The sequence below is a fragment of the Cherax quadricarinatus genome, unplaced genomic scaffold (assembly GCF_038502225.1).
Source record: "Cherax quadricarinatus isolate ZL_2023a unplaced genomic scaffold, ASM3850222v1 Contig748, whole genome shotgun sequence".
Classification (NCBI taxonomy): domain Eukaryota; kingdom Metazoa; phylum Arthropoda; class Malacostraca; order Decapoda; family Parastacidae; genus Cherax; species Cherax quadricarinatus.
The window spans coordinates 1-135,771 of record NW_027195774.1 but is presented as its reverse complement, the minus strand read 5'-3'; the positions used below and the strand labels follow the sequence as shown (position 1 = coordinate 135,771).

General features: G+C 40.2%; 2 protein-coding genes across 3 annotated transcripts; one reads left to right on the top strand and one right to left on the bottom strand.

The window, feature by feature from the left end:
* Positions 1-905: 905 nt before the first annotated feature.
* Positions 906-10,486, bottom strand: LOC128705560 (peroxisome assembly protein 12-B; the record flags this gene model as incomplete). Its single annotated transcript, XM_070080639.1, is given in 3 exon segments — positions 906-1,108; positions 7,811-7,919; positions 9,651-10,486. Coding segments are annotated over 3 exon segments (432 nt in total), but the record flags the coding sequence as incomplete, so codon positions are not given.
* A 30,330-nt stretch (positions 10,487-40,816) lies between these two features.
* On the top strand, positions 40,817-134,082 carry RPA1 (replication protein A 70; the record flags this gene model as incomplete). 2 transcript variants are annotated; one of them, XM_070080641.1, is given in 13 exon segments in its annotated part: positions 40,817-40,973; positions 54,527-54,574; positions 54,781-54,969; positions 64,082-64,235; positions 68,942-69,038; positions 70,583-70,745; positions 73,638-73,742; positions 83,438-83,534; positions 100,969-101,081; positions 108,151-108,285; positions 109,060-109,168; positions 109,860-110,101; positions 133,888-134,082. In XM_070080641.1, coding segments are annotated over 13 exon segments (1,677 nt in total), but the record flags the coding sequence as incomplete, so codon positions are not given.
* Positions 134,083-135,771: the final 1,689 nt, after the last annotated feature.

The window sequence follows — 135,771 nt, the reverse complement described above, 5'->3', positions numbered from 1 at the left end:
CATAATTGGTCAAGTTGGGAGCTGTTCGTAACTTGAGGTACCACTGTATTACTATTATTATTTTTACATTTAATACTAGGCAAGATGAGTACCAAACTGCTAGTGAGCAATAAAGACATCCCAGGGTCCAAAGGCAAAGACGAATGCAATTACAGTATGTACTATGTGTCAAATTGGATATTTTGCGAAGATTTGAAGATGGAGAAAAAATTTCCATTTGTAAAGTTAACAGCATAGTTTCTTTAACAGTCTGTATGAATCTTCCACAAGAGACTACACTTAAAGCTCATGCTCAGTCAGTGATACGTGGAGGGTGTTCCAGGGGTCAACACCCCCGTGGCCTGGTCCACGACCTAAAACTACGAAATTATTATAAGGCGTAAAAAAACTAATGGGCAATATAGTAAGACTGAAGCATATAGATTGAACCTTAAAACCAGTACACTATCCTTTCAATTCTTAAATACAGAAGCAGGTAATCACATTATTTGAAAAGCTAAAGACATAACAACAGAAATATGCAATGGCAGCAAAGGCTCATTACATAGATTCAAAATGAGTGACCAAGTTAGTTTCATATTAACATCCTTCTTTCTTACATTCTGATTATTATTATTTTTATATTTAAAAGCAAGGACTAAACCTGTAGGCATCATGCAGCGCCTGGAAAAATGGGAGGTAATCAGGTTCAATCCAAGGAAGGGAAGAACAGGTCCAATACCTTGAATCAAAGAGCCACTCAGTGGCATCAGGTAACTTCCCTCATGAGGTTTCACATACTTATTATAATTTTCCCTCGTCTGACAGTATCATCAGCATCCTCTTGCACTTCCTGATAATGATCCTACCTCCTCTGATAGTATTATGAGCATCCTTCTTTTTTCACATCTTGATAATGATCCTACCTCCTCTGACAGTCTATTATCAGCCTCCTTCTCTTTCACATCCTGATAAACATTGTCCAGGTGACTCCACAGATATGGGAAGGCCACAAGTGTTAACAATGACTTGATATATGCTTCATGAGAAATACTTAGTGGCTTCAGATGCCTCTCTCCTTTCAACTGGATTCTCTTGAGGTCATAAAAATTTTCAGCAAATGATCCACCTGTATAAAGAATAAGGAAATTTAATGTGAATTTACATATCAAAAAAAAAATAAATGTACATTCAAAGTAATGACATGAGAGTTGAGTGAAAAAAGGCAGAGATTGAATACAATAATAAAACATATCCCAATTTCTTTTATAGTGGATACATAAATGTCAGACTTAACAAGAGATGTCCGTCTACCAGGAGAAAAAGTTCCACGATTGAAAAATGTACAAAAAGACACACACACACACACACATGCCTGGTGGGGCCAGGAGCTGAGTCACACACACACCTGGCAGGACCAGGAGCTAAGTAACACACACACACACACACACACACACACACACACACACACACACACACACACACACACACACACACACACACACACTAGGCAAAGAGCATTTTCATATGCACGACTTTTTATTTTTAACCTTAATGGATGTTCCCTACCAAGGCAGAGTATCCCAAAGAAAACACATTTGCCATCATTCATTCAGTCACTGTCTTACCAGAAATGTGCTAACATCACAATTCAGATTACTCTCCAACTGCAACATTCCCACTCCTTCAAAGTATAGGCACTACTCTTCCTCCTTCAGAACTGAAGTCTAGCTAAATGGTTACAATGAAACCCTTCATAAAATTACCTTGCTCACACTCCAATAACACGGCAATTAAAAAACACTTTTCTCCATTCACCCCTCTAATGCACTCAGGCCCCTAAAACTCAAAGCCTATTTTATTCCCCCTTCCTCCCTCCAACCATTCCTTCTATCCCAGATTCATACACCCTTTGTCATTCTATTTCTTTCCATCCTCTCTACGATATATTTAGGCTAACATTGATAAATATTTCAACATGCTCCAGAAACTGTTGAAGACCTAAAGGAGCCTGGGGAAAGAAGGTCCCCAAACTTGGCCGAGGGGTGACCCCAGACTCAGTTCCTGATAATGAACAAGGAGAGGCTCATCAAACCTTGGTGATGTCAATAAAAATCCCCAAAGAAAGCTGATAAGAGAACCAAAGTACTGAAGACAAAAGTGTTTCTGACAAACAATGGGTGGAATGGCCACAGAAGGTACTGCCAGGTCTGGACCCTGGTACTGGTCAAAGTTGTCCCCAAATGCAACAGAATGTAGTTGAGGAGAGTCTGTGAGCTCAAAATTGCCAAAGACAATAGCAGATGGGCAACATCCTACCTCAACATCATTTCAAATGCCATACACAATGCTAAGTGACAAGTACTGTATAGTACATCTATGATACCAGACCAAAGGAGGCATTAAAAGAGGCCCTGATCTGAAAGCTCCTGGCAAGTGTAGGGTCAAGCACAATCTGGTTCTGGGAGCTAGACCAGTGTTTCAAGAAATCAAAGAACAAAACTGCTTCACCAAATTTTTGTGCACAAACAGGATCGTAGAGAGAGCAGTATTGAGAAAGAGAAGATGCTCTGTGGCCATGTTGTAGTGGCTCCATAGCTCAAGGAAATAGGGCATTGACCCATAGAGACAGTGAGGGAGAGAGAGAGGATTCTGGAAGCACAAATGAAGAACTGCCAGAAGAGAGGCTAATGAAGAGTTCATCCTCCATGGAAAAATACAAGTCAGACAGCGAATAATTGATACAAGGCTTGTAGATCCTACAAGTTATGTCGGTGGAACATGCAGAATGAGCATTATTCTCAGAGAAAGACATGAAGAAAACTGTGAATGCAGATTTAGGTAATATTTGTAAAACTACCCAGGCGCTGGACAAAGGGGTGTTGGTCAAATAATAGTCCATCACAAGTGAAGAAGTTAGGCGTTGAAATGATAAAATAAAGGTGATGACGGGAACTGGGCAGGTGCTCACACCTGGGCAGTATTAGGTAGGAATAGGTGTGAAAAAACTCCAACTGGATTCACCCCCCAAAATGTCAGAGCAGAGAAGATTACATGTAGCACACAAAATTTACAACCAAAGCAATGCACTACATATATTTGTAATGAGAATACAAAAAAAAAAAAAATGTATTTTACATTTACTGACCTGCTCCAACATCAGCCAGACTTTAACACTTACAATATGCAATAAATTGTAAAGTTTTCCGATAACACCTGAAGAACTGAGGTACTGTATATAAAAAAAACTGTCCAGTGTTCAGTTGTACATTATAAAAAAAAATATACACAAGTAGCCAAATAAAAATACATAAAAGTTAAACTCGCACGAGATAACTATAACTTCAGTGAAGGTATGGATCTGTGTAAAGTACCTGATACACTGTAGAGAAAAATTTTAAAATTTTAGTGATGGAAGCCTATGATTAGAATAAAAGAATGATTTATTAAATTATAAAAGAAGGGCAATGTATATGTACTAGTATATAAAGCCGAGATAGTGAAGTATAAAAGTTACTGGAAATATTATCAAAGATACACAAATAACCCGCACATAAAAGACAGAAGCTTATGACGACGTTTCGGTCCGACTTGGACCATTGACAAAGTCACACTGTGCCTTTTTGTTATTTATTAAAATTATCAAAGGTTTTAAATTAGATAAATACAGGTCCACCATCACAAATCCGGCATCATTGGGACCTGTAATATGCCGGATTATTGAGTTTGCCAGATTACAGAGTGGTTAGGTTAGAATACACTTGATAAAGTTAACCAACTTGACTTACACAAGAAAGTTCACTGAACATTGGCAAAAATCAAACATTTCCGCTACTTTCAATTTCAAGGTACAGTACTTTTCGTTGTGAAACCAATCAAAATCATATCTATTACTAAAATATATCTTCCATTCTATCAAATGAGACCAAAAAAATGAGAATACAACCATAAAAACCATACAAAAATATACCGCTAAGGGGCGGCTAATGTCTGAGAAGTGAACTCCGTTATTTATCATCCGATTTTTTTTCATTTTTTTGTGTACATTAAGAAGTATCTTTCCATCATACATTGCCCAAGTTTCAATAAGATAGCCCAACAAACAACCGAGAAAAAAAAATTATTTACCAAAAATCATATATGGCAAGCCCAAGCCAGGTACTAGAAATAAGTCACTTTGTCTAACTTTCATGGGTTATCCAAGGTTCTCTACACATATGCTGCTATGTATGATAATCTATGTAGAGAAAATAGCTTTTTTGTTTCAGTTTTATGGTGCACTATGAGTGTATATCACAGTTAGCTCTGTGCTATACCCTATTCTCTCTAATATAAGCCCCCAAGACAGGGATAGGAGAATGGTACTTGTATCCCACATCCTCTTCATACCTCTGTCGAACTGCTTGGTATTATGTCAAATATTCATTTTGGAGTATTTAACATGTTTTTATGTTATTTATATTGTTTATTATGTCATATTAGATCAACTATAATAGGCAAATAAGCCGTAGTGTTGATATTAGTGTAATAATAAAGCATATTCTCCTGCATCTCGAGACTGAGCTCATGGCAACCGACAGTGGCATCGAAGCCACACCTTTTCTTTTATGGACAATTTACTGTGTATGTGCTTTACACAATGAGAAGCGTTTCTTTTATTTGTTGGAACCATGGCTAGGGCTAAAAGTAAGCAGGTTATAACAATAAATGAAGAAAAAGAAATTGGAATGACTTGTGCAGTAAGGAGGAGATCAAGCAGACTTGAATAACTATAGGACAATATCCAACTTACACCCTCTCTCTAAAATCTTTGAAAAATTAATTCATGAGCGAATTTATTCCTACCTCATCTCCCACAACATACTCAACCCCTGCCAGTTTGGGTTCAGGCCTAATAAAAATATGAATGATGTTATTATACACATGCTAGAACAAATATACACTGCACTCGAGAAAAAAGAAGTCCCAGTGGGGATCTTCATTGATTTACGTAAAGCTTTTGATACAGTTGACCATGATTTGTTGCACATAAAATTATCTCACTATGGTATAAGAGGGCACTCACTCAACTACCTAAAGTCATACCTTAGCAACAGAAGCCAATATGTGTACACAAATGGAGCAAACTCTTCCACACAGTCAATTACAGTTGGTGTCCCACAGGGAAGTGTCCTTGGCCCTCTTCTCCTTCTCATTTACATAAACGACCTACGAAATGCATAGCAACTACTCGAACCCACACTATTTGCAGATGACACTACATACGTCTTCTCTCACCCAAGCCCAGTTATACTAGCCAATACTGTAAATACCGAATTACAGAAAATATCTACCTGGATGATGATCAACAAACTTACTCTCAATACTGACAAAACCTACTTCATTCAGTTTGGAAACAGAACTACAGATGTTCCACTTAACATAATGATAAACAGATCACCTATCACAAAGCTCACAGAGGGAAAATTCTTAGGAATCCACCTTGATAATACACTCAAATTTCAAACACAAGTACTGTATAACAAATTCCCAAGAAAATCTCCAAGACCGTAGGCATACTATCGAAGATATGGTACTATGTTCCACAATCAGCCCTCCTGGCCCTATATCACTCACTCATTTACCCATATCTCACCTATGGAATTTGTGCATGGGGCTCAACAACAATAAATCATATCACACCATTAATTACCCAGCAAAAGGCTGCACTCAGAATGATAACAAATTCCCACTCCAGGCAGCATACTCCACCAATATCTTCTCTAAACTTACTCACCGTACAAAACATCCATACTTATTATTGTGCCTACTACATACATAGAATGCTAAACTCGGATATAAACTCTCCCCTCAAACTTCTCCTTACCAACCTCAACAGAACACATGACCATAACACAAGGCACAGATCACTCTTTGATGATCCCCGTGTCCATCTCACACTGTAAAAACTTAATGCACATAAAAGGCCCAAATATCTGGAATTCATTACCTGTGAATATAAAAGAAATACTGTCTGTTTATCAATTCAAGACTCTTCTTATAAACCACTTACTCACCCACAACTAAATAAATATTGAATAATTGTATCTCATAAATGTATAACCTATGACCCTATCAAACTATGTGCTTTTAATTACATTACCAAATAGAATATTCCATTCTCTTGAATGCACAGTAACTCATCAAATGACCATATGACCTGTTTCTGCACTACAAATCATTAATTTTATTCGATTTGATCGGATTATATTATATATTGTTATGCTACAAATTTGTACAACTTTAATGCTTCTTATTTGAAATACTCATTTGTACTTCATGTTGTAATTTGTTTACTGTAATTTTTACCACTGAATATATCACTGCTTATTTAATCTTAAGTTAATTTAAAGCCTGCCCATAATGCTCTGCATACAAGGGGCTTTTGGCATGTACAGTGGAACCTCAAATATCGAACCTAATCTGTTCCAGGACTTAGTTCTAAATTCGAAAAGTCTGAAAAGCGAAGCAATATCTCCCATAAGAAATAATGGAAATACAATTAATCCATTCCAGAAATCCAAAAATATTTAAAAAAAAAAAAAAATTATAGAGATTAATTATAGTTTTACATACAACAAATATAGTGTTCAATTATGTTGGGATTACCAACAGACCCCTGGCAGTCTTCAAGCTGGCACTGGACAAGCACCTAAAGTCAGTTCCGGATCAGCCGGGCTGTGGCTCGTACGTTGGTTTGCGTGCAGCCAGCAGCAACAGCCTGGTTGATCAGGCTCTGATCCACCAGGAGGCCTGGTCACAGACCGGGCCGCGGGGGCGTTGACCCCCGGAACTCTCTCCAGGTAAACTCCAGGTATAAAATAACATTTTACTTACCTTTATTGAAGATTGGTGATGGCATCTGGAAGATAGGGAGGAGGAGAGAGGGAGTTAGGGTTAGTGTTTGGAAGGAGAATCCCCCTCCATGAGGACTTCAGATATCAAAGCCCTCTCTGGGGTTACTTCCCTTCTCTGTCTTTTGATGCCACTAGGACCAGTTTGAGTCACTCGACCCTTGTCTCGCAAAATAACTGTCCACAGTCCTCTGTTTCTGGTGCCTCTTTAAGATTTCCCTAAAATGGGACATGGTTCTGTCACTGAACTTGTTGCAAAAATGGCTTGTTTCAGCTTGCTCAGGGTGATACTTCTCCACAAACATTTGGACATCATTCCACTTCTGTTTTATTACCTTCTTCACATCTATGGTGTTTCTCACTTTCTTTACCACAGGGGTACCACTAGCAAGTTTCTTTGGGCCCACTGTAGCTTATTTCACAGTCCCACAAGCCCTAAACACAATGAAATAAAATGTTTGAATGAGAGCGCAGGTTAGTGTTCTCTCAAGCATCAACAAAACCAGACTGGCTCACGGTGCCTGCGTGAGGATACGGACAGAACGGGCTGCCGGACAGGTCCGGTACCCGATGATTCGAAAATAGGGGCGAGTTCGATAATAGGGACAAAGTTAGTTCGAAAAAAACATTCTATTTTCGACGAGTTCGATAAGTGATACGCTCGAAATTTGAGGTTTCACTATACACCCAATCACTATATTTCTTTGTACAACTATGTATTATGTCCAAATAAAAAATAAATAAATAAATAAAAAAAAATAAATAATAAATAAATAAAAATAAATAAGTAGCACCACCAAACAGTACCAACAGGTTTCTGTGGCAACCCTGGAAATTTGAAATTATGCTAGCCAAAATTAGTGCTGAATAACTGATGGAACCGAATGTTTGATTGCTAGATTTGTGTTGGCGGACCTGTATAAAATAAATTTACTCACCATAATTTGATAAGTAGTGATGCTGTAAAATAAGATTAAATGCTGCAAATATTTCACTGGAATATTTCAAACACCACTCGTATTTCTCAGGATTGCTTTCCGCTACCACCTGAAACATACACATTTAGAGATATTTAAAATGATTATCAACATCCTCTCTTTATATTCTCATGAATGATGTAGGAATTCATGATTACCAATTCCCTTTATATTTAGATTTTATATTACACTTAGACAACACTAAATGTAATACAGTACTATAAATACCAAAATTCAAGAAAGGAGGGCCCCTGAAACTACCAACAAGTGTTCCTGATAAGCTCACTGTGCAATGTAATGGAAGATGAAAAGAAAAAGAAAAAAAAAAGAGATGGAACATTTAGAAAATGCAAAATTCCTTAAACAATATGGCTTTTAACTGGGAAGTCATGCCTGACAAACTTCAGAGAAATGGGAATTAAACAGAAGAGGTTGGGTGGACTGCATCTTCCCAGACTGTAAGAAAACCTGTGGTACAATATAACACCACACATAAGCCTTCTATAGTGCACAAACTTCCTTCAAGGAATGCCTTTATGTTGGTACAGCTATCTTGATCCAAATAACTGAAGCTACCTCTCCCTTCCAATGATCAAACCTCATTGCTACCCATTTTCCAGGCACTTTTAAGGGTTTAGTGATTCTCCATGAATCTAAGAGCAATACTGCACAAACTAGATACAAAAAACCAAGGTAACATACTGTACCAGTGTAGATTTTGGAAAATAGTAATGCGCCTAAACAACAGGAGACCAGGGTCACATTAGTGATGAGTTAGGATTAGTGAATGTAACTAGCAGTGTCTCCCAGAGATCTGTGGAAGACCTCCATAATGTTCCTGGTGTATGTAAAATAATGTACCTGCAAAGAGGGGTGAACTCTTACATCATATTGTTTGTAGATGTTAAAATATTGGATACAAACGGACGAACACAGCTGCAGGCTACAAGAGGATGTAGACATAGTGTAAATGGTTTAAAAAAACGACAAGTTGAAGAATGAGACACTTGTGCAACATTTGGGAATCTTTATTACTGAAACGTTTCACCAGCCAGTGGCTTCATCAGTCCAAAACATAGAAAGGCATAAAATGAGGAGGAGCTAGAGGTAATCAGTCCCTCAACCTGGAGTCAATGTGTTTAGTCCCTCAATCTTGAGAAAAGTACAGCATATGCACAAGGTGACTTATAGTATAACAAAGACAGGTTAGTTGAAGCAGCAGGAGGCAGAGCCTGTTACATCTTAACAATGAGATTGTTTTCTCATGATCCTAACAAAAATGCACTAATCAAGATTTAACAGACTGAGTCATATAGCATCAGATGTAGAGAGAGTTGCTCAATAGAAAAATAAGTTGAAAACCCCCAATGAAAATCAGTCAAAATTTTGAGGCTAACCTATACTACTACTACTACTACTACTACTACTACTACTACTAATAATAATAATAATAATAATAATAATAATAATAATCTTTATTTCTAAAAAGTACACGATACAAACTTAGCATATTGTATAGGAAGCCCCTGGTTATGCAGAGCATTTGGGGCAACAAATGTTAATCAGGTTCTACAGGCTGCGACCCACAACAGAAAACTAACATCCAGGTACCTACTTACTGCTTGGTAAACAAGGGCAGCAGGTGTGACGAGACATGTCCAACGTAAAATCGTACACATACAACCTAAGCAAAGCTTGTCTTTTACTCAGTCATATATAGATTAAACCCGGTTCCTGTGGGTCTAAAGCCACAGGCACTACCACTGAGCAACAGTTATTTAACATCAACTGAGAGTATCACCTTCATGACATGTGTCACAGCCGGTTGTAGGGTGGACATAAGACCATCCTGAGCCACAACGTCAAATATCGAGGGACGTGTCCTCGCTGTGACGGTAATATGAGCCCCAAACTCAGCCATTGTTTTTGTTTGTTTGTTGGGTTTATCAGGGCCCCTGACGGCTTACACAGTATCGAACCCGACTTCCCGATGTTCGGTGATGATTTGTTTCCCAAAGCTGGGCGATGAAAGATAAAGGAAAAAAGAGTTCCTTTGTAAATAGAAATATAAACCTGAAGTTTCCAACTAGATCCGGTGGACCTCCTTGTCAAGCACCAGCAGTGTGAGGCCCACACCGCCACCTGAGTTCAGTAACCGGTTTCCCACCGAAAACCGTTTGAGAATTATCCTCAAAGTGGAAACATGGCTGAAAGTAAACCGATAAGAGAAGATTTCGTTCGGATTTTTAACCCCGAAGGGTTAGCCACCCAGGATAACCCAAGAAAGTCAGTGCGTCATCGAGGACTGTCCTCAATCTTGTCCCCCAGGGTGCGACCCACACCAGTCGACTAACACCCAGGTACCTATTTGCTGCTAGGTGAACATGACAACAGGTGTAAGGAAAAGTGCCGAAATGTTTCCACCCGCCGGGAATCGATCCCGGGCCATCCGTGTGTGAAGCGGGAGATTTAGCCACCAGGCCACGGAGGTTACAGGACCGGGTGCCCCTCCTGTAATGTGCCCGAGGGACAAAATAGATGAGGACAAGCGTCCCAGAGAGAACGGGGGAAATTTATCACGGACACTCAGGCGAGAAAGACATCCGCACCCGACGAGCGCTGGCACAGAAGTCGCAGTTGTTGTCTACTGTTAGGGTGTTTAGGGCCACTTCTTATTCTTGTTGGGGTTGAAAGGGCCACTGACAGCTTACGCCGTATCTCTTCCTGCCTCCCGACATTCAGAAAAATGAGAAATTGCCCAAACATGTCGATGAATTTAATCGACTAGGCCTCATAATATCTTCCTCTTAAGCAAAGATATTAACAAGCAAACGACATCCCCCACCCATCTATTTGCAGGGTGAAATCATTAGCTACGTTAAAACTTACAGATATCTTGGTGTAGATGTACCCTTTAACAAATCCACTATACCACAACTAAACAAGAAATGTAAAGCTAGGCTAAATGCTCTCAAAGCTGTTGCTGGCTACAGTCCCAACTATGGTGCTAATGTGAGAATCGTGAGAATGATGTACATAGCCTATGTTAGGTCCTTAATTGATTATGCTGCTCCCATGTTGATATTAGCTAGAGAAAGTCCTCTCCGACCCTTGGAGTTAATGCAAAATGAAGCTCTCAGGATTATTCTTGGCTGTCCCAGATCTACAAAAGTTCTTAACATGAGGAAGGAGCTTGGTATTTCTAGTATCAGTGATAGGATTGTTGAAATTAACACTGTACTCGGTATTAGAATGTTGAGAAACTAACCAGACACTGTCACAGTGAATCTTACCAAGTGTCTAGAGGTAAATACACACAGATCTAAATGGATTGTGAAAACGTGCAATTGCATCAAGTTTTATAACCTGCATGAAGTGTATCACTGTAGGCATGTTGTTGTTTGTTTAATATGTTTATTATGCACCCCATACCCATCCTGTGGGCGGTAGTCAAAAGATTACAGAGGTACATAATTGGTCCAGGGACTGGGCCTCAAAGTTTTGATAGCTGAGCAAGTTACAGAGGTAATGAATTCACAATTTACAAAGGTAATGAACTCACAATTTACAAAGGTAATGAACTCCAGGTAGGTCTACTCACAATCATGACAAGTTACAAAGGTATTTACAGATTACAAAGGTACACAATGGGTCCAGGGACCGGGCTCCAAAGTTTTGATGGCTGAACTAGGTACAAGGTAATGAACTCACAAGTTACAAAGGTAATGAACTCACAAGTTACAAAGGTAATGAATACTGTAAGAATGGTTACTTACGTTTATACATGGCTGCAATCATGAACAAATTTTAGAGTAATGAGCAATTCACACTTCCACTCCCGGTCACAACTGTAGTGAGTTATTGGTGCAAATGTTGATTGCTGAGTCTCTCTCTCTCTCACACACACACACACACACACATACAAATTCATACACACACACACATAAACACACACACACACACACACACACACACACACACACACACACACACACACACACACACACACACACACACACACACACACACACAAACTCATACACACACACTGTAGGCAACAAGAGCATTTCACCCCTCCATGGAAGATGTGTTCATTTAATATCACATACCTACAAGTCCCTCCCAAGAAGCTCATTGCTAGTAATCCCTTCCTTAAATCTCTTGTTAGAGCAACTGCTCAAGAAGAAATTTCTCACCTAGCTGGTAGTAATAAGTTATCACAAGTTATATACACTGATGGATCTAAACAGGAGTCTTCTGGCAGGGCTGCATCTGCTCTTGTTGCCACCTCCCTAGTTAAGAACGATAATAAATTTGTTGAGTTAGGCATAAGAATTAACAACTGGGCGTCTACACTGCAAACTGAATTGTTTGCAATCCTAATGGCGCTAAAGCTAACATATGACACTGAGCTTGACTCTGTCATCATTACTGATTCTATGTCATCATTGAAGGCTCTTGACTCATATAATGACTCCAACAACATGCTCATTGGAGAAGCCAGGTATAGATACTCAAAAATTAGGGAGAAAGGAATTAATGTACAATTGCTATGGATCCCATCACACATTGGATTACTCCTTCATGATAAAGTTGATATGTTAGCCAAGAAGAGTACCCAGAAGGAGAATGTAGAATATAACTTTGGCATAACTGTGTCTAGCATTAGGAATAATATTAGGAGAGAAGTAAATAATGAAAATGATTGTTATAGGAATGCAGTTAGAAGCCTGAGTAGATCTATAACCCACTATGATAACATGAACGTAGATAAGTATGTTTATGGAGCAACTTGCAATGTGAACAGACTGACTGATGTTGTAGTGGCCAGGCTTAGGCTTGGTTACAAGTACTTCTGGCAGTTTGGGAGACACACAGATGATGATCAAACTAAATGTAAATTATGTGATCAGGCATATGGTCACTCTCTTGAACACTATGTGCTTAATTGTCCACTCATTGAGGAATACAGAGACAGACAGTATAATAACCTATGTGACATGTCAAGATATCTTATTAATGAAAATAAGATACCAGATATACTAAGCAAATTTCCTAAATTTGCTTGTAACAGATAAGTGAACTATAGATATGTAGATATAAATCCATATGTATTCCTGTTAACCCTTTGGGGCCTAGTTCCTAGGCCTTTTGTGTATCCATATGCTCTCGCGCTACCGTCCACAGGATGGATATGGGGTGCACAATAAACTAGCCACTTCGGTGGCAAAATCTAATCTAAAAAAATCTGTCGATGAAAGAAAAGGGAACAAGAGTCTCTTTGTAAATAGAAACAGAAACTGTAAATTACCAAATAGACCAGGTAGACCTCCCTCGCCAAGCCCAGCAGAGTGAGAATACCAGACTGAAGTTCCTCTACAGACAAGCACAGGGTGTCAGGGTATACCACAAATTCTAACCATACAATACAGCGGAAAAGTAATGTGAAGGACCTGGGAGTGATAATGTCAAAGAGTCTCGCCTTCAAAGATCACAACAATGTATCTATCTCATCCGCAAGGAAAATGATAGGATGGATAATGAGAACCTTCAAAACTAGGGACGCCAAGCCCGTGATGATTCTCTTCAAATCGCTTGTTCTCTCTAGGCTGGAATACTGCTGTACACTAACGGCCCCCTTCAAGGCTGGCGACATTGCAGACCTGGAGAGTGTACAAAGAAATTTCACGGCACACATAAGTGCGATAAGGCACCTAAACTACTGGGAACGGTTGAAAATCCTTGATCTGTATTCCCTCAAATGCAGGCGAGAGAGATACATAACAATATACACTTGGAAGGTTCTGGAGGAATTGGTACGAAACCTGCACACGAAAAACACTCCCTGTGAAAGCAAAAGAGTCGGCAGGAGATGCAACATACCCCCGATGAAAAGCAGGGGCGCCACGAGTACACTGAGAGACAACACAGTAAGTGTCCGGGGCTCAAGACTGTTCAATTGCCTCCCAGGATACATAAGGGGGACTACCAATAGACCCCTGGCTGTCTTCAAGAAGGCATTGGACAGGCACCTAAAGTCAGTTCCTGACCAACCGGGCTGTGGTTCGTACGTCAGCTTGTGTGCGGCCAGCAGTAACAGCCTGGTTGATCAGACCCTGATCCACCATGAGGGCTGGTCTCAGACAGGGCCGCGGGGGCGTTGACCCCCGAAACCCTCTCCAGGTAAACTCCAAGTCTACCTGCAGTATAATGTGATCCTTTATTGACAACGTTTCACCCACACAGTGGGCTTTTTCAAGTCACACAGTGACTTGAAAAAGCCCACTGTGTGGGTGAAACGTTGTCAATAAAGGATCACATTATACTGCATATGTGTTTATATTTCCACTGTGTCGGTATTTGATACCATTTATTTCCATCCAAGTCTACCTACAGTGGCTCGCAGGACACTATGTCTAGCCCATATACAATATCTTGTGGATTACGCTTGCTCTTCATGGTACTATGCCTTGACAAAAAAAAATGAAAGATAGACTGCAAATCACCCAGAATAAAATGGCAAGATTCATCCTGGACCTGCGTCCAAGAGAGAATGTAGCCAGGATGAATTACAGCAGTTCGATATGCTGAATGTTGAAGACAGAGTAAAACAACTGAAGCTAAATCAAGTTTATAAAATTGCTCACAAACAATGTCCAGAATATCTTGCTGCCAATTTTGTCAAGGCTGGGAACCGCAGCAATCATAGTACTAGGGGGAGAGAGCAATCATAGTACTAGGGGGAGAGAGCACAACTTTGTAGTACCCACAGTCAGTGGCCAGGCGTCAAACACCTTTTATTGTACAGCAATAAAGGAATGGAACAGACTGCCTGCACATGTCAAAGCCAGTCATAGCATGAACCAGTTCAAGAAGAGTGACAAAAGGTGTCTGATGAATGTAGCTACAGAAAAGGAGGGGAATGATTTTCTACTTTTTAGCTAACACACGTGTAATATTTCTTTATTCCTAGTATATCTCCTTTATAGTATAATAATAAGATATTATCTCCTTTATATAATAATGTTAATAAAAATAGTATATCTTTTATATTATAATAAGATAAAAGGACCCCAATGGAAATAAGTCACTCTGACTTTTTTGGGTTATCCCAGGTTCTTTACACATTCAAATTCAAATTCAAATTCAAAGTTTATTCTCTATAAGGATTACAATGCTGAGTTTACAGAAATTTGGTTATTGTTTGGTTTAACATGTAGTAAAATTGAGATTACAGAGTGTACCACTAGAACGCTTAGCATGGCTAGGCATTTCGGGCATACTTAGTTTTATTCTTAAATGTAAAATATTACAAATTATGAGGTAAGTTGGTATTATGGCTAAGTGACTAAATACTATTTTGTGAGTTTAGCAGTGTGAATGCTTTTGTTTTGGCACAGTATATAGTTTCAGTATTGGAGTATCACAGGATTCATTATATTAAGACTGAGATTAATATTTCTGTTTATGGTCAAATGAGTGTGCGAGTGTAAGTGTGAACCACCAGGTGGTATTCGTGAAGTTAGTTGACGGGGTGTATCAGGGAGATAAGATGTTTTCTAATGGTAGTTTTGAAGGTGATGAATGTGTCTGCATTTCTAGAGTTCTCAGGTAGGGTATTCCAGATTTTAGGGCCTTTGACATACATTGAATTTTTGTAAAGGTTTAGTCGGACACGGGGAATGTCGTAGAGATGTTTGTTTCTGGTGTTATGCCTGTGGGTTCTGTCACAACTATCAAGAAAGCGTTTAAGGTCAAGGTTGATATTAGAGTTTAAGGCCCTGTGTCTTCCTTTGCAGATGACACCCGAATCTGCATGACAGTGTCTTCCATTGCAGACACTGCAAGGCTCCAGGCGGACATCAACCAAATCTTTCAGTGGGCTGCAGAAAACAATATGAAGTTCAACGATGAGAAATTTCAATTACTCAGATATGGTAAACATGAGGAAATTAAATCTTCATCAGAGTACAAAACAAATTCTGGCCACAAAATAGAGCGAAACACCAACGTCAAAGACCTGGGAGTGATTATGTCGGAGGATCTCAACTTCAAGGACCATAACATTGTATCAATCGCATCTGCTAGAAAAAATGACAGGATGGATAATGAGAACCTTCAAAACTAGGGAGGCCAAGCCCATGATGACACTCTTCAGGTCACTTGTTCTATCTAGGCTGGAATATTGCTGCACTCTAACAGCACCTTTCAAGGCAGGTGAAATTGCCGACCTAGAAAATGTACAGAGAACTTTCACGGCGCGCATAACGGAGATAAAACACCTCAATTACTGGGAGCGCTTGAGGTTTCTAAACCTGTATTCCTTGGAACGCAGGAGGGAGAGATACATGATTATATACACCTGGAAAATCCTAGAGGGACTAGTACCGAACTTGCACACGAAAATCACTCACTACGAAAGCAAAAGACTTGGCAGACGATGCACCATCCCCCCAATGAAAAGCAGGGGTGTCACTAGCACGTTAAGAGACCATACAATAAGTGTCAGGGGCCCGAGACTGTTCAACTGCCTCCCAGCACACATAAGGGGGATTACCAACAGACCCCTGGCAGTCTTCAAGCTGGCACTGGACAAGCACCTAAAGTCAGTTCCTGATCAGCCGGGCTGTGGCTCGTACGTTGGTTTGCGTGCAGCCAGCAGCAACAGCCTGGTTGATCAGGCACTGATCCACCAGGAGGCCTGGTCACAGACCGGGCCGCGGGGGCGTTGACCCCCGAAACTCTCTCCAGGTAAACTCCAGGTAATATAGATTGCACAGTAGTAAGTGTGGATGTACTGAACTGGGAGTAAGTTTAGATCTTTGAAGAGTGGGGGGGTGTGCTGCCAGGGATGGGATTTAGTGATTATTCTTACTGCAGCTTTTTGTTGGGTTATTATTGGCTTTAGGTGTGTTGCTGCTGTTGATCCCCAAGCACAAATAGCATAGGTGAGGTATGGATAAATAAGTGAGTGGTATAGTGTGAGAAGGGCATTTTGCGGCACGTAGTATCGTATCTTGGAGAGGATCCCAACCGTTTTGGATACTTTTTTGGCTATATGCTGGATATGGGTGCTGAAATTCAGGTTATTGTCAAGGTATAAGCCTAAGAATTTTCCCCCATTATTTCTGGTAATTAGAGTGTTGTCAATCTTAATGTTAATTTGTGCATCTCATGCTCTGCTACCAAACATAATATAGTAAGTTTTGTCAGTGTTAAGCGTAAGTTTGTTGGCTGTCATCCAAGTCGATATTTTAATCAGCTCCTCATTCATAATGGTGTTAAGGGTGGCAAGATTAGGGTGAGAGATGACATAAGTCGTGTCATCAGCAAAGAGAATGGGTTTTAGGTGTTGGGATACGTTTGGTAGGTCATTGATGTATATGAGGAAGAGCAGGGGACCAAGGACACTTCCCTGCGGAACTCCAGTATCAAGTGGCCGTGTTGCTGATGCTGTGTCTTTAATGGTGACGTACTGATACCTATTAGTAATGTAAGATTTGAAATAAGCAAGCGCAGATATGGTAAACATGAGGAAATTAAATCTTCATCAGAGTACAAAACAAATTCTGGCCACAAAATAGAGCGAAACACCAACGTCAAAGACCTGGGAGTGATCATGTCGGAGGATCTCACCTTCAAGGACCATAACATTGTATCAATCGCAGCTGCTAGAAAAATGACAGGATGGATAATGAGAACCTTCAAAACTAGGGAGGCCAAGCCCATGATGACACTCTTCAGGTCGCTTGTTCTATCTAGGCTGGAATATTGCTGCACACTAACAGCACCTTTCAAGGCAGGTGAAATTGCTGACCTAGAAAATGTACAGAGAACTTTCACGGCGCATAACGGAGATAAAACACCTCAATTACTGGGAGCGCTTGGGGTTCCTAAACCTGTATTCCCTGGAGTACCTGGAGTTTACCTGGAGAGAGTTCCGGGGGTCAACGCCCCCGCGGCCCGGTCTGAGACCAGGCCTCCTGGTGGATCAGAGCCTGATCAACCAGGCTGTTGCTGCTGGCTGCACGCAAACCAACATACGAGCTACAGCCCGGCTGATCCGGAACTGACTTTAGGTGCTTGTCCAGTGCCAGCTTGAAGACTGCCAGGGGTCTGTTGGTAATCCCCCTTATGTGTGCTGGGAGGCAGTTGAACAGTCTCGGGCCCCTGACACTTATTGTATGGTCTCTTAACGTGCTAGTGACACCCCTGCTTTTCATTGGGGGGATGGTGCATCGTCTGCCAAGTCTTTTGCTTTCGTAATGAGTGATTTTCGTGTGCAAGTTCGGTACTAGTCCCTCTAGGATTTTCCAGGTGTATATAATCATGTATCTCTCCCTCCTGCGTTCCAGGGAATACAGGTTTAGGAACCTCAAGCGCTCCCAATAATTGAGGTGTTTTATCTCCGTTATGCGCGCCGTGAAAGTTCTCTGTACATTTTCTAGGTCGGCAATTTCACCTGCCTTGAAAGGTGCTGTTAGTGTGCAGCAATATTCCAGCCTAGATAGAACAAGTGACCTGAAGAGTGTCATCATGGGCTTGGCCTCCCTAGTTTTGAAGGTTCTCATTATCCATCCTGTCATTTTTCTAGCAGATGCGATTGATACAATGTTATGGTCCTTGAAGGTGAGATCCTCCGACATGATCACTCCCAGGTCTTTGACGTTGGTGTTTCGCTCTATTTTGTGGCCAGAATTTGTTTTGTACTCTGATGACGATTTAATTTCCTCATGTTTACCATATCTGAGTAATTGAAATTTCTCATCGTTGAACTTCATATTGTTTTCTGCAGCCCACTGAAAGATTTGGTTGATGTCTGCCTGGAGCTTTGCAGTGTCTGCAATGGAAGACACTGTCATGCAGATTCGGGTGTCATCTGCAAAGGAAGACACGGTGCTGTGGCTGACATCCTTGTCTATGTCGGATATAAGGATGAGGAACAAGATGGGAGCGAGTACTGTGCCTTGTGGAACAGAGCTTTTCACCGTAGCTGCCTCGGACTTTACTCTGTTGACGACTACTCTCTGTGTTCTGTTAGTGAGGAAATTATAGATCCATCGACCGACTTTTCCTGTTATTCCTTTAGCACGCATTTTGTGCGCTATTACGCCATGGTCACACTTGTCGAAGGCTTTTGCAAAGTCTGTATATATTACATCTGCATTCTTTTTGTCTTCTAGTGCATTTAGGACCTTGTCGTAGTGGTCCAATAGTTGAGACAGACAGGAGCGACCTGTTCTAAACCCATGTTGCCCTGGGTTGTGTAACTGATGGGTTTCTAGATGCGTGGTGATCTTGCTTCTTAGGACCCTTTCAAAGATTTTTATGATATGGGATGTTAGTGCTATTGGCCTGTAGTTCTTTGCTGTTGCTTTACTGCCCCCTTTGTGGAGTGGGGCTATGTCTGTTGTTTTTAGTAACTGTGGGACGACCCCCGTGTCCATGCTCCCTCTCCATAGGATGGAAAAGGCTCGTGATAGGGGCTTCTTGCAGTTCTTGATGAACACAGAGTTCCATGAGTCTGGCCCTGGGGCAGAGTGCATGGGCATGTCATTTATCGCCTGTTCGAAGTCATTTGGCGTCAGGATAACATCGGATAGGCTTGTGTTAATCAAATTTTGTGGCTCTCTCATAAAAAATTCATTTTGATCTTCGACTCTCAGTCTGGTTAGCGGCTTGCTAAAAACTGAGTCATATTGGGACTTGAGTAGCTCACTCATTTCCTTGCTGTCATCTGTGTAGGACCCATCTTGTTTAAGTAGGGGCCCAATACTGGACGTTGTTCTCGATTTTGATTTGGCATAGGAGAAGAAATACTTTGGGTTTCTTTCGATTTCATTTATGGCTTTTAGTTCTTCCCGCGATTCCTGACTCCTAAAGGATTCTTTTAGCTTAAGTTCGATGCTTGCTATTTCTCTGACCAGTGTCTCCCTGCGCATTTCAGATATATTGACCTCTTTTAGCCGCTCTGTTATTCTTTTCCGTCGCCTGTAAAGGGAGCGCCTGTCTCTTTCTATTTTACATCTACTCCTCCTTTTTCTTAGAGGAATAAGCCTTGTGCATACATCGAGTGCCACCGAGTTAATCTGTTCTAGGCATAAGTTTGGGTCTGTGTTGCTTAGTATATCTTCCCAGCTTATATCGGTTAGGACTTGGTTTACTTGGTCCCACTTTATGTTTTTGTTATTGAAGTTGAATTTGGTGAATGCTCCCTCGTGACTAGTCTCATTTTGTCGGTCTGGGGCTCCACGCATACATGTCTGAACCTCAATTATGTTGTGATCTGAGTATATTGTTTTTGATATGGTGACATTTCTTATCAGATCATCATTGTTAGTGAATATGAGGTCTAGTGTATTCTCCAGTCTAGTAGGCTCTATTATTTGCTGGTTTAAATTGAATTTTGTGCAGAGATTTAAAAGCTCGTGTGAGTGTGAGTTTTCATCAGAGCTGCCTCCTGGTGTTATTTCTGCAACAATATTATTTGCTATATTCCTCCATTTTAGGTGCCTTAAGTTGAAATCCCCCAGGAGCAAGATGTTGGGTGCAGGAGCTGGAAGATTTTCCAGACAGTGGTCAATTTTTAACAGCTGTTCCTGGAATTGCTGGGAAGTTGCATCCGGAGGCTTGTAGACTACCACAATGACTAGGTTTTGGTTCTCGACCTTTACTGCTAAAACTTCCACTACGTCATTTGAGGCATTAAGCAGTTCTGTGCAAACAAGTGACTCTGCAATGTACAGGCCAACCCCCCCCTTTTGCCTGTTCACTCTGTCACATCTGTATAGGTTGTAACCTGGGATCCATATTTCGTTGTCCAAGTGATCCTTTATGTGGGTCTCAGTGAAAGCCGCGAACATTGCCTTTGCCTCTGCAAGCAGTCCACGGATGAAAGGTATTTTGTTGTTTGTTGCTGGCTTTAGACCCTGTATATTTGCAAAGAAGAATGTTATCGGACTGGTGGTATTGTTGGTACTGGGGGGGGATTTTTTTTCCGGCATTAGTATCTGTATCTGTTGGTTTGGAGTGGAGGCCATCGACTGTGGTTCCACTCCAGGAATGACTGGATTTGGTGTACGATTTCTGCCATTTCCTGCCAGTTTTTTTTCCTTCCTGGCACTAAAAAACCTCTCCCTCTTGAGTGGCTGTGGCTACCCAGGTTTTCCCATGGCCTGGATGTTTTGTATCTTTTTGTCCCCTTTAGATGGTATGCCTGGCAATTTAAGTTATAGCACAGTCTTTCCTGTACTGAAGAGGTACACATTTCAGGGTGAAAAAGCTTACAGGAAGGGAGTTTGCATTTTCCTGTTGTCATATGGACATGACATTTTCTAGGGTGGTCATAGTTGCATGTCCCATCTGTTTTTCCAGATTTCCCATGCCAGCAGATACCAAGTGCATAGTATGTGCACAGGCTTGGTTTCCGTTTGCCTTGGGTTTCTGTGACTGTATTCCCTGTTGGTGCATGTTTCCCTGTCTTATTCCTATCCTCCCTAGCACCAACAATGGAGCTCCCACCAGTTGTTTTTGGTAATTTATCCTCACTATTGCTATTGGAGTCCTCTTGTTTGCTATTTCCTGCGGTATTTCTAGTTTGCAATATTGGTTTTATCTTATCTTTGACTACACTTGTTTCCCTACTATGGCTCCTGTCCTCTATGAGGTCATTTATATGTATTCCTTCCTGCGTATAATTCCCGACTACCTGGACAAAATCTCCAGCTTCACCATTACTGTCTCCCAGGACAGTATCTCCAGCTTCACCATTACTGTCTCCCAGGACAGCACCTCCAGCTTCACCATTACTGTCTCCCAGGACAGCACTATCAGCCCCACATTTACTGACTACCAGGACATCACCTCCAGCCTTACAGTTTGTGACTACATGGCCAGTATCAAGGGCAGTACCATTCAGCCCAGACTTTTTATGTTCCCATCTGTTGTAGAAAGCTTCCAGGTTTTCTATGAAAGCAGCTTTGATGTTGTCCTCTTTTAATACCCTTGTGATTTTAGTCCACAGATTTTCCTCATTTGGGCATACCCAAAAACACTTCTCTGTTTTAATACTGCTTGTAGCTAGTTCTGGGATATCTGCACAAGGAGCGTGACACCAATTTCCACAAAAATGACAATTTATCCATGTGGAAGCCCGTTTGTTTGACTGACCACAGACTACACACAGCTTCATAATGATGTGAATGGTTGATTTACTGCAATTCTACTAGCAACCTCTTGAATATTATATTAATAACCTTAAATGAAGCTCTAGCTATTTGTATTTCTGTTTCTAACTCTTTTTGTATATTGGACAGCTTACCGTCACGTTCCTGATTTTTAATGTTTGTGTTTATAAGGGCGCCTACAAACCCATCCGTTTACAGTCTGCTTTATTGTCCAACGAAACTGTTTGAAACCAGTCCCGGGTTCGGACCAGTCAAGGGTTCGGACCAGTCAAGGGTTCGGACCAGTCGATCTGCTCTGATCAGTGGGTCAATTATTTAAAACATACTGGTCGGTGATTTGAGCTAACACATGAAGGATCTACTGGAAATTATCTACCCGAGTAATATGTGATTTGACTGATACAAAAGTATAACTTGCGTGTTGAAGAGCCGGTGATATCTGGCAGCTCCTACAATGACGTACAGTCGACCTCTTTGTTTATCAATCGCTGTATCTGGCTTTTCTATTTTTGTTTTTTCCGTCTCCACCACAATAAATGCTATATTATCACTATAGTTGACTGGTGCAAATTTTGGAGGAAGGACGCTTTTTCTGTAGTAATAATTGCTTCTCGTTGTGTATATTGCGACCGCTGGTAACTACAGGTTATATGAAATTCACAGTAACGTCTGGTATTTCAAGAAAAAGAAACTAATGAAAGTCACTCCACTCCACTAAGTACCATTATAATACTGGTTAGTTGCTACTACAACACTGTATTCTGCTATTCACTGGTATCACTAGATTATATGCGAGTACACTAGCAAGCCAGGAAGATTATTAAAAACAGCTGACCTGTGGTAAGTTTCTGGCGACTTCTGGCACCTGCCTCTATAGGCTTATCACTTCATTTACAAATTCACCTGTTTTCAAATGACACTTTAGCCTTTATCATCAATATACTAGGGAGCCACTGTAGTATACACTATACACTATGTATACTCAATGCTTTCAGGGAGACTTTCTTTCCTCTGACACAAAGTTCAATTATTATTATTTTTTTCACACGGGAAACAGGCCTATGATTCCCCTCTGGCAGTAAACTCTGCTAGGTAGTGCACACTAATTCTCCTTTTTTGACTCAGTATATAATGTTTTCCGCCCAAGATTGGTTCCAGGCGCTAGAGGGATGTATCGTATAGGATTGATGACACAAATTAAAGTTCTAGCACGTAAGAGCGACCGTGAAAACACCAGAAAACCGGGAGCACAACGAGGCACGCTGACAGTCACACCTGGAAAATCCTAGAGGGACTAGTACCGAACTTGCACACGAAAATCACTCATTACGAAAGCAAAAGACTTGGCAGACGATGCACCATCCCCCCAATGAAAAGCAGGGGTGTCACTAGCACGTTAAGAGACCATACAATAAGTGTCAGGGGCCCGAGACTGTTCAACTGCCTCCCAGCACACATAAGGGGGATTACCAACAGACCCCTTTCAGTCTTCAAGCTGGCACTGGACAAGCACCTAAAGTCAGTTCCTGATCAGCCGGGCTGTGGCTCGTACGTTGGTTTGCGTGCAGCCAGCAGCAACAGCCTGGTTGATCAGGCGCTGATCCACCAGGAGGCCTGGTCACAGACCGGGCCGCGGGGGCATTGACCTCCGAAACTCTCTCCAGGTAAACTCCAGGCATGGCCTCTTATACCGTAGTGGTCAAGTTTGTGGAGTAGGATTTCGTGGCTTACTGTGTCAAAAGCTTTTCTTAGGTCAATAAAAATTCCTAGTGGATATTCCTTATTTTCCAGTGCTGTGTAAAGCAGATCTAGCATTTTTATGATTGCATCATTAGTGCTTTTATTTTTCCTGAATCCAAACTGGCAGGGGTTGAGTATGTTTTGAGCCGTTATAAATGAATACAGTCTCCTGTGCACAAGTTTCTCAAAGATTTTGGATAGCAATGGTAAGTTAGATATTGGCCTATAGTTGTTTAAGTCTGTAGGGTCACCACCTTTATGTATTGGTGTAACCCTTGCCATCTTGAGTAGTTTCGGGAAGGTGCTAGTCTCTATTGACTTGTTAAAAAGTAATGAAATAGCATGCGAAAGGACATGGGCCGCTCGCTTGTACAGTAATGGTGGGACATGAGACAGATTCCCCGAGTTATTTTTAAGTGACTTTATGATCTCAGTGACTTCCGTGGGCTCAGTTGGTGCAAGATAGAAGGAATTAGGGAAATTTCCATCTAGGTAGTCCTCGGCATGGGCATTGGTATGTGGGATTTTACTGCCGAGATTAGATCCTATGTTTGAGAAGAAGTCGTTTATCTTGTTAGCTGTGTCAGTGGGATGTAGTGGTGTTTCATTAGGTTTAGTTAGGACAATATTCTTGGTTTTTCTCAGTTTGTGGGTCCCTAGAATCTGAGAGAGTGTTTTCCAGGTCTTTTTTATATCTCCTCTAGTGTCTGTGAATCTACTGGAGTAGTATAGTTGTTTGGCTTTTTTTATTACTTTGGTGAGAGCTGATGAATAGTGTTTAAGAATATCTTTGTGTATTAAGCCCTGTCTATATTGCTTTTCATATTGGTGTTTCTTGTCAATGGATTTCAGAATGGTGCTGGTTAGCCATGGGCAACCAAGCCGTTTGTTTGTGATCTGTTTTGTTTTTATAGGACAATGTTTGTTGTATAGTCTAAGTAATTTGTTAAGAAAGATGTCTGTCCAGTCATCAATACCATTGGCCTTGGAGAATTCTGTAGGCCAATCAACAGTCTCTAGGTCAGCTGTGAACTTCCTTACTGAGGCCTCGTCATGGAGTCTAAATGAGACTTTGTTGTATTCAAGTGGTGGTTTACTAATGTTTGTCAGGAGGAAGGTAGGGTAGTGGTCTGTAGTGGTATCTGTGATTATCCCTGATTTAAGGGGGGCTAGTATATTGGTCCATATGTGGTCTATTATGGTTGCACTTGTCTCAGTGAGCCTGGTTGGTTTAGTTATTGTTGGTATGAGAAGTGTGTTGTTCATATTGTTGATGAAATCAGTTACAGGCTGATCATCTAGTAAGCCAAGGTTGATGTTGAAGTCTCCAGCTAAGAGAAGGTGGTGCTTATTCATTTGTCTGTTTGTTATTAGTGACTTTAATTTCTCACTGAAATTTGGGATGTTTGTGTGAGGTATCCGGTAAATGGCACCAATTGTTATAGGCGTCTTAAGGTTTTTTACAGTAAAATTAGCAAAAATGTATTCCCCATATTCATCACTAAAGCAAGTGGTGCTAAGACAAGATAATTGGTTAGAGTAATAGATTGCAATACCACCCCCAACTTGGTTTGTTCTGCAGTTGTGAATTGCTGTGTATCCTGGTAGAGGGTAGATATCTATTGTGTCCTGCTTAAGCCAGGTCTCAGTAAGAATAATGCAGGAGAAGGGTGTCTTTAGTGATTCAAGGAGTGCTAGGAGGTCATCATAGTGTTTGCTTAAGGACCTGATGTTGTAGTTTAGTACTGATAGACTTTTAGCATTGTTTAGGATAGTGGTGGCTTGTGATGCTGTGTAATAAAGGCAGTTACTTTCCAATAGGTTTTGATTGGGTGTCAGATTATGGAGGTTTAGATCAGGGTCAACGTGATCAATCATCTTCTAGGTTTAAAATTATGGTTATTTATATCCTGTGTTGTGAGTTGAGTTCTACTACTGATATCTGTAGTGGTTGGAAGTTTGGACAAGTATATAGCTAGAGTATTTTGGTCATGTAGGGTATTACCTGGAGTTTACCTGGAGAGAGTTCCGGGGGTCAACGCCCCCGCGGCCCGGTCTGAGACCAGGCCTCCTGGTGGATCAGAGCCTGATCAACCAGGCTGTTGCTGCTGGCTGCACGCAAACCAACATACGAGCCACAGCCCGGCTGATCCGGAACTGACTTTAGGTGCTTGTCCAGTGCCAGCTTGAAGACTGCCAGGGGTCTGTTGGTAATCCCCCTTATGTGTGCTGGGAGGCAGTTGAACAGTCTCGGGCCCCTGACACTTATTGTATGGTCTCTTAACGTGCTAGTGACACCCCTGCTTTTCATTGGGGGGATGGTGCATCGTCTGCCAAGTCTTTTGCTTTCGTAATGAGTGATTTTCGTGTGCAAGTTCGGTACTAGTCCCTCTAGGATTTTCCAGGTGTATATAATCATGTATCTCTCCCTCCTGCGTTCCAGGGAATACAGGTTTAGGAACCTCAAGCGCTCCCAGTAATTGAGGTGTTTTATCTCCGTTATGCGCGCCGTGAAAGTTCTCTGTACATTTTCTAGGTCGGCAATTTCACCTGCCTTGAAAGGTGCTGTTAGTGTGCAGCAATATTCCAGCCTAGATAGAACAAGTGACCTGAAGAGTGTCATCATGGGCTTGGCCTCCCTAGTTTTGAAGGTTCTCATTATCCATCCTGTCATTTTTCTAGCAGATGCGATTGATACAATGTTATGGTCCTTGAAGGTGAGATCCTCCGACATGATCACTCCCAGGTCTTTGACGTTGGTGTTTCGCTCTATTTTGTGGCCAGAATTTGTTTTGTACTCTGATGAAGATTTAATTTCCTCATGTTTACCATATCTGAGTAATTGAAATTTCTCATCGTTGAACTTCATATTGTTTTCTGCAGCCCACTGAAAGATTTGGTTGATGTCTGCCTGGAGCTTTGCAGTGTCTGCAATGGAAGACACTGTCATGCAGATTCGGGTGTCATCTGCAAAGGAAGACACGGTGCTGTGGCTGACATCCTTGTCTATGTCGGATATAAGGATGAGGAACAAGATGGGAGCGAGTACTGTGCCTTGTGGAACAGAGCTTTTCACCGTAGCTGCCTCGGACTTTACTCTGTTGACGACTACTCTCTGTGTTCTGTTAGTGAGGAAATTATAGATCCATCGACCGACTTTTCCTGTTATTCCTTTAGCACGCATTTTGTGCGCTATTACGCCATGGTCACACTTGTCGAAGGCTTTTGCAAAGTCTGTATAGTCACTACTACACATAATGAAGTTGATGTTGTCTGTGTGTTGTGCTGGAATGAACTAAAGTACAACTAGGTATAAACTAGTAATATAAAAATACAAATTAAAAATAGAACAAGACTCTCACTTGTAATTGCACTAAGGTCTAATAATGACTTTTGTGGAGTCTCTGTTTTTGAGCTAGAGTGAGCTAAAGTACAATAGGTTTAATCTAATAATATAAAAGTACAAATTAAAAATAGCACTATACTCTCACTAGTAATATGCTGCTATGTATGATAATCTGTGTAAGTGTATTTGTGTTAACCAGTGGTGGTGATGGGAAGCTCTCAGTCTGTGATGAATGGTTTTGAAAACCGACAAGTTGAAGAATTGAGACACTTATGCAACACATGGGAATCTTTATTGAAGAAACGTTTCGCCACACAGTGGTTTCATCAGTCCAATACAAAGTAGAAATGGGTAAGGAGAGGAGAAGTTTGAGGTAATCAGTCCCTCAACCTGGAATCGATGTGTTCAGTCCATCACTCTTGTAGGAAGTGCAGCACAGGGCCAGAGAGGTGGCTTATATACTGCGGTGAGATGAGTTGAAGCAGGAGGAGGCGGGATCACAGTGGGACCTGCCACTAGTGTAAGTAGGTCGTCGTCCAAAGGTTGGGCAAGCGTTGAAGTCTTTGTACCAAGATCCCATGATGCTGCAGTGTCTGACAGATGTGATGAATGGTTTTGAAAACCGACAAGTTGAAGAATTGAGACACTTATGCAACACAGGTTGAGGGACTGATTACCTCAAACTTCTACTCTCCTTACCCATTTCTACTTTGTATTGGACTGATGAAGCCACTGTGTGGCGAAACGTTTCTTCAATAAAGATTCCCATGTGTTGCATAAGTGCCTCAATTCTTCAAGCTCTCAGTCTACACCAGTGGTGGTGATGGGAAGCTCTCAGTCTACACCAGTGGTGGTGATGGGAAGCTCTCAGTCTACACCAGTGGTGGTGATGGGAAGCTCTCAGTCTACACCAGTGGTGATGAAGGGAAGCTCTTAGTCTACACCAGTGGTGGTGAAAGGAAGTTCTCAGTCTACACCAGTGGTGAAGGGACACTCTCAGTCTACACCAGTGGTGAAGGGACACTCTCAGTCTACACCAGTGGTGAAGGGACACTCTCAGTCTACACCAGCTGTGGTGAAGGGACACTCTCAGTCTACACCAGTGGTGAAGGGACACTCTCAGTCTACACCAGCTGTGGTGAAGGGACACTCTCAGTCTACACCAGTGGTGAAGGGACACTCTCAGTCTACACCAGTGGTGAAGGGACACTCTCAGTCTACACCAGTGGTGAAGGGACACTCTCAGTCTACACCAGCTGTGGTGAAGGGACACTCTCAGTCTACACCAGAGGTGAAGGGACACTCTCAGTCTACACCAGTGGTGAAGGGACACTCTCAGTCTACACCAGTGGTGAAGGGACACTCTCAGTCTACACCAGTGGTGAAGGGACACTCTCAGTCTACACCAGCTGTGGTGAAGGGACACTCTCAGTCTACACCAGTGGTGAAGGGACACTCTCAGTCTACACCAGTGGTGAAGGGACACTCTCAGTCTACACCAGCTGTGGTGAAGGGACACTCTCAGTCTACACCAGTGGTGAAGGGACACTCTCAGTCTACACCAGTGGTGAAGGGACACTCTCAGTCTACACCAGTGGTGAAGGGACACTCTCAGTCTACACCAGCTGTGGTGAAGGGACACTCTCAGTCTACACCAGTGGTGAAGGGACACTCTCAGTCTACACCAGTGGTGAAGGGACACTCTCAGTCTACACCAGTGGTGAAGGGACACTCTCAGTCTACACCAGCTGTGGTGAAGGGACACTCTCAGTCTACACCAGTGGTGAAGGGACACTCTCAGTCTACACCAGCTGTGGTGAAGGGACACTCTCAGTCTACACCAGTGGTGAAGGGACACTCTCAGTCTACACCAGTAGTGAAGGGACACTCTCAGTCTACACCAGTGGTGAAGGGACACTCTCAGTCTACACCAGTGGTGAAGGGACACTCTCAGTCTACACCAGCTGTGGTAAAGGGACACTCTCAGTCTACACCAGCTGTGGTGAAGGGACACTCTCAGTCTACACCAGCTGTGGTGAAGGGACACTCTCAGTCTACACCAGCTGTGGTGAAGGGACACTCTCAGTCTACACCAGCTGTGGTGAAGGGACACTCTCAGTCTACACCAGCTGTGGTGAAGGGACACTCTCAGTCTACACCAGCTGTGGTGAAGGGACACTCTCAGTCTACACCAGCTGTGGTGAAGGGACGCTCTCAGTCTACACCAGCTGTGGTGAAGGGACACTCTCAGTCTACACCAGCTGTGGTGAAGGGACACTCTCAGTCTACACCAGCTGTGTTGAAGGGACGCTCTCAGTCTACACCAGCTGTGGTGAAGGGACACTCTCAGTCTACACCAGCTGTGGTGAAGGGACGCTCTCAGTCTACACCAGCTGTGGTGAAGGGACACTCTCAGTCTACACCAGTGGTGAAGGGACACTCTCAGTCTACACCAGTGGTGAAGGGACACTCTCAGTCTACACCAGTGGTGAAGGGACACTCTCAGTCTACACCAGCTGTGGTGAAGGGACACTCTCAGTCTACACCAGTGGTGAAGGGACACTCTCAGTCTACACCAATGGTGAAGGGACACTCTCAGTCTACACCAGTGGTGAAGGGACACTCTCAGTCTACACCAGTGGTGAAGGGACACTCTCAGTCTACACCAGCTGTGGTGAAGGGACACTCTCAGTCTACACCAGTGGTGAAGGGACACTCTCAGTCTACACCAGTGGTGAAGGGACACTCTCAGTCTACACCAGCTGTGGTGAAGGGACACTCTCAGTCTACACCAGTGGTGAAGGGACACTCTCAGTCTACACCAGTGGTGAAGGGACACTCTCAGTCTACACCAGTGGTGAAGGGACACTCTCAGTCTACACCAGCTGTGGTGAAGGGACACTCTCAGTCTACACCAGTGGTGAAGGGACACTCTCAGTCTACACCAGTGGTGAAGGGACACTCTCAGTCTACACCAGCTGTGGTGAAGGGACACTCTCAGTCTACACCAGTGGTGAAGGGACACTCTCAGTCTACACCAGCTGTGGTGAAGGGACACTCTCAGTCTACACCAGTGGTGAAGGGACACTCTCAGTCTACACCAGTAGTGAAGGGACACTCTCAGTCTACACCAGTGGTGAAGGGACACTCTCAGTCTACACCAGCTGTGGTGAAGGGACACTCTCAGTCTACACCAGCTGTGGTGAAGGGACACTCTCAGTCTACACCAGCTGTGGTGAAGGGACACTCTCAGTCTACACCAGCTGTGGTGAAGGGACACTCTCAGTCTACACCAGCTGTGGTGAAGGGACACTCTCAGTCTACACCAGCTGTGGTGAAGGGACACTCTCAGTCTACACCAGCTGTGGTGAAGGGACACTCTCAGTCTACACCAGCTGTGGTGAAGGGACACTCTCAGTCTACACCAGCTGTGGTGAAGGGACGCTCTCAGTCTACACCAGCTGTGGTGAAGGGACACTCTCAGTCTACACCAGTGGTGAAGGGACACTCTCAGTCTACACCAGTGGTGAAGGGACACTCTCAGTCTACACCAGTGGTGAAGGGACACTCTCAGTCTACACCAGTGGTGAAGGGACACTCTCAGTCTACACCAGTGGTGAAGGGACACTCTCAGTCTACACCAGTGGTGAAGGGACACTCTCAGTCTACACCAGTGGTGAAGGGACACTCTCAGTCTACACCAGTGGTGAAGGGACACTCTCAGTCTACACCAGCTGTGGTGAAGGGACACTCTCAGTCTACACCAGCTGTGGTGAAGGGACACTCTCAGTCTACACCAGTAGTGAAGGGACACTCTCAGTCTACACCAGTGGTGAAGGGACACTCTCAGTCTACACCAGTGGTGAAGGGACACTCTCAGTCTACACCAGCTGTGGTGAAGGGACACTCTCAGTCTACACCAGTGGTGAAGGGACACTCTCAGTCTACACCAGTGGTGAAGGGACACTCTCAGTCTACACCAGCTGTGGTGAAGGGACACTCTCAGTCTACACCAGTGGTGAAGGGACACTCAGTCTACACCAGCTGTGGTGAAGGGACACTCTCAGTCTACACCAGTGGTGAAGGGACACTCTCAGTCTACACCAGCTGTGGTGAAGGGACACTCTCAGTCTACACCAGTGGTGAAGGGACACTCTCAGTCTACACCAGCTGTGGTGAAGGGACACTCTCAGTCTACACCAGCTGTGGTGAAGGGACGCTCTCAGTCTACACCAGTGGTGAAGGGACACTCTCAGTCTACACCAGCTGTGGTGAAGGGACACTCTCAGTCTACACCAGTGGTGAAGGGACACTCTCAGTCTACACCAGCTGTGGTGAAGGGACGCTCTCAGTCTACACCAGTGGTGAAGGGACACTCTCGGTCTACACCAGCTGTGGTGAAGGGACACTCTCAGTCTACACCAGTGGTGAAGGGACACTCTCAGTCTACACCAGTGGTGAAGGGACACTCTCAGTCTACACCAGCTGTGGTGAAGGGACACTCTCAGTCTACACCAGCTGTGGTGAAGGGACACTCTCAGTCTACACCAGCTGTGGTGAAGGGACGCTCTCAGTCTACACCAGCTGTGGTGAAGGGACACTCTCAGTCTACACCAGAGGTGAAGGGACACTCTCAGTCTACACCAGTGGTGAAGGGACACTCTCAGTCTACACCAGCTGTGGTGAAGGGACACTCTCAGTCTACACCAGCTGTGGTGAAGGGACACTCTCAGTCTACACCAGTGGTGAAAGGACACTCTCATTCTACACCAGCTGTGGTGAAGGGACGCTCTCAGTCTACACCAGTGGTGAAGGGACACTCTCAGTCTACACCAGCTGTGGTGAAGGGACACTCTCAGTCTACACCAGTGGTGAAGGGACACTCTCAGTCTACACCAGTGGTGAAGGGACACTCTCAGTCTACACCAGCTGTGGTGAAGGGACACTCTCAGTCTACACCAGCTGTGGTGAAGGGACACTCTCAGTCTACACCAGCTGTGGTGAAGGGACACTCTCAGTATACACCAGCTGTGGTGAAGGGACGCTCTCAGTCTACACCAGCTGTGGTGAAGGGACACTCTCAGTCTACACCAGAGGTGAAGGGACACTCTCAGTCTACACCAGTGGTGAAGGGACACTCTCAGTCTACACCAGCTGTGGTGAAGGGACACTCTCAGTCTACACCAGCTGTGGTGAAGGGACACTCTCAGTCTACACCAGTGGTGAAGGGACACTCTCAGTCTACACCAGTGGTGAAGGGACACTCTCAGTCTACACCAGTGGTGAAGGGACACTCTCAGTCTACACCAGCTGTGGTGAAGGGACACTCTCAGTCTACACCAGCTGTGGTGAAGGGACACTCTCAGTCTACACCAGTAGTGAAGGGACACTCTCAGTCTACACCAGTGGTGAAGGGACACTCTCAGTCTACACCAGTGGTGAAGGGACACTCTCAGTCTACACCAGCTGTGGTGAAGGGACACTCTCAGTCTACACCAGTGGTGAAGGGACACTCTCAGTCTACACCAGTGGTGAAGGGACACTCTCAGTCTACACCAGTGGTGAAGGGACACTCTCAGTCTACACCAGTGGTGAAGGGACACTCTCAGTCTACACCAGCTGTGGTGAAGGGACACTCTCAGTCTACACCAGTGGTGAAGGGACACTCTCAGTCTACACCAGCTGTGGTGAAGGGACACTCTCAGTCTACACCAGTGGTGAAGGGACACTCTCAGTCTACACCAGTGGTGAAGGGACACTCTCAGTCTACACCAGTGGTGAAGGGACACTCTCAGTCTACACCAGCTGTGGTGAAGGGACGCTCTCAGTCACTATATAAACAGATAAACAGTTTCAAAGGGAATAAACAAAAAGAGTATATGCGATTATGATGATAACAACTGAAGTAGTGGAAAACCTCCAGCAAAAGAACAGGTGCCATACCTGGAGTATACCTGGAGGGTCAACGCCCCCGCGGCCCGGTACATGACCAAACCTCGCGGTGGATCAGGGCTTGATTAACCAGCTTGTTACTGCTGGCCGGACGCAATTCAACGTGCAAACCACAACCCGGCTGGTTGGGAATTGACTTTTGGTGCCTATTCAGCTCCTTCTTGAAGACACCCAGGGGTTTATTGGTAATCCCCTTTATGTATGCTGGGAGGCAGTTTAACAGTCTTGGGCCTCTGACACTTACAAGGTAAACAGTCCTAGCTGACATCAATGACATACTACTGTGTAGAAAGCCACTTATGTAGAACATTTCAGGCAAATTAGGTCAATTTTGTCCCAGAATGCGACCCACACCAGTTGACTAACACCCAGGTACCCATTATTAATGATTACCTGGAGAGGGTTTTGGGGGTCAACGCCCCTGCGGCTCGCCCTGAGACCAGGCCTCATGGTGGGTCAAGGTCTGATCAACCAGGCTGTTACTGCTGGCCGCACGCAAGCTGACGTACGAACCACAGCCCGGTTGGTCAGGTACTGGCTTTAGGTGCCTGTCCAGTGCTTTCTTAGACAGCCAGGGGTCTATTGGTAATCTCCCTTATGTATGCTGGGAGGCAGTTGAACAGTCTTGGACTCCGGACACTTATTGTGTTGTCTCTCAATCTACTCGTGGCGCCCCTGCTTTTCATGGGGGGAATGTTGCATCTCATGCCGAGTCTTTTGCTTTCATAGGGAGTGATTTTCGTGTGCGGATGGGTGAACATAGACAACCGGTATAAAGAAACACGCCCAATGTTTCTACTCTCGCCGGGAATCGAACCCGGATATCATCGTATGAAGTGAGAGCTTTTGCCACCAGGCCACGGGCCACTTTCACATTCATTTTTCGCTCTATTGTTTGGCTGAAATTTCTTTTATACTCAGCTCCAAATTTTCATTTCTTCGAGTTTTCCATAGGGGAGTAATTAAAATTTGTCTTCATTGAACCTCATATTATTATCTGAGGCCCATTTAAGACTATCTACAATACGAGGGTCATTACTAGGAATAAGGTAAAATTACACGTGTGTTAGCTAAAAAATAAAAAATCATTCCCCTCCCTTTCTGTAGCTACATTCATCAGACACCTTTTGGCACTCTTCTTGAACTGGTTCATGCTATGACTGGCTTTGACATGTGCTGGCAGTCTGTTCCATTCCTTTATTGCTGTACAATAAAAGGTGTTTGAAGCCTGGCCAATGACTGTGGGTACTACAAAGTTGTGCTCTCTCCCCCTAGTACTATGATTGCTTTGTTTCCCAACCTTGACAAAATTGGCAGCAAGATATTCTGGACACCGTTTGTGAGAAATTTTATAAACTTGATTTAACTTCAGTTGTTTTACTCTGTCTTCAACATTCAGCATATCGAACTGCTGTAATTCATCCTGGCCTACATACTCACTTGGACCCAGGTCCAGGATGAATCTTATAATTTTGTTCTGGGTGATTTGCAGTCTATCTTTCAGTTTTTTTTTGTCAAGGCAGAGTATCATGAAGAGCAAGCGTAGTCCATATGACACTGTATAAGAGCTAGACATAGGGTCCTGCGAGTCTCAGTAAGTAGACACTGTGCTTGTCTGTAGAGGAACTTCAGTCTGACATTCGCTTTCTTTACTACACTGTTCCCTGTCAGTTCCCCTGACATGCATGGGTCAAAGGGGATTCCCAGATATTTTACTGAGGAAACTGAAGTGACGGGCTCCCCATTACACTGGACATTAAAATTATTTACCCTCCTCAGTTTATGTTTCGTGCCAAAGAGAATGGCTTCCGTTTTCCCGAGGTGTAATGACAGTTTGTTGTCCACTAACCATTTGCTGCAGGACTCCAGTTCCAGTGTTAATACATTAGCTATATCTTGTGGGTCTTCACCTGACACTAACAGAGCACTGTCATCTGCATACAGTAGGAGTTTGCACTTGACACTGACTGGCATGTCGTTAACATAGCAAAGGAATAATAAGGGACCCAGGATACTACCTTGGGGAACACCACATGCTGTCGGCAGGGGTTCTGATTCTGTTTTGTTGATTTTGACAATTTGTCTCCTGTTGCTAAGGTAGGACTTAAACCAATCTACGGAACCTACACCGATAGCTTGAAGTTTCTTACATAATATATTGTGGTTGACAGTGTCGAAGGCAAATTTCCTAAATTTGCTTGTAACAGACAAGTGAACTGTAGATATTAATCCAAATGTATACCTGTTAACCCTTTTAGGGCCTAGTTCCTAGGCCTTTTGTGAATCCATATGCTCTTGTGCTACCATCCACCGGATGTATCTGGTTACCTGGAGGTTATTCCGGGGATCAACGCCCCCGCGGTCCGGTCCATGACCAGGCCTCCCGATGGACCAGGGTCTGATCAACTAGGCTGTTACTGCTGGCCGCACGCAGTCCAACGTACGAGCCACAGCCCGGCTGATCCGGCACTGACTTTAGGTATCTGTCCAGCTCTCTCTTGAAGGCAGCCAGGGGTTTATTGGCAATTCCCCTAATGCTTGATGGGAGGCTGTTGAGCAGTCTTGGGCCCCGGACACTTATGGTGGAATATTGCTGCACACTAACAGCACCTTTCAAGACAGGTGAAATTGCTGACCTAGAAAATGTACAGAGAACTTTCATGGTGCGCATAACGGAGATAAAACACCTCAATTACTGGGAGCGCTTGAGGTTCCTAAAACTGTATTCCCTGGAACGCAGGCGGGAGAGATACATGATTATATACACCTGGAAAATCCTAGAGGGACTAGTACCGAACCTGCACACGAAAATCACTCACTACGAAAGCAAAAGACTTGGCAGACGATGCAACATCCCCCCAATGAAAAGCAGGGGTGTCACTAGCACGTTAAGAGACCATACAATAAGTGTCAGGGGCCCGAGACTGTTCAACTGCCTCCCAGCATACATAAGGGGGATTACCAACAGACCCCTGGCAGTCTTCAAGCTGGCACTGGACAAGCACCTAAAGTCGGTTCCTGACCAGCTGGGCTGTGGCTCGTACGTTGGTTTGCGTGCAGCCAGCAGCAGCAGTCTGGTTGATCAGGCTCTGATCCACCAGGAGGCCTGGTCACAGACCGGGCAGCGGGGGCGTTGACCCCCGGAACTCTCTCCAAGTAAACTCCAGGTACCAATGGCGCCCCTACTTTTTATTGGTGGCATTTTGCATCGCCTGCCCAGTCTTTTACTTTCGTAGGGAGTGATTTCTGTGTGCAGATTTGGGACCATTCCTTCCAGGATTTTCCAAGTGTAGATTATGATATATCGCTCCCTCCTGCGTTCCAACGAGTACAAGTCAAGTGCTTCCAAGCGTTCCCAGTAATTAAGGTGCTTGACAGAACTTATACTTGCAGTAAAGGATCTCTGTACACTCTCTAGATCTGCGATTTCACCTGCTTTGAACGGAGATGTTAATGTACAGCAGTATTCCAGCCTAGAGAGAACAAGTGATTTGAAAAGGATCATCATTGGCTTGGCATCTCTCGTTTTGAACGTTCTCATTATCCATCCTATCATTTTCTTTGCACGTGCGATCGTGGCACTGTTGTGATCCTTGAAAGTGAGATCCTCAGACATTACTACTTCCAGGTCCCTTACATTATTTTTCTGCTTTATTGTATGGCCAGAGTCTGCATTATACTCTGTTCTAGTTATTATCTCCTCCAGTTTTCCATAACGGAGTAGTTGGAATTTGTCCTCATTGAACATCATATTGTTTACCGTTGCCCACTGGAAAACTTTGTTTATATCTTCTTGGAGGTTAACCGCGTCCTCAGCAGATGACAGCCTCATGCAGATCCTAGTATCATCTGCAAAGAATGATACGGTGCTATGATGTATATCTCTGTCTATGTCTGATATGAGGATGAGGAATAAGATGGGGGCGAGTACTGTGCCTTGTGGAACAGAGCTCTTCACTATGGCAGCCTCCGATTTAACTCTGTTGACCACTACTCTTTGTGTTCGATTTGTTAGGAAGTTGAAGATCCATCTCCCCACTTTCCCAGTTATTCCTTTAGCACGTATTTTATGGGCTATTACACCATGATCGCATTTGTCAAATGCTTTTACAAAGTCTGTGTATATTACATCTGCATTCTGATTTTCTTCCAGTGCATCCAAGGCCATACCATAGTGATCCAGTTGTGAGAGGCAGGAGCGACCTGCCCTGAACCCATGTTGCCCTGGATTGTGCAGATTTTGGGAATCCAGGTAATTTGCAATCCTGCTTCTTAGCACTCTTTCATTATTATTATAATCATGGGGGAGCGCTAAACCCGTAGGATTATACAGCGCATGCAGGGGGGGGGGATGGAAGGTATTCAGGCTCAATTCAGGGAACTGGAGCACAGATCCAATTCCCTAGATCAAGAGCCCCTCACCAACGTCAAAGAACCTCCCTTGAGGGGTTAGCACTCTTTCAAAGATTTTTATGATGTGGGACGTCAGAGCTATTGATCTATAGTTCTTAGCTAATGCTTTGCTGCCACCTTAATGGAGTGGGGCTATATCCGTCGTTTTAAGTGACTGTGGAATTTCACCCATGTCCAAGCTCCTCCTCCGTAGTGTACTTAGGGCACGTGAGAGGGGTTTCTTGCAGTTCTTAATGAAAACAGAGTTCCACGAGTCTGGGCCTGGGGCTGAGTGCATGGGCATGTTGTCAATGGCTTTTTCGAAATCTATCGGAGTTAGGGTAATGTCGGAAATCTGGCATACATTTATGGAGTTTTGAGGCTCATTCATGAAGAAATCATTTGGGTCACTAAACAGAGAGTCGTACTGGGATTTCAGTATTTCACTCATTTCCTTGTTGTCATCTGTGCAAGTCCCATCCTATCTGAGTAAGGGCCCGATACTAGATGTGGTATTTGCCTTTTGGCATATGAAGAGAAATATTTTTAATTTCTTTCAATTTCACTAATAGCTTTAAGCTCCTCCTGTCTCTCCTGGTTCATGTAAGAGTCATTTAACCAAAGTTCGATAGTTTCCACTTCCCTGGTCAGCGCCTCCTTTCGTGTATCAGATATTCTAGCACTCCTGAGGAGCTCAGTGGCTCTTCGTCGTCTTCTGCAGAGGGAGCATCTTTCTCTCTCCAGTTTACTCCTGCTCCTCTTCTTTCTTAGGGGAATATGCCTAGAACATGCTTCAGCTGCCAGGAAGTTGATCCTTTCAAGGCACTGGTTTGGATCCATGTCATTTAAGATATCTTCATAACATGTTTCGTTTAGGACATGGTTTACCTGGTCCCAGTTGATGTTCTTGTTGTTGAAGTTGTATTTTGTGAAGACACCTTCACAGGTACATGCATTCTGCTGATCAGGACCCCTATGCATGTACGTCTGGACTTCGATTAGGTTGTGATCGGAATTAGTTGTTTTTGATATTCTTATGTCTCTTATCAGGTCCTCATTATTTGTGAAGATAAGGTCAAGTGTGTTTTCTAGTCTTGTTGGCTCCACTATCTCCTGGCTTAAGGTGTTTTTCACAGAGACTTAGTAGCTCATGTCCGTGTGACCTTTCATCTGCGCTACCTCCGGGGATTATTTGCTACATTCTTCCATTTTGTATGCCTTAGGTTGAAATCGCCATGCAGTAAGATGTTTGGGGATGGAGCTGGAAGGTTTTCCAGACAGTAATCAATTTTCAGTAGCTGTTCCTTGAACTGTTGTGAGGTTGCATCTGGTGGCTTATATACAACCACAATGACTAGGTTTTGGTTCTTGATCTTTATTGATAGAACTTCAACTACCTCATTTGTGGTGTTCAGCAACTCCATGCAGATGAGGGACTCTTTGACATACAGGCCAACCCCCCCTTGTTGCCTGTTCATTCTGTCACATCTAAAAAGGTTGTAACCACTTATCCATATTTCACTGTCAAAGTGATCTTTTGTGTGAGTCTCTGTGAAGGCTGCAAACATTGCATTAGACTCCTCTAGAAGTCCACTGATAAAAGGTATTTTGTTGTTGGTGGATGGCTTAAGGCCCTGTATATTAGCAAATATGAATGAGGTTGTATTCTGTGTTTGTTGGGGGGATTTTGTTAATGACATCAGTAGTTGTAATTCTAGAGGGCCATGGGTGGCCACTGGCTGCACCTCCAGTCCAACAAGGCTCGGAGGTGGTGGACTATTTTTATTTCCTTCCATTTTCTTTTTCCGTTTCCTGCCACTAAAAAATCACCTGGAGTTGGGTTGTCGTAGCTACTATTGTTTGTCTTGTGGGGTCTGTGCCTCCTGGTCCCTTTTAGATGGTATGCAGGGCAGTCGATGTTGTAACACTGCTTCTGGAGGACCGAGGAGTGACACATTTTTGGGTGAAAGAAAGTACAGGAAGAAGAACGACACACTCCTTTAGACAGGAGGTCGCTACATTTTTTGGGATGCTCAAAGTTACATGTCCCATTTTTTTTCCTGATATTCCATGCTTACAGATGCTCCCAAGCATAATATTTGCACAAATTCACCTTTGGTTGAGAATTGTTGGGAGGTGTGTTGTCAATTTCTGCAGGTTCTGGGACTGCACTATAATCCTCAGTATCCAAGCCAGGGCCACCCCGTCCTGGATTCCATCTACTTTCCTCAGTAGAGGAAGAAGGAGGAGACTCCTCTCCAACATCTGTACTGTGGGCCACGGTTTTGTGCGATGATGGTTGTATATTTACGGTTTTAGTGGTAGGGTCCCTAGTAGAGTCTGGGCTGGCGGCTAGGTCTGAGTCAGCACTGGGGCTGGGGGCTGAGCCTGGGTCAGCACCAGCACTGTGGGTATTAGTGCCATGACTGGGGGATGGGTCTGGTTTAGCACTATATGGGTGACTAGATAGTTTCGAGTCATCTGTTGTGGTATGGGCATTCTGCATTTTTTGATACACTATCTCTTGCTCCCACGTTTTATATATTTTTGGTAGACTGTCCAAGAGGTCATCTTTGTTTTCTTGATTATTTTTATCATTTATGTATATGCGGTATACAATAAACTAGCCACTTCGGTGGCAAAATCTTAAAAAAAAAAAAAAACTCATACGGGTTCGAGTTGCTGCGTATAGCCTCGGCTTCGAATAATATATAATTTTTATTGACTTTAAATAAAAAGCTGCTTTAATGGATTATTGCTATTATTGTGTTGTTGTTGCATTTAAAACACGTTTTTAACCTATAGTAAGTAAACTATAGCACAATGAAAAAATTAAGACGTTAAATATTTTGCATTTCTATTGAGGTTGTCTGTATTATTTACACAAGCGATATTCTTTCTCTAAAATGCATATAATGTATAAATGGAAATATTTTTTTATAAAAAAGGGGTGATAGTATACGATTTATTTTTAAGCATACAAACAGAGGTACAAAAAATACACAAAGAACAAAATTACATAATCTGATTTAATTATTTCAGTATATTGGTAAGTTATTGACCTTGGGATTTGTGAATCACACTAAAGTATACTTGAAATAATTTATGCATAATGACAGACATAAAATTATTAAAAAAAATATTAATATGGAAGATAATTATTTTTATTAGTCCGTAAACTCTTATCCAAATAATAAGTTTAACATAAGCCCCTCACCCAAACTTGATTGGTTCATTAAAAATCTCAAACCTTTCCTCTATAAGATACTTTTCTTAATGACGTAAATTATTAATATTGACGAATATAGATTATCGTTTTAAAATGTGAATGACTTGATGTGTTTGTGTGATGGCTAAGTAATATGACGCAGCGTGTGGTCGCCTCCTGCTGGATATCTCGCGCCAAAGCAGCAGCAGAGTCGTGGTGTCAAAACAAAACAACTTTTACTTTACAGAATTGATAAATCTAGCAGCAACAATGGCTGAGTTAAGCACAGGAATTATTGCAGTGAGTTCCTACTCTTCTGAAGTTGTTAACTAAGTGAGAACAAGCTGTCTTAATAAATAAACCTGCTGAATGTTGAAGACAGAGTTAAACAACTGAAGCTAAATCATGTTTATAAAATTGCTCACAAACAGTGTCCAGAATATCTTGCTGTCAATTTTGTCAAGGTTGGGAACCAAAGCAATCATAGTACTAGGGGGAGAGAGCACAACTTTGTAGTACCCACAGTCAGTGGCCAGGCGTCAAACACCTTTTATTGTACAGCAATAAAGGAATGGAACAGACTACCCACACATGTCAAAGCCAGTCATAGCATGAACCAGTTCAAGAAGAGTGACAAAAGGTGTCTGATGAATGTAGCTACAGAAAGGGAGGGGAATGATTTTCTATTTTTTAGCTAACATACGTGTAAATTTTACCTTATTCCTTGTAATGACCGTCGTATTGTAGATAGTCTTAATGACCCTCGTGTAGTAGATAGTCTTTTAAGTATGATAATAAGATGTTATCTTCATTATAGAATAATAAGAAAATATTATAACCTTTATATTATAATAATAAGGTAAAAGGATCCCAATGGAAATAAGTCACTCTGTCTGACTTTTTTGGGTTATCCCAGGTTCTTTACACATATGCTGCTATGTATGATAATTCTATGTAAATGTATTTGTGTATACCTGAATAAACTTACTTATGATACTCGGCAAAATTACCAAAAGATTTTATGCAGTCCAGCATTTTTATGTTTTGATGTTGTACTTGCATGTTCAGCTGCTAGAAATAAAATGCACGAGATTTGAAGTTACTTTGGTATTTATATAGAACAAGGAGAGAGAGAGATTTTGGGAGATGTTAAGTGAATGTATAGGAACCTTTGAACCAGGTGAGAGAGTAATTGTGGTAGGGGACCTGAATGCTAAAGTAGGAGAAACTTTTAGAGAGGGTGTGGTAGGTAAGTTTGGGGTGCCAGGTGTAAATGATAATGGGAGCCCTTTGATTGAACTTTGTATAGAAAGGGGTTTAGTTATAGGTAATATATATTTTAAGAAAAAGAGGATAAATAAGTATACAAGATATGATGTAGGGCGAAATGACAGTAGTTTGTTGGATTATGTATTGGTAGATAAAAGACTGCTGAGTAGACTTCAGGATGTGTACATGTTTATAGAGGGGCCACAGATATATCAGATCACTTTCTAGTTGTAGCTACACTGAGAGTAAAAGGTAGATGGGATACAAGGAGAATAGAAGCATCAGGGAAGAGAGAGGTGAAGGTTTATAAACTAAAAGAGGAGGCAGTTAGGGTAAGATATAAACGGCTATTGGAGGATAGATGGGCTAATGAGAGCATAGGCAATGGGGTCGAAGAGGTATGGGGTAGGATTAAAAATGTAGTGTTAGAGTGTTCAGCAGAAGTTTGTGGTTACAGGAAAGTGGGTGCAGGAGGGAAGAGGAGCGATTGGTGGAATGATGATGTAAAGAGAGTAGTAAGGGAGAAAAAGTTAGCATATGAGAAGTTTTTACAAAGTAGAAGTGATGCAAGGAGGGAAGAGTATATGGAGAAAAAGAGAGAGGTTAAGAGAGTGGTGAAGCAATGTAAAAAGAGAGCAAATGAGAGAGTGGGTGAGATGTTATCAACAAATTTTGTTGAAAATAAGAAAAAGTTTTGGAGTGAGATTAACAAGTTAAGAAAGCCTAGAGAACAAATGGATTTGTCAGTTAAAAATAGGAGAGGAGAGTTATTAAATGGAGAGTTAGAGGTATTGGGAAGATGGAGGGAGTATTTTGAGGAATTGTTAAATGTTGATGAAGATAGGGAAGCTGTGATTTCGTGTATAGGGCAAGGAGGAATAACATCTTGTAGGAGTGAGGAAGAGCCAGTTGTGAGTGTGGGGGAAGTTCGTGAGGCAGTAGGTAAAATGAAAGGGGGTAAGGCAGCCGGGATTGATGGGATAAAGATAGAAATGTTAAAAGCAGGTGGGGATATAGTTTTGGAGTGGTTGGTGCAATTATTTAATAAATGTATGGAAGAGGGTAAGGTACCTAGGGATTGGCAGAGAGCATGCATAGTTCCTTTCTATAAAGGCAAAGGGGATAAAAGAGAGTGCAAAAATTATAGGGGGATAATTCTGTTGAGTGTACCTGGTAAAGTGTATGGTAGAGTTATAATTGAAAGAATTAAGAGTAAGACGGAGAATAGGATAGCAGATGAACAAGGAGGCTTTAGGAAAGGTAGGGGGTGTGTGGACCAGGTGTTTACAGTGAAACATATAAGTGAACAGTATTTAGATAAGGCTAAAGAGGTCTTTGTGGCATTTATGGATTTGGAAAAGGCGTATGACAGGGTGGATAGGGGAGCAATGTGGCAGATGTTGCAAGTGTATGGTGTAGGAGGTAGGTTACTGAAAGCAGTGAAGAGTTTTTACGAGGATAGTGAGGCTTAAGTTAGAGTATGTAGGAAAGAGGGAAATTTTTTCCCAGTAAAAGTAGGCCTTAGACAAGGATGTGTGATGTCACCGTGGTTGTTTAATATATTTATAGATGGGGTTGTAAGAGAAGTAAATGCGAGGGTCTTGGCAAGAGGAGTGGAGTTAAAAGATAAAGAATCACACACAAAGTGGGAGTTGTCACAGCTGCTCTTTGCTGATGACACTGTGCTCTTGGGAGATTCTGAAGAGAAGTTGCAGAGATTGGTTGATGAATTTGGTAGGGTGTGCAAAAGAAGAAAATTAAAGGTGAATACAGGAAAGAGTAAGGTTATGAGGATAACAAAAAGATTAGGTGATGAAAGATTGAATATCAGATTGGAGGGAGAGAGTATGGAGGAGGTGAACGTATTCAGATATTTGGGAGTGGACGTGTCAGCGGATGGGTCTATGAAAGATGAGGTGAATCATAGAATTGATGAGGGAAAAAGAGTGAGTGGTGCACTTAGGAGTCTGTGGAGACAAAGAACTTTGTCCTTGGAGGCAAAGAGGGGAATGTATGAGAGTATAGTTTTACCAACGCTCTTATATGGGTGTGAAGCGTGGGTGATGAATGTTGCAGCGAGGAGAAGGCTGGAGGCAGTGGAGATGTCATGTCTGAGGGCAATGTGTGGTGTGAATATAATGCAGAGAATTCGTAGTTTGGAAGTTAGGAGGAGGTGCGGGATTACCAAAACTGTTGTCCAGAGGGCTGAGGAAGGGTTGTTGAGGCGGTTCGGACATGTAGAGAGAATGGAGCGAAACAGAATGACTTCAAGAGTGTATCAGTCTGTAGTGGAAGGAAGGCAGGGTAGGGGTCGGCCTAGGAAAGGTTGGAGGGAGGGGGTAAAGGAGGTTTTGTGTGCGAGGGGCTTGGACTTCCAGCAGGCATGCATGAACGTGTTTGATAGGAGTGAATGGAGACAAATGGTTTTTAATACTTGACGTGCTGTTGGAGTGTGAGCAAAGTAACATTTATGAAGGGATTCAGGGAAACCGGCAGGCCGGACTTGAGTCCTGGAGATGGGAAGTACAGTGCCTGCACTCTGAAGGAGGGGTGTTAATGTTGCAGTTTAAAAACTGTAGTGTAAAGCACCCTTCTGGCAAGACAGTGATGGAGTGAATGATGGTGAAAGTTTTTCTTTTTCGGGCCACCCTGCCTTGGTGGGAATCGGCCAGTGTGATAATAAAAAAAATAATAATAAAAAGTTTCAAGGTGAATCATAACGGTGGTAGAATGTGTTATCCCAGGTTCTCTACATATATGCTGCTATGTATAATAATTATGTAGCTATGTTTGTGTTAATCTGAATAAACTTACTAATGTCCCATGGACCCAAGAATTTGTCTTGGCCTAATATTGAGTTTAGAGCCAACAACGAAGTAATATTTCATTTTCATTTCTATAACAGGCACAGCGCTGTATGACTAGTGGGTTTAGCGCTTCTTTTTGTTTATGATAATATAACACTGGCAGTCTACCCTTACTTACCCATAGCCTGCCAATAATTTCTTGTGCTATTTTTTTTTCTGAGAGTGGATAAATAGTTATTTTTATGGGAGGTAAAATGTATCTGGTAAGTTTATATAGGTACAGGTCCACAAGTACAATTATCATACATAGTAACGTGTAAATTATCTGGCAGAATAACCCAAAAAAGTCAGTCATTGGCAGGCCAGTCAGAGTTTGACTTGCTGTTCCAGTGGTGTAAATGGTTTTAATACGTAGGGAGGCACTGGTCAGAGAAATAGCAAATATCAAACTGAACCTAAAGGAATCTTACAGGAGTTGAGAAACGTGGAAAAACTAAAAGCCATAAATGAAATCAAAAGAAACCCAAAGTATTTCTTTTCTTAATGCCATATCAAAGTCGAGAACAACATCCAGTATTAGGCCCCTACTTAGACAAGATGGATCCTGCACAAATGACAGCAAGGAAATGAGTGAGCTACTCAAGTCCTGGTATGACTCGGGTTTTTACCAACTCGCTAACCAGACTGAGAGTCGAAGACCTAAATTAATTTTTTTATGAGAGAGAGACATTATTTGGTAGACACAAACCTATCTGATATTATCCTGATGCCAAATGACTTCGAAAAGGCGATAAATGACATGCCTGTGCACTCTGCCCCAGGTCCAGACTCGTGGAGCTTCGTGTTTGTCAAGAACTGCAAGAAGCCCCTATCACGTGCTTTTAACATCCTATGGAGAGGGAGCATGGACATTGGTCATCCCACAGCTGCTAAAAACAACAGACATAGCCCCACTCTACAAAGGTGGCAGTACAGCAATAGCAAAGAACCACAGACCGATAGGGCTAATGTGCCATATCATAAAAATCTTTGAAACGTTCTAAGAAGCAAGACTGCCACCCATCTAGATACCTATCAATTACACAACCCAGGGCAGCATGGGTTTAGAGCAGGTCTCTCCTGTCTGTCCCAACAACTGGACCACTATGACAAGGTTGTGGATGCTCTAGAAGACAGACAGAATGCAGATGTAATATACACAGACTTGTAAAAGCCTCTGACAAGTGTGACCATGGTGTAATAGCGCAGAGAATGCGTGATAAAGGAATAACAGGAAAAATTGGTAGATGGATCTATAATTTCTTAAATTGAGCACAAAGAGTAGTAGTCAACAGTAAAGTCTGAGGTGGCTACGGTGAAAAGCTCTGTTCCACAAGGCACAGTACTCACTCCCATCCTATTCCTCATCCTCATATCTGACATAGACAGGGATACAAGCCACTGGGCAGGTGACGCCCGAATTGGCATGATCGTCCTCCACTGAAGACACTGCAGGATTCCAGACAGATCTCGACAAAATCTTTAAATGGGCCGCAAAAAACAATATGAAGTTCAACGATGAGAAATTTTAATTACTCCGATATGGAAAATGTGAGGAAATTAAAACTACATTGGAGTATAAAACAAATTCCAACCACACACTAGAGCGAAAAACTAATGTAAAAGACCTGAGTGTGATCATGTCAGAAGATCATGTCAGTGGTCAGTCGTCAGTACTCAGTGGTCAGTCGTCACGTGAGGTCACAGACCCTGAGCTGCCTTGGGGATTAGTGTGGACGGTTACAAAGCATGGCTTGCTTCTGCAGTGTTTTAAAAATTGAGGTTGGAGAGTTGAAGGAGGAGGTCTTGCTTCTCCAGGAGGAGATTAGGAGGCTGAAGGTCCACCTCAATGGGTCTGGGAGAGAGTGTGAGGTGGCTGGAGTTGTGGGGAATGAGGCTTCTAGCAGCGAGGTGCAGTCTGTCTCTCGCTGTGAGGAGGCTGTAGTTGGGGAGGCAGCAACGGCTACCAGCAGTGAGGTGCAGCCCAGCACCTGCTACAAGTGGCGAGTAGTTCACAGTAATGGAAGGCGCATCAGAGTAAGGAAAGTTAAGAGTGAAGATCTGAAGGTAGGAAATCGCTTCTCTGTTCTTCAGGATGAATGTACTTCAGTGGCCAGTGAAGGTAAGGGTACTACTGCCCCTGCTAATGGAGGTAAGCGCATTCTTGTGGTTGGTGACTCTCAGGTAAGATACATTGACCGTGCTTTTTGTAATAGGAATAAGAAGATGAGAGATAGAGTGTGCTTCCCTGGAGCTGGTGTTGGGGACATTGTCAACAGGCTGGATAATATCATGTCAGGTAATGGGAGCAAGCCCATTATCTGTCTCAGTGCTGGTGGAAATGATATTGGGAAGGGTAGGAGAGAAGAGCTGCTAGATAAGTACAGGTCAGCTATAGATTTCATTAAGTCTAAGGGAGGGATCCCAATCATATGTAGCATCTTGTCTAGAAGGGGAGTAGGAAATGAATGGTTGTCTAGGGCAATTGGTGTAAATTGCTGGCTAGACAGATACTGCAAGGAACTTGCAATCCCATTCATTGACAACTGGAACAACTTTTATGGCAAACATGATATGTATGCAAGGGATGGGGTACATCTCTCGGGGGCAGGGGTGGTAGCACTTGCAGACTCGATTGAGAAGGCCATTGGTGAAATGCCTATGATTTTAAACTGATGGAAGATAGAGGTATGGGTGTGTGTGGGAAACAAGCAGGTTGCAACACTTGGGTTGGAAACAGTAAATGTATAAAAGGCATTCAGCATGAAGTTATAAATAAAGACAATAGATCAGGTCAGCAAACAAAGGGGGACAGCAGAGGGCAGCAAGGGACTAGCTCCCTTAAGGTTTACTATACTAATAGCAGGAGTGTAAGAAATAAGATAGATGAGCTAAGATTAATTGCAAGTGCAGGAGACATAGATATTATTGCTATAACAGAGACCTGGCTCAATCTGAAAGATAGAGAGATGCCCTCTGAATGTCACATACAAGGCTATAAATTATTCCACACTGACAGGGTCAACAGGAAAGGTGGTGGAGTAGCGATGTATGTCAGAGACAATTTAAATTGTTGTGTTAGACAAGATATTAAATTAGAAGCGTCAGCCACTGAATCTGTTTGGTTACAGCTTCTCGAGGGCCGAGAAAAACTAATTTTGGGTGTGATTTACAGGGCCCCAAATCTTGATAGGGAGTGCAGTAAACTTCTATGGGACGAAATTCGTAAGGCATCTACATACGAAAATGTTGTGCTAATGGGAGATTTCAACTATAGACAGATTGACTGGAGCAATTTGACAGGAAATTTAGAGTCAGGTGACTTTCTTGATACGATCCAGGATTGTTTTTTAAAACAGTTTGTGACAGAGCCAACTAGGGGAAATAACCTCCTTGACTTGGTTCTTGCCAGTAGGGAAACACTAATTAATAATCTTGAGGTTAATGATGAGCTTGGGGAAAGTGATCACAAATCACTCAGTTTTAATATATCATGGAATTCCCCTAATAATGGCAATCAAGTCTCCGTCCCTGACTTTCGCTTGGCTGATTTCATAGGACTGAAAAATTACTTAGGTAGGCTGAACTGGAATGACCTGACTAAGGGTCAGGTAGGTGGTGATGGTTGCCGATATGATGTTTTCCAGGGCATAGTTCTAGCTGCTCAGTCAAATTATGTTCCAAATAGGGAAATCAGATCAAACAAAAATGATCCTAAATGGATGAACAATAGATTAAAATATCTGATTGGTCAAAAGAGAGGCATATATAGGCAAATCAAAAGAGGAGAGGGGCAATTGAGAAATCGATATATTCAGTTAAAGAGAGAAATAAAAATGGGAATTAGAAAAGCAAAAAGAGATTATGAGGTTAAAGTTGCAAGAGAATCGAAGACTAACCCAAAAGGATTCTTTCAGGTATACAGAAGTAAGATCAGGGACAAGATAGGCCCACTCAAAAGTTCCTCGGGTCAGCTCACTGACAGTGATAAGGAAATGTGTAGAATTTTTAACACATACTTCCTCTCAGTTTTTACACAGGAGGATACCAGCGATATTCCAGTAATGATAAATTATGTAGAACAGGACGATAATAAACTGTGTACTATTAGGGTCACAAGTGACATGGTCCTTAGGCAAATAGATAAATTAAAACCTAACAAATCCCCAGGCCCTGATGAACTGTATGCAAGGGTTCTAAAGGAATGTAAAGAGGAGCTTAGCACACCTTTGGCTAATCTTTTCAACATATCACTACAAACTGGCATGGTGCCAGATAAGTGGAAAATGGCAAATGTGATACCTATTTTCAAAACAGGTGACAGGTCCTTAGCTTCGAACTATAGACCAATAAGCCTAACCTCCATAGTGGGAAAATTTATGGAATCAATAATTGCCGAGGCAGTTCGTAGCCACCTTGAAAAGCATAAATTAATCAACGAATCTCAGCATGGTTTTACAAAGGGGCGTTCCTGCCTTACGAATTTATTAACTTTTTTCACTAAGGTATTTGAGGAGGTAGATCATGGTAATGAATATGATATTGTGTATATGGACTTCAGTAAGGCTTTTGACAGGGTCCCACATCAGAGACTATTGAGGAAAATTAAAGCACATGGAATAGGAGGAGAAATTTTTTCCTGGATTGAGGCATGGTTGACAAATAGGCAGCAGAGAGTTTGCATAAATGGGGAGAAATCAGAGTGGGGAAGTGTCACGAGCGGTGTTCCACAGGGGTCAGTGTTGGGCCCCCTGCTGTTCACAATCTACATAAACGACATAGATGAGGGCATAAAGAGCGACATCGGCAAGTTTGCCGATGACACCAAAATAGGCCGTCGAATTCATTCTGACGAGGACATTCGAGCACTCCAGGAAGATTTGAATAGACTGATGCAGTGGTCGGAGAAGTGGCAGATGCAGTTTAATATAGACAAATGCAAAGTTCTAAATGTTGGACAGGACAATAACCATGCCACATATAAACTAAATAATGTAGATCTTAATATTACGGATTGCGAAAAAGATTTAGGAGTTCTGGTTAGCAGTAATCTGAAACCAAGACAACAGTGCATAAGTGTTCGCAATAAAGCTAATAGAATCCTTGGCTTCATATCAAGAAGCATAAATAATAGGAGTCCTCAGGTTGTTCTTCAACTCTATACATCGTTGGTTAGGCCTCATTTAGATTATGCTGCACAGTTTTGGTCACCTTATTACAGAATGGATATAAATTCTCTGGAAAATGTACAAAGGAGGATGACAAAGTTGATCCCATGTATCACAAACCTTCCCTATGAGGATAGACTAAGGGCCCTGAATCTGCACTCTCTAGAAAGACGTAGAATTAGGGGGGATATGATTGAGGTGTATAAATGGAAGACAGGAATAAATAAAGGGGATGTAAATAGTGTGCTGAAAATATCTAGCCTAGACAGGACTCGCAGCAATGGTTTTAAGTTGGAAAAATTCAGATTCAGGAAGGATATAGGAAAGTACTGGTTTGGTAATAGAGTTGTGGATGAGTGGAACAAACTCCCAAGTACCGTTATAGAGGCCAGAACGTTGTGTAGCTTTAAAAATAGGTTGGATAAATACATGAGTGGATGTGGGTGGGTGTGAGTTAGACCTGATAGCTTGTGCTACCAGGTCGGTTGCCGTGTTCCTCCCTTAAGTCAATGTGACCTTACCTGACTAGGTTGGGTGCATTGGCTTAAGCCGGTAGGAGACTTGGACCTGCCTCGCATGGGCCAGTAGGCCTTCTGCAGTGTTCCTTCGTTCTTATGTTCTTATGTTCAAAGACTATAACATTGTATCGGTCACATCTGTTAGAAAAGTTACAGGATGGATAATGAGAACCTTCAAAACTAAGGGTGCCAAGCCCATGATGACAGTCTTAAAGTCACTTGTTCTATCTAGGCTGGAATATTGCTGCACTCTAACAGCACCTTTCAAGGCAGGTGAAATTGCTGACCTAGAAAATATACAGAGAACTTTTATGGCACACATAACTGCAATAAAACACCTCAGTTATTGGGAATACTTAAAGTTCCTCAACCTGTACTGCCTAGATTGCAGATGGGAGAGATACATGATTATATACACTTGAAAAATCCTAGAGGGATTAGTATCAAACTTGCACACGAAAATCACTCCCTATGAAAGCAATAAAGACTCGGCAGGAGATGCAACATTCCCCCGAAGAAAAGCAGGGGTGCCACTAGCACGATAAGAGACAACACAGTAAGTGACAGGGACCCAAGACTGTTCAACTGCCTCTCAGCATACATAAGGGGGATTACCAATAGACCCCTGACTGTCTTCAAACAGGCACTGGACAGGCACCTGAAGTCGGTACCTGACCAGCCGGGCTGTGGTTCGTACATCTGATTGTGTGGCCAACAGTAACAGCCTGGTTGATCAGGCCCTGAGCCACCATGAGGCCTGGTCACAGACCGGACCGCGAGGGCGTTGACCCCCGAAACCCTCTCCTGGTATACCCCAGGTATACAACTCAGCGGAACTTAGGTAATAGTTTACGTTTTACAGTACGTACATTTAACGTTTATACACTGGACAGCGCTGTATGACCCTTGTGGGTTTAGTACTTTGTTTTGATTATAATAATAATACACTATGGAAAAAGTATTGCTTCATAAATGCTCTTTTTGGAGATATAAGGAAAAATACTTTATTACATTAATTTTGGTTGGGTAGCAAGTCTTGGAAGTCAACGCTTAGTATTGTCATACACCTGGACAAACATAAAAAACAAAAGCGGCATATCTACCGATGGTGGTGTCAGATTAAGATATGTTATATTAGGTTGGGTTAGTGGCTTTTGTTAAGTTACAGTTTTTACCATTTGCTCAACAAAACAGTAATATGAAATCAACGTAATATTATACAATTTATACTGCTGAAGAACAGTCATCTATTGTTGTCTGATTTAATAAACAAGTTTCCATGTTATAACTTGTAAATGTCTCCTTTATTGGCCTCAAGTCTTCAGTGTTGATAATTAACTACATTAGAAGTTTTCCTTTCGAGGTAGATCAGGCTAGGCTTATTGCATGTAGAGATAACTTTCTTGGCTCTTACTTTGACCAGAACACAACTAATTTATTTAGGTTAGCTGTTATGTACTGTATATAAAATATTACATAGTACTGTATATGCAAAAGTGACATTTAATTTGGTTTGTCAAGCATACAGTTTGGAAATACTATTGGGCTGACAAGCTCTGAGTTGGCTAAACTCTGCAAAACTTTGAGGCAGTTGTGATAAGTTAGGGTGTGTAATACAGTAAGTTGTTGGGGCTTTAGGAGAGACTGACATCTTATGGCATATAAGAGCCTTTCCTGCCAATGTTTGGGAGAGAAAATTGCTCATTGTAAGCAGAAAAGGAAAATAAGATAAGCAGTCTCAATTAGGTCAGGTAGTTCCCTGGCCTTTTTCCTGTGTAAGCCTTGTGATATATACGTACAGTGGACCCCTGGATATTGTAGTCATTGTACACCTACCATCCGACTTACGACCTGCTCGACTTATGACCACTCGACTTACAACCGTGTTTTTTATGCCAAATTTCTGGGAAATAAACAACTATTTGTGTTGTACACAGTGTTTATCCGAAACCTTACAGTATAAAGTACAGTATTAACAACATAAAAGGTAAAGTAAAACATGAAATACCAAAATAAAACAATAAAATAAAGTCATTACAAAAATGTTTTGTTGATATTCAGTAGTAAAGTTCGACTTACGACCATTTCGACTTACGACCGGTTTCTTGGAACCGAACTCGGTCATAAGTCGGATGGTAGGTGTATTTCATAATGTTCAGAAATCGTAACTTTTTTTCTTCTTCAAAATATTGGCTTGATCATCATTGAGCTCAGTAATAGTCATTCATCTCGAATGCGTCTGCACGGCAACAGCAGCCCGACACTCAGTGTGCCATTGTTTATCGGCCAGTGAGCACAATCCCTCACGTTCATGCGATGCATTTCGTATTATTTCCATTCGTTTTAGTGCTTGCAACTGTTAACCCATAAATGGTCCAAATGTATATATACGTTCACTACCCCCAGTGACCCGAATATTTTGAAAAATAAAAAAAATGTTTTTTTTTTATTGAAAAAATAGAGCACATTTTTCTAAGTGTTATAGGATAAAAAAAAATGTTTAGGATCAGTACTTACCAAGATATGAGGCCGAGAAGTTGGCACTGGATGCTCACGTGACGGCAACATAGAGTCCTGCCGCTTGTACCATGGGCCCAAAGAAAGTTCCTAGTGCCAGCCAGCCCTTTGGTAAAGGGCTGAGAGAGAGGGGAGAATGTGCCTTCTTCAGTGATTCTGCGATATGTATGATACTAAAGCAGCAGGAGTCGATAAAGGCTATAGCGCCAGCCAACAATAAAGTGTAGCACTAACAGTGTAGCAAGTAAGTTAAGAGATTTATCAATAGAAAAAGGACAGCACGAAACCGACTCCTCCAATGTTGTTGGAGGTATATAGGGCTACTGACTAACACCGCCACCATCACCACCACTATGTAAGGCTTATCTTTCAGTGGCCTTTGTACACCCAACAGCAAGCAACACAACAACACTTGTCATATACTTAATGACATATTTTATTCATTCTAGAGTATATGCCATGCTTCTTTGTTATTAATATTGTCATATTAGATGGATTGTGCTAAATAAATAAGCCATAGGGTTGATATTGAAGGACTATTTTGTCCTGTCTCCCAGCACACTCCCCTACTGCCACTACAATTCCTAACATACACCAGAAACAGACCTCTTTGGAACACTTTTTTGAGCGACAGGGGTCCAGTGACTCAAGCTGGTCCTAGTGGCATTAAAAAACAAAGAAGGGAAGTAACCCTGGAAAAGGACTTGGTACCTGAAGTCTTTATGGAAGGGGATTCCCCTTCCAAACAGTAATTTCTCCATTCTCTCCCCTCCTCCTGTCTTCAATACACTAAGAAGAGTCTTCAATAAAGGAAAGTCGTGTTATTATTGTTTTATTCATGTCTCATTGTTTTCTGTGTAGGTAAATGTATATTTCATGTAAAAAAATATTTTTCTTAATACTTTTGGGTGTCTGGAATGGATTAATTGGATTTGTTATTTCTTATGGGGAAAATGAATTCGGAAATCGTCAAATTCGGCTTTAGTTACATTCTGTGGAACTTATTAATTACGATAACTTAGGGTCCACTGTACTGTATGTATATCGCCTCCTTTCTTCATATCAGCCAACATAGAAATTTTCAGTTTGTACCAAAGATCCCAATGGAAATAAGTCATTTTGAATTTTTTGAGGGTTATCCTAGGCAATCTATACATATGCTGCTGTGTATAATTTTTATGCAAATATTTATGTGCAACTATACCTGAATAACCTTACTTATCATAATTCATAAAGTGGATAACAACTCTTAGCCTGTAAAACTGATTTGTGTAAAAAGAAAAGTACAGTATAATTTTTTCCGGCAGAGGATGCAACCCCCAGCTGGTCTGACAGCATCCATAACTCTTGCCACTTGGCTGTCTGTTGGCATAAAATGCTTATCATTTCTAGTTGTGTATTGAACTGGGGGTCTCCTAGGACACTGACAGCCCACAACCCACATAACACCACTCCTAACACCAGCTCAATATGGTGCTGCATTTTCATTTTGACTTCAAGTTTAGCTTTAATATTCATTAGAAATATATTTTCAGGATATTGTTGAGGGGGCTCATCCAGAGAATCCAGTTCTTCAGATATTGGTATGTAATTTTTTGTTAGTAATGACACTGTATTTGGTAATGCAGTATGTAATTTTAATTGTGCAATATTGGTGAAATTTTTGAAGTCTCGACTACTTTTAGATATGTTTTTTGGAATTTGATGATACATATACGTAAGACAAATCAAATATAAATATTTACGTATTTTATTAATATCCTATTATCATAATATAAATTTCATGCAGTCCATGAAGCGCATTCCTAGTGGTGCTCAAGAGCGCTACCGCCTACTGTTGTCAGATGGCCACTGGACAAGCAGCTTTGCTATGTTAGCCACACAGCTCAATAGCATGGTTGGCTCTGGTGAGATCTCCAATAACTGCATAATCACACTGAAACGTTACATTTGTAATACTGTTCAAGATAATAAGAAGGTAAGATTGCATATACTGTATTGTACATGATTAAATTTTAAGAATGCTTTTGGTGAATCATTTAAAGTTAACTATAAATGCCATTTTAATGAGAGAATGGACTGCAGAAGTTAGGATTTACATTTATTATTTATTGTTAGTGATATAGTGTACTTCAAACACTTCTTACATTATACTACTGTCTAATCTACCCTTGCCTCTCTTAAGGTATTTGTGTTTTGGGATCTACTACACCAAATCACCTAAAACCATTAATAACCCAACAAAGAGCCTCTGTACGATCTGTCACCCATTCCAGTGCCAGACAGCAACACCCCCCCCTAACCCCACTCTTCAAAAGCTTGAACTAACTTAGTACACAAAATATGCACTTGTATTACTGTATACCTGCTATATATATATATACTAAAGAACAATAAACTCTCCCATAAACCCTCTTAAAACTTTTCCTTGATAGCTGCAACAGAACACAGGCATAATGTAAAACATAACCTTCTTTAATATCCCCCATCTCCAACTCAACCTGTGCCAAAGCTCAGTGGCATAAAATACCCCAAGATTTGGAATTCATTGCCTGATGCATCAAACGGCCTCCTGTCTGCCAATTGATTTACTGCTATTGTTAAAAAGCACCTTGTCTTCCCAATGTAACTAAACCAGCATTATGCTGTGGGAAACAAAACCAGCTCATCCAGTTCTGTCCCTGTTCTTTTTGCAGTCTTCCTCCAACTCCTGTAGAAAATAAATTACTCATCTTGTTCCATAATATTTTTATTGTAAGTAACCACCTGTATCTTCACTATCTCTATTGAATCACTCCTCAAAACTGAAGACATTGAAGCAGTTTGAAATAAATCATACTTTTAGAATTGTACCACTTGTACATTAGCTACCTATTATTATTATTATTTTTTTTTTTTTTTATTTTTTTTTTTTTAACAAGTCGGCCATCTCCCACCGAGGCAGGGTGACCCAAAAAAGAAAGAAAATCCCCAAAAAGAAAATACTTTCATCATCATTCAACACTTTCACCTCACTCACACATAATCACTGTTTTTGCAGAGGTGCTCAGAACACAACAGCTTATAAGCATATACCTATAAAGATACACAACATATCCCTCCAAACTGCTAATATCCTGAACCCCTCCTTTAGAGTGCAGGCATTGTACTTCCCATTTCCAGGACTCAAGTCCGGCTATATAAAAATAACAGTTTTCTCTGAATCCCTTCACTAAATATTACCCTGCTCACACTCCAACAGATCGTCATGTCCAAAATACCATCTGTCTCCATTCACTCCTATCTAGCACGCTCACGCACGCTTGCTGGAAGTCCAAGCCCCTCACCCACAAAACCTCCTTTACCCCCTCCCTCCAACCTTTTCGAGGGCAACCTCTACCCTGCCTTCCTTCCACTACAGATATATACGCTCTCCATGTCATTCTACTTTGATCCATTCTCTCTAAATGACCAAACCACCTCAACAACCCCTCTTCTGCCCTCTGACTAATACTTTTATTAACTCCACACCTTCTCTTAATTTCCACACTCCGAATTTTCTGCATAATATTTACACCACATATTGGCCTTAGACAGGACATCTCCACTGCCTGCAACCGCCTCCTCGCTGCTGCATTCACAACCCAAGCTTCACACCCATATAGAGTGTTGGTACTACTATACTTTCAAACATTCCCTTCTTTGCCTCCATAGATAACGTTTTTTGTCTCCACATATACCTCAACGCACCACTCACCTTTTTTCCCTCATCAATTCTATGATTAACCTCATCCTTCATAAATCCATCCGCCGACACATCAACTCCCAAGTATCTGAAAACATTCACTTCTTCCATACTCCTCCTCCTCCCCAATTTGATATCCAGTTTTTCTTTATCTAAATAATTTGATACCCTCATCACCTTACTCTTTTCTATGTTCAGTTTCAACTTTCTACCTTTACACACACTCCCAAACTCATCCACTAACCTTTGCAATTTTTCTTTAGAATCTCCCATGAGCACAGTATCATCAGCAAAAAGCAACTGTGTCAATTCCCATTTTGTATTTGATTCCCCATAATTTAATCCCACCCCTCTCCCGAACGCCCTAGCATTTACTTCTTTAACAACCCCATCTATAAATATATTAAACAACCATGGTGACATTACACATCCCTGTCTAAGACCTACTTTTACTGGGAAGTATTCTCCCTCTCTTCTACACACCCTAACCTGAGCCTCACTATCCTCATAAAACTCTTTACAGCATTTACTAACTTACCACCTATTCCATATACTTGCAACATCTGTCACATTGCTCCCATATCCACTCTATTATATGCCTTTTCTAAATCCATAAATGCAATAAAAACTTCCCTACCTTTATCTAAATACTGTTCACATATATGCCTCAATGTAAACACTTGATCTACACATCCCCCACCCACTCTGAAACCTCCTTGCTCATCTGCAATCCTAAGTTGTCATACCTCTAATTCTTTCAATTATAACCCTACCGTACACTTTTTCCTGTTTTTTTTTTTTTCAACAAGTCGGCCGTCTCCCACCGAGGCAGGGTGACCCAAAAAAGAAAGAAAATCCCCAAAAAGAAAATACTTTCATCATCATTCAACACTTTCACCACACTCGCACATTATCACTGTTTTTGCAGAGGTGCTCAGAATACAACAGTCTAGAAGCATACACATATAAAGATACACAACATATCCCTCCAAACTGCCAATATCCCAAACCCCTCCTGGTATACTCAGTAAACTTATTCCTCTATAATTTTTACAATCTCTCTTGTCCCTCTTCCCTTTATATAAAGGGACTATGCATGCTCTCCGCCAATCCCTAGGTACCTTCCCCTCTTTCATACATTTATTAAACAAAAATACCAACCACTCCAACATTGTCCCCCCCTGCTTTTAACATTTGTCATAATCCCATCAGTTCCAGCTGCTTTACCCCCTTTCATTCTGCGTAATGCCTCACGCACCTCCCCCACACTCATATCCTGTTCTTCTTCACTCCTAAAAGATGGTATACCTCCCTGGCCAGTGCATGAAATTACCGCTTCCCTTTCTTCGTCGACATTTAAAAATTACTCAAAATATTCTCGCCATCTATCCAAAACCTCCATCTTCCCATCTACTAACTCCCCTACTTTGTTTTTAACTGACAAATCCATTCGTTCTCTAGACTTTCTTAACTTGTTTAACTCGCTTCAAAATTTTTTCTTATTTTTATTAAAATTTCTTGTCATGCCTCTCCCACTCTATCATCTGCTCTCCTTTTGCTCTCTCTTACCATTCTCTTCACCTTTCTTTTACTCTCCATATACTCGACCCTTCTTATAACACTTCCACTTTGTAAAAACCTCTCATAAACTAACTTTTTCTCTTTTGTCACACCCTTTACTTCATCATTCCACCAATCACTCCTCATTCCTCCTCCACCCACTCTCCAATAACCACAAACTTCTGCCTCACATTCTAATACTGCATTTTTAAAACTATTCCAATCCTCTTCAACCCCCTTCCCCCTACTCATACTTGCACCAGCCCACCTTTCTGCCACTAGTTGCTTATATCTCACCCGAACTTCCTCCTCCCTTAGTTTATACACTTTCACCTCCCTCTTGCTTCTTGTTGCCATTTTCCTCTTTTTCCCATCTACCTCTTACTTTAACTGTAGCTACAACTAAATAATGATCCGATATATCAGTTGCCCCTCTATAAGCTTGTACATCCTGGGGACTACCCATCAACCTTTTATCCACCAATTCATAATCTAACAAACTACTTTCATTACGTGCTATATCATACCTTGTATATTTATTTATCCTCTTCATAAAATATGTATTACTTATTACCAAACCTCTTTCTACACATAGCTCAATTAAAGGCTTCCCATTTTCATTTACCCCTGGCACCCCAAATTTACCTACTACTCCCTCCACAACATTTTTGCCCACTTTAGCATTTGAAATCCCCAACCTCCATTACTCTCACACTTGGTTCAAAACTCCCCACGCATTCGCTCAACATTTCCCAAAATCTCTCTCTCCTCTACACTTCTCTCTTCTCCAGGTGCATAGATGCTTACTATAACCCACTTTTCACATCCAACCTTTATTTTACTCCACATAAGCCTTGAATTAATACATTTGTAGTCCTTTTCCTGCCATAACTTATCCTTCAACATTATTGCTACTCCTTCTTTAGCTCTAACTCTATTTGAAACCCCTGACCTAATCCCATTTATTCCTCTCCACTGAAACTCTCCCACCCCCTTCAGCTTTGTTTCACTTAAAGCCAGGACATCCAGCTTCTTCTCATTCATAACATCCACAATCATCTCTTTCTTATCATTTGCACAACATCCATGCACATTCAGACTTCCCACTTTGACAATTTTCTTCTTATTCCTTTTAGTAATTATTACAGGAAAAGGGGTTACTAGCCCATTGTTCCCGGCATTTTAGTTGACTTTTACAATATGCATGGCTTACGGAGGAAAGATTCTTATTCCACTTCCCCATGGATATAAAAGGAAAAGTAAGACCAAGAACTATTAAGAATAAAATCAAAGAAAACTCAGATGAGCCTGTATAAATAAGCATGTACGTGTAGTGTGACCTAAGTGTAAGTAGAAGTAGCAAGACGTACCTGTAATCTTGCATATTTATGAGACAGACAAAAGACACCAGCAATCCTACCATCATGTAAAACAATTACAGGCTTTCGTTTCACACTCACTTGGCAGGAAGGTAGTACCTCCCTGGGCGGTTGCTGTCTACCAACCTACTACCTATATTATTATTGTTGTTCTTCTTTCTTTCTTTCAACACAATGGCTGTATCCCACTGAGGCGGTGGCCCCAAAAGGAAAAACGAAAGTTTCCCCTTTTACATTTAGTAATGTATACAGGAGAAGGGGTTACTAGCCCCTTGCTCCCGGCATTTTAGTCGCCTCTTACAACACGCATGGCTTACGGAGGAAGAATTCTGTTCCACTTCCCCATGGAGGTAAGAGGAAATAAACAAGAACAAGAACTAGTAAGAAAATAGAAGAAAACCCAGAGGGGTGTGTGTATATATATGCTTGTACATGTATGTGTAGTGTGACCTAAGTGTAAGTAGAAGTAGCAAGATGTACCTGAAATCTTACATGTTTATGAGACAGAAAAAAGACACCAGCAATCCTACCATCATGTAAAACAATTACAGGCTTTCGTTTTACACTCACTTGGCAGGACGGTAGTACCTCCCTGGGCGGTTGCTGTCTACCAACCTACTACCTATATTATTATTATTGTTATTATTATTATTATTATTATTATTAACACGTTGGCTGTATCTCACCAAGGCAGGGTGACCCAAAAAAGAAGAAATACTTTTCTTTCTTCTTTTCTTTCAACACACCAGCCGTATCCCACCGAGGCGGGGTGGCCCAAAAGGAAAAACGAAAGTTTCTCCTTTTACATTTAGTAATACATACAGGAGAAGAGGTTACTAGCCCCTTGCTCCCGGCATTTTAGTCGCCTCTTACAACACGCATGGCTTACGGAGGAAGAATTCTGTTCCACTTCCCCATGGAGATAAGAGGAAATAAACAAGAATAAGAACTAGAAAGAAAATAGAAGAAAACCCAGAGGGGTGTGTATATATGTGCTTGTACATGTATGTGTAGTGTGACCTAAGTGTAAGTAGAAGTAGCAAGACGTACCTGAAATCTTGCATGTTCATGAGACAGAAAAAAGACACCAGCAATCCTACCATCATGTAAAACAATTACAGGCTTTCATTTTACACTCACTTGGCAGGACGGTAGTACCTCCCTGGGCGGTTGCTGTCTACCAACCTACTACCTATATTATTATTATTGTTATTATTATTATTATTATTATTATTATTATTATTATTATTATTAACACGTTGGCTGTATCTCACCAAGGCAGGGTGACCCAAAAAAGAAGAAATACTTTTATCATCACTCATTTCATCACTGTCTTGCCAGAGGCATGCAGACACTGCAGTTAAAAAACTTCAACATATCTACGCCCCCTCCTTCAGAGTGTAGTCACCTTCAGGACTCGAGTCTGGCTAACTGGTTTCCCTGAATCCTTTCATAAATATTTGCTCTCACTCCAACAGCATGTCAAGTCACAAAAACCATTTGCCTCCATTCTCTCCTATCTAACATGCTCACCTGCTGGAAGTTTAAGTCCCTCACACACAAAACCCCCTTTACCCCCTTCCTCCAACTCTATAGAACATAAGAACATAAGAATGTAGGAACACTGCAGAAGGCCTACTGGCCCATACGAGGCAGGTCCTTATCAAAACGACATCTACCTAAAGCTACTCAAGAAATAACTCCTGTACCCCTTGACACCAATCAAACCCAGCCCCTCCCACTCATATATTTGTCCAGTCTCTTCTTAAAGCTACCCAAGGTCCTAGCCTCTATCACCCCACTGGGAAGACTGTTCCACGCATCTACAACTCTGTTCGAAAACCAGTACTTACCTATGTCCTTTCTAAATCTAAATTTATCCAACTTAAATCCATTATTCCTGGTTCTTACCTGGTTCGACACCCTCAGTACTTTATTAATGTCTCCTTTGTTTATGCCCGTCATCCACTTATACACTTCAATGATATCTCCCCTCATTCTACGCCTCTCCAGATAGTGGAGATTTAAGGCTTTAAGTCTATCTTCATACGGGAGGTTCCTTACACAGTAAATAATTTTAGTCATTCTTCTCTGTATGTTCTCTAATGAGTCTATGTCCATCCTGTAGTAAGGGGACCAAAACTGAGCAGCATAATCTAAATGAGGCCTCACTAGTGATGTATAGAGCTGTAAAATAACTTTTGGACTTCTGTTACTTATACTTCTTGAGATAAATCCAAGTAATCTGTTGGCCTTGTTGCGCACATTAAGGCACTGCTGTCTTGGCTTTAGATTTCTGCTTACCATGACTCCCAAGTCTTTTTCACATTCTGTATGACCAAGCTCTACTTCACCTAGATTATAGCTTCGAGGGTTATTTTCATTTATACGTCGCCCAAATCATTTTATTTTGTTCCATCCTCTCTAAATGTCCAAACCACCTCAACAACCCCTCTTCAGCCCTGTGGATACTACTTCTAGAAACCCCACACTGTCCAGTCTCCAAGCTACAGATTCTGCATAATATTCACACCACACATTGCCCTCAGACATGACATCTCCACTGCCTCCAGCCTTCTCCTTGTTGCAACATTCACACCCATGCCTCACCCGTATAAGAATGTTGGTACCACTATACTTTCATACATTGCCCTCTTTGCTTCCTTTGATAATATTCTTTGTCTCCACAGACTCCTCACTGCACCACTCTCCTGTTTTCCTCATCAGTTCTGTGGTTCACCTCGTCTTTCATAGACATAGCTGCTTACAAGTCCACTCCCAAATTCCTGAAAACATTCACTTGCTCCATTCTCCCTCCAATATGATATCCTGTCTTTCATTACCTAAATTTTTTGTTATCCTCATCACCTTGCTCTTTCCTGTGTTCACTTTTTAATTTCCTTCTTTTACATACCCTCCCAAATTCGTCCACCAACTTCTGCAACTTCTCTTCAGGATCTCCCGAAGCACAATGTCATCAGCAAAAAGCAACTGTGACAACTTCCACTCTGTGTTAGATTCTTTTTCTTTTCATCCCACGCTTCTTCCCAACGCCTGAACATTCACTTCTCTTACAACCCCATCTATAAATATAGTGAGCAACCATGGTGACATCATGCATCCCTGTCTAAGGCTTACTTTTATTGGGAAATAATCTCCCTTTCTCCTACATACTCTAAGCTGAGCCTCACTATCCTTGTAAAAACTTGTAGCTGTAAAAGCTCTTAGCTGCTTTCAGTAACTTTCCACCTATTAAATACATTTGTAACATCTGCCATATTGCTCCCCTATCCACCCTATCATATGCCTTTTTCAAATCCATAAATACAACAAAAACCTTCCTTATTGTGCATATAATAGTTAACTGTTTAAGAAATCCTGTTTACTGAAGATCATTGAATCGGTTTGAAATGTTAAGGTATATTTTTAAAATTGTACCATTCTTTATTTATCTACCACTTTTTTTTTGAACATTTAATTGTAGTTAACTGAATAAGAAAGCCTACTTATTAATGATCTATGTCTAGTTCTGAAGTAGTCAATAAGTATTAGGTTTAATTTGCCCAAAATATATTGCATACTAGTGGCTTTCTTTCGTGCCTTATATTATTTTATTAAATGTAAACTACAATATCTGTGTACTTTATAAAAGAAATCACAATTTAAGTAGACTTTATTTCATGCTTATGTAAGCCCCAAGAAGTGCCTGTCCCTGTTGTTTTAGTTGAGCATGTGTGAAGGAAGGAGAGAACAAAAAAAAAAAATAGCTTGTTTTTACTTACAGCATTATTTTAATCACCTAGTAAGAACTTAAGTGTGTAAACTAAGGTTTTGTGAGAAGTAATGAGGGAGAATATGGCAGATTTATGTTGTATATACTGTTTATGTTTATTTTCCTAAAGGAGAGTTTCTTTGACCTTGTGGTTCTAACCTGGGTTTATTAATCGTGGTATTGACCACCACTTGAATGCTGTTTGGGAGTTTGAAGGAGTGTTGCGCTTGGATAGTTTTATTTTAATATTTTTTTGTGTAATTAAGACCAGTAAGTTTACCCCTAAACAGTATTTGCCTCCTATAATCTCACTGGCAATTTATGACCTCCCCCAGTTAAAGGGTTAGTGTAGTTTGGTGCACATTTTCTTTATGAAAATTGCATAAACTCTTTTTAATATGAATCCTGTAAGGAGGAGTGTGGGATATTGGCAGTTTGGAGGGACATCTAAACTGTCATATCTGAGTGCCTCTGCAGTCGGTTATTATGTATGAGTGATGGTGAAAGTATTGAATGATGTTGAAAGTTTTTTTCATTCTTTTGGGGTTTTTCTTTCTTTGTGTGTCACCTTGCCTCAGTGGGAAACGGCTGACATGTTAAAAAAAAAAAAAAATTATGCTAGCTTAAGTTACGGTGGTTGGTTTTTATTTTTAAGGTACTCATCATCCTTGACTTGACGGTGGATCGACCAGGTAATGAAGTGGGAGGCAAAATAGGAGACCCTGTAAATTACGACCCCAACAAAAGCAGAGCTGAGCAGCAACAACCTCCACAGCCTTCCAGAAACACACCAACCATGGCAGCAGCTAGTATGGGTCTATAACATTCATTGTAAAGTACAATTTAACTAATAATCTTTTATGATTTACCTTACTGCTCATATGTATTTTTTGTTTTATAGCAAGTTTTTCAACAGACATTCTATAAGAGTTCTTACTTTGTGTGTGTGTGTGTGTGTGTGTTTAATTTTTTGTGTTTGGTTTGTGTGGGGGTATATGTATGTATGTATTTAGCTTTTTGCATGTATAGGGGTATGCATGTAGTTTCTTGTCATCTTTAATTTACGTCCTAACGTGCATAATCTTAACCTCGGTGACGAACACCAATATGTGATCATTAATAACAATGCTTCAGTGACTTCATCATGTTTGCAGTGTTTGAAATAAACTCTTTTCCTATGTGTAGTGAGATTTTTCTGTCTTTTTAGTTTTGTAACTCATGCTGAGTGAGGGATCACTGTATTTCATGTTTTCATTACTGATTTGCAGGCTTGTAATTTATTTCAGACTCATTATTTTAACTTTTCTTGGATTCATTTGAATTTACAGTTCTATACCATTCTAAACAAAACTTGTAAAATCAGAATCTAAGGCTATAAACGGGAATTAAAATGACTTAATGTCAACTGTATTTTATACTAAAAGCTATATAATAGCATGTAGGGTTTGTCAGGTAAGCTGTTGCTCATGGCGGCTCTGCATCTTAACTTTAGTTTGATTAGTTGAATTAGCTGTTGTATTTGTTGGAACCTCTGCATGAAGTCAGCCTGTTCTGCCAAAATTTAGCTCATTCCATATCTACAGCTAAGTTTGTTGATGTGTCTTTGACTTGGTTAAGTATGTGTCCATGTATGTGTTGTTCTTCTAGTTTTTTTTTTTTTTTTTCTTTTTTTTCAACAAGTCGGCCGTTTCCCACCGAGGCAGGGTGTTCTATTCAAATATCTATTCTTGTTTATCGTGGCTATGTCTGGGAGTATTGTATGCCCTATCTTTTACATTTTTGTGTGTAGTTGGCTAGGTGAAGGCTTCACACTTCTGTATTACTGTTTAATCAAGGATTAGTAGTACACATAGGGTGAAAAGTGACCAAGCCATGCTTGACTAGATTTCTGAAGGCTGGCCTTACATTTACTTGCATAGCTTGTGTTACTGTGACATTTATTAAATAGTTACTTGATACTATAACTGTCTGGTTTAAAAGAAAGTTAATGTTATGTTTTAATCTTTGTTTTAGCTCAGTTTAAAAAAGTAGTTAAACTTTGTGATTATGAATTCTGTAAAGTGTAATAAATGTTAAGTATTTGTGTGTAGATTTAGGACCAATTTCTCTGGAAAATTCTAGGAGGATTGGTTCCAAATCTGCACATGCAAATTGTTCTCCACAAATAAGAGGCTTTGCAGTTGGTGCAAATATCACAAATTAAAAGCAAAAAAGCAATAAATACTCTAAGAAAAAATTCAGTATGAAGAGGCTAAGACTTTTCAATGCCCTCCCTTCATACATAAAGGGAAATTACCAGTATATCTCTCCTCACTTAACGACATACTCGTTTACAGATGACTCGGACATACAATGGGCTTTCTGACCAGTATGCATACCTACATGTATATGAGACCTGATTTCCTCTATTCTATTTATTGCAATATATAGTACACTATTATATAAACATTTAAAATTATACCAGAAATGTTATAATTGGTGCAAAGGTGACAGTAAAACTATATCAGAGATGGATGACACAAAACCACTACCATTATATTATGTTCCTCTCTTAGCGATGAATTCATTTACTGACGTGGTCCTAAGAGCAGAACTCCGTCGTTAAGTGAGAAGAGGCTGTATTTCTTAGGTCAGTGCCTGATCAGTTGGGCTGTGGCACTTATGCTGGACTTAAAGCTGATATCAACAGTTGCCTAGTTGATCAGGATGCTTGGTTCCTGAGGATGTTGACCCTCGAAACTCTCCATGTAGATCATCCATAGCACTCAGTATTCGCAAATATGGAAAAGCAATTGTAGAATATGGATGGATTTCTATACACAAATAACCCTTTCAGTGGCCATCTGGAGTTTATCTGGAGTTTATCTGGAGAGAGTTCCGGGGGTCAACGCCCCCGCGGCCCGGTCTGTGACCAGGCCTCCTTAGGTCAGTGTCCCAGGATGCGACCCACACCAGTCGACTAACACCCAGGTACCCATTTTACTGATGGGGAACATAGACAACAGGTGGAAAGAAACACGTCCAATGTTTCTACTCTGGCTGGGAATCGAACCCAGGCCCTCACCGTGTGAAGCGAGAGCGTTAACCACCAGGCCACATAGAACTATGACATTGAGGCCAGGGTCCTTCGTGTAGTTCTATGCCGTGAGCCCAGCTTACTCGGAAAAATTGTGAGTGGTAAATTTTTGGCTTAGCTATGAGAGCATGAATCTGTGTGGTAAGTGAGCACCACACAGGTTTATCCTTCCCAATGCCTTGCATGATGGAAAAAGCAAAACTAACCATGTATATAGTTTAAAATAACAAATTCAAGGTGTTTTCTCAAATGGGTTTTATGGTTTTATTGGCTGTTTCTTATACTACTACTAAAATTGAGAGGCATTTAGTTGGTTTTAGGACTGGAAGTAGCTCGAAGTAGAAATACAGTGGACCCCCGCTTAACGATCACCTCCCAATGCGACCAGTTATGTAAGTGTATTTATGTAAGTGCATTTGTACGTGTATGTTTGGGGGTCTGAAATGGACTAATCTACTTCACAATATTCCTTATGGGAACAAATTCGGTCAGTACTGGCACCTGAACATACTTCTGGAATGAAAAAATATCGTTAATTGGGGGTCCACTGTATTTAATAGTTTCCTATTTTCTTGAGGACAGGTAAGGCCCATCACCCCCCACCCCACTGTTTTATAGGGGTTTTAATAGGTTTCATTCAATTTTTGAGACGGTAAACTACGACCAATTATTCGAGAAGTAGAGTAAATCTATTTTTGTGTGATTATAAATTAAAAATGGAAGTGTAATATAGGAGAGGCTTGGGGACATGATTAATGAACAGAGGAAATGTTTTAGTGCCAATATTTACACTGTTTATTCTGGACTCTTTTTCTAAATTAGTATTTTTTTAATATTGTGTAAAATTTGCTAAATTATCAAGTACTGTGCATTTTATAGGTCAGTTGAACTAGTTGAAAGGGCAATTTCTTGTGCTCTATCAATAGAATGGAAGGCATACTAGTGAAATAGCTAAAACTTTGGTTGACTGGGGCAATGGAATTGGCTTAAAATAGGGAAAAATCAACAAAATTGTGGCTTCATGAATTGCTTTGAGATAATGAACTTTGCCTCTGCAGAGTATTATAAGTTTTCCATCAAATTTCAAACTTTTGGTGGTGTTCCTTTCAGAAAAAGACTGCCATTTCAGAGGAATTTATTTTTTAAAAAGTGTGCATATCAATAATAATTTTGGTGGTTTGAACAGTGAAGGGTTAAGGCAGAGGAATGAGCTGATGGGAAGTAGTCATGTCAGGGATGTCTTGATGAACAAGGTAGTTCTTTGTGCAAACTAAGAATGAACATTAATTAGAAAGTAGGGGGCTAGAATTTTTTAAAAATAATTTTTGTCATGTTCAGAAAGTATGAAAAGGCACACTACCTAGGCTGGAATAATATACAAATAACCCACACAGAGGTGACTGAAACTAATGATGACATTTTGATCCACCCTGGATCATTAACTAGTTAGTGGTTAAAGTCTGACCGAAACACATAGTCATAAGTTTGTCTCCTATGTATGGGCTATTTGTATGTTTTTGTGTTTGTTGTGCAGCACACACCTCACTCAGTCACCTGTTCACAAATGCTCCTCCCCTCCCCCTCCCCCTCCCCCTCCCCCTCTTCTTTGTATAGCTTGTGTAAAGCTGACTATGGAAAACATTTTAGCAGTTTGCCCATGACTTATGCCATGGGCAAACTGCTGTAATGTAATGGATCATGGGAACTTTCAGGAGTGTGTTTGACATTATTGTAACATTTATGAAGAGATTCAGGAAACTGATTAGCTAGATTAGCATTCTGTTGGTGGGAAGTACAGTGCCTGCACTCTTAAGGGGGAAGGGATGTGATTTGGAGAGTCATCTGAACTGTGATGTCAGTGCCCTTCTGGCAAGACAGTGATGGATTGAGCAACAATGAAAATGTTTTCTTTGCTTGGACACCCTTCCTTGGTAGGAGATGACCAGAATGATTAAAAAAAATAGAGATTTTTAACTGATGCTGGTTATTTTAACTTGGTATGATAGTATTTATTTGTGTTGTTTAATTTTATATTTTTTTGTGCTTTCTATAAAAGTTTGAATGCCATGAGTGCTGATTGCTCTACAAGGTCATAGCAGTCTTGTAAGCCTAGTCAGGCTGGTCTTTGCATTTTGTACCTTATTTCCATGGTGCACTTGTGCTGCTATCTGGCTGTATAAATATTTTGTATATTATTTCTGTGTAAACTTTCTTTTCTGAATTTTTCTTGATGTAATTTTGCTTAACATACTTTTGCTTCTTCTTGTAATGAAAAAAATTTTGTCAATCATATTTTATTTCATAGTTCTTGGCTATTCATTTAATTGTTTTCTGTGGTTATTTGCTATTCACTTGAGATTTGTTATAACATTGTAACCTTTTATAATAAACCTGATGTGGGCACATTTACAGGTGGCAACCCACAACGGAATCCTTTAGGACAACGCAATCCACCAAATTGTGGAGTTTCCCCTACTAAAACTCCATCAGGTGGAAATGTTCATCCAATCTCTTCCCTCACACCATACCAAAATAGGTAATATAAAGAAAAAAGTTTTCATTGTGACAAATATATGGACATAATCAACCTGTGTTTTAAGGATAAGAAACAGAAGTAAATACAGATGGGGGTGATAACCTTTGATATGAGATTTAAGAAACCTTGCAATGCTAGAATTATTTATAAGTCTGGAAGTCACATGCATGGAAAGTTTGGGGATGATTTGATCATCACCCAGGTGACTTTGTCTGTGGTTGCAGTTGAAGAGGGTCAGCTGGTAAAAAAAAATAAGTGGTATCACTTTCATAGTTTTTATAATTCAGACTTGCGGTGCCTATTCACTCCTGGTAAGACAGTTACTGAATGTGAGTGATGGTGAATGTGCTTACTTTTTGGGGGGGTTACCCTACCTCACTGGGAGACAGCTGATGTGCTAAACAGGGGATTATGGGGAATAATCTCGCAGTGTTTATTGTGTGAGTTACAGGCATTAACCCTTTCACTGTCCAGACCCCCTATCTGAAGTTTGTCCACACTGTCAAAGAATTTTCAATTTTTTTTTTTTTTTTTTATGAATGGTAGAGAATCTTCTGAAGGTAATACAGCAAAAAGTAAGAAATTGCAGACAGAGTAAAATTACGCTGTTTCAAATTTTGCTCTTGTCAGCGATTTTTATGCATTGGCAATTTTTACCTGCGTTGAGTCCTATTTTAGGCCAATTACATTGTTCCAGTCGACCAAATTTTTAGCTAATTCACTAATATTTTTCCATTTTATCAAATGAGCACAAGAAATTGCCCAATCAATTATTTCAATCACCTAACAGAGTTATCAGAAATTGGTAATTTGACAAATTTCACACAAATTTCAAAGTATTTCAGTTTCAAAATAGGGTCCAGAATAAATAATGCATCATGCAGGATTTTTTGTATATGGTGCACACTTACTACATTGACCCATCTCATATCTAGGTCCAAATGTACCACTCACAGCTTAAATGAGTGAGCTGAGCTCATCACATATTACTAGGGCATGGCCAGTGAACTCAAAGGCGTAGTACTGTGGTAGTCGGCGAAAGCGTTAAGCTAAGAGTTCTACATTTTCTGTTTCCAGAATGTAAATGTACTATACTGAGCAGGAAAAAATCTGAAATTTTAACCTGAATATCCATGTAAAAAAAAATTTTTTAGCTACTTGTTACTCTTTTCTATAATTACATGTTATTGCTGAAATACAGTGCACCATTATATGAAAATAAATTTACAGCAACTCAGTACAAGTTGAGTACTAATCATATTATCTACTTTCATCTAGAATATCTATGCTATTTATGCTGAAGTTTGCACATAAGCCTCAGACCAAATTTTCTGTCATTAAATGTTTGGAGTTGTTTTGAAATGACACAAGCTTTTGAAAACAATTTGTTTCCATTCTTGTACTGTAACATAACTCGGACACTCAGCTTGAATTTTTAGTCATCTAGAAAGTAACTTTTTCCCAGATCAGAATACAGAAACTCTGCACACAAGCACATAAAGACTGTGCATTAAATAATGCACAGTTTTATTATTGCTACCAAGGTGGACCATCTGTGCTCGAGTTAGCAACAAGTCAGCCATTCGGACGTGGTCCAACTCAAGGGGTGAAGGTAAACTCTTCTCGATGGATCTTCTTGATGAATCAGGTGAAATTCGTGCAACAGCTTTTAATGAACAAGCAGACAAGTTCTACGACATGATTGAGGTATGGTAAACCATTTTCTAATCCGTGCACGCACTCTTAACTTAGCCAAGACAGTACCAGTTAAATTATTTTTTTTCTCATATTTGCACATTGAATATCTGTGGAAAGAAAGAGGTACAAGTGTTTAAATTCTAGAATTTTCTGGTTGCGGGTGAAAGTGGGATAACTTAAATTTTATACATTACTGACAAGTAAATGAATTAGAAACATCTGCAATACCTGGCTATTCTGAAAACCATTTGTCAACCTCTGGCTTCATCATTTCAATGCAAAGGTTAGTAATGGGAGACAATAGAGTCAAACAGTCTCTCCCATTACTTCCTCATCTATTATCTCCTATTAATAACTAATGTATTGAATTGATGAAGCCACTGGTTGGCAAAACATCCTCAGACTTAAGAAACACAGGTGTTTTTTATGGAGTGTATTAGGATATTTTGAGCAAAGTAATAACATAATTGTTTTGGAAGACTGTTTGGAAAGTGTTTTAAAAAAGTTTGGGGGGTTTTGGTGTAAATAATACTGGCTCATTTTTTTAATTATACAGTGGTACCTCGGTATATGTCCACTTTGGAATAAGTTTAGCTTGGTATACGCCTTGTTTGGACACAAAAATTTTTGCTTGGTATTCGACCTTTGTTTGGAATACGACTCGCGTGCTAGAACTTGTATGGGTCAGAGTGATAAAGATGCTGCCAATGATTTTGTTAGAGTTTGGGGTATTTGTGGAGGCTGAGGGTTTTGTTCCCCAACAAGTTTTTAATTGTGACAAAACAGGCCTGTTTTGGAAGAAAATGCCTAACAGGACCTATATTACACAAGAGAAGGCATTACCAGGACACAGGCCAGTGAAGGAAAGGTTAACTCTCTTGTTGTGCCAATGCAAGTGGGGATTGCAAACTGAAGCCTCTACTGATATACCACTCTGAAAACCTGAGGGCCTTTAAAAAACATAATGTGCAGAAAACTCAGTTACCTGTGATGTGGAGGTCAACAGGAAGGCTTGGGTAACCAGAGAATATTTCAGCGAATGGTTTAATGTTGTGTTTGGGCCAAGTGTAAAAAGTTACTTAGAAGAGAAAAACCTCCCTCTGAAGGCCCCCCTCATAATGGACAATGGTCCATCTCGCCCTCCTACTTGCAGGACTATGTGCTGCGGAGTTTTTCATCACTGTAAAGTTTCTCGCCCCTAACACGACTCCTCTCATTCAGCAGATGGATCAGCAGGTCATCAGCAATTTCAAGAAACTCTACACTAAAGCACTATTTGAGAGGTGCTCTGAAGTGACCTCTGACACAGAGTTAACCCTGAAAGAGTTTGGAAAGATCACTTTACTATCACCCATTGCATAACTCTCATTGACAAAGTCTGATAGGAAGTTTCATACAGAACAGTGAACTTTGCTTAGAGGAATTTATGGCCAGAAACAGTGGCTGAAAGGGACTTCGAGGGCTTTGAGACTGTGTGTATAGTGGGTGAGTGATGGTGATGTGGAGGAGTTAGTGGAGGGGCACAGGGAAGAGCTGACCACTGAGGAGCTGCAGGAACTTGAGAAGGAGGAGTGCAAGACTAAGATAGATGCACTCTCTTCAGGCTCAGAAGAAGAGGTAGAGAAAGCCCCTACTTCATTAATCAAGGAAATCTTTGCCAAATGGACGGATGTCAAAAACTTTGCAGAGAAGTACCACTTCAACAAAGCCCAAGCAAGCCATAATAGCATTGTCTGGGATGACCAGACAATGCCACATTTCCAAAAGATCCTGAGGAAAAGACAGAAGCAAAGTTCTTTGGACAGATTTTTAGTAAAAGTCAAGCCTGGTGAGCTTCAACCAGGTCCAAATAGGGAAAAAGAGACAGAAAAGAGAAAGTGATTCTCCTTCCAGACAACATTTCTTCCTCCTCCTCCCATCGCAGCACTATCCTAGTAGGCACTCAACTCTTTTCAGCAAAGTAAAGTGAGGTTAAATTTGCATTTATTTCATCTAATTCTTTTGTATTTATGTATGTATTTTAGTATTAAGCAGTGTTTAAATTATATATTTTAGTATTAAGCAGTTTAAATTATTTTATAAAAACCCATCAGAGTATAATATGCCAATAAAAATAGGATTTTTTTTTCATGGGAACGGATTAATCGTTTTCCCTATATTTCTTATGGAAAAATTTGTTTGGTATAAGTCCAAGGTCCTGGAACAGATTAAGGACGTATACCGAGGTACCACTGTACTTAGAAAAATGTTTGGTATTACTTTGTGTAACAAAATAAGGAAGAAAAAATACAGTAGTTACTAATATAATGTGTGATGTGGTACACATTGAGAAAATTCTGCTGCACCATGATTAAGCCCTTTTGTATATACACTTTTCTTGGAAAGTTTGAAATATCTGATTGTTACTTAGGGGTAGCTAGAGTTAAGAATAAGGTGGAAGGAGAATAGTGTACATAGCTAAAATGGAAAATTGGAGAGATTTAAAGATAAAAGAGTTGCTGGTGAGCTGTAGGTGCAGTTTTAAAACAAATTGAGGTAAGTTATGAAGATGTCATAATATGTTTGATGAATGATGTTCTTTATCATCAATCTCTATATTGATGAAGATCATCATGGTGGTTGTATAACAAATCTGCAATGCGTACTACAATATGATTGGTTCTTTCTGGAGGGGTTTGGAATATTGGCTGTTTGGAGTGACATATAAACTATTGTATCTGAGTGCCTCTGCAAAGACAGTGATTATGTATGAATGGTGGTGGAAATTTTGAACGATGAAAGTTTTTTATTTTTTTGTTTTTTTCTTTATGGGTCACCCTACCTTGGTGGGAAATGGCTGATGTGATAAAAAAAATTTTTTTGGCAATATTTTTTCATGGTATTACTCTCTTAAAATTTCAGATTAATAAAGTGTACTTCATCACCAGTGCTAGTCTCAAAACTGCCAACAAGCAGTTTAGTAATCTCAATAATGATTATGAGATGACTTTCAATAAGATGACTGAGGTAAGTGCTTTTTAGTATGCAGTTTGTTTTTTATGAATTTCTGTATCTTTATAGGATAATGGCTGTTAACTATTGTATGTGTAATTCCTGTTTATTATATATTTGTAGCACTTTTCTAAAAAAAAAAAAAAAAAAAATTCTACCAATACATCATACCTCAGTTACTTATATGTACTTAAAATATGTCTTACTTGTTGGTAGACCTCTTTCCAAACATTATTTAAAGGTGTTCCATTTTTGTTTACATCTGGCTCACTACATTTTCCTTATCCTCTAAAGTAGTTTTTCTCACTTTAGCATTAAGGCTTCTCAAAACAATTACTCTCTCACTTGGCTCTAAACACTAAATAGTTACTTGAAGCCTCCCTAAATATCTTTATCTGTACTTGCACTGTACACTTATATACTAATATAAACACACTTATTTAACCAGCTTCCTACATCCCAGTTTTACTTTAGTCTATATAATTCTTGAATTTAAATATTTGTAGCCCAACTTTTCTTTTCAGAATTGTTTGTAGCTTCTTTCTTTCTTCTTTCAACACACCGGCCATATCCCACCAAGGCAGGGTGGCCCAAAAAGAAAAACGAAAGTTTCTCTTTTAAATTTAGTAATTTATACGGGAGAAGGGGTTACTAGCCCCTTGCTCCCGGCATTTTAGTCGCCTCTTACAACATGCATGGCTTACGGAGGAAGAATTCTGTTCCACTTCCCCATGGAGATAAGAGGAAATAAACAAGAACAAGAACTAGAAAGAAAATAGAATACCCAGAGGGGTGTGTATATATATGCTTGTACATGTATGTGTAGTGTGACCTAAGTGCAAGTAGAAGTAGCAAGACATACCTGAAATCTTGCATGTTTATGAGACAGACAAAAGACACCAGCAATCCTACCATGTAAAACATTTACAGGTTTTCGTTGTACACTCACTTGGCAGGACGGTAGTACCTCCCTGGGCGGTTGCTGTTTACCAACCTACTACCTAGGTTTGTAGCTTCTATTCTCTTAAATATCTCTGACTTAATCCCATTTAACCCTTCAACTGTGTCTAACATACTAGTATAGACATTGTTGAACCCACAATTCTGCCACCTGCCAATATTTTTGACCTCAGCACAACTCCTTGGGTCTTCTTCCATTTCTTCATACATTTGAAAAAATCTGAGACCAGCAGTGTTCACACAGTGTATCATTGTTAATTACTCAGGTGATGACTGTGCATCTGACTTATTAGTATGCCTCACTAGCAGAAGTAAACAAAGAAATCAGGAGCTGCTGTTCCACCACCATCTTCCCTACCAGCAAACAGGGTGTGCAAGTGGCTCATTGGTGACTTATTCATTCCAAATTCATTACAATTTCATGATATTAGAATTGGAATTCAGCCACAAAGCACACTAAGTATAATTAACTCAGTAAAGTCAGACACTGCGAATAATTTCCGTGTTTAAGAGTATTACACTGAACAATTGTAATATATTCATTGTACATAGCCTTAGAAGATCAAAATAGTAAAAACTGGAATAAAAATAAATTTTACAGTATACGTATACAGTGGACCCCGCATAACGATTACCTCCGAATGCGACCAATTATGTAAGTATTTATGTAAGTGCGTTTGTACGTGTATGTTTGGGGGTCTGAAATGGACTAATCTACTTCACAATATTTCTTATGGGAACAAATTCGGTCAGTACTGGCACCTGAACATACTTCTGGAGTGAAAAAATATCGTTAACCGGGGGTCCACTGTATACTGTATATATAACCCAGTAAAGTCAATACGACTTACCTCCATGTTTTAAGAAGTAATATAGTACTCAGAAGCAATTGTAATGTTATAAGTATGTACAAAATAAAAAAAAATATATATATATAAAAATTAATTTTACCATATATATACTGTATATTCCAAATGAAGCAGTGTTGGGCTAAGCATTTTCCCATGTTTGAAGTACTAAAACACCTTTAACCCTTTCAGGGTCCAGACCCAAAATCTGAGACGTGTCCACAGGGTCCAAGAATTTAAATTTTTTTTTTTTTTCTTAAGAAATGGTAGAGAATCTTTTTCTGAAGGTAATAAAACAAAGTACAAAATTTGATGGAAAATTGATGAAGTTATGCTCTCACGAATTTTGATAAATCAGCGATATTTAGGCATTGGCGATTTTGCTGATTTTGACTCCCATTTTAGGCCAATAACATTATTTCAGTTGACAAAATTCTTAGCCATTTCACTAGTATTACTTCTATTTTATCGATTGAGCACAAGAAATCGGCAAGTCATCTGTTTCAACTACCTAATAAAGTGATTGGAAATTGGTAATTTGGCCAATTTATCAAAGTTCAAAATATTCCTATTTCAAAATTGGGTTCAGAATAAACAATGCAAGCATTCCTGGCACTAACCTTTCCTCTGTTCATTAGTTACATTTTCAGGCTTTACAAATGAATTCCATTTTGATTTTTTATTAACATAATGAATTTTTATTCAAATAAAAAATGGAAGATTAACTGTTATGCAATATTGTAATATAGTGGAACCTCTACTTGCGAGCGCATCCACGTGCGAGTTTTTCCAAATACGAGCAGTCAATGGGTCGATTTTTTGTTTCCATACGTGAGCAAAATTTCCATAAGCGAGCAGACCTCAAGGACCTCAAGGCAGGTTCCTTGATGCTGGTGAGGGGCTCTTGCTCTTGATCTAAGGAATTGTATCTCATTTGTTTGTTGGACTATCTTATTGAAACTTGGGCAATGTATGATGGAAAGATGCCTCTTAACGTACACCAAAAATGAAAGAATTTAAGCATAAAAATGGAGTTCACTTCTCGGCAATTAGCCACTTCTTAGCGGTATTTTTGTAGGGTTTTTATGGTTGTATTCTTGTTTTTTGTCTCATTTGATAGAATGGAAGATATATTACAGAAATAGATATGATTTTGATTGCTTTCACAACGAAAAGTAACTTGAAATGTTCGATTGTTTTGGCTATGTTCAAGAGTAAACAAATGACGTCACTCTCCATTCCAATATGCAGTCGTGAATGGGTTGACATTATTTATACATTTATTGCAATAAGGCATAACCGTAAATCTTATATTTTTTGTGTGAATAAAAATTACAAATTATTTATATTGTGGGACACGGCCGACTTGTTGAAAAAAAAAAGTATAATAATATAATGCAATAAGAATAATAATATAATACAATAAGAGTAATAATATACATGTACATATAATAATAATACATATATAATAATAATGTACTACATAATAAGTATAATAGACGGCTTCAAAAGGCCGTCACTAGATGGCAGTGTTCACCACAACATAGACGGCGCGGTTGTGGCCGCCTCCACCTGTTACACAATGACATATTTTATTCATTCTAGAGTATATATATCAGGTTTCTGTGTTATTTATATTGTTTTTTATTTCATATTGGATGAACTATGATAGATAAATAAGCCGTGGAGTTGATGATAGCGAAATACACCTACCATCCGACTTACGACCTGCTTGACGTACGACCATTCGACTTACAACCTGCTCAACATACGACCATTTGACTTATGACCGTGTTTTCTATGCCAAATTTCTGGGAAATAAACAAGTGTTTGTGTTGTACACAGTGTTTATCCTAAACCTTACAGTATAAAATACAGTATTAACAGCATAAAAAGTAAAGTAAAAAATGAAATACCAAAATAAAACAAAATAAAGTTATTACAAAAATGTGATGTTGATATTCAGTAGTAAGTTTCGACTTACGTCCATTTCGACTTAGGACCGGTTTGTCGGAACCGAACTCGATCGTAAGTCGGATGGTACCTGTATTCAAGGGGTATTTTGTCCTGTCTCCAGACAAACTCTCGTCGGCCTCCGCTGTCGCCGCCACATATACAATGACATACAGTGGTCCCTCGCTTTTCGTAGTTCTCGGCAATCGTAAATTTCGCCAATCATAGGGGTATTTTCGTATAAACATGGACTCGCTTTTCATAGGTTGAATCGCGAATAGTAGTTTGTCCGGAACGCATAAGCACGGTGTGAGCCGGGGAGGCCTCCCTACCCAGCCAGTCTGGCATTGTTTACCAGTGAGTGAAGGTCCCCTCAAGTGCTCCTACGAAATATTTTATAATATTCCACTCATTTTAGTGCTTGCAAGTACTAAATAAGCTACCATGACTCAAAAGAAAGCTCCTAGTGCCAAGCCTGTCTTAAAGAAGGTGAGAAATATGTACAGTGACAAAGTCTTGGGCCATTTTAGGGAAGTGTTAAAGAGACGCCAGAAACTGAGCTCTCTTCACAGTTATTTTGTGAGACAGGACTCCAGTGACTCCCATGGTGGTCCTAGTGGCATTAAGAAACAGAGAAGAGAAGTAACCCCAGAAAAGCAATTGGTACCTGAGGTGTTGCTGGAAGGGGATTCCTCTTCCAAACTGTAAACAATCCAATCTCTCTCCTCCTCCAGTCTCCCATACACTAAGAAGAATCTCCAATAAAGGTAAGCGTTATGCTGTTAATGTTTCATTCATCATTTCCCATTGTATTGTTTATATGCTACCTGTATATTTCATGTAAAAATTTTTTTTGTTTTAATACTTCTGGGTGTCAGGAACGGATTAATTGTATTTACATTATTTCTTATGGGGAAAATTGATTCGCAAATCGTAAATTTCGTTTATAGTAGCTCCTCCAGGAATGGATTAATTACGAAAAACGAGGGACCACTGTACAGTATTTTATTTATTCTAGAGTATATGTCATATTAGATGAACTGTGAAAGATAAATAAGCTGTATAGATGATATTAGCAAAATTATTCAAGAAGTATTTTGTCCGGTCTCCACACACTCTTGTCCACCACCGACACTGCCCATACCACTACATGAATTACATATTTTATTCATTTTAGAGTATATATATCAGGTTTCTATGTTATTTATACTGTTTATTATGTCAGATGAAGTGAGAAAAATAAGCCATAGAGTTGATATTAACGAAATTATTGAATCACAGAATTCCACTGGAACGGATTAATTGCATTTCAATTAATTTAAATGAGGAAAATTGACTCGGCAAACGAGCAAATCCAGTTGCAAACAAGGTCATGGAATGGATTAAACTCACAAGTAGAGGTTCCACTGTAATTGTATAAATAATATCAGCGCATTTGTGAACGCACATAGGACCCATCAGCTGATATGTATTGGATGAGTGATGTGATTTGTTTACTCTTGAACATCAGCAAAAATTTAACATTTCTGCTACTTTGAGCTCAGTTTCAAGCCATTTTCAGTACTAAAACCAATCAAAATAATCATTATTTCTGTAATATATCTTCCAGCCTATCAAATGAGACCAAGAAATTGCAAACGCAAATATAAAAAACATATGAAAAAGCATCGCAAAGTCGCTGTTTTTAACCAAAATTGCGGTCTCAAATTTTTTTTTTCTTGTTATGCTCTCTGTGCTGCAGGATTTGTTTTATGTGGTGCACACTTGCCACATAGATGTATTCTCTCATATCTAGGCCCAAATTTACTGCTCACAGCTTATGAGTGAGCTGAGCTCGTGGCGTAGAACTACGGTTTGGACCCAGAACTCAAAGCCATAAAACTATGGTTTGGACCCAGAACTCAAAGCCGTAGAACTACAGCACAGACCCTGAAAGGGTTAAACGCATTTGTCATCATAAGGAATTAGTGTACATAATAAACTTTGAAAGCAATTAAAAAACAAAAACAATCATATCTTAGTATCAATAAATTGTAAAATGTAAATATCACTAGTGTTTTTACAATACTGTTCATGATAAGTGATTATTTTTTCACCAATTTCAACACATCATAATACTGTAAGTTTATTTCGTATATCTTGACCTACTCCTGCCCCAAACATCTTGCTACTGGGAGATTTCAACTTGAAACACCTAAATGGAGGAGTGTAGCAAGTAATATTTTAGCAGAGATCACTCCAGAAGGCAGCTCTGATGAAAATTCATACACACACGAGCTATTTAATCTCTGCACCAAATTCACTTTAAACCAGCAAATATTAGAGTCTACAAGACTAAAAAATACGCTGGACCTCGTCTTCACTAACAGCAACAATCTGATACGTAACATAGTCGTATCAAAGACAGTACACTCAGATCACCACATAATAGAGGTACAGACATGTATGTACAGGGCTCCTGACCAGCAAAATGTGATCAGTCATGAGGATGTCTTCACAAAATTTAACTTGAGTTACTAAAACAAACAATGGGAATAAGTCTACTATGTCCTAAATGAAAAAAGCTGGAAAGATATCGTAAATAACACAGATCCTAACCTTTGCCTAGAAAAAATCAACTCTGTGGCACTTGAGGTCTGCTCAAGGCACATTCCATTAAGAAAAAGAAAGAAGATGTAAACTAGAAAGAGAGAGATGCTCCCTATACAGGTGTTGGTGAATAATCACAGAGCTGCTGAGAGGGGCCAGTATACTTGAAATATGAAGGGAGGCACTTGTCAGATAAATAGCCAGTATCAAACCTAAGCTTATGGAGTATTACAGGAGACAAGACTCTCAGGAAGAACTAAAAGCCATAAAGGAAATTAAAAAAAAAAAAATACTTCTCTTATGCCAAATCTAAGGGTAAAACAACATCCAGTATTGGGCCCCTGCTTAGGCGAGATGGGACCTACACAGATGATAGCAAAGAAATGAGAGATACTTAAGTCCCAGTATGACTGTGTTCAGCAAGCCATTAACAAGACTAAGGGTCGGCAATCTAAATTAAATCTTTTTCGCCGAGACCCAAAATCTGGTCATCTCAAAAATCTCTAACACCACACGACTTTGAAAAGGCAATAAATGACATGCCCATGCACTCTGCCCTAGGCCCAAAGGTGGCAGTAAAGCAATTGCTTTACTGCCACCTTTGTCATGTTAGTGCATGATAGCACTAACATCCCATATTATAAAAATCTTTGAAAGGGTTCTAAGAAGCAAGGTTCCCAACAACCTAGATACCCATCATTTACACAACCCAGGGCAACACTGGTTTCAAGGAAGTTGTTCCTGCCTGTCCCAGCTGCTGGACCACTATGACAAGGTCCTGGATGCTGTAGAGGATAAAGAGAATGCAGAGGTAGTATATACAGACTTTGCAAAAGCCTTCGACAAGTGCGACCATGGTGTAATAGTGCACAAATGCGTGATAGAGGAGTAACAGGAAAGTTTGGTAGATGGATCTATAACTTCCTGACAAATAGAACACAAAGAGTAATAGTAAACAGAGTGAAGTCTGACGCAGCTACAGTGAAAAGCTCTGTTCCACGGGGCACAGTACTCGCTCCCATCCTGTTCCTCATCCTCATATCTGACATAGACATTTAAGCCATGGCTCCATGTCTTCCTTTGCAGATGACACCTGAATTGCCATGACTGTGTCCTCCATCAAAGACACCGCAAAACTCCAAGTGGACATCAACCAAATCTTCAAATGGGCCACTCAAAACAATATGAAGTTCAACGAAGAGTAATTTCAACTACTCAGATATGGATAACTTGAAATTAAAACTTTATCAGGGTATACAACAAATTTTAAGCGTACAATAGAGTGAAAAATTAATGTGAAGGACCTGGGAGTGGTAATGTCAGAGGATTTCGCCTTCACATCTGGTAGAACAATGATAGGATGGATAATGAGAACCTTCAAAACTAGGGATGCCAAGCTGATGATAATTCTTTTCATATTGCTTGTTTTCTCTAGGCTTGAATGCTGCTGTACACTAGCTGCCCCCTTCAAGGCAGGCAAAATTGCAGACCTGGAGATTGTACAAAAAACTTTCACGGCACACATTAGTACGATAAAGCACCAAAATTACTAGGAACAGTTGAAGTCCCTTGATTTGTATTCTCTGGAGTGCAGGTGAGAAAGATGCATTATAATATACACTTGGAAAATTATAGAGGGATTAGTACCAAACTTGCACACAAAATAACTTCCTATGAAAGCAAAAGACTCGGCAGGGGATGCAACATTCCCCCAATGAAGAGCAGGGATGCTACAAGTACACTGAAAGACAACACAATAAGTGTCAAGAACCCAAGACTGTTCAGCTGCCTCCCAGCATACATAAGGGGGATTACCAATAGACCCCTGACTGTCTTCAAGAAGGTGCTGGACAGGCACCTAAACTCGGTACCTGATCAGCCAGGCTGTGGTTTGTATGTCAGTTTGTGTGCAGCCAGCAGTAACAGCCTGATTGATCAGACGCTCATCCTGACCCTGACCCTCTCCAGGTATAGGTCAGACTGAGGAAAGAGTTATAGGTGCAGGTTCAGAGCATAGTATAACATTCATTACCAAACTTGTAGAGGTTTGGAGAAAAAGTATTAGGCACTGGTTGTCTTCCAGGAACTCCCTTTATGTAAGTTTAGCATGTTCAGTCCCAATGAAAAGAAATCTGTCCCAAAACATGAAATAAATTTTGCTTTCACTTAAATAAGAAACAATATTTGTCATTTCCAACCATCGTACATCTGGCATCACCCTAACTCAGATAAATGTGAGAGTAGTATAGCGTTATGTCAGTAACCCACAGACTATGATAGGGGAAGGTGTTTCCTCACTCAGTTCATGCCTTTTGCCCTGTATGATTGTCTAGTTTTTTTCAGTCTAAAGCTGTTCTCTGTTGATCACATTGGGTTGGTATAGGCTTTGTATGGTGGATTAGACTTGTCATCACTCCTGGACTACCAAGTCCCTGTGAAGGATATTGGAGACAGGCTGGGATGCACCCCACTACCGTGGGATACATCACAGGAGCCCTTGATGACCGCTCCATACTCTGATGCTCTTCAGAAGAGGGAACTTATGCTGAACCTTACAATTACTGCTCGGGAATTAAAGAACAAGCATCTTGATGTTCTGTGCAAGGCTTGCATTGCTTTTTGTGACAAGTATGAAGATTGGATCAAGGATGATTAAAGAAAGGTCATGTTAAGTAATAAATTGACTTTTTTCATCAGGAATGTCTCGACGCAGGTTCACGATCTCGGTAGCTCTTTAAGGTTTAACCTCGCTTCACGATCAAGACTGTCAAAAACCCTATAAAGGTTTGGAGGTGTCATCCATAACAGTGGCCTTGGTGGTCTTTATTTTCCTCCTAAGAGTGAGGTGATAAAAGGGAAGAAATATTTAGAAATCCTTGATGAGAAAGGTCTCGCTCGTTATCATATTCATGACATCAGCACCTTAATGCATGAATTATGGAGCCTAGTGCCACTGCAGCAAGAGAGTCAAAGATTGGTTGAGGCAGCATGAAATTTCTGTTTTAGAATGGCCAGGTAAAAGTAGGGATCTCAGTCTGATTGAAAATGCTGGGCAGGTGTTAATATTCATAGTAGCAGAGCACTAAATATCCAGCCTACTAATGATGGTGTGGATTTATATGGGTGAGTTACTTCCAGAGATTGTGATTCTTTGCCAGAAAAGATTAAAAAATAATGAATGCAAAAAGTCAAATGACTAAATGTTTATTTTTCTTTTAACTTTGTTTCCTAATAAAGCTTATTGTTTGTTTTATTATTGTTTTACAAAAAAAAAAAAAATTTTAAGGCAGTTTTTTTTTTGTTTTTTTATAAACTGTAAAGTAGTATTTTAAACCCTCCATTCATGCCTCTGTATTTCAGATTACACCCTGCCATGAAGTAACAGCAATCCCAGCCATGCAGTTTAACTTTGTTCCACTTGATCAACTGGAGAGTTTAGAGAAAGATCATATTTTAGGTGAGTTTTTTTCCATATATCATTACAAGAAATATTGGATTGATTAATCTGATGTTAGAAACACTTACATTGTTGCACTTAGTTTTGAGATCTGATACTACAGTATCTCCTATTACCCTTTCGTAAGTGTACTTGCCTATACAGTAGGGCACCACTTGTATGGTAGGTTAGGTTCCAAGCTACCTCCGGAAAGTGGACATCGCCGGAGAGCAGAACGCCATTTTTTCCACTTAGAAATGCATATAAATGCCAGAAAACAAGTTTACACTAATGTATATTAAGTTAACTATAGAACGAGGCATTAAAAACAGTAAAAAGTAAAATACTCACACAGTACACTCATTACTTACCTTAAAATATTTGTATTCTTAATGTAGGGTGAGAGGTGAGTAGTAGTGTAAGAAGTCAGGTGTGGGAGGTATGGTAGCCAGCCAGGCCACCCCACCCACACGTAATATACTACAACATTTAAAGCACCCCAGAGTAATCAGATGCAAATACAGTACATTCATTACTTACCTTAAAATATTGTAGTCTTAATGTAGGAAGAGAAGTGAGTAGTATTCATTTGTAGGAAGTCTTGTATAGGAGGTATGGTAGCCAGCCAGGGCAGGCCATCCCTCCCACATGTAATATATGCAGCCTCACCTCACTTAGCGACATACTCGTTTACCGATGCCTTGAATTCACGACGGGCTCTCTGACCAGTATGCCCAAATAATGTATATTAGAGCTAATTTCCTGTATTATGTTTATTACAGTATACAGTACACTACTGTGTAAACATTTTAAAATATACCTGAAATGTTATAATTGGTGCAAAGGTGGCATTAAAATGATATCAAAGATGGTTGACACAAACCCACTGCTATTATAGTATGCTCCTCACTTAGCGACGAATTTGTTTAGCGACGTGGTCTTAGGAACAGAACTCCGTCGTTACGTGAAGAGAGGCTGTACTATGACATTTAGAGTGCAGTAGAGCGATAAAATGCATATACAGTACACTCATTACTTACTTTAAAACATTTGTAGTCTTAATGTAGGGTGAGAGGTGAGTAAACAAGGTAAAACGAATAAACGAGAGAGAGAGAGAGAGAGGGAATGAGTAAATGAAAGAGAGAGATGCAGAGAATGTAAACAGAGACAAATGCATCTGGTTATGGTTAATATACGTTCATCTATACCTGACATCTCATATTTGTTACTTTATTCTACTGTGGGGTGAATTTATCATGTTTATATGTTATGTACAGTGTTTATTATATAATTTTGAAAAAAAAATCGTAGATGGATTAATGAATTTTTTTTTTTTTTCAACAAGTTGGCCGTCTCAAACCGAGGCAGGGTGACCCAAAAAGAAAGAAAATCCCCAAAAAGAAAATACTTTTATCATCATTCAACACTTTCACCTCACTCACACATAATCACTGTTTTTGCAGAGGTGCTCAGAACACAATAGTTTAGAAGCATATATGTGTAAAGATACACAACTTATCCCTCCAAACTTCTAATATCTCGAACCCCTCCTTTAGAGTGCAGGCATTGCACTTCCCATTTCCAGGATACAAGTCTGGCTATATAAAAATAACCGATTTCCCTGAATTTTTTTTTTTTCAACAAGTTGGCAGTCTCCCACCGAGGCAGGGTGACCCAAAAAAGAAAGAAAATCCCCAAAAAGAAAATGCTTTCATCATCATTCAACACTTTCACCACACTCACACATAATCACTGTTTTTGCAGAGGTGCTCAGAATACAACAGTTTAGAAGCATATACTTATAAAGATACACAACATATCCCTCCAAACTGCCAATATCCCAAACCCCTCCTTTAAAGTTCAGGCATTGTACTTCCCATTTCCAGGACTCAAGTCCGACTATATGAAAATAACCGGTTTCCCTGAATCCCTTCACTAAATATTACCCTGCTCACACTCCAACAGATCGTCAGGTCCCAAGTACCATTCGTCTCCATTCACTCCTATCTAACACGCTCACGCACGCTTGCTGGAAGTCCAAGCCCCTTGCCCACAAAACCTCCTTTACCCCCTCTCTCCAACCCTTTCGAGGACGACCCCTACCTCGCCTTCCTTCCCCTATAGATTTATATGCTTTCCATGTCATTCTACTTTCCATGTCATTCTACTTTCCATGTCATTCTACTACATACATGGTGTACAGGGTCCTGTACGATTCCTTATTAAGATGTCGGAATGCTGTTCTGAGGTTTGCTAGGCGCCCATATGCTGCAGCAGTTATTTGGGTGTGAAGCTTGGGTTGTAAATGCTGCAGCGAGGAGGTGGTTGGAGGTGGTGGAGATGTCCTGTCTAAGGGTAATGAGTGATGTAAATATTATGCAGAGAATTCCGAGTGTGGAAATTAGGAGAAGATGTGGAGTTAATAAAAGTATTAGTCAGAGGGCTGAAGAGGGGTTGTTGAAGTGGTTTAGTCATTTAGAGAGAGAATGAATCGAAGTAGAATGTAGGGAAAGGAAGGCGGGGTAGGGGTCGTCCTCGAAAGGGTTGGAGAGAGGGGGTAAAGGAGGTTTTGTGGGCAAGGGGCTCGGACTTCCAGCAAGCATGCATGAGCATGTTAGATAGGAGTGAATGGAGACGAATGGTATTTGGGACCTGACGAGCTATTGGAGTGTGAGCAGGGCAATATTTAGTGAAGGGATTCAGGGAAACTGGTTACTTTTATATAACCGGACTTGAGTACTGGAAATGGGAAGTACAAAGGAGGGGTTTGGGATATTGGCAGTTTGGAGGGATATGTTGTTTATCTTTATGTATATATGTGCTTCTAAACTGTTGTATTCTGAGCACCTCTGCAAAAACAGTGATTATGTGTGAGTGAGGCGAAAGTGTTGAATGATTATGAAAGTATTTTCTTTTTGGGGATTTTCTTTCTTTTTGGGTCACCCTGCCCAGGTGGGAGATGGCCTACTTGTTAAAAAAAAAAAAATTATCAGAGTATATAGATTATCAGGAGGTGCCATCTGACTTATGACCGAGCTTGGTTCCGACCAACCAGTCGTAAGTCGAAATGGACGTAAGTTGAACCTTTTTACTGAATATCAGCATCACATTTTTGTAATGACTTTGTAATGACTTTTAATTAAAATTAAAAGTGAATACAGGAAAGAGTAAGGTTATGAGGATAACAAAAAGATTAGGTGATGAAAGATTGGATATCAGATTGGAGGGAGAGGGTATGGAAGAGGTGAATTTATTCAGATATTTGGGAGTGGACGTGTCAGCGGATGGGTCCATGAAAGATGAGGTGAATCATAGAATTGATGAGGGGAAAAGGGTGAGTGGTGCACTTAGGAGTCTGTGGAGACAAAGAACTTTGTCCTTGGAGGCAAAGAGGGGAATGTATGAGAGTATAGTTTTACCAACGCTCTTATATGGGTGTGAAGCATGGGTGATGAATGTTGCAGCACGGAGAAGGCTGGAGGCAGTGGAGATGTCATGTCTGAGGGCAATGTGTGGTGTGAGTATAATGCAGAGAATTCGTAGTTTGGAAGTTAGGAGGAGGTGCGGGATTACCAAAACTGTTGTCCAGAGGGCTGAGGAAGGGTTGTTGAGGTGGTTCAGACATGTAGAGAGAATGGAACGAAACAGAATGACTTCAAGAGTGTATCAGCCTGTAGTGGAAGGAAGGCGGGGTAGGGGTCGGCCTAGGAAAGGTTGGAGGGAGGGGGTAAAGGAGGTTTTGTGTGCGAGGAGCTTGGACTTCCAGCAGGCATGCGTGAGCGTGTTTGATAGGAGTGAATGGAGACAAATGGTTTTTAATACTTGACGTGCTGTTGGAGTGTGAGCAAAGTAACATTTATGAAGGGGTTCAGGAAAACCGGCAGGCCAGACTTGAGTTCTGGAGATGGGAAGTACAGTGCCTGCACTCTGAAGGAGGGGTGTTAATGTTGCAGTTTAAAAACTGTAGTGTAAAGCACCCTTCTGGCAAGACAGTGATGGAGTGAATGATAGTGAAAGTTTTTCTTTTTCGGGCCACCCTGCCTTGGTGGGAATCGACCAGTGTGATAATAAAAAAAAAAAACTTTGTTTTATTTTGGCATTTCATTTTTTACTTTATTTTTTATGCTGTTAGTACTGTATTTTATACTGTAAGGTTTAGGATAAACACTGTGTGCAACACAAACAGTTGTTTATTTCCCAGAAATTTGGCATACAGAACACGGTTGTAAGTCGAGTGGTCGTATGTCGAGCAGGTCATAAGTTGAATGGTAGGTGTATATATAGAGGGTGTGTAAAGGTAGAAAGTTGAAAGTCAACACAGATAAGAGTAAGGTAATGAGGGTGTCAAACGACTTAGATAAAGAAAAATTGGACACTGGAGGGAGGGAATATGGATGAAGTGAATGTTTTTAGATATTTGTGAGCTGACTTGTTAGCAGATGAGTTTATGAAAAATAAGTTTAACCACCGAATTGATGAAGGAAAAAAGGTGAGTGGTGCTTGAGGTATCTGTGGTGACAAAAAAAACATTATTCATGGAGGCGAAGAAGGGAATGTATGAGAGTATAGTGGTAGCAACACTATTATACAGGTGTGAACTTTGGGTTGTACATGCTGCAGTGAGGAGGCAGCTGGAGGCAGTGGATATGTCCTGTCTAAGAGCAATGAGTGGTGTAAATATTATGCAGAGAATTTGTAGTGTGGAAATTAGGAGGAGGTGTGGAGTTTTTTTTTTTACTAAAAGTATTAGTCAGGGGGCTGAAGAGGGGCTGTTGAGATGATTTGGTCATTTAGGGAGAATGGAACAAAGTAGAATGACTTGGAGAGAGTATAAATCTGTAGGGGAAAGAAGGCGGGGTAGGAGTTGGCCCCGAAAAGGTTGGAGGGAGGGGGTAGAGGAGGTTTTTGTGGCTGAGGAGCTTGGACTTCCAGCAAGCATGCGTGAGTGTGTTAGGAGTGAATGGAGACAAATGGTTTTTGGGACCTGATGAGCTATTGGAGTGTGAGCAGGGTAATATTTTGTGAAAGGATTCAGGGAAACTGGTTAGCCACACATGAGTCCTGGAAATGGGAAGTACAATGCCTGCACTTTAAAGGAGGGGTTTGGGATATTAGCAGTTTGGATGGACATCTGAACTGTTGTGTCTTTGTGCCTCTGCAAAGACAATGATTATGTATGAGTGATGGTGAAAGGGTTGAATGATGAAAGTTTTTTTTTTTCTTTTTACGTTACCCTGTCTTGGTGGGAGACATAATGGAGAGATGCGGTGCTCACTGAGCTCACGAAGAATGTAAACAAACCTGGTGGGGCATGGTGATCGTATTAGAAAGTCAGGTGGGGGAGCCCTATAGGGAGTCTTGGTCATAATTTGAAATGTCAATATAAATGGAACACTGTAAGGCGAAACGCTGTAAAGCAGGGCCCTACTGTGTATTGTTGCAGGGGTGAAGTCTCATCTCCTGGCCCCACTTCTCAACTTGCTGCTTGTCAGATTCACTCTTTCCTCACCTTGTGAGCCCTCCATCACTACTACTTCTACTACTACCAGGTTGTTCCACTTCCCAACTACCCTGAGACTGAAGAAGTATTTCCTAATATCCAGCTGTGCCCCTTAATGCCTGTTTCCTAAAGCCAGTCGCTGTCTGCCTTATCAATCCCTCTGAGTATTTTGTATGTTATGTCTCCTCTGGTTCTTCTCTCCTCCATTGTTGTTAGATTCAATTACTTCAGCCTCTCTTTGTAGCCCTTTATACCCCTTAGCTCTAGAACTAGTCTCATTCCATACTTCTACACTTTCTCTGGTTTCTTAACTTGCTTCCTCAGATGTGGGTTCCACACCTGTTTTACAAAGGTTTTACAAAGGGGCGTTCCTGTCTTACGAATTTACTAACTTTTTTCACTAAGGTGTTTGAGGAGGTAGATCATGGTAATGAATATGATATTGTGTATATGGGCTTCAGTAAGGCTTTCGATAGAGTTCCACACCAGAGACTATTGAGGAAACTTAAGGCACATGGAATAGGAAGAGAAATTTTTTCCTGGGTAGAGGCATGGCTGACAAATAGACAGCAGAGAGTTTGCATAAATGGGGAGAAATCAGAATGGGGGCACGTCACAAGCGGTGTTCCTCAGGGGTCAGTGTTGGGCCCGTTGTTGTTCACAATTTACATAAACGACATAGATGAGGGAATAAATAGCGACATAAGCAAATTTGCTGATGACGCCAAAATAGGCCGTCCAATTCTTTCTAATGAGGACACTAGAGCACTCCAGGATGATTTGAATAGACTGATGCAATTGTCGGAGAAGTGGCAGATGCAGTTTAACATTGGCAGATGCAAAGTTCTAAATGTAGGACAGGTAAATAACCATGCCACATACAGGTAGTAGGTTGGTAGACAGCAACCACCCAGGGAGGTACTACCGTCCTGCCAAGTGAGTGTAAAACGAAAGCCTGTAATTGTTTTACATGATGGTAGGATTGCTGGTGTCTTTTGTCTGTCTCATAAATATGCAAGATTACAGGAACGTCTTGCTACTTCTACATACACTTAGGTCACACTACACATACATGTACATGTTTATTTATACACACTCATCTGAGTTTTCTTTGATTTTATCTTAATAGTTCTTGGTCTTATTACTTTTCCTTTTATATCCATGGGGAAGTGGAATAAGAATCTTTCCTCCGTAAGCCATGCGTGTTGTAAAAGTCAACTAAAATGCCGGGAACAATGGGCTAGTAACCCCTTTTCCTGTAAAGATTACTAAAAAGAATAAGAAGAAGAAAATTGTCAAAGTGGGAAGTCTGAATGTGCGTGGATGTTGTGCAAATGATAAGAAAGAGATGATTGTGGATGTTATGAATGAGAAGAAACTGGATGTTCTGGCTTTAAGTGAAACAAAGCTGAAGGGGGTGGGAGAGTTTCAATGGAGAGGAATAAATGGGATTAGGTCAGGGGTTTCAAATAGAGTTAGAGCTAAAGAAGGAGTAGCAATAATGTTGAAGGATAAGCTATGGCAGGAAAAGAGGGACTACAAATGCATAAATTCAAGGATTATGTGGAGTAAAATAAAGATTGGATGTGAAAAGTGGGTTATAGTAAGCGTATATGCACCTGGAGAAGAGAGAAGTGTAGAGGAGAGAGAGAGATTCTGGGAAATGTTGAGTGAATGCGTGGGGAGTTTTGAATCAAGTGTGAGAGTAATGGTGGTTGGGGATTTCAATGCTAAAGTGGGTAAAAATGTTATGGAGGGAGTAGTAGGTAAATTTGGGGTGCCAGGGGTAAATGTAAATGGGGAGCCTTTAATTGAGCTATGTGTAGAAAGAAATTTGGTAATAAGTAATACATATTTTATGAAAAAGAGGATAAATAAATATACAAGGTATGATGTAGCACGTAATGAAAGTAGTTTGTTAGATTATGTATTGGGGGATAAAAGGTTGATGGGTAGGCTCCAGGATGTACATGTTTATAGAGGGGCAACTGATATATCAGATCATTATTTAGTTGTAGCTACAGTTAGAGTAAGAGGTAGATGGGAAAAGAGGAAGGTGGCAACAACAAGTAAGAGGGAGGTGAAAGTGTATAAATTAAGGGAGGAGGAAGTTCGGGCGAGATATAAGCGACTATTGGCAGAAAGGTGGGCTAGTGCAAAGATGAGTAGTGGGGGGGTTGAAGAGGGTTGGAATAGTTTTAAAAATGCAGTATTAGAATGTGGGGCAGAAGTTTGTGGTTATAGGAGGGTGGGGGCAGGAGGAAAGAGGAGTGATTGGTGGAATGATGAAGTAAAGGGTGTGATAAAAGAGAAAAAGGTAGCTTACGAGAGGTTTTTACAAAGCAGAAGTGTTATAAGAAGAGCAGAGTATATGGAGAGTAAAAGAAAGGTGAAGAGAGTGGTGAGAGAGTGCAAAAGGAGAGCAGATGAAAGAGTGGGAGAGGCACTGTCAAGAAATTTTAATGAAAATAAGAAAAAATTTTGGAGTGAGTTAAACAAGTTAAGAAAGCCTAGGGAAAATATGGATTTGTCAGTTAAAAACAGAGTAGGGGAGTTAGTAGATGGGGAGAGGGAGGTATTAGGTAGATGGCGAGAATATTTTGAGGAACTTTTAAATGTTGAGGAAGAAAGGGAGGCGGTAATTTCATGCACTGGCCAGGGAGGTATACCATCTTTTAGGAGTGAAGAAGAGCAGAATGTAAGTGTGGTGGAGGTACGTGAGGCATTACGTAGAATGACAGGGGGTAAAGCAGCTGGAACTGATGGGATCATGACAGAAATGTTAAAAGCAGGGGGGGATATAGTGTTGGAGTGGTTGGTACTTATGTTTAATAAATGTATGAAAGAGGGGAAGGTACCTAGGGATTGGCAGAGAGCATGTATAGTCCCTTTATATAAAGGGAAAGGGGACAAAAGAGATTGTAAAAATTATAGAGGAATAAGTTTACTGAGTATACCAGGAAAAGTATACAGTAGAGTTATAATTGAAAGAATTAGAGGTAAGACAGAATGTAGAATTGCGGATGAGCAAGGAGGCTTCAGAGTGGGTAGGGGATGTGTAGATCAAGTGTTTACATTGAAGCATATATGTGAACAGTATTTAGATAAAGGTAGGGAAGTTTTTATTGCATTTATGGATTTAGAAAAGGCATATGATAGTGGAGAGAGGAGCAATGTGGCAGATGTTGCAAGTTTATGGAATAGGTGGTAAGTTACTAAATGCTGTAAAGAGCTTTTATGAGGATAGTGAGGCTCAGGTTAGGGTGTGTAGAAGAGAGGGAGAATACTTCCCGGTAAAAGTAGGTCTTAGACAGGGATGTGTAATGTCACCATGGTTGTTTAATATATTTATAAATGGGGTTGTAAAAGAAGTAAATGCTAGGGTGTTCGGGAGAGCGGTGGGATTAAATTATGGGGAATCAAATTCAAAATGGGAATTGACACAGTTACTTTTTGCTGATGATACTGTGCTTATGGGAGATTCTAAAGAAAAATTGCAAAGGTTAGTGGATGAGTTTGAGAATGTGTGTAAAGGTAGAAAGTTGAAAGTGAACATAGAAAAGAGTAAAGTGATGAGGGTATCAAATGATTTAGATAAAAAAAAATTGGATATCAAATTGGGGAGGAGGAGTATGGAAGAAGTGAATGTTTTCAGATACTTGGGAGTTGACGTGTCGGCGGATGGATTTATGAAGGATGAGGTTAATCATAGAATTGATGAGGGAAAAAAGGTGAGTGATGCGTTGAGGTATATGTGGAGTCAAAAAACATTATCTATGGAGGCAAAGAAGGGAATGTATGAAAGTATAGTAGTACCAACACTCTCATATGGATGTGAAGCTTGGGTGGTAAATGCAGCAGCGAGGAGACGGTTGGAGGCAGTGGAGATGTCCTGTCTAAGGGCAATGTGTGGTGTAAATATTATGCAGAAAATTCGGAGTGTGGAAATTAGGAGAAGGTGTGGAGTTAATAAAAGCATTAGTCAGAGGGCAGAAGAGGGGTTGTTGAGGTGGTTTGGTCATTTAGAGAGAATGGATCAAAGTAGAATGACATGGAAAGCATATAAATCTATAGGGGAAGGAAAGAGGGGTAGGGGTCGTCCTCGAAAGGGTTGGAAAGAGGGGGTAAAGGAGGTTTTGTGGGCGAGGAGCTTGGACTTCCAGCAAGCGTGCATGAGCGTGTTAGATAGGAGTGAATGGAGACGAATGATACTTGGGACCTGACGATCTGTTGGAGTGTGAGCAGGGTAATATTTAGTGAAGGGATTCAGGGAAACCGGTTATTTTCTTATAGTCGGACTTGAATCCTGGAAATGGGAAGTACAATGCCTGCACTTTAAAGGAGGGGTTTGGGATATTGGCACTTTGGAGGGATATGTTGTGTATCTTTATACGTATATGCTTCTAAACTGTTGTATTCTGAGCACCTCTGCAAAAGCAGTGATAATGTGTGAGTGTGGTGAAAGTGTTGAATGATGATGAAAGAATTTTCTTTTTAGGGATTTTCTTTCTTTTTTGGGTCACCCTGCCTCGGTGGGAGACGACCTACTTGTTGAAAAAAAAAAAAACATACAGGTCTCCCTCAACATTCACGTTTTCAACTTTCACGGGCTTCACACATTCGCGAATTCCCAGCCACCAAATTCCCAGCCGCCGAATCATATTTAAGTTTCCCGCCTCCTGCAAATCCCTTCTACTCTCCCTCTGACCCCCGCAACTGGCAGCCAGCCCTCCCACCACTCAGTGTGGTGAGTGTTTTGTTTGTTCATTATTTGCTATTAAACTACAGTATAAATAATGTAAACCCATTCATGACTGCATATTGGAATGGCTATTTGGACAGGTATTAGACGGTGACATCATGTGTTTACTCTTGAACACAGCAAAGAATTAAACATTTCTGCTACAGCTAATAATAACAATAGTAGTAATAATAATAATAATAATAATAATAATAATAATAATAATAATAATAATAATGATATATTTGAAGAAGGAAATTGTACAAAAATACGAGGGAGTGGTTGACACATCGTCAGTGTGGCTTTATTTATGCTGGAGTGAACATTAGTCTCCCTGCTCTTCCAAACATTTCACAATAATTCATTGTGTTTGGTGCTTGTAGATTGAGTGTGACTGGAGTGGTAGAGGCAGTGATTAAGGCAATGGTATTTAATAACATACATGTTAATAATAATACATGTTATTAATAATATGTACTATTATTATTTATAACATATATGTTATTAACCCTTTCAGGGTCCGTCCCGTAGATCTACGGCTTTACGTTCAGGGTCCAAACCGTAGATCTACGTCATGAGCTCAGCTCACTCTGATAAACTGTGAGTGGTACATTTGGGCCTAGATATGAGAGAATACATCTATGTGGTATGTGTGCACCACATAAAACAGATCCTGCAGCACTCTGTGTATAATGAGAGAAAAAACACTGAAATCATGATTTTTTGATTAAAACAGCGACTTTGCAGTGTTTTTTCGTATGTATTTTATAGTTGTATTTGCGATTTCTTGGTCTCATTTGATAGAATGGAAGACATAATACAGTAATAGAGATGATTTTGATTGGTTTTAGCACTGGAAATGGCTTGAAACTGAGCTCAAAGTAGCAGAAATGTTAAATTTTTGCCGATATTCAAGAGTAAACAAACGACCTCACACGTCTAATACACGCGAGCTGGTGGGTCTAATATGCATTCACAAATATTGTGATGATATTTATACAATTATTACAGTATTGCATAACAGTAAATCTTCTATTTTTTGGTGTGAATAAAAATTCATTATGTGAATAAAAAATCAAAATGGAATTTATTTGTAAAGCCTCAAAACGTAACTAATGAACAGAGGAAATGTTAGTTTAGTTCCAGGAATACCTACATTGTTTATTCTGGACCCTATTTAGAAATTGGAATATTTTGAACTTTGTGTTAAATTGGCCAAATTAACAATATCCGATCACTTTAATTTGTAGTTGAAACAGTTGACTTGGCGATTTCTTGTGCTCAATCGATAGAATAGGAGTAATACTAGTGAAATAGCTAGGAATTTGGTTGACTGGAATAATGTAATTGGCCTAAAATGGGAGTCAAAGTCGGCAAAATCGCCGATTCGTAAATATCGCTGACACATCAAAATTCGCGAGAGCATAATTTCGTCAATTTTCCATCAATTTTCGTACTTTTTGTTTTATTACCTTCACAAAAAGATTCTCTACCATTTCATAAGAAAAAATAAATTTTTTTTTTGAAAATTCTTGGACACTGGGGCACCACTTCAGATTTGGGCCTTGGACCCTGAAGGGGTTAAATACATACATGTTAATAATAATACATGTTATTAATAATAACATGTACTATTATTATTTATAACATATGTTATTAAATACCACTGCCTCAACCGCTGAATTATTGTGAAATGTTTGGAAGAGCAGGGAGACTAATGTTCACTCCAGCATAAACAGTCACACTGATGATGTGTCATCCACTCCCTCGTATTTTTGTACAATTTCCTTCTTCAATTATATCGTATTTATTATTATTATTATTATTACTATTATTACTTTTGTTATTATTAGCAATAGCAGAAATGTTCGATTCTTTGCTGTGTTCAAGAGTAAACACATGATGTCACCGTCTAATACCTTTCCTAATAGCCATTCCAATATGCAGTCATGAATGGGTTTACATAATTTATTCTGTAGTTTAATAGCAAATAATGAACAAACAAAACACTCTCCACACTGAGTGGTGGGAGGGCTGGCTGCCAGTTGCGGGGGTCGGAGGGAGGGTAGTAGGGACTCTCAGTGGTGGAGGCAGTGGTGGAGTCTGTGGTATTTAATAACATACATGTTATTAGCATACATGTTATTAAATAACATATGTTATTAAAGCATAACATGTATATATTTAGTACAATTTACGACGTTTTCATGTATTTTATGATTATTCATGGTTCAACAAGTTAAGGAAGCAGTATTGTAATATATTTCCCTACAATATATTGGGGCACCAAACATTCACGGTTTTTCAACATTCGCGAGGCTCTTGATCCCCTAACCCTCGCGAATGTTGAGGGAGACCTGTATAAACTAAATAATGTAGATCTTAATACTACTGATTGCAAAAAGGATTTAGGAGTTCTGGTTAGCAGTAATCTAAAACCAAGACAACAGTGTATTAGTGTTCGCAATAAAGCTAACAGAATTCTTGGCTTCATATCTAGTAGTATAAATAATACAAGTCCTCCTGTTGTTCTTCAACTCTATATATCCTTGGTTAGGCCTCATTTAGACTGCTGCTCAGTTCTGGTCACCGTATTACAGAATGGATATAAATGCTCTGGAAAATGTACAGAGGAGGATGACAAAGATGATCCCATGTATCAGAAATCTTCCCTATGAGGATAAACTGAGGGCCCTGAATCTGCACTCTCTCAAAAGGCGTAGAATTAGGGGGGATATGATCGAGGTGTTCCCCCCCCCCCCCCCAATAAGTTGGCCGTCTCCCACCGAGGCAGGGTGACCCAAAAAAGAAAGAAAATCCCCAAAAAGAAAATACTTTCATCATCATTCAACACTTTCACCACACTCACACATTATCACTGTTTTTGCAGAGGTGCTCAGAATACAACAGTTTAGAAGCATATACATATAAAGATACACAACATATCCCTTCAAACTGCCAATATCCCAAACCCCTCCTTTAAAGTGCAGGCATTGTACTTCCCATTTCCAGGACTCAAGTCCGACTATATGAAAATAACCGGTTTCCCTGAATCCCTTCACTAAATATTACCCTGCTCACACCCCAACAGATCGTCAGGTCCCAAAAACCATTCGTCTCCATTCACTCCTATCTAACACGCTCACGCACGATTGCTGGAAGTCCAAGCCCCTTGCCCACAAAACCTCCTTTACCTCCTCTCTCCAACCCTTTCGAGGACAGCCCCTACCCCGCCTTCCTTCCCCTATATAAATGGAAAACAGGAATAAATAAAGGGGTTGTAAATAGCGTGCTGAAAATTTCCATCCAAGACAGGACTCGCAGCAATGGTTTCAAGTTGGAGAAAATCAGATTCAGAAAGGATATAGGAAAGCACTGGTTTGGTAATAGAGTTGTGGATGAGTGGAACAAACTCCCGAGTACAGTTATTGAGGCTAAAATGTTGTGTTCTTTTAAAAATAGGTTAGATAAATACATGAGTGGGTGTGGGTGGGCGTGAGTTGGACCTGACTAGCTTGTGCTGCTGGGTCTGGTGCAGTGTTCCATCCTTGAGTGGAGATGATCAGACTGGATGGGCCATTGGGCTAATCCCGGTGGCGGGGGAGGTAATTGGTCTAATCCGTGGTGGGGGACATGGACCTGCTCCGCATGGGTCAGTAGGCCTGTTGCAGTGTTCCTTCTTTTTTATGTTCTTATATATTATCCTGTACCTCTCTCTCCTCCACTCCAATGTACCTCTTAATCTCCAAGCTAAAAATTCTTTGAATGATGGTGAAAGTGTTTTTGTCTTTAGGGTCACCCTGCCTCATTGGGAGATGGCTGACATGTTTAGAAACAAAAAAAAAAAAACTCAAACATGACATCACTGCCTACAGCCTCCTCCTCGCTGCAACATTTGTAACCTGTGCCTCAAACCCGTATAAGAGTGTTGGTACCACTATATCCTCATGTATTTCCCTTTTTGTCTCGATGGATATTTTGTACGTGAAGCAAATTTAAACTTGAATAAGGGGTGTATGTGTGTTGTCTGGAGCCTGAATGAGTGATTATTCTGAGAGCTGATTTTTGCTGAGTAACAACTGGTTAAAGGTGATTAGCTGTTGTTGTTCCCCATACACAGATAGCATAGGTGAGGTTTGGATAGATAAATGAATAGTACAAAGTGAACATGGATGCTTGGGGAACATAATAGTGCACTTTTGAGAAAATGCCCAATGTTTTGGAGAGATTTTTGAAAATGTTCTGTTTGTTTAATTTTAGTTTGCTGTCCAGGTGTATTCCCAAGAATTTACCCTTGACCTTCCTGTCGATTGGTGTATGTGTATGTGAAGCAAATCTTTGTTCATATGAACATTTTTAGTTTTCTTCCTAAACTTTATATAGGTCCTGTAAATATTTAGAGCAAGATTGTTATTTATGATTCAAGTACATATTTTTGCAATTTTGGCATTTACAGTGTTGTTGAGTTTGGCCGGATAGGCATTCAAAGTAAAAAAAAAAAACTGTGTCATCTGCAAACATAATTGTTTTCAGTACCTGTGAAGCATTAGGAAGTTCATTGATGTAGATAAGTAGGAGAGGAAGTACAGTGCCTGCACTCTGAAGGAGGGGTGTTAATGTTGCAGTTTAAAAACTGTAGTGTAAAGCACCCTTCTGGCAAGACAGTGATGGAGTGAATGATGGTGAAAGTTTTTCTTTTTCGGGCCACCCTGCCTTGGTGGGAATCGGCCAGTGTGATAATAATAATAAAAAAAAGTAGGAGAGGGCCTAGGGCACTACCTTGTGGAACCTGTATGGTGACCTGGTTTCTGAAGAAGTCACTGATGGTCACTTGTTGATGTCTGTCCCTCAAGTAAGATTTTATGTATGAGAACATGTCCTTTTATTCCATAATGTTTTAGTTTGAGTAGCAAATTCAATAGGTAAAAAATAACCAAGAAAATGAGTAGCAAATTCAATAGGTAAAAAATAACCAAGAAAAAATATTCAGGTCAACCATTAGCCATAACACCACCTTTGTAAGTAGTTATGCTGTCAGAAGAGCCAGTCACTTGTTCACAGGTAATTAATTGGTTCTATAGTACCTGCATCGTAAATATGGAGCATCTCAAGTTGGAATGTTGTTAGTTCAGGGGCCTACTTTACAGTATGTATGTATATACATATATATATATGTATATATATATATATATATATATATATATATATATATTTTTTTTTTTTTTTTTTATTATCACACCGGCCGATGCCCACCAAGGCAGGGTGGCCTGAAAAAGAAAAACTTTCACCATCATTCACTCCATCACTGTCTTGCCAGAAGGGTGCTTTACACTACAGTTTTTAAACTGCAACATTAACACCCCTCCTTCAGAGTGCAGGCACTGTACTTCCCATCTCCAGGACTCAAGTCCGGCCTGCCGGTTTCCCTGAATCCCTTCATAAATGTTACTTTGCTCACACTCCAACAGCACGTCAAGTATTAAAAACCATTTGTCTCCATTCACTCCTATCAAACACGCTCACGCATGCCTGCTGGAAGTCCAAGCCCCTCGCACACAAAACCTCCTTTACCCCCTCCCTCCAACCCTTCCTAGGCCGACCCCTACCCCGCCTTCCTTCCACTACAGACTGATACACTCTTGAAGTCATTCTGTTTCGCTCCATTCTCTCTACATGTCCGAACCACCTCAACAACCCTTCCTCAGCCCTCTGGACAACAGTTTTGGTAATCCCGCACCTCCTCCTAACTTCCAAACTACGAATTCTCTGCATTATATTCACACCACACATTGCCCTCAGACATGACATCTCCACTGCCTCCAGCCTTCTCCTCGCTGCAACATTCATCACCCACGCTTCACACCCATATAAGAGCGTTGGTAAAACTATACTCTCATACATTCCCCTCTTTGCCTCCAAGGACAAAGTTCTTTGTCTCCACAGACTCCTAAGTGCACCACTCACTCTTTTTCCCTCATCAATTCTATGATTCACCTCATCTTTCATAGACCCATCCGCTGACACGTCCACTCCCAAATATCTGAATACGTTCACCTCCTCCATACTCTCTCCCTCCAATCTGATATTCAATCTTTCATCACCTAATCTTTTTGTTATCCTCATAACCTTACTCTTTCCTGTATTCACCTTTAATTTCCTTCTTTTGCACACCCTACCAAATTCATCCACCAATCTCTGCAACTTCTCTTCAGAATCTCCCAAGAGCACAGTGTCATCAGCAAAGAGCAGCTGTGACAACTCCCACTTTGTGTGTGATTCTTTATCTTTTAACTCCACGCCTCTTGCCAAGACCCTCGCATTTACTTCTCTTACAACCCCATCTATAAATATATTAAACAACCACGGTGACATCACACATCCTTGTCTAAGGCCTACTTTTACTGGGAAAAAATTTCCCTCTTTCCTACATACTCTAACTTGAGCCTCACTATCCTCGTAAAAACTCTTCACTGCTTTCAGTAACCTACCTCCTACACCATACACTTGCAACATCTGCCACATTGCCCCCCTATCCACCCTGTCATACGCCTTTTCCAAATCCATAAATGCCACAAACACCTCTTTAGCCTTATCTAAATACTGTTCACTTATATGTTTCACTGTAAACACCTGGTCCACACACCCCCTACCTTTCCTAAAGCCTCCTTGTTCATCTGCTATCCTATTCTCCGTCTTACTCTTAATTCTTTCAATTATAACTCTACCATACACTTTACCAGGTACACTCAACAGACTTATCCCCCTATAATTTTTGCACTCTCTTTTCGCCCCTTTTCCATTAGAGAGAGTGCAAAAATTATAGGGGGATAAGTCTGTTGAGTGTACCTGGTAAAGTGTATGGTAGAGTTATAATTGAAAGAATTAAGAGTAAGACGGAGAATAGGATATATATATATATATATATATATATATATATATATATATATATATATATATCAGGTGTGAAATTACTGTTCTGAGAAAACACATTAAAGTCCATTACCTATGTTAAGATGCAGTAAAAATGTAGTTTGCTTACTCCTGGGCACTGTCAACAAACATTGTGTTGATTGGAACATTAAAACACTTATTAAATCTGTGATTAGGAAATTACCTGAGATTTGAGTTTAAAAATTTTGGTATCAACCCATGTGAATATGTATGTATAGTACATTTTTAATATTGAAAATAATAAGTGTTCTTTTATTTTTCAGATGTTATTGGTGTGTGCAAGGAAACCCTTGATATTAGTACTGTTCAGCAAAAATCAAGTGGCCGTGAGCTAAAGAAAAGAGACATACAAATTGTAGATGATACAAATAGAGAAGTAAGTTATAAACTAACAGTTGCTCTTATAAATTTAAGAGACTTGTGTTTTTTCTTACAATTATGATGAAATTATTGTATGTTTGGGAGTAGTATGCCACAATTCGGTAATTAAGATAATTGCTTTTCATTTTTATTACTGCTGTAGCAAGACATTCTTATATTTTATTTCCTTATTATTTTAGACATAAGGTCATATCATTACAGAGCATATTGGTGATTGAGTAGTAAAAATTTTTATTTATGCTGTAATATACAAGTTATATTACAGCATCTTAGATAAGAGTGAGTGGATGAGAGTGTTTTTGACTTGATGTGCTGTTGGAGTGTAAGAAAGATCAAATTTATGAAGGGGTTCAGGGAACCTGGTTAGCTAGATTTGAGTCCTGGAAGAGGACTCTGAAGGAAGGATGAGAATATTGCAATTTGGAGGGACATCTGAACTGTAGTATCTGTGCACCTTTGGCTAGACAGGGATTTTGTTAGTGATGGTGAAATCATTTCATCTTTTTTTCGGATTGCCCTGCCTTGGTGGGAGATAATTAGCATTAAAAAAAAAATTATAGCTTGGGAACATGCTATAGTGCAAGATAACATTAATGGATTCAGGGAAATTGATACACTGAACTCCAGTCCTGGAGGTGAAAAGTAAGGTGCCTACCCTTTGAAGGAGTGGTGAGGATGTTGCGGTTTGAAGAGTCGTTTAAATTGTGATGTTTGTAGCAAGATAACCAGAAGATTTTACCAACAAAGGCAGGTAACCCAACTAAGGAAAACACATTCACTGTCAATCATATCTTATTTGACTTGTCAAAAGTGCATGAAGAGTAATAGTCCGCCCATTGATCGACTACATCAGAGTGCATAGATATTGTCCTGCTCACACTCCAACAACTTGACAAAAAAAAATCTCTTATCCACTGTTCTAATACACTGATGCAATCTTACTCTGGTAGATGCTTAAGCTAATGTGTAACAACCTCTCTTACCCTTGCTGTGTAGTGCTGAATGATCAACACAAGTTGATCATCTTACACCCTCACGGAATGTTTACCACACACAACATTCGTCCCAGAATTTTACACCTTGGTCAACCTATCTTGGTACATTCTTCTAAATTAACCATGTCATCTCAATAATGTCTCCTCTGCTCCCTGAGTAGTTTCCATCATTCTGTCTCATTGTACTCTTAATTTTCCTCACTCCTTATTCTCTGCATAATGTTCACATCACAAGTTCACCTCAAACAATATCTCAACTGCCTTATTGCAACATTCAAAAGACCAAGCCTTGTTTCCATATTGTGTTAGCACCATATTATTCTGAGACACTACCTATTGTGCATCTGTTGGCAAAGTGTCCACATACTCGACACTCCAGGTACCTTCTTTCCCTCGTCCATTCTGTTATTCACTTTTTTTTTTTTTAATTGGGTTGTCTGGTGTAACTTCCACTTTTTTTTTAAGCCCCGGCCATCTCTTACCAAGGTAGGGTAGCCCTAAAAGAGAGAGACGATTCAGTCATTCATTCATTGGCTGTTGTGCCAGAAGTGCACAAACATCACAATTCAAATGACCCTCTGAACTGCACTACTGCTCCTCCTTTAGAATATAAGCATTCAGGTGTAAAACAGAAACCTGTTAATTATTTTACATTGGCAGGACTGCTTGCCCCCTCTCATCTCATGAGCACATGAAATAACAAGTATATAAATCTTTATACTGCTTCTGACACCCAGTGTATAGTACTCAGATGATTGTGTAGGTATACATATGTATATATATACAGCCATCTGTTTTGTTTTCTAATTTCTTAACAGGTCTTCATCTTAGTGTTTCCTTTAAATTCTGTTTGGAAATGAATTAGGATCCTTCCTTTGTAAGCATTTGTTATAACCCATTCTCCTGTATCAGTTACTCAAAAGACAAAGAATGAAATCTACTTTTAAATCTAAACATGTACTATCCTTGTTCCTCTACAATGCTGCTTTCGTTCCTATAACTTCCAGTAATACATCTACTATGCACTTTATCCAGCCTAGCCCCCATCCCCCTTTAACACTTCGGTTGTCTCCCACCGAGGCAGGATGACACAAAAAGAAAGAAAATCCCAAAAAAGAAAATACTTTCATCATCATTCAACACTTTCACCTCACTCATACATAATCACTGTCTTTGCAGAGGCGCTCAGATACGACAGTTCAGAAGTCCCTCCAAACTGCCAATATTCCAAACCCTTCCTTTAAAGTGCAGGCATTGTACTTCCCATTACCAGGACTCAAGTCCGGCTAAACGGTTTCCCCAAATCCCTTCACAAAATATTACCCTACTTACACTCCAACAGCTTGTCAGGTCCCAAAAACCATTCATCTCCATTCACTCCTATCAAACATGCTCACACGTGCTTGCTGGAGGTTCAAACCCCTCGCCGACAAAACCTCCTTTACTCCCTCCCTCAAACCTTTTCGAGGATGACCCCTACCCCGCCTTCCTTCCTTCCTCTACAGATTTATACGCTCTCCAAGTCATTGTACTTTGATCCATTCTCACTAAATGACCAAACCACCTCAACAGCCCCTCTTCAGCCCTCTGACTAATACTCTTAGTAACTCCACACTTCCTAATTTTCACACTCCGAATTCTCTGCATAATATTTACACCACACATTGTCCTCAGACATGACATCTCCACTGCCTCCAGCTGCCTCCTCGCTGCAGCATTCACAACCCAAGCTTCACACCCATATAAGATTGTTGGTACCACTATACTTTCATACATTCCCTTCTTGGCCTCCATAGATAACGTTTTTTTGTCTCCACAGATACCTCAATGCACCACTCGCCTTTTTTCCTTCATCAATTCTATGGTTAACCTCATCCTTCATAAACTCATCTGCTGACAAGTCAACTCCCAAATATCTGAAAACATTCACTTCTTCCATACTCCCTCTCTCCAATGTGATATCCAATTTTTCTTTATGTAAATCATTTGATACCCTCATCACCTTACTCTTATCTGTGTTCACTTTCAACTTCTACCTTTACACACCCTTCCAAACTTGTCCACAAACCTTTGCAACTTTTCTTTAGACTTGTTCCACAGTAATTCTTTCGTCCCCTTTTGTCTAATACAAAGGACTATACGTGCTCTGCCACTCCGTAGATACCTTACCTTCTTTTATGCACATGTTAAATATATCAATGGTTCTAAAACCATTTCCCCACCTGCTTTCAGCATCTGCCTGGCTACTTTATATTTTTAATGTGCCTCACCTCTGGTGCCTCTTTACTCTTAAGAGAAACTATTTCTCTCTCTCTGCATGAAATTTCTACTTCCCTTTCATCAACAACATTCAGTAACCTCAAAATATTCTCTCCCTCTATTCAGTACCTCCTCATCCCCTCCTAATGCATATTCTCTTTCATTTGTAATTGCCAAGTTTCTGCACTCCGTACTCTCATGACTTGTTAATTTTGATCCAACACTTTGACAGCTAGATTTGCTGATAAAAACTTCCCCATTTTCTCATTTACTCTCCTTTGAAGGTACAGTAATTAGTTTAATTTTTCTTTTAACACACCCTTGTTTGTGAGGATCCAAGAATATCTAATTTCAAGTCTGAATTTATCTTGCCTACCTTGTTAGATGATAACAGTGTAAATCCTTCAGAGTACTCATCACTATAGTATTCTTCAGTCTTTGTTTTATTGAATGTCTAAAGTAATATTTATTTCTTTTTCACCAAAAACTGCTTAGCATGGTGATCAAACATAAAATAAGGGCATTGGCTTAGCTAGACATGTTCAACTCTTCTTGTATTTTATTAATGTTATTTTGATGCCTTGAACCCAAAACACACCAATCACAAAATGACAGCACATTCAAAATGTGCCTGTGAAAAGGAATTCATAACAAGACAAAGATCATGACAGCCAGGAAGATGACGGGAGTGGGTATTGAGAACTTTCAAAACAAGGGAAATAATGCCGATGGTGACACTCTTCGAATCACTAGTGCTCCCTCACTTAGAATATTGCTCAGTGCTGATGGCCCCATTCAAAGCAGGAGAAATATCAGAGCTGGAATAAATAGTGTGTGTTTATGGCTCACATTGAGCCAGTAAAGCACCTAAACTACTGGGAATGCCTTCAAGTCTTGAACATGTATTCATTGGAGAGGAGGAGAGAGAGAGATACACGATAATATATGTGTACCTGGAAAGTACTCTAGGGCCTGGTCCCAAATCTGCACACTGCCATAACATACTGGAGTGAGAGATATAGAAGGAAATGTAAAATAAACCCGGTGAGGAACAGGGGTGTGGTGGGGACAATAAGGGAACACTGTATCAACATCCGGGGTCCCAGATTATTCAACATCTTACCAGAAGGTATCAGGAACACGGCTGGAACAAGTGTAGAAGCCTTCAAGAGGAAACTGGACAAGTATCTTCACCTCTGGTGCCTCTCCAGGTGCCAGATCAACCAAGCTGTGATGGATATGTAGGGCAGCTGGCCTCCAGCAGCAACAATCTGGTTGACCAGGCAAACACCAGACGAGTCTGGCCCTTGGCTGGGCTCAGAGAGTAGATAAACTCTCGAAACTCTTCAAAGGTATATCAAAGGTCATTACATGATAAACAGTGTATCGTGTGGTCATAAATCGGCATGGTAAACTGTTGGATGCTTGGACATCTAACAGGCTTGTGTAAGTAGTGGGGTACCTATAGTATGGCAGGTATGGTATGCACCCTGGGCACCACGGAGCAGGTTCTATTAGACAACCCATCCTCGGATAGTGAAAAAATTTTCTTCTGATGGATGATCAGTCTTTGATTATCATGGGTGAGAAGCACTAGGATGGCTAGATTGTTTAACCACTTGTATGATTTTTTTTTTTCAAACGCCGGCAATTTCCCACCTAGGCAGGTAAAAATACAGGGGCTGGGAGCTACTTGATTACATACCTCACAGTACCACTGCTCAGTGCCACCTGGCAGTAAGACCATTTTCCTGCATAAACTAGGGAGGTAGTCTAGAATTTTGTGCAAAATCTGTGAAGTTTCTTATTTAAAATGCCATTTCCTTATTGTGTAAGAAGGCCATGAAAAGTTCCTTCACAAGAAGGAAAGTGGAGCTGAAGGACAGAAGAGATGAAAGTTGAAGGTGGAGGATGCCAAGAAGTCGAGCAAGTTCTTCATGCCCTTCTTTGAAAAGCCCGGAACAAGTTGTTCGACACGTTCCATGGAGTCTCCTGCACCAGCTACACATTTTTTAGAATCTGAATTGTCACATTCAGTTGCATTTGTGTCCTTTTACTTTACATGATAGACAATGAAAGAGAGACCAGTAAAACAAGGAGTGATATGAGGCAGCTGTTTAATGGCATGTTGAGCTACATTTTTCTGACTTTACTAGGATTTTGGAGCAAAGTACTATTTGCATTGACCATATTTGGAAGGGGCTGCAGGATCCTAGCATGAACTTCCATGATGCTGCCCTGGATTTGAAAGCCCTCCAAAGTCATTTTGATGATGAAAGATGAGTGTTGGTCAGTGAGTCACTTGAAGGAGGATTCAGTCTGTCAAGAATGGAATATTGAAGTTAAAAGACGTCAGAGACCAAAGAAATGAATGGCTGATGAGAACTGGAGGGAAACTGGGTTAACAGCCAAGGAGGAAAGAGTCATGAAGGGAACACTCGACCGTCTTCACAGAGAAATGGAAGAAGGGTTCACTCATTTGTGATTCCTTCTCGATGTTGAGGGAACTAAAGAAGAAGTGCGAAAATTTGGGCAAATTGTACAGCTCCAAACTGATGCTGATGGACAACAGCTACTTGATGAAATTTTGGATTGCAGAATGTTGTTATCAAGTTGGGCCAACATGAAAATACCAAGACATGAATAGCTTCTTGAGTTTGTTGTTCAGTATGGAGATGAGAGCGTCTTCCCCAATCTTCGGATTGCTGTTCAGATAATGGAATATTGAAGTCACTTTGTCACTTTGAGTTTCCATCGTCAACTGTGCGAGATCATTCAGCAAGTTAAAACTAATACTTTTGTATTTTGAGAACCTTCATGGGTCAAAGCAGACTCGGTGATCTTGTTCTGCTGAGTGAAGATAGAGAAGAAACTGAAAAAACTGAATTTGAGCACATCATAGACTAATTTGCATCAGTGAAAGTGAAGGTGCAGTTGTAATTTTCATGTAGTGCCATAATTTGTTAATTAAAAAATTAATGCGCTTGACTTGTGTTTTTGTGCTGATTTTATGGTGAAGTTATCTAGAAGATGGGTGTCAGATGTTTGGATGGGATGCAGTTTCAGTGCTTGCCATAGTTGCTATTTTCCATAGATATTCCTCTGTGTGTAAGTGTGTTAGAAGCAAGTGTAGGCAAGTGGTATTTATGATTTGATGTGCTATGCAGGGTAACATTTATGAATGGATTTAGGGAAACTGGTAAGCCAGACTTAGAATTCTGGAGGCAGGAAGTACAGTGCCTTCATACTGGAGGGGTGGGAATGTTTTGGCTTGGAGGGTCAACTGAATTATGATATCAGCACATCTCTGGCAAGATAATGAATGACAGTGAAAGTGTTTTCCTCTTTGTCAGAATTGACTGGCATGTTCATATAGTCGGACTTGAGTCCTGGAAATGGGAAGTACAATGCCTGCACTTTAAAGGAGTGGTTTGGGATATTGCCAGTTTGGAGGGATATGTTGTGTATCTTTATACGTATATGCTTCTAAGCTGTTGTATTCTGAGCACCTCTGCAAAAGCAGTGATAATGTGTGAGTGTGGTGAAAGTGTTGAATGATGATGAAAGTATTTTCTTTTTGGGGATTTTCTTTCTTTTTTGGGTCACCCTGCCTCGGTGGGAGACAACTGACTTGTTGAAAAAAAAAAAGTTAAAAAAAAAAAAAAATCAAGTATTAGGTGAACTGGAGAAAATTGAGGGTGTTTCCTTAATCATCATCAGAACTAATAATGATGGTGTATAATTAGAAATTTCAATATATACCATAATACCTAACCTTTTTGTTTAGTAAACAATGTTTTCCTTATGCAGGTACGTGTGACATTATGGGGAACCACAGCAGAAAACTTTGATGGTTCTCAACAGCCTGTTTTAGCTATAAAGGGAGCCAAATTATCAGATTTCAATGGACGTTCTCTGTCACTGTTATCTTCATCCTCATTTCAGGTACTAAAGGGTTTCTTTATTTTTTATTCCTTGAGTATATAATATTAATTGTTGTTTCATCTTCCAGGCAGCATTCCAGATTTTTGTCATTTTCCTGGAAAGTAGGAAGGGGTTATTACCTGGACCTTAGCAATGAGAGTGGCTACTCTCACCACTGGGCAACGGCGACCAGCGGTGAGAGTAGCCACTGATTTCTGATCACTTTATTGGGTAGTTGAAATAGGTAAATGGGCAGTTTCTTGTACTTAATTGATAGAATTGAAGGAATACTAGTGAAATAGCTATGAGTTTGATCGAATGGAATTGGCCTAAGATAGGACTCAAAATGAGCGAATTTACTGATGCGTAAATATTGCTGAGACCGCTAACTTTGTGAGAGCATAATTCCGTAAGTTTTCTGTCAAATTTCCTACTTCTGGTTTCATTACATCGGGAAAAGATTCTCATTTAATTTTTTTTTTTTAATTCTTGGACCCTAAAAATAATTCTCAGATCAGGGGTCTGGACCCTGAAAGGGTTTCAGGTGTTAGCACTCTGTACAAGAACATCAGAGGTTGTTTTAAAACTTGAACAAAGTCTGCAGGACAATAGGATAACTGGTGAGGTGGGAAATAAACTACTTCCCTCCTCCCCCCCATTCCCTGTTCTCCTTGAATTTCTTTAATTTGTTAACAGAATTGCATTTTGGAGAGTTTTTAATTTTCAAGAGGTTTCTATATATATTGGATGAAAGTTGTTTTAAATACTAAACTAAAATAAAATATTATCTTGCAGATTAACCCTGATATTAGGGAAGCCCATAAGCTGAAGGGATGGTTTGACAATGGTGGCAATTCTGCAAACACTATTAATCTTTCCAACCAAAGAGGTGGTGGTAGTGGAGGTACTGTAACTATATATTTGTTGCTGTTATTTACCCTTTGTTCAGTGTAGTTATTAGCTTTACCTTTATTATACACCCCATATATTTTATCGCATTCCGGCACATAATGATGCAAGGTGTGACAATTGTTCATCTGGCAAAGTATACCTTTTGTTTGGTCTGTATCTGGTGGTGGTGATTTAACTTCCCAGAGATACTGATAACCATATCATACTTATGTTTGGCTTCTGACACAAGCATGCCATGATTGATACTCTTTAAGAGCATTATACACAACCCACACACAGGAGAGAGGAAGAGATGACATTTTGGTCCAACTTAGACTCAAAAGCTGTGTCATAAGCAGAAAGCAACTGTGACATCTCTCACTTTGTATTAGATTTTTCTTATTTTAATCCCACACCTCTCCCTAATTTCAGCTACTTTCCCTACAAGGCATAATACATGATATTATATCACTTGCAAAAAGAAACCAATAATGATATTCCCATTTATCCTAAATGGCCATTAACATAGTTTTTCTATTTGAAAAGTCTCTTGTCATATTATATATAATGGACCAAATGTTGAAGGGTTTGCAATTCCCATAGCTGGAAAAAGATTTTTATGTGCATTTGTTTTAGATTATTTTGTATGCCATGACCACTAAGGAAACTTAATTAAATTATATTAATAAATCGTTATTTTTCAGGCATGGGTTCCAACTTCAAAATGATTTTAGAAGCCAAGATGGAGAAGCTTGGATGTGGAGACCAAGCTGATTATTTTACAACTAAAGCGACAGTTGTTATGATAAAAAAGGAAAACGCTCTATACAGTGCCTGCCCAGCTGACTCGTGCAACAAGAAAGTCATTGACATGAACAATGGATTGTACAGATGTGAAAAGTGCTGCCGCGAGTTTGACACATTCAACTGGCGACTATTACTTCAAGTAAGTTTTTTAAATTAAGTTTTAAATATTAATGCACATGTGTATGCATTTCTTAGGTAGTAGGTTGGTAGACAGCAACCACCCAAGGAGGTACTACCGTCCTGCCAAGTGAGTGTAAAACGAAAGCCTGTAAGCCTGTAATTGTTTTACATGATGGTAAGATTGCTGGTGTCTTTTATCTGTCTCATAAACATGCAAGATTTCAGGTATGTCTTGCTACTTAAACTTAGGTCACACTGCACATACATATACAAGCATATATATATATATATATATACACACCCCTCTGGGTGTTGTTCTATTTTCTTTCTAGTTCTTGTTCTTGTTTATTTCCTCTTATCTCCATGGGGAAGTGGAACAGAATTCTTCCTCCGTAAGCTATGCGTGTTGTAAGAGGTGACTATAATGCCGGGAGCAAGGGGCTGGTAACCCCTTCTCCTGTATAAATTACTAAATTTAAAAAGGGAAACTTTCGTTTTTCCTTTTTGGGCCACCCTGCCTTGGTGGGATATGGCCGGTTTGTTGAAAGAAGTAGTAGTGTATGCATTTATGTATATACACATCTGAGTTTTCTTTGTTTTTTCTTAATAGTTCTTGTTATTATTTTCCTTTCATATCCATGAGGAAGTGGAATAAGAATTTTTCCTGCATAAGTCATGCATGTTGTAAAAGTCAACTAAAATGCCAGGAGCAATAGGAGCAATGACCTAGTAACCCCTTTTCTCATATAGATAATTAAAAACAAAAAGAAGAAAACCTTGAAGTTGGGATGTTTGAATGTGTGTGGATGTAGTACTGATGACAAGAAAGAGATGATTGTGGATGTTATGAATGAAAAGAAGCTGGATGTCCTGGCTCTGAAACAAATTTATCCGTAGTGGAGGGGAGGAAGGTAGGGGTCGTCCTAGGAAAGGATGGAGGGAGGGGGTAAAAGAGGTTTTGTGTGCAAGGGGCCTGGACAGGCAGCAGGCATGTGTGAGCATGTTAAATAGGAGTGAATGGAGACGAATTGTTTTTGGGGCCTGTTGTTGGACTGTGAGCAAGATAATATTTTGTGAAGGGATTCAGGGGCTTGAGATATTGGCTGTTTGGAGTAACATCTAAACTGTCATATCTGGGCACCTCTGCAAAGACTGATTATGTGTGAATGGTGGTGAAAGTGTTTCTGTTTTGGGTCGCACTGCCTCAGTGGGAGACAGCCGGCACATTGAAAAAATGTGTATGCAATCTAAATTAGAGGCGAGGACAATATGGAAGGAATGGACTTACCCATCTAGAAGCTTAGCCCTTTCAGGGTTGGTGCCGTACTAGCACAGCTTACATGCCAGGGTTGGTGCTGTACTAGTACACGTAAATTCTAGCAGCTTCAAATTAAGCGGGAAACAGCTGGTAGGCCTTGATGTGAGAGAATGGGTCTGCGTGGTCAGTGTGCGTGGTAGGAAAAAATTCAGGGACCCAGTGGTGCATTGTGGGAATGCCATTTTAGTACACCTTGTTCACCATGCCTCGCAGTAAGAAACACCTCACTCCTCAGCGAATTGGGACACTTTTGTTCCCCAGTGACAGTTCTGCTACAGATGGAAGTGTCAGTGAAGATGACTTTCAAGGTTTTCAGGAGGTTGTGACCAAAACTAATGACCATAATACTGGTAAGTGAGGAAAATCCAGATGACCCTCAGCCTTCCATCTCAGGTGCTCGGCCGTCTTGTTCACATTCAGTTGTACCAGAACGAAAGAGGAAACTTGCATTTTCCCATATCCAGGACTCAGATGTGAGCAATGGTGATGATAATGATAGTGAATATGAACTCCAATCTCTTGAAAACAGTTCCAGTAGCGAAAGTGAAATAGAATATTCACCAGTGGAGCGTCAGTACATACGACGGGGTATGCGCTCTTCTAGTGTGCCATATGCTATTCCAAGGGCAAGGAATACATCTCGGAGTATGTCCCATGGCTGTACAACAGGAACAGATAGTGAAAATGAAGATGATAGTGTTGTAATTGGGATGGAAAATGTGCATGCATCTGTTGTAAGGTGATGAGGGTGTCAAATGATTTAGATAAAGAAAAATTGGATATCAAATTGGGGAGGAGGAGTATGGAAGAAGTGAATGTTTTCAGATACTTGGGAGTTGACGTGTCGGCGGATGGATTTATGAAGGATGAGGTTAATCATAGAATTGATGAGGGAAAAAAGGTGAGTGGTGCATTGAGGTATATGTGGAGTCAAAAAAACGTTATCTATGGAAGCAAAGAAGGGAATGTATGAAAGTATAGTGGTACCAACACTCTTATATGGATGTGAAGCTTGGGTGGTAAATGCAGCAGCGAGGAGACGGTTGGAGGCAGTGGATATGTCCTGTCTAAGGGCAATGTGTGGTGTAAATATTATGCAGAAAATTCGGAGTATGGAAATTAGGAGAAGGTGTGGAGTTAATAAAAGCATTAGTCAGAGGGCAGAAGAGGGGTTGTTGAGGTGGTTTGGTCATTTAGAGAGAATGGATCAAAGTAGAATGACATGGAAAGCATATAAATCTATAGGGGAAGGAAGGAGGGGTAGAGGTTGCCCTCGAAAGGGTTGGAGAGAGGGGTAAAGGAGGTTTTGTTGGCGAGGGGCTTAGACTTCCAGCAAGCGTGCGTGAGCGTGTTAGATAGGAGTGAATGGAGACGAATGATACTTGGGACATGACGATCTGTTGGAGTGTGAGCAGGGTAATATTTAGTGAAGGGATTCAGGGAAACCGGTTATTTTCATATAGTCGGACTTGAGTCCTGGAAATGGGAAGTACAATGCCTGCACTTTAAAGGAGGGGTTTGGGATATTGGCAGTTTGGAGGGATATCTTGTATATCTTTATACGTATATGCTTCTAAACTGTTGTATTCTGAGCACCTCTGCAAAAACAGTGGTAATGTGTGAGTGTGGGTGAAAGTGTTCAATGATGATGAAAGTATTTTCTTTTTGGGGATTTTCTTTATTTTTTGGGTCACCCTGCCTAGATGGGAGATGGCCGACTTGTTGAAAAAAAAAAAAAAAAAAAAAAAAAAAAAATATAATATGTAATATATATATATATATATATATATATATATATATATATATATATATATATATATATATATATATATATATATATATCTATATATATATATATAATATATATATATATATATAATATATATATATATATATATATATATATATATATATATATATATATAATATATATATATATATATATATATATATATAAATATATATATATATATATATATATATATATATATATATATATATATATAATATATATATATATATAATATATATATATATATATATATATATATATATATATATATATATATATATATATATATATATATATATATATATATATATATATATATATATGAGAAACTTTTAGAGAGGGTGTGGTAGGCAAGTTTGGGGTGCCAGGTGTAAATGATAATGGGAGCCCTGTGATTGAACTTTGTATAGAAAGGGGTTTAGTTATAGGTAATACATATTTTAAGAAAAAGAGGATAAATAAGTATACACGATATGATGTAGGGCGAAATGACAGTAGTTTGTTGGATTATGTATTGGTAGATAAAAGACTGTTGAGTAGACTTCAGGATGTACATGTTTATAGAGGGGCCACAGATATATCAGATCACTTTCTAGTTGTAGCTACACTGAGAGTAAAAGGTAGATGGGATACAAGGAGAATAGAAGCATCAGGGAAGAGAGAGGTGAAGGTTTATAAACTAAAAGAGGAGGCAGTTAGGGTAAGATATAAACAGCTATTGGAGGATAGATGGGCTAATGAGAGCATAGGCAATGGGGTCGAAGAGGTATGGGGTAGGTTTAAAAACGTAGTGTTAGAGTGTTCAGCAGAAGTTTGTGGTTACAGGAAAGTGGGTGCAGGAGGGAAGAGGAGCGATTGGTGGAATGATGATGTAAAGAGAGTAGTAAGGGAGAAAAAGTTAGCATATGAGAAGTTTTTACAAAGTAGAAGTGATGCAAGGAGGGAAGAGTATATGGAGAAAAAGAGAGAGGTTAAGAGAGTGGTGAAGCAATGTAAAAAGAGAGCAAATGAGAGAGTGGGTGAGATGTTATCAACAAATTTTGTTGAAAATAAGAAAAAGTTTTGGAGTGAGATTAACAAGTTAAGAAAGCCTAGAGAACAAATGGATTTGTCAGTTAAAAATAGGAGAGGAGAGTTATTAAATGGAGAGTTAGAGGTATTGGGAAGATGGAGGGAATATTTTGAGGAATTGTTAAATGTTGATGAAGATAGGGAAGCTGTGATTTCGTGTATAGGGCAAGGAGGAATAACATCTTGTAGGAGTGAGGAAGAGCCAGTTGTGAGTGGGGGGGAAGTTCGTGAGGCAGTAGGTAAAATGAAAGGGGGTAAGGCAGCCGGGATTGATGGGATAAAGATAGAAATGTTAAAAGCAGGTGGGGATATAGTTTTGGAGTGGTTGGTGCAATTATTTAATAAATGTATGGAAGAGGGTAAGGTACCTAGGGATTGGCAGAGAGCATGCATAGTTCCTTTGTATAAAGGCAAAGGGGATAAAAGAGAGTGCAAAAATTATAGGGGGATAAGTCTGTTGAGTGTACCTGGTAAAGTGTATGGTAGAGTTATAATTGAAAGAATTAAGAGTAAGACGGAGAATAGGATAGCAGATGAACAAGGAGGCTTTAGGAAAGGTAGGATAGTGAGGCTCAAGTTAGAGTATGTAGGAAAGAGGGAAATTTTTTCCCAGTAAAAGTAGGCCTTAGACAAGGATGTGTGATGTCACCGTGGTTGTTTAATATATTTATAGATGGGGTTGTAAGAGAAGTAAATGCGAGGGTCTTGGCAAGAGGCGTGGAGTTAAAAGATAAAGAATCACACACAAAGTGGGAGTTGTCACAGCTGCTCTTTGCTGATGACACTGTGCTCTTGGGAGATTCTGAAGAGAAGCTGCAGAGATTGGTGGATGAATTTGGTAGGGTGTGCAAAAGAAGAAAATTAAAGGTGAATACAGGAAAGAGTAAGGTTATGAGGATAACAAAAAGATTAGGTGATGAAAGATTGAATATCAGATTGGAGGGAGAGAGTATGGAGGAGGTGAACGTATTCAGATATTTGGGAGTGGACGTGTCAGCGGATGGGTCTATGAAAGATGAGGTGAATCATAGAATTGATGAGGGAAAAAGAGTGAGTGGTGCACTTAGGAGTCTGTGGAGACAAAAGAACTTTGTCCTTGGAGGCAAAGAGGGGAATGTATGAGAGTATAGTTTTACCAACGCTCTTATATGGGTGTGAAGCGTGGGTGATGAATGTTGCAGCGAGGAGAAGGCTGGAGGCAGTGGAGATGTCATGTCTGAGGGCAAATGTGTGGTGTGAATATAATGCAGAGAATTCGTAGTTTGGAAGTTAGGAGGAGGTGCGGGATTACCAAAACTGTTGTCCAGAGGGCTGAGGAAGGGTTGTTGAGGTGGTTCGGACATGTAGAGAGAATGGAGCGAAACAGAATGACTTCAAGAGTGTATCAGTCTGTAGTGGAAGGAAGGCGGGGTAGGGGGTCGGCCTAGGAAGGGTTGGAGGGAGGGGGTAAAGGAGGTTTTGTGTGCGAGGGGCTTGGACTTCCAGCAGGCATGCGTGAGCGTGTTTGATAGGAGTGAATGGAGACAAATGGTTTTTAATACTTGACGTGCTGTTGGAGTGTGAGCAAAGTAACATTTATGAAGGGATTCAGGGAAACCGGCAGGCCGGACTTGAGTCCTGGAGATGGGAAGTACAGTGCCTGCACTCTGAAGGAGGGGTGTTAATGTTGCAGTTTAAAAACTGTAGTGTAAAGCACCCTTCTGGCAAGACAGTGATGGAGTGAATGATGGTGAAAGTTTTTCTTTTTCGGGCCACCCTGCCTTGGTGGGAATCGGCCAGTGTGATAATAATAATAATAATAATAATAATATATATATATATATATATATATATATATATATATTATATATATATACATTTACATATATATATATATATATATATATATATATATATATATATATATATATATATATATATATATATATATATATATATATATATATATATATATATTAGAATGTGGGGCAGAAGTTTGTGGTTATAGGAGGGTGGGGGCAGGAGGAAAGAGGAGTGATTGGTTGAATGATGAAGTAAAGGGTGTGATAAAAGAGAAAAAGGTAGCTTACGAGAGGTTTTTACAAAGCAGAAGTGTTTATAAGAAGAGCAGAGTATATGGAGAGTAAAAAGAAAGGTGAAGAGAGTGGTGAGAGAGTGCAAAAGGAGAGCAGATGAAAGAGTGGGAGAGGCACTGTCAAGAAATTTTAATGAAAATAAGAAAAAATTTTGGAGTGAGTTAAACAAGTTAAGAAAGCCTAGGGAAAGTATGGATTTGTCAGTTAAAAACAGAGTAGGGGAGTTAGTAGATGGGGAGAGGGAGGTATTAGGTAGATGGCGAGAATATTTTGAGGAACTTTTAAATGTTAAGGAAGAAAGGGAGGCGGTAATTTCATGCACTGGCCAGGGAGGTATACCATCTTTTAGGAGTGAAGAAGAGCAGAATGTAAGTGTGGTGGAGGTACGTGAGGCATTACGTAGAATGAAAGGGGGTAAAGCAGCTGGAACTGATGGGATCATGACAGAAATGTTAAAAGCAGGGGGGGGATATAGTGTTGGAGTGGTTGGTACTTTTGTTTAATAAATGTATGAAAGAGGGGAAGGTACCTAGGGATTGGCGGAGAGCATGTATAGTCCCTTTATATAAAAGGAAAGGGGACAAAAGAGATTGTAAAAATTATAGAGGAATAAGTTTACTGAGTATACCAGGAAAAGTATACGGTAGGGTTATAATTGAAAGAATTAGAGGTAAGACAGAATGTACAATTGCGGACGAACAAGGAGGTTTCAGAGTGGGTAGGGGATGTGTAGATCAAGTGTTTACATTGAAGCATATATGTGAACAGTATTTAGATAAAGGTAGGGAAGTTTTTATTGCATTTATGGATTTAGAAAAGGCATATGATAGAGTGGATAGAGGAGCAATGTGGCAGATGTTGCAAGTATATGGAATAGGTGGTAAGTTACTAAATGCTGTAAAGAGCTTTTATGAGGATAGTGAGGCTCAGGTTAGGGTGTGTAGAAAAGAGGGAGAATACTTCCCGGTAAAAGTAGGTCTTAGACAGGGATGTGTAATGTCACCATGGTTGTTTAATATATTTATAGATGGGGTTGTAAAGAAGTAAATGCTAGGGTGTTCGGGAGAGGGGTGGGATTAAATTATGGGGAATCAAATTCAAAAATGGGAATTGACACAGTTACTTTTTGCTGATGATACTGTGCTTATGGGAGATTCTAAAGAAAAATTGCAAAGGTTAGTGGATGAGTTTGAGAATGTGTGTAAAGGTAGAAAGTTGAAAATGAACATAGAAAAGAGTAAGGTGATGAGGGTATCAAATGATTTAGATAAAGAAAAATTGGATATCAAATTGGGGAGGAGGAATATGGAAGAAGTGAATGTTTTCAGATACTTGGGAGTTGACGTGTCGGCGGATGGATTTATGAAGGATGAGGTTAATCATAGAATTGATGAGGGAAAAAAGGTGAGTGGTGCGTTGAGGTATATGTGGAGTCAAAAAACGTTATCTATGGAGGCAAAGAAGGGAATGTATGAAAGTATAGTAGTACCAACACTATTATATGGATGTGAAGCTTGGGTGGTAAATGAAGCAGCGAGGAGACAGTTGGAGGCAGTGGAGATGTCCTGTCTAAGGGCAATGTGTGGTGTAAATATTATGCAGAAAATTCGGAGTGTGGAAATTAGGAGAAGGTGTGGAGTTAATAAAAGCATTAGTCAGAGGGCAGAAGAGGGGTTGTTGAGGTAGTTTGGTCATTTAGAGAGAATGGATCAAAGTAGAATGACATGGAAAGCATATAAATCTATAGGGGAAGGAAAGAGGGGTAGGGGTCGTCCTCGAAAGGGTTGGAAAGAGGGGGTAAAGGAGGTTTTGTGGGTGAGGGGCTTGGACCTCCAGCAAGCGTGCATGAGCGTGTTAGATAGGAGTGAATGGAGACGAATGATACTTGGGACCTGACGATCTGTTGGAGTGTGAGCAGGGTAATATTTAGTGAAGGGATTCAGGGAAACCGGTTATTTTCATATAGTCGGACTTGAGTCCTGGAAATGGGAAGTACGATGCCTGCACTTTAAAGGAGGGGTTTGGGATATTGGCAGTTTGGAGGGATATGTTGTGTATCTCTATACGTATATGCTTCTAAACTGTTATATTCTGAGCACCTCTGCAAAAGCAGTGATAATGTGTGAGTGTGGTGAAAGTGTTGAATGATGATGAAAGTATTTTCTTTTTGGGGATTTTCTTTCTTTTTTGGGTCACCCTGCCTCGGTGGGAGACGACCGACTTGTTGAAATATAAATATATATATATATATATATATATATATATATATATATATATATATTTATTTATTTATTTTTATTATCACACTGGCCGATTCCCACCAAGGCAGGGTGGCCCGAAAAAGAAAAACTTTCACCATCATTCACTCCATCACTGTCTTGCCAGAAGGGTGCTTTACACTACAGTTTTTAAACTGCAACATTAACACCCCTCCTTCAGAGTGCAGGCACTGTACTTCCCATCTCCAGGACTCAAGTCCGGCCTGCCGGTTTCCCTGAATCCCTTCATAAATGTTACTTTGCTCACACTCCAACAGCACGTCAAGTATTAAAAACCATTTGTCTCCATTCACTCCCATTAAACACGCTCATGCATGCCTGCTGGAAGTCCAAGCCCTCGCACACAAAACCTCCTTTACCCCCTCTCTCCAACCTTTCCTAGGCCGACCCCTACCCCGCCTTCCTTCCACTACAGACTGATACACTCTTGAAGTCATTCTGTTTCGCTCCATTCTCTCTACATGTCCGAACCACCTCAACAACCCTTCCTCAGCCCTCTGGACAACAGTTTTGGTAATCCCGCACCTCCTCCTAACTTCCAAACTACGAATTCTCTGCATTATATTCACACCACACATTGCCCTCAGACATGACATCTCCACTGCCTCCAGCCTTCTCCTCGCTGCAACATTCATCACCCACGTTTCACACCCATATAAGAGCGTTGGTAAAACTATACTCTCATACATTCCCCTCCTTGCCTCCAAGGACAAAGTTCTTTGTCTCCACAGACTCCTAAGTGCACCACTCACTCTTTTTCCCTCATCAATTCTATGATTCACCTCATCTTTCATAGACCCATCCGCTGACACGTCCACTCCCAAATATCTGAATACGTTCACCTCCTCCATACTCTCTCCCTCCAATCTGATATTCAATCTTTCATCACCTAATCTTTTTGTTATCCTCATAACCTTACTCTTTCCTGTATTCACCTTTAATTTTCTTCTTTTGCACACCCTACCAAATTCATCCACCAATCTCTGCAACTTCTCTTCAGAATCTCCCAAGAGCACAGTGTCATCAGCAAAGAGCAGCTGTGACAACTCCCACTTTGTGTGTGATTCTTTATCTTTTAACTCCACGCCTCTTGCCAAGACCCTCGCATTTACTTCTCTTACAACCCCATCTATAAATATATTAAACAACCACGGTGACATCACACATCCTTGTCTAAGGCCTACTTTTACTGGGAAAAAATTTCCCTCTTTCCTACATACTCTAACTTGAGCCTCACTATCCTCGTAAAAACTCTTCACTGCTTTCAGTAACCTACCTCCTACACCATACACTTGCAACATCTGCCACATTGCCCCCCTATCCACCCTGTCATACGCCTTTTCCAAATCCATAAATGCCACAAAGACCTCTTTCGCCTTATCTAAATACTGTTCACTTATATGTTTCACTGTAAACACCTGGTCCACACACCCCCTACCTTTCCTAAAGCCTCCTTGTTCATCTGCTATCCTATTCTCCGTCTTACTCTTAATTCTTTCAAATATAACTCTACCATACACTTTACCAGGTACACTCAACAGACTTATCCCCCTATATTTTTTGCACTCTCTTTTATCCCCTTTGCCTTTATACAAAGGAACTATGCATGCTCTCTGCCAATCCCTAGGTACCTTACCCTCTTCCATACATTTATTAAATAATTGCACCAACCACTCCAAAACTATATCCCCATATATATATAAATATATATATAAATTTTTTTTTTTTCAACAAGTCGGCCGTCTCCCACCGAGGCAGGGTGACCCAAAAAATAAAGAAAATCCCCAAAAAGAAAATACTTTCATCATCATTGAACACTTTCACCCACACTCACACATTATCACTGTTTTTGCAGAGGTGCTCAGAATACAACAGTTTAGAAGCATATACGTATAAAGATATACAACATATCCCTCCAAACTGCCAATATCCCAAACCCCTCCTTTAAAGTGCAGGCATTGTACTTCCCATTTCCAGGACTAAAGTCAGACTATATGAAAATAACCGGTTTCCCTGAATTCCTTCACTAAATATTACCCTGCTCACACATGCTCTCCGCCAATCCCTAGGTACCTTCCCCTCTTTCATACATTTATTAAACAAAAGTACCAACCACTCCAACACAATATCCCCCCCTGCTTTTAACATTTCTGTCATGATCCCATCAGTTCCAGCTGCTTTACCCCCTTTCATTTTACGTAATGCCTCACGTACCTCCCCCACACTTACATTCTGCTCTTCTTCACTCCTAAAAGATGGTATACCTCCCTGACCAGTGCATGAAATTACTGCCTCTGTTTCTTCCTTAACATTTAAAAGTTCCTCAAAATATTCTCGCCATCTACCCAATACCTCCATCTCCCCATCTACTAACTCCCCTACTCAGTTTTTAACTGACAAATCCATATTTTCCCTAGGCTTTCTTAACTTGTTTAACTCACTCCAAAATTTTTTCTTATTTTCATTAAAATTTCTTGACAGTGCCTCTCCCACTCTATCATCTGCTCTCCTTTTGCACTCTCACCACTCTCTTTACCTTTCTTTTACTCTCCATGTACTCTGCTCTTCTTATAACACTTCTGCTTTGTAAAAACCTCTCATAAGCTACCTTTTTCTCTTTTATCACACCCTTTACTTCATCATTCCACCAATCACTCCTCTTTCCTCCTGCCCCCAACCTCCTATAACCACAAACTTCTGCCCCACATTCTAATAGTGCATTTTTAAAACTATTCCAACCCTCTTCAACCCCCCCACTACTCATCTTTGCACTAGCCCACCTTTCTGCCAATAGTCGCTTATATCTCACCCGAACTTCCTCCTCCCTTAGTTTATACACTTTCACCTCCCTCTTACTTGTTGTTACCACCTTCCTCTTTTCCCATCTACCTCTTACTCTAACTGTAGCTACAACTAAATAATGATCCGATATATCAGTTGCCCCTCTATAAACATGTACATCCTGGAGCCTACCCATCAACCTTTTATCCACGAATACATAATCTAATAAACTACTTTCATTACGTGCTACATCATACCTTGTATATTTATTTATCCTCTTTTTCATAAAATATGTATTACTTACTACCAAATTTCTTTCTACACATAGCTCAATTAAAGGCTCCCCATTTACATTTACCCCTGGCACCCCAAATTTACCTACTACTCCCTCCATAACATTTTTACCCACTTTAGCATTGAAATCCCCAACCACCATTACTCTCACACTTGATTCAAAACTCCCCATGCATTCACTCAACATTTCCCAAAATCTCTCTCTCTCCTCTACACTTCTCTCTTCTCCAGGTGCATACACGTTTATTATAACCCACTTTTCACATCCAATCTTTATTTTACTCCACATAATCCTTGAATTAATACATTTATAGTCCCTCTTTTCATGCCATAGCTTATCCTTCAACATTATTGCTACTCCTTCTTTAGCTCTAACTCTATTTGAAACCCCTGACCTAATCCCATTTATTCCTCTCCACTGAAACTCTCCCACCCCCTTCAGCTTTGTTTCACTTAAAGCCAGGACATCCAGCTTCTTCTCATTCATAACATCCACAATCATCTCTTTCTTATCATCTGCACAACATCCACGCACATTCAGACTTCCCACTTTGACAATTTTCTTCTTCTTATTCTTTTTAGTAATCTTTACAGGAAAAGGGGTTACTAGCCCATTGTTCCCGGCATTTTAGTTGACTTTTACAACACGCATGGCTTACGGAGGAAAGATTCTTATTCCACTTCCCCATGGATATAAAAGGGAAATTAATAAGACCAAGAACTATTAAGATAAAATCAAAGAAAACTCAGATGAGTGTGTATAAATAAATGTGTACATGTATGTGTAGTGTGACCTAAGTGTAAGTAGAAGTAGCAAGACATGCCTGTAATCTTGCATATTTATGAGACAGACAAAAGACATCATCAATCCTACCATCATGTAAAACAATCACAGGCTTTCGTTTTACACTCACTTGGCAGGACGGTAGTACCTCCCTGGGTGGTTGCTGTCTACCAACCTACTACTACTACTACTACTATATATATATATATTTTTTTTTCAACAAGTCGGCCGTTTCCCACCGAGGCAGGGTGACCCAAAAAAAGAAAGAAAATCCCCAAAAAGAAAATACTTTCATCATCATTCAACACTTTCACCACACTCGCACATTATCACTGTTTTTGCAGAGGTGCTCAGAATACAACAGTCTAGAAGCATACACACATAAAGATACACAACATATCCCTCCAAACTGCCAATATCCCAAACCCCTCCTTTAAAGTGCAGGCATTGTACTTCCCATTTCCAGGACTCAAGTCCGACTATATGAAAATAACCGGTTTCCCTGAATCCCTTCACTAAATATTACCCTGCTCACACTCCAACAGATCGTCAGGTCCCAAGTACGATTCGTCTCCATTCACTCCTATCTAACACGCTCACGCACGCTTGCTGGAAGTCCAAGCCCCTTGCCCACGAAACCTCCTTTACCCCCTCTCTCCAACCCTTTCGAGGAAGACCCCTACCCCGCCTTCCTTCCCCTATAGATTTATATACTTTCCATGTCATTCTACTTTGATCCATTCTCTCTAAATCTTCTTCTTCTTTCAACGTACCAGCTGAATCCCACCGAGGTGGGGTGACATAAAAGGAAAAATGAAAGTTTCTCCTTTCAAATTTAGTAATATATACAGGAGAAGGGGTTACTAGCCCCTTGCTCCCGGCATTTCAGTCGCCTCTTACGACACGCATGGCTTACGGAGGAAGAATTCTGTTCCACTTCCCCATGGAGAATTCTCTCTAAATAAATATAAATATAAATATATATATATATATATATATATATATATATATATATATATATATATATATATATATATATATATATATATATATATATATATATATATATATATATATATATATAATTGAGCTATGTGTAGAAAGAAATTTGGTAATAAGTAATACATATTTTATGAAAAAGAGGATAAATAAATATACAAGGTATGATGTAGCACGTAATGAAAGTAGTTTATTAGATTATGTATTCGTGGATAAAAGGTTGATGGGTAGGCTCCAGGATGTACATGTTTATAGAGGGGCAACTGATATATCGGATCATTATTTAGTTGTAGCTACAGTTAGAGTAAGAGGTAGATGGGAAAAGAGGAAGGTGGTAACAACAAGTAAGAGGGAGGTGAAAGTGTATAAACTAAGGGAGGAGGAAGTTCGGGTGAGATATAAGCGACTATTGGCAGAAAGGTGGGCTAGTGCAAAGATGAGTAGTGGGGGGGTTGAAGAGGGTTGGAATAGTTTTAAAAATGCAGTATTAGAATGTGGGGCAGAAGTTTGTGGTTATAGGAGGGTGGGGGCAGGAGGAAAGAGGAGTAATTGGTGGAATGATGAAGTAAAGGGTGTGATAAAAGAGAAAAAGGTAACTTATGAGAGGTTTTTACAAAGCAGAAGTGTTATAAGAAGAGCAGAGTATATGGAGAGTAAAAGAAAGGTAAAGAGAGTGGTGAGAGAGTGCAAAAGGAGAGCAGATGATAGAGTGGGAGAAGCACTGTCAAGAAATTTTAATGAAAATAAGAAAAAATTTTGGAGTGAGTTAAACAAGTTAAGAAAGCCTGGGGGAAAATATGGATTTGTCAGTTAAAAACAGAGTAGGGGAGTTAGTAGATGGGGAGATGGAGGTATTGGGTAGATGGCGAGAATATTTTGAGGAACTTTTAAATGTTAAGGAAGAAACAGAGGCAGTAATTTCATGCACTGGTCAGGGAGGTATACCATCTTTTAGGAGTGAAGAAGAGCAGAATGTAAGTGTGGGGGAGGTACGTGAGGCATTACGTAAAATGAAAGGGGGTAAAGCAGCTGGAACTGATGGGATCATGACAGAAATGTTAAAAGCAGGGGGGGATATAGTGTTGGAGTGGTTGGTACTTTTGTTTAATAAATGTATGAAAGAGGGGAAGGTACCTAGGAATTGGCAGAGAGCATGTATAGTCCCTTTATATAAAGGGAAAGGGGACAAAAGAGACTGTAAAAATTATAGAGGAATAAGCTTACTGAGTATACCAGGAAAAGTGTACGGTAGGGTTATAATTGAAAGAATTAGAGGTAAGACAGAATGTAGGATTGCGGATGAGCAAGGAGGTTTTAGAGTGGGTATGGGATGTGTAGATCAGGTGTTTACATTGAAGTATATATGTGAACAGTATTTAGATAAAGATAGGGAAGTTTTTATTGCATTTATGGATTTAGAAAAGGCATATGATAGAGTGGATAGAGGAGCAATGTGGCAGATGTTGCAAGTATATGGAATAGGTGGTAAGTTATTAAATGCTGTAAAGAGTTTTTATGAGGATAGTGAGGCTCAGGTTAGGGTGTGTAGAAGAGAGGGAGACTACTTCCCGGTAAAAGTAAGTCTTAGACAGGGATGTGTAATGTCACCATGGTGGTTTAATATATTTATAGATGGGGTTGTAAAGGAAGTAAATGCTAGGGTGTTTGGGAGAGGGGTGGGATTAAATTATGGGGAATCAAATTCAAAATGGGAATTGACACAGTTACTTTTTACTGATGATACTGTGCTTATGGGAGATTCTAAAGAAAAATTGCAAAGGTTAGTGGATGAGTTTGGGAATGTGTGTAAAGGTAGAAAGTTGAAAGTGAACATAGAAAAGAGTAAGGTGATGAGGGTGTCAAATGATTTAGATAAAGAAAAATTGGATATCAAATTGGGGAGGAGGAGTATGGAAGAAGAGAATGTTTTCAGATACTTGGGAGTTGACGTGTCGGCGGATGGATTTATGAAGGATGAGGTTAATCATAGAATTGATGAGGGAAAAAAGGTGAGTGGTGCGTTGAGGTATATGTGGAGTCAAAAAACGTTATCTATGGAGGCAAAGAAGGGAATGTATGAAAGTATAGTAGTACCAACACACTTATATGGGTGTGAAGCTTGGGTGGTAAATGCAGCAGCGAGGAGACGGTTGGAGGCAGTGGAGATGTCCTGTTTAAGGGCAATGTGTGGTGTAAATATTATGCAGAAAATTCGGAGTGTGGAAATTAGGAGAAGGTGTGGAGTTAATAAAAGTATTAGTCAGAGGGCAGAAGAGGGGTTGTTGAGGTGGTTTGGTCATTTAGAGAGAATGGATCAAAGTAGAATGACATGGAAAGCATATAAATCTATAGGGGAAGGAAGGTGGGGTAGGGGTCGTCCTCGAAAGGGTTGGAGAGAGGGGGTAAAGGAGGTTTTGTGGGTAAGGGGCTTGGACTTCCAGCGAGCGTGCGTGAGCGTGTTAGATAGGAGTGAATGGAGACGAATGGTACTTGGGACCTGACGATCTGTTGGAGTGTGAGCAGGGTAATATTTAGTGAAGGGATTCAGGGAAACCGGTTATTTTCATATAGTCGGACTTGAGTCCTGGAAATGGGAAGTACAATGCCTGCATTTTAAAGGAGGGGTTTGGGATATTTGCAGTTTGGAGGGATATGTTGTGTATCTTTATATGTGTATGCTTCTAGACTGTTGTATTCTGAGCACCTCTGCAAAAACAGTGATAATGTGCGAGTGTGGTGAAAGTGTTGAATGATGATGAAAGTATTTTCTTTTTGGGGATTTTCTTTCTTTTTTGGGTCACCCTGCCTCGGTGGGAGACGGCCGACTTGTTGAAAAGAAAAAAAAAAAAATATATACACACACACACACACACACACACACACACACACACACACACACACACACACACACACACACACACACACACACACACACACACACACACACACACACACACACACACACACACACACACACACACACACACACACACACACACACACACACACACACACACACACACACACACACACACACACACACACACACACACACACACACACACACACACACACACACGTACGTACATGCACGTGTAGTGTGACCTAAATGTAAGTAGAATTAGCAACATATACCTCTTTTCCTGTGTGTTTATGCAACAGAAAAAAGGCACCAGAAATCCTGCCAACATTTTTTTTTTTTTTAACAAACCAGCCATATCCCACTGAAGAAGCAGAGTGATATAAATAGAAAAACAAAGTAACAAAAAAGGCACAATACCGTGTCTGGAACGATACACATATAACCCGCACATAAAAGAGAGAAACTTATGACGACGTTTCGGTCCGACTTGGACCATTTACAAAGTCACACTAACCAAGTCAGACCGAAACGTCGTTGTAAGCTTCTCTCTTTTATGTGCGGGTTATTTGTGTATAGAAAAACAAAAGTTCCTCTTTCTAAATTTAGTAATGTATACAGGAGAAGGGGTTACTAACCCCTAGCTCTAGGCATTTATGTTGCCTCTTATGACATGGCTTATGCAGGATGAATTCTGTTTCACTTCTCCATGGAGATAAAAGGAAATAAACAAGAACTATTAAGAAAATAGAAGAAAACCCATGTATATGTGGTGTGACCTAAGTGTAAGTAGAAGTAGCAAGACGTACCTGAAATCTTGCATGTTTGTGAGACAGAAAAAAAGACACCAGCAATCTTACCATCATATAAAACGGTTACAGGTTTCTGTTTTACACTCAGCAGGACGGTAATACCTCCCTGGGTGGTTGCTGTCTACCAACCTACTACCTAGGACTTAAATATTTCTTGCCTTAAATTCTGGTTGCTCATGTATGTAGATAATTTTAAAAGAAGTGGAGAGGGATGGTGCAGTGGTACTGGACCAAGGTGCAGGTCATGGTTATTAAGTGATGGTTGTACTGGAGTACTGAGGTATTGTGTAAGGCATCTTTGATCTGTTTTACCCTACATTACTGTATACAGTTAGTGGTAAGACTTTATTACTTAGTCCAAAATCTGTTTCATAGTAGTGCTCCTAGATGTGTCAGGGTCCTCTTCAGTGAAAAAAGTCTAACTTTGCCAGTAATATGAAATGGCTCGTGTTAGCTAGTTCTTTTGCAGATTTGTCTTCATCTTCATTTGTTATCTGCCTCCTTTGTATTTGGGCATTGAGCACTGTTGACATTTCCTCTCGTCTTTTTTCTTCCTAATCTTCTAAGAGCTTATTGACTTTTTTTAAAGCCTCAATCGGCAGTCTCTTTACCAGCTTAACAGTTTCCTGAACCTGGCTCTCGACTAAGGTGAAACCTGGAATATTCATCATGCTAGGCCATAATTTATCCCCATCTGAATTGTTGATAGGCACATGTCATTCCATGCACTTTTGACAGTGATGGCATCTGGAGTGTTAAATATATGTTAGAAGTCTGGCACTCCTGGCTATGAGTCAGCATTCATTGCTATTGTGAGTGTCCTCATCACTTTCTTGTATGTAGTTGCACTTTAACCCTTAACCCTTTGAGGGTCGACAGGCCCTCTCCGAGACTCGTTCTCAGGGTCGGCCAAATTTAAAAAAAAAAATAATAATTTTTTCTTATGAAAAGATAGAGAATCTTTTCGCGATCATAATGACACCAAAAATGTGAAATTTGATGGAATACTTACGGAATTATGCTCTCGCGATGTTTACGGATCGGCGATTTTGCCCACTTTGAGCCCCATTTTCAGCCAGTTCCACTGTACTAGTCGACAAAAAACATGAATATTTCGCTAGAACTCCATATTTTCTATTGAATGAGTGCAAGAAACCACCCATTTACCAATTTCAACTATCCAGTTCAGTGGTCAGAATTTAGCAATTTTGCCAATTTCACACAAATTTCAAAAGATGCCAATTTCCGAATAGGGTCCAGAACAAATAAGAAATACATTCCTGGCACTAAAATGACATTTCCTCTGTTCATTAGTCACGTCTCAAGGCCCCTCTTACATTCTTTTGCTTTCCACTTTGAATTTTTATTCTCACAAAAAATAGAAGATTTACTGTTATGCAGACTACTGCATTAGTGTAAAAAATGGTATGAATCATATTGGCGCACTTGCAAAAGAATATTAGACTCACCAGTTGATGTGTATTGGACGCTTGGCATGATTTGTTTACTTTTGAACTTTGGTAAAAATCGAACATTTCTGCTAATTTGAGCTCAATTTCAAGGTACTTTTCATTGTAAAACCAGTCAAAATCATCTCAATTTCTATGATATGCCTTCCATTCTATAAAATGAGACCAAGAAAACTAGAATACAACAATAAATACCATATGAAAATACAGTGCAAAGTCGCTGTTTTATTCCAAAAAAAAACGGTCGAAGTTTTTTTTTTCTCATTATGCACTGTGTGCTGCAGGATTTTTTTTATACCGTGCACACTGACCACATAGACCCATTCTTTCATATGGAGGCCTACCAGCTTTCTCCCACTAGATTTGAGGGCGCTAGAATTTAGGCGTACTAGTACGTCAAAAACCCTGGATCGTAAGCCGTACTAGTACGTCTGAAACCCTCAAAGGGTTAATTAACCCTTTGGGGGTCGGCCAAATTTCAAAAAGAAAAAAAAAATTCTTATGAAAAGATAAGAGAATCCTTTCCCGATCATAATGACACCAAAAGTATGAAATTTGATTGAAAACTTACGAAATTATGCTCTCGCGAAATTAGCGGTCTCGACGGTGTTTACGCATCGGCTATTTTGCCCACTTTGAGCCCTATTTTTGGCAAATTCCAGTGTACTAGTCGACAGAAATCATAACTATTTCGCTAGAACTCCATTTTTTCTATCGAATGAGTACAAGAAACCACCCATTTACTGATTTCAACTATCCAACGAAGTGTTCAGAATTTAGCAGTTTTGCCAATTTCACACAAATTTTAAAAGATGCCAATTTCCGAATAGGGTCCAGAATAAACAAGAAAGACATTCCTGGCACTAAAATAACAAGTTCTCTGTTCGTTAGTCACATCCCCAGGCCCCTTTTATATTTCTTTGGCTTTCCACTTTGGATTTTTATTCTTACAAAAAAAAATAAGATTTACTGTTATGCAGACTACTGCATTAGTGTAGAAATGGTATAAATAATATCAGCGCACTTGTGAAAGAATATTAGACTCGCCAGTTGATGTGTATTGGACGGTTGGCATGATTTATTTACTTTTGAACTTTGGTAAATATCAAACATTTTTGCTACTTTGAGCTAAATTTCAAGGTACTTTTCATTGTAAAACCAGTCAAAATCATCTCAATTTCCGTAATATGTCTTCCATTCTATAAAATGAGACCAAGAAAACTAGAATACAACAATAAATACCATACAAAAATACATTGCAAAGTCGCTGTTTTAATCCAAAAACACGGTCGGTCAACGTTTTTTTTTTTCTCATTACGCACTGTGTGCTGCAGGATTTTTTTTATACTGCGCACTCTGACCACATAAGACCCATTCTTTCATATGTAGGCCTACCGGTTATCTTTATTCCATCAGTCCCATCTGCTTTACCCCTTTTCATTCTTCTCATCTGCACATCTAATGTTTTAAGTACTCTTAGGCTTTTCCTTTGTTATAACAAAATTAATTGGTGCACTTTTCTTGGTTTTCTGCCCAATCCACTTGCCAAGTAATTTTTTCACATTATCTAGCTTTTGTGACTTGTGTGTCCTTTTCACAAACTGGGCTACTCATTGCTCAAGTTTGTATCTTCGCCTAAATTTTTCAGTTGTACAAACTAATGCTACATATTGCTTTGCTGTCTTCACATGTACACTGCAAGTTTTATTTTTTTTTATAACTAAAACTTTCATGCTTGTGTTTCTTTGCACTTCCAGCATCGCTTGCATTCCTCTTTGGTGCTGTGGTATTATTCAGAGATGAGTTGGGATGCTGAAAAAAAAAAAAAATCAGTCCACTAACTCGGTCTAAATATAGTATGGGACTAGTCCTCTTCCATAAGACTGCAGGCTGATTGTGAGACATAGGGAAGACCACCAGCATCATGCCATATTTTTCCCTAAATTCTATTCTAAATGATAAATATGGCATGCTCATCAAAAATGCTGCAATTTTTCAGTGTTAAGACAAAACTTTCTCTAATAGATCACACAAAATTGATACTTTATTTTTGGATCAACTGATAGGTAATGAATATGGTAAGCCTAGCACGAGTATCTACGGTACACATATTTACAGCAAAAATACGTGCATATCACAATTTGTATTTGCTAAAAAAAATATAAGAGACAATGCTGTGATTGGAACAATACGCAAATAACCTTCACATAGGAGGCTGAAACTTGTGATGATGTTTCTGTCCGACTTGAACCATTAACTAGATAATAGCCCATGTTGGACCTGTCATGAGTTTCTCTTACAACAGGGTTATTGTGTCAAACTCATTCCAATAACTATTAAAGAGGTTCTTTATACATTGGACCCCCGGTTCACGATATTAATCCGTTCCTGAGAGCGCCTCGTAAACCAAAATTATCAGAAAGCGAATCAATTTTGCCCATAAGAAATAATAGAAATCAAATTAATCCGTGAAAGACGCCCAAAAGTATGAAAAAAAAAACATTTACCACGTGAAATATTAAGTTTAATGGAATAGAATAATTACAATAACAACAATAACAATAGAATAATTGACACTTACCTTTAATGAAGATCTGGTGGTGATTGATGGGATGGGAGGAGGGGAGAGTGTCGAACTTATTGTTTAGAAGGGGAATCCCCTTCCATTAGGACTTTTTGGTCCGAACTGACAGCCTCACCATGCCTAATCACACTATGTATGCCACTACGATTTTTAAATCTTTCAAACCAACTTTTGCTGGCCTTAAATTCACTCGCATCACCACTAGTTGCAGGCAATTTCTTTACCAAATCATCATGCAACTGCCTAGCCTTTTCACAAATGATCGCTTGAGAGATGCTATCTCATACTATCTGTTTTTCATTTATCCACACCAGTAACAGTCTCTCAACATTTTCTAACACTTGCGGTCGCTGTTTCGTAATCACAGTTGCACCTTTTGCAAGAACAGCTTCCTTGATTGCCGTTTTCCTGCTCACTATAATAGAGATGGTTGATTGGGGTTTACCATACAACGTGGCCAGCTCCGACACACGCACTCCACTTTCGTACTTTGCAATTATCTCTTTCTTCATTTCAATAGTCATTAGCACCCTTGGTCTCGAAGGGTTGGCACTAGAAACTTTCTTGGGGCCCATGGTGACTTATTTTGCAGAAACAAGCACCAAAAACAGTGATAATATGGAATGTACCGAATGTATCCTTAGATGCACGCGCACTGGCTGGCTTGTAAACACTGGCACACACGGGGCAGTTCAGGCCACACGTGGACACGTCTCGTACAAATCGCATCGCATACCGGGTTTTGTAACGGGAACCGAGGCAAATTTTTTGCGATATAATGCATCGGATACCGGATTTATCTGATACCAATAGCATCGCGAACTGGGGGTCCACTGTATTAAGAAGAAGAAGAAGAATAAAGATGGAGGGAAGGGGTAAAAGAGGATTTGTTGGCAAGAAACTTGGACATGCAGCAGTCATGTGTGAGTGTGTTATAGGAGTGAATGGAGATGAATGGTTTTTAGGACCTGACAAGCTGTTGGAGTGTGAGCAGGGTAATATTTTGTGAAGGGATTCAAGGAAACTGGTTAGTCGGACTCGAGTCCTGGAGGTGGGAAGTATAATGCCTGCAATTTAAGAAGAGGGGTTTTGTATATTAGCTTTTTGGAGTAACATCTAAACTATTGTATCTGAGTGCCTCTGCACAGACAGTGATTGTGTGTGTGTGTGTGTGTGTGTGTGTGTGTGTACTCAGCTAATTCTACTCACCTAATTGTGGTTGCAGGGGTGGAGACTCAGCTCCTGGCCCCGCCTCTTCACTGATCGCTACTGGGTCCTCTCTCTCTCTGCTTCCTGAGCTTTGTCATACCTCTTCTTAAAACTATGTATGGTTCCTGCCTCTACTTCACTTGCTAGGCTATTCCACTTGCTGACAACTCTATGACTGAAGAAATACTTCCTAACGTCCCAGTGACTCGTCTGGGTCTTCAACTTCCAGTTGTGACCCCTTGTCCCTGTGTCCCCTCTCTGGAACATCCTATCTCTGTCCACCTTGTCTATTCCCCGCAGTATCTTGTATGTCGTTATCATGTCTCCCCTGACCCTTCTGTCCTTCAGTGTCGTCAGTCCGATTTCCCTTAACCTTTCCTCGTACGACATTCCCTTGAGCTCTGGGACTAGCCTTGTTGCAAACCTTTGTACTTTCTCTAACTTCTTGACGTGCTTGACCAGGTGTGGGTTCCAGACTGGTGCTGCATACTCCAGTATGGGCCTAACATACACAGTGTACAGTGTCTTGAACGATTCCTTATTAAGGTATCGGAACGCTATTCTCAGGTTTGCCAGGCGCCCGTATGCTGCAGCAGTTATTTGGTTGATGTGTGCCTCCGGTGATGTGCTCGGTGTTATGGTCACCCCAAGGTCTTTCTCCCTGAGTGAGGTCTGTAGTCTTTGTCCACCTAGCCTATACTCTGTCTGCTGTCTTCTTTGTCCCTCCCCAATCTTCATGACTTTGCATTTGGCTGGATTGAATTCGAGAAGCCAGTTACTGGACCACATGTCCAGCCTGTCCAGGTCTCTTTGCAGTCCTGCCTTATCCTCGTCCTATTTAATTCTTCTCATCAACTTCACGTCATCTGCGAACAGGGACACTTCAGAGTCTATTCCTTCCATCATGTCGTTCACATATATCAAAAATAGCACTGGTCCTAGAACTGACCCCTGTGGGACCCCGCTCGTAACAGGCGCCCACTGTGTGTGTGTGTGTGTGTGTGCACTTTTTTTTTTTTTTTGTCACCCTGTCTCGGTGGGAGACTGCCAACATGTTGAAGAAAAATAACTCATGACACAAATGACCTGCAGGTATGGAAGAGTCTGCCTGGAGATTGTTATGGTGTGGCCAGGTCCTTGACCAGGCCTCCTGATGGATCAGGGTGGTATTTTTAGTGCTTAACATTGGTGTATATCCGACATGAACTTTCAAAATATAAATGTAAGAGGCCAAGTAGGTACCAGTAACATTTGGCTCTAGACAATATAATTTCAAATTTTAGGTCATGCATAAAGAAAAAAGGTTGGTTACCACTGGCCTAGATAGTAATTCAGTTCTTTGTGCAGTGCTCCTGTAGACTTTTTCATCTCTGTCTGAGATCTCTCATATAATATTAAATGTGAGATTAATTTAAATATTTGTGCTTTTTTTCAGTAAATTTTATTAATAGTTTTAATATTTTCTTCTCCTACACTAGGCCAATGTTGCTGACTACACAGACAATCTATGGGCTACAGCATTTCAAGACCAAGCTGAGATGATGCTAGGAGTTACAGCTGCTGAACTTGGTTCAACGAGAGAGAATAATATTGAGGCCTTCCAAAATATCATAACAGCAGCAACATTCCAGAGTTATATGCTTAAGTTCAGAGTAAAAATGGAAACTTACAATGTAAGTTGTGTATGTCTTTTTCTTTAAAAGTACATTATTAGTGTGTTGGAATGAAAGACAGGATAGCTTCCTTGATTGTTGAAATGTATTTAAATATTTGTACTTGCAGGAGCAGAGCTATGCTGGTGCTCTCTTATCTTCATTAATAAATTCAATGTACAATTTTTTTTTTAATTATCAATGACTTTAACACTTGTTACCTCCTCTTTTAATTCATTTCATTCTTTCGCCACTATTTGTAAAGAAAAATCTCTCAGTATCATTTCAGCTCTAGTTTTTTTTTAATTTATGTTTGTGGCCTCTTGTTATCCCTGTTGAACATACTGCTCCTAAAACTTTAATTCTTTCATATCATTTTATAACCTTGTATGTTATCAAATCTTCTCTTTTCCTTCTTTCAGCCTTTCATTATAACTCATTGTTAAGTTCTGGATTCCATTTTATAGCTCATCTTTCAATGTACGTCAAATTCGCCTTTATGCCACTTTTCTAGAGTAAATTTCAGTTCAGCGAACATCAATACGTCTGATGTTATGTCACTCAGCACTGTCACCTACATCATAATAAAGGGACATGAAATAAATAAATTTTTCCTTAAAAAATATTTAAAATAAAACACAAAAGTAAGAAAAGATAAAAGAAGCTAAAGTATAATTTAAAATACAATAAAAACTCATAAAAAAGATAAAAAAAATGTTTACATATACAATAAAATATTTACATTGAAAAATTGTAAAGAGATGTCTGCTATTACATAGTTTCACTGTCTTGCCGCGTGGCGGCGTTGCTGCTGTTCTCATTCAAAACAAAGTGTGATGTCATATGCATTTTTGCCCACACTGCAATTGTGTGCTTGCTTTGCTTTTCCCTTTTATTTTTGTGATTATTCTTTTACTGTGTCTGTGTTAGCCATGAATCATAAGAAGGATAGTGCTAGTGATTCCAAGTGTAAAGTGGTTACAAGAGTTATATTCTTTTGTGTGTTGTTTACGCTAATTGTAAGGTGTTTTACTCTATCATTTTTTTTTTTTTTCAACAAGTCGGCCGTCTCCCACCTTTTATATTCCTTCACTGCTCTTAACCTCTTTTTTTTTTTTCTCTCTCCATATACTCCTCCCTCTGTATCGATATGCAAAAACCTCTTATAAGTGAACCTTTTCTCTCATATTATGCCCATTACCTCTTCTTTCCACCAATCACTCCTCTTTCCTCCCGCATCCACCCTCCTGTATTTACAAACTTCTGCATTATTGTAATAATTGTATAAATAATGTCAACCCATTTGTGACTGCGTATTAGAATAGCTAGTTGGACACTTATTGGAGGGTGGCATCATTTTTCTCCTCTTGAACATGGGCAAAAATGAAGTCTCTGCATAATATTTACATCACACATTGCCCTCAGGCACGTCTCCACTGCCTCCAACCTCTCCTCACTTCAACCTTCATAACCCATGCCTCACACCTGTATAAGAGTATTGGTGCCACTTTATTCTCATACATTCCCCTTTTCGCCTCCATGGATAATGTTCTTTATCCACAGATGCCTCAGAGCACTGCCCTCCATTTTTTCCTTCATGAATTCTGTTGTTCACCTCATCTTTCATAGACCCATAGGTATACTTCCTCCGTGCTCCGTCCATCCAGTCTGATGTCCAATCTTCAATTACATAAATAATTTGTTACTTTC